This window comes from Pinus tabuliformis, chromosome J (genome assembly GCF_031772625.1).
Source record: "Pinus tabuliformis cultivar Carrire ecotype Pingquan chromosome J, CPIR1, whole genome shotgun sequence".
Taxonomy (NCBI): domain Eukaryota; kingdom Viridiplantae; phylum Streptophyta; class Pinopsida; order Pinales; family Pinaceae; genus Pinus; species Pinus tabuliformis.
In genome coordinates, this window is record NC_142295.1 from 237,509,520 (window position 1) to 237,653,698 (window position 144,179).

The 144,179-nt window shown below is 37.3% G+C and overlaps 1 protein-coding gene across 1 annotated transcript; it reads left to right on the forward strand.

The window, feature by feature from the left end:
* Positions 1 to 25,497: 25,497 nt before the first annotated feature.
* On the forward strand, positions 25,498 to 27,689 carry LOC149226621 (patatin-like protein 6). The gene is made up of 2 exons (XM_089377540.1): positions 25,498 to 26,688; positions 26,816 to 27,689. Exons 1-2 carry the CDS (start codon positions 25,669 to 25,671, stop codon positions 27,104 to 27,106), a joined length of 1,311 nt encoding a protein of 436 aa, XP_089233666.1. The 5' UTR covers positions 25,498 to 25,668; the 3' UTR covers positions 27,107 to 27,689.
* Positions 27,690 to 144,179: the final 116,490 nt, after the last annotated feature.

Below are 144,179 nucleotides of genomic sequence, written 5' to 3' on the forward strand. Positions count from 1 at the left end.
GGCAATTTGGATGAGAAAGATACTTGTTGGATTGTTTGGTCAGATGATGGATCCAACTATGATCTACTGTGATAATTAGACTTGGATCAAGCTCTCTAGAAATCTTGTTTTTCACGTTCAATCCAAGCATATAGATATCTGGTATCACCATTTGTGGGATTGTGTGTAGAGGCGGATAATTTTGTTGCAGTACATTCTGATAGAGGAACAAGATGCTGACATTTTTTACAAAGGCCTTATCATGGGGGAAGTTCGAGTTCCACATGTGTACGATAGGGGTGGCTAATAATCCCTTTCTTGTTGAGAGGGAGTGTTGAAAAATGTAGCAAGAAATTCTCAATTTGATTTTGCCTTGATTAAATTGAGAAAACTCAAATTTTCACATCAGCAGACAACTTGGATGATGTTAACTTGTGTGACATGGCTTGTGTCAACCAGTTTACTCAGTAAATTCGAGTTGGAGGAGTTAAAGTTCACTTAATCATGTGTGATTGTTAATTTGTAGAAATCAAGGTCAGTTATCTATGGTTGTTTTGAGTTAAACTAGTTCCAACTGTTGAAGGAACTAGTGGAGGGTCGAGATGTGCAATGGGACTTCAATCAAACTCAGTGATCATCCAATTAATTGATCAATAAACCCAAAATAACTAGTGCATATAGAGAATTCGAGTTCTCCAGGCTTGGTGGAGATTCCAAGGCAATGTAACATCAGTTGTAGACTAGTCTTAAGTGTACAAGTGTTACATGCAATCAGATGATCAACCTAAGGAACTGCGCCATTCAATTTGAGGAATTTCCTAAATAATAGCAGCCTAATTCCTCAAGGAATAGTGCAAGGAAATAGGAGCTCAAGCAGAGGAAAAAAGTGGCTAAGTTTGGGTCAAAGACCTTCACTGAGCAGAGAGATAGGTTATGTACTTACAGGGTGTGCTCAATTGAGCAAAGCAATTGTAATACATCTCTATTCATTTGATTAATGCAAGCAAGAATTGGGGTTTTTAGCAGATTTATTTCCCTAGATAAAAATACTTGTTTCATGTGTGTTATTTCTTCTTACATGTCTGAGATTTTTGTTCTAAATTGTGAATTAATATCCTTAGAGCAGTAGAGTATATTTTTGTCTGTGATTTTGATTAAAATTTCATGAGCAGTTGCAAATCTATAGCCTAATTTCTACGTTAGGTAGTGACTGCATGAGTGGCATAAGAGTTATAGGTTGAACTATATTAGGGGAATTTTTGTATTAGGGGAATTTTTGTAAGGGGTGGTTTTATAAGGGGTTATAATAGTCAAGTGGTATATCAAGGTCATAGTGACTAGGGGTAATTTTATCATAAATCATAAATGTTATGAGGTATAATGTGTGGTAGATCATAATAATTAGGTGTTTTGTTGTATTAAGATGTTTCCTTGTATAGGGGCTACTATGTGTGAAAGGATGATTGTGTTGTAGGGTCCTAGGGAGTCATGATTATTAATGTGTCTATGACCATACTTGCAATAATATGAAGTATACATAACAAATAATATTTACCATAGCAAAGTGGGTGAACATGTTGTTGGGGGAATGTAATCTTTGTGGGGGTGGTGAGGAAGGATGGAAATGTTTTTATTTCACTATCCAACCAAGCCCCAATTATCGTTAATATTATAATTATTATTAAAAACTTCTAGTACTTATTATTTGTTTCTTCATTTTTTTCTCTTGGAACACCTTGTGCTAGGTGAACCATAAGTTCTTCCCCTTTTTGCAAGAATGGTACCCAAGGTAAACCAAATTCTTTTGGGTGTAACATTATATCAACCATTGTCTCATGAAGAACACAAACATGAAACTAAAAAGAATTGAACTCGAGCAAGATGACAATCTTCCTCCCAACTATTTAAGCTAATCCTATTTAACTTATTTATTATTTTTATACTATCATTTCCTAAATATTTTTTTGTTAATATTATTTCTTTAGATATTTATTTAGTATCAACTTAAAATTCAATAATTCTCTTAAAAAAATTCTATATTTTTATTCAAAAATATAAATTTATTTTTAAAAACAAAAAAAACAATGTAATAAACAACCTTTAAAATATCTCTTATAAACTCTATAATATCCATCATTAAAACTAGTAGTCATAAAAATCCCGAATTTCCCTCCCAATAAGAAGGGGAATCTAAAGTCAACTAACAAAAATCAAAACATTATAAACTTACTAGAAAACCCCCAAAGAAAGGGAAAACTAAACCCAAATATTCCTATGTGCATTATTTAATCGCTTCCCGTGACTTTTGCCATGCCACCCTCTCAATCACGGGCATAAACTACACTTCCATGTTCGAATTTCTTTAGGACATGATTAGACCATATATCCATGATAAGAATGTGCGTAACCATAACAATGTCTTCTCACAACCCATTAAAATTTCATTTTAATCGCATAAAATATTTGCCCTGAAGGAAGTGGTCAACAAAAGTTCTTTGCACAATTATATTAATTTGGATAAGCTCTACAACCCCATTTTCATGTATGATAATTAAAAAGTTCAAAATAGTTAACCATTATTTGTTTTTTTCTCCCTTCAATTAACACACAAGCTACACAAAATTTCCATATTCAATTAACCTATGTGACAAAAAGGGACATAACAATATAGTCTAGGTTACATCATGTCAAAATCATGGCCAATTATTAAATAAGATACAGTCAAATCTAAAAGATATGTCTTACACATATACAATATTCCAAAGGATAATGATAATGATGCTTTATTGAAACACAGTGGTGTAGGCGGGGAAGTTGAAATGAGAATACTTTTGTTTTTAAATTGTAAAACTCTAGAGAAACACACCCTTGTGGGTCAATCACATTAGGTAGGCTGTGTTATTAAACACCTTGGGTGGAAGACAAATATTCCATAAATTAAAAAGTGAAACCTTTAATTAGACATTTGAAAATAAGGTTTTAATATCAAGGGAAAGGGGAAACCATGATAATTTTATTCTTTTAAATATGTTAATTTTCCACTTTGTAACACATTTCCCTTTCAAGATATCATAAATTGGCTTTGGGATATTTTTTATTATTTCATGATTGTAGCACTGATTTTGTTTTTTTTTTTATTATTATTACTAATTTAAAATTATGAATTATATTAATTTTAATTGATTATTTAGAAATAGCTATTAAAATAATGTTGTTTTTAATATATGCTATATTATTTTTGAGATTATTTATATGGAATAAGTTATTAATTTATAATTTATATCAGTTGAAGGTAATTAATTTTTTATAATTTGTAATATCTATAAATATTAGATGATATTTATAAAAGTGAAGAAATGGGTTTGAAATTAGTAAAATGAATCATATAGAATTAATCATCACTCATGATATCTCAAAAGATCACCCATCACAAAGTTTTTATGGTTTTAGCATGCTTAATTATGGAGTTCTCTCATAATCAATTCCACTTAGCTTGCTACACTATTTGCAAAATCTTAACAATCATTGTGCCTTATAAATTATTTAGTTAGAGCTCACTTGGCTCTCTTTTTTTAAATCTATTGAGAGGCTTTTATAGTCTAATACATGAAATTATCTCTAGGGTTATTTATGTAGAGAAAGCCCTTAATCAATGACCCATGCGAATAAGTATTAGTCTCAATTAATCAATTTCACATGATTTTGAATCCTCCTTTTAGCACTTAGTGCATCCAAAAATGCTCAAAAAAATGCATAAATGAGATTGAAACTAGCGAAACAAATTACATAACAAAGATCATCACCTACCATACTTGCATTGATAACCAAGATTTTCTGAAAATCGCCTATCTTAAAACTCCTTTAAATAACTATTAAAAAAATTTAATAATAATAATTATAATTGATATAATAAATTAATATTTTATAATATAATATCGATACTATCAAATTAAAATTTATTTAAATACATTCATTTAAAAATATAAAAATAAAAAGTGGTTGAAACTTATGGATTTGATATTGTTATGGTTCATGTCAATGATTTCATAGAATTATCGGTTCAAAAATGTTCAGAATTTCAAATTATATCTTGACAACATATCTTTATGAAAATAGGTGTAATAATTTTTTCAATATAATAAATATATGTATATATCATATGTTATATGAATATTTTTTTTTTTTATAGGGGTGAAATTGGATGGAATAAATGATAAGGAATGAGATGATATTGTTATTTTGTTTATTATAGATTTGATATTGTTATTTGGTGCATTTGTCAATGATTCTTTGAAATCATTGGTTTAAAAATGTTCAGAATTTCAAATTATAACTTGACCATATTTTTTTTATGAAAATAGTTGTAATAATTTTTTAATATAATAAATATATATCATATGTTATATGAATATTTTCTTTATAGAGGTGAAATTGGATGGGATAAATAATAAGGAAAGAGATGATATTGTTATTTTGTTTAACAAACGATGTGTTATTGTTTTTCGTTATAACGATTAAGGTATTTTTAATGTTTTTATTATTTATAAATTTATGGAAATTTATTTATATTCCTTTTTTCGTTTGTTAAGTAATGTTTAGATCAAGATCATCACACACTAGGTTGATGTTTTGTTGGTATACATTTATTCTCACGATGAAATTGGTTTTCTTAAGAATACATATTCTCTTTCTCCTTATTTTGTTTAAGCAATGGTGTAGTGTCATTCTAGTTGTCTAACACTAATATGACATTATTCTTTGAGTACTTCAAGTTGAAGATCTAGATATTTGACTCTTACTATGAGTAGATGTGATAATAATTGTTTTTCTATTTTTATATTATGATGATAATAATTGTGGTGGACGTGTTTTATGACTATGTCTAATTGTATGACGAATTCGTTATGTGTCTATTTACATTAGTGTAGAAATTACGATGTATATTTATAACTGTTCATGAAGTTTTAATCAAAATCACAAGACACAAACCTACCCTACTGCTCTGCAAAAAGAAATTAATAATCTAGAACAAAAATCTCAGACCTACAATAAGAAATAACACACATGCAACATGCATTTTTCCAGGAAAACTGCTAAAAATACCAATGTCTTCTTTGCATTAAATCAGAAGAATAGCGATGTATTACAATTTCTTTGCTCAACTGAGCACAACCTGCAAGTGCATAACCTATCTCTTTGCTCACTGAAAGGCTCTGACCCAGACTTAGTCAAATTTTGCCTCTTCTTGAGCTTATATTTCCATATATTGTTCCTTGAGAAATTAGGCCCCTATTATTTAGTAAATTCCTCAAATTGATTGCGCAACTCCTTTAGGTTTATCATCTAATCACATGCAACACCTGTACACTCAAGACTAGTCTACAATTGATGTTACATTGCCTTCAAATCTCCACCAAGCCTGGGAAACTCAAATTCTCTGCATGCACTAGCTATTTTGGGTTGATTGATCAGTTAATTGCATGAAGACTGAGTTTGATTGAAGTCCCACTGCTTAACTGACCTTTCACTAGTTCCTCCAAAAGTTGGAACTATTTTAACTGAAAACAATCTAAGATAAATGACCTCTATTGCTACAAATTAGCAATCACACATGTTGAACTGAACTCTATCTCCTCCAACTCGAATTTACTGAGTAAACTGGGTGACACAAGCCATGTCACACAAGTTAACATCATCCACGTTGTCTGCTAATGTGGAAATTTGAATTTTCTCAATTTAATGAAGGCAAAATCAAATTAATAATTTCTTGCTGATTTTTTCAACACTCCCTCTCAGCATAAAAGGGAATATCAACCACCCCTATCCTACACCTATGGAAATCGAACTTCCCTCTTGATAAGGCTTTTATAAAAATGTCAGCATCTTGTTCCTCTGTCAGAATATACTGCAACAACATTATTCGCCTTTACACACAATCAAGTAAATGGTGATACCAGATATCTATATGCTTGGATCGATCGTGAAAACAGGATTCTCAAAGAGATTAGTGCAATGCTTATTATCACAATAGATAGTATTTGGATCCATCATCTAACCAAACAATCCAACAAGTATCTTTCTCATCCAAATTGCCTCACATGTTTCTTGACTTACAGCCATATATTTTGCTGCTGTCGAGCAAAGCGTCACGGATCTTTGCTTCCTGTTGTACCCGGAAATGACTGCAGACCCAACACTAAAAATTCCACCAGGTGTATTCTTTCGGTCTGATGGGCTCCCTGACCAATTTGCATTTGTAAAGCCACACGACTTCACTTCCTCTGCCAGTCTATACCATAGTTCAAACTGGGTAGTGCCTCTAAGGTATCGTAGAACATGGTTAGCTTCCCTCCAAAATATTTTTTTGGCCTAACCATAGCTTGGCTCAATTGGTTGACTACATATCACATATCTAGTCATGAATTCAAAAGGTACATTAGTGAACCCACTAGTTGTTGATAAATAGTAGCATCCACTTCCTCACATGAAGTGGCATCCTCCTTGCTCTAGTTGGTCACTAGAGGTGTCTCCATGGGTTTGCAACTATTCATGTCAAACCTCTTCCTTGAGATACAAACAATTCCCCATTACTTTTCCATACTTCCAACCTGAGGAAGTAGTGCATGAGACCCATGTCTTTCATTTCAAACTCCCTTGCAAGGTCCTCTTTGAAAGATTTGATCAACTTCTCATCACCAGATAAAATCAAATCATCAACATACAAGACAATAATCAATAATTTACCCTCTACCAAAACATGATAGAGGCTTGCATCTGCTTCAGTTTTGGCAAAGCCCAAACTAGTGAGATAGTTATCGATCATGGTGTACCAAGCACAGGGTTCTTGCTTGAGAATGTACAATTTTTGCTAGAGTCTACAAAGATGAGACTCCTGATCAAAAGTTTCAAGGCCTTCTGGTTGCTCGGTGTACACCTCCTCCTCAATTACTCCATTGAGGAATGTTGTTTTTACATCCATTTGGTGGATCTTCCACCCCATTGGCGCAGCCAGAGAAAGAATTGATATAATGGATTAGTACCTTGCTACAAGAGCAAAGGTCTCCTCATTGTCAATCCCTTCAACTTGAGAGTATCCCTTGGCCACAAATCTGGCCTTGTACTTCTTTATGCTTCTTTCTGCTACCTGTTTCACCTTGAATATCCACCTAAATCCCACAACTGATTTATCTATTGGTATTGGGACCACCTACCAAAAATTGTTCTTTACAATGGATTTGTATTCCTCCACCATTGCATTAACCCATATAGGTTTCTCTACTGCTTCCTAAAATAGGATGGCTCAGTCTCTACAAGCTCATTCATCAGAGCCATGTAGCCAGTGTATCAATCTGTTGACCTTCTCTGCTTGCGTTGATTTGAAGGAGCACCCACATTCTCCCTCGCATCCTACACAAGTATCTCAACTTCCTTAAGTCTTTTTCCGCCTTCTCTTGATGGTTCTGCTTGAGTGTATGTCTCCACTCTCTGCTCCTTAATTTGTGGTTGCTCCACAACTTCTTGAGGTTCCTCATTTAGAGCTAAAAGCTCCTGTTTTGGTGTGATCTAAAGCTCACTCTCAAGAAAGCACAACATGGCTTTATCCTCATCAAATTTTACATCCCTTTGTACAATTTTTATTCTAAGGGATGACAAGTACACATAGTAATTGTGGGGAGTTTCTGTGTAACCTACAAATACCCCCAATTCTTCTATCAACTTTAGCTTCTTCCTTGATTCTTTGGAGACAAGGAAGTAAATAGAGGCTCCAAAAATACTGAAGTGTGACACATCCGACTTCCTCCTTTAAAAAGCCTCCTGTGGTGTAATCATGCCAAAATCCAATGAGGACTCCGATTTTGAAAATAGATTGTTGTGTTGCATGCCTCGACCCAAAAGTGTAGAGGTAGGCCTTGGTCATTCAACATCGCCCTCACTGCTCCCACAATGCTACAGTTCTTTCTCTCAACCATCCCATTCAATTGTGGGTTGTGGGGTGTTTTCAACACTCGTTGAATGCCTTCTTTTACACAATTTTTTTTAAATTCATTCGACACGTACTCACCTCCATTATTGTTCCTCAGATCCTTCACCTTCTTGTTGGTTTCTTTCTCAACCAGTGCCTCGAATTCTACAAACTTGGAGAATGTCTCATATTTCTTTCGCATGAAGAAGATCTAACACTTCTGTTAGAATTCATCAATAAAAATGACAAAATATTTTTTCCTTGTAGTGGAGGTTGTCAAGAAAGCTCCACAGACATCAGAGTGAATCCTTTCAAGGACTGCATGTGCTTTGCTATGTCGATCATGGAATGTGGATTTTGTGTACTTCCCCAAAGTACATCCTTTGCATACTTCATGCTACTCAATTTCTCCTTTGGGGAGGCCTATGGTTATCTATTGCATGATCTCTAGGGCACCATGATGCAAATGGCCAATTCTTTTGTGCCAAAGTTCACCAATATTGTGGCTCTGCATCTTCTTCACCTTTGCGCTCAATGCAACACAATCTTCCACATCTAGTTTATATAGATTCTTCACACAAACCCCAATATGCTTCACCTACCCTGTGGCTATGTGTCTTAGAATTCTTTTCCTTTGTATTGAAGATCACATCATAACCATGGTCTTCTAAAACTACAGCAGAGACGAGATTTTTCTTTATGCCCAAAACGATCATGACATCCTTGAGCCTGAGGGGGGAGCCTGACTCCCTCTAAAAGGTGATTGTACCAATCCCGCTTGTGTTATACCTTTTGTTGTCCCCCATATCAATGTGCATTTACAAATATTTTTCTTCCAGGTCATTGAAAAAGTCTCTACACCTTGTCATGTGGAATGATGTACCTGATTCCAAGTATCACATGCTCTCCATCACTATGTTGGTCATGCATGCAATGAGGATAAAGTCAAGCTTGAACTATGAAGCCATGGCTTCACCCTCCTGAGGTCTTCTTTCTTGCCTTTTTGTGTGGAAACTTCGTGGAATAGTGCCCGAATTCATGACAAGGGAAATAAAATCTTTCTTTTCCATTGAATAACGCTTATCCCGAGGTATACCCGCGCGAGATATTAGCATTTAATTTTGGACAAATCTTTCTTCTTGCCCCCTTGGCTGGATTCTAGTTTGGATTGAGATTTCTTCCCTTTTCCCTTCTTTTCCTTTCTAGCCAATGCAATTTTTTGTTTATAGTCTCCCTTGGATGAAGTCTCATCCCTGGTATTCCACCTTATTTCCTCCTGTACCAAATCAAACCATAAGTGTTCCCAATTCGACAGTTTCTCCCTCCCATTCACCGAAACTTGATAGTTATGCTAGCTCTTTGGAAGGGCTAAAAGGGCTAGGCTTACCAAGTCTTCTTCAGGGACAGTAACACCGACCTCACCAAGTTCATCATGACACTGTAAACTTGCTCGGATACTACGAAATTGTGTCATTCTTCTACATCTTGATTCTTCGAAGTTATTCTCAAACAATTCTGTTAGTGCTTTCCACGTTGCGAATGAAGTTTCTTTTCTGTGGATTTTTGAGGCAATATGATCTCAGTCTACCTCTAAGATTGTTCTCCTCGCCTTGGCTACATCTTTTTTCCACTAATAAAGGTTATGGGCATCATATGATTATAGTTTTTTCACATCTGACTTGATGTATTCCATCTATCCATTGTCATCCAATACTGCCTCCATGTGATCCTTCCATGCAACAAAAATAAGGTGTTTTCCAAGTCATACTCTAGCCTTAGTCCATTAAAGGCCATCTTCTCAGCTCTAAAGAAATCTTGTTGCAATTAGCTCCAAAATCGGACCTCCTAAGAACAACTTCGAATTCCTTCTTTAATGTGAATCCTGCTCTAATATCATGTAGAAATTACGATGTAGGTTTGCAACTGCTCATTAAGTTTTAATCAAAATCACAAGACACAAAACTACTATACTTCTCTGCAGAAAGTAATTCACAATCTAGAACAAAAATTTCAGGCATGTAATAAGAAATAACACACATGCAACAAGTATTTTTCCGGGGAAGGAAAACTGCTAAAAACCTCAATGCCTTCTTTGCATTAAATTAGAGGAATAAATATGTTTTGCAATTTCTTTGCTCAACTGAGCACAACCTACAAGTGCATAACCTATCTCTCTGCTCACTAAAAGGATTTGACCCATACTTAGTCAATTTTTTCATCTTCTTTGGTTCCTATTTCTTTGTACAGTTCATTGAGAAATTATGCCCCTATTAGTTAGGAAATTCCTCAAATTAATTGTGCAATTCTTTTAGGTTGATCGTCTGACTACATGCAATACTTGGACACTCAAGACTAGTCTACAACTAATGTTACATTCTCTTGGAATCTCCACCAAGCATGGGGAACTCAAATTCTCTACATGCACTACTATTTTGGGTTGATTGGTTAGTTAACTAGATAATCGTTGAGTTTAACTAATGTCCCTCTACGTAACTGACATTCCACTAGTTCCTCCAAAAGTTGGAACTAGTTTTTAATTGAAAATAAAATTAGATAACTGAGCTTGATTTCTACAAATTAGCAGTCACACATGATGAACTGAACACTATCTCCTCCAACTTGAATTTACTGAGTAAATTGGGTGACACAAGCCATGTCACACAATTTAACATCATCCAAGTTGTCTGTTGATGTGGAAATTTGATCTATCTCAATTTAATCAAGGCAAAATCAAATTGAGAATTTCTTGTTGCATTTTTCAACAATTAGTCCTTGCTCTCGGTTACAAAGATGTTGATGATTATGTCATGATGATGATTTAACACACATTTTTTTATTTTTATTTTGAATTTACAATTCAGATTAGCAATCAAGCTCCCACACTATTTAAAATTTACATCACTGCTGAAAACACATGAATTGACATGCATACATCAATAGTCATAAATTGCATTCAACCATTATGACATTCACACTTACAATATGGCCATTATAATTACAATCAATAATCATATAACATAAACTATGAATACACAATGTATTGTTCACCCAATAGTGGAGATTCGGTTCGCGGACTTGTTGCTGCTTGTGCTCCATTACTGTCATCCACATCCACATGTGAAGGATAATGTGTCTTGACCGAACATTGGTGACCCACTGGTTGACCTCCTAGCCTACTCCTTGGGTACTCTTCTTCCCCGTGGACCCCCGAGTTGAAATGGGTCTGTAAAATAGAGGAAGAAAGCTAGCTAATGGAGAAGAGCACTCTTGGCTCAAGGGTCCCCTCTCAAATGTACTTTCCCTTACCAAACTCACTATAGTTTTGTAGTCACTCACAATAGCATTATCTCATCCATCCAACAATAGGGCCAAAAGGTCCTTTCTCCCATAGCTTACCCCTTCTTTTATAGGAGGCTTCATAGGTGACACTTGACAATTTGTGCATAATTGATTATTTTTATTAATCCAAAAATTTAATTATTCACCCACCCATGTGTCACCCTCTCACTAAGGATCTCCAAAATTATTTACTTAAATTTAACTCAAAATAATAATTTTCCTCACCCCGACATGACTCCCTATTTCTTCTCCTAGTTGTCTCTTTATCCCCGTTTTCTACTCCTTAATTTGTGTTCATTATTGAAGTCAACTGACAAGTCTTAGATTTGGCCCCCCAACTACCTCTTAGTTTAACTCAAATTGACTCTTAGATGGAGATTCTTGTGTTGGATCTTGCCACGTGAATGTTCTCTTTTCTCTAATTTAATTTATTAATGTTTATTTTCATTCACCACCCTCTTTTCTTAATGAGGTTAAATTATTTTAGGATTAACATTTCTAATTAATTCTATGTCGCTCTCTCCCCATTTCCCTGTTAAAACACTTATGCACATCATCTACCTAAGATTTTCTAAATGTGGGAAGGGTAGAGTTCTCAAGTGGTCCAATCTTTTTTATTTCTTCCTATTCTCCCTTTACCCCAAGTTTTATTCTTGATTAGATAACTTGGTTTTAAAACTTCATTTACCACATTATGTGAATTAGTATGATTATCATATCTTAATTATATTTCAATAGTTTCTTCATGATGCCTAGTGTCTCCCGCTATAGTGAGAATAATGGTGTTGGGGATCAAGGAATTCACCTTAATGTGTGCCCCTGTAAAATCCTCGTGAGTGTCCCAATCTAGGGTCTACTCCCATGGCATCGTGATCTTCAAGGTGAAGGTATCACAACATCTTATAGTCCTAAGTCAATATGGGATTTCTAGTGGGTGAAATCAAGAACGTTGTCCCACCCCGCCCATGAAGTTCCATCTACCTATACAGCCCCATCACCCATGTGTGAGTCGTTCGGCCAAGCTATGAACCCGTGCCTACAACCACTATCATATCATTATAATTCACAATAGAATTTTAATTTGAACTTTAAAATTTCTTGAGATAATAGTATGTAATTCAAATCAAACTAGAGGTTGTCGACTCATCACATGTAAGTGCATTCTGGGTGGTCTCCTACCACACTCAATGATCATCAGTAATATTTTATTCATAATATTAGTCACCAATATAATTTTGTATGCTAAATCATCATCATGACATAATCATCAACATCTTTGTAACTGAGAGAAAGAACTAATGTAAATAGAAACATAATGAATCCATCATATTATTAGACATAGTCATAAAACACATCCACCACAATTATTATCATCATAACATTAAACTGGAAAAACAATTACTATCACATCTACTCATAGTAAGAGTCAAATATTTGGATCCTCAACTTGAGCTACTCAAAGAATTATGTATCAAGGGTAATGCCATATCAAGGTCAGACAACTAGAGTGGGCACTACAAGTGGCCCCTCCTCACATTTTTCCCTGTGTTAATTTTTGACTCTTTCCCTTCTCTCTGCTAGTTTTCACGCAAGCTTTACTACTATTATCAGGACAAATATTACGTTGATCACCTCAGTCGTTTCCCTTTAGTTTGGCTCTAGCATTCTCATTATTCTTCTCATGCTCCTAGTCAAGATTTTCTTCCTCGCCCCTAGTTTGCAACAATGGTGTGGCAAAAGGCTTAATGTAGGAATGGTAGGGGTGGTCGTGGTTCCTCTAGAGGCTTGAGGGAACCCCTTTGCATAGAGTCATCATCTCATATATTTCTAGAGTAAAATCCACCCAAAATTAAGGTTGAGCCCCAGGACATAAAGGATGATGTTGTGGGTGAACATGTATGTTTATTTGATTCGAAAGTTCCTATAGTAGTTGTGGTTTGGGTTCCTGACTCTAGGCATACCCACAATTGACAAATCAATAAATGTATATACTATTGACCTGTAATAGAGGATGAAATCTCTCCTAAGAAAGGTTCTCTTAGATAGAAACGACATTAAGGATTAGATATTACTAGTCTTGGATGATATTCTTTTACAACTCAAGGATATAAATAACATGCTAGCTAGAATTGAAGTAGGTGTCACTCCAAGCCCTAGCCGAAGTGATCACAACCTCGTTGAACTAGTCCCCATTGAGGTCGTTATCTCTACCTCTTCTTAATTTTTTATCGTGTTTCAAAACTTTTTGTTAGTTTTCTTTTCTATCATCTACAAGCTTGCTAAAACCACTATGCAATGTATTGGTATCTATTTTGATACTTTATGGGTTGGACAACATACTTTAGTTATTTTTTTTGTTTGAATTTAGTCCTCTTTTAAATTGGAGTTTTTTTTAATTGTACCAATGATATGGTTTTCCTAATAACTTCTTATTAACAACTTTAGATAAATTATTATAAACATATAAAGTTTTCATATATATCCATATATATATATATATATATAAATGCATGAATATAATTATTTATAAAAAACTTATTCATTCTATTTTGAATTCTTACACATGATTCAAAAAATACATTTAATTGCTAAATTATATATTTTTTATAATAATATATTCATTTTACTCTAAACTCTTATACATGATTAAAAGAATATATTTGAGTATATATATTTCAACATTGTTTATATTTTATTAGACATTATTGATTGAAATTTATTAAATGTCGTTTCCAAGATTAAGGCCATAAAAATCACAAAAGGAAAAGAGAATCCTCTCAACCTAACTTATAATACTCAACACAGAAAACCATACATTTTTTAAGAAATCTTTTATTTAGTCTTCAATAAATCATAAACTCTTTCATTTTACTCAAACACAACACAATTTTAGACATTTCCATTCTATACTTAATTTATCTCCAGAAAAGTTTTAGCCCATTGATCTACTTAATTTATTTCACATAGTCTTTTAATAGGCTCATTTTCTTCCCAAAAAAAAAAACCTTGGAAAAATATCTTTTAAGTGAATCTTGTTAATTTATTGACACAAGTATATTGAACTTCCCTAATATCACTAAACTATAACATTAAATTTTCTTTCAAATTGATCCCTTCCTTTTTTTCTATCGGAACAAAACCTTTTTACCATAAACTCTAGTTGTTCTAAAAATCATAAATTTCTTATACAGATTACTCGAACATCAAAATGGAGGAAAAGTTGAAAGAGGATTCCTTGACCTTAAAAGTATCTCATATACATTATGTGTATAGCATAGTAACATTATAATCATAGTAACATTATAACATAGTTAAAGGAAGATATAAAACAAAATTTAGAGTGAAATTTAATTGGAATATTTTGTATTCTCTAATTAAATCTTCATCTTGATTAGAATATATAAATATGTTTAATATATTTATATTATGTTTAATATTTTTTTTCTCGTTAAAATTATTCTATTATATACATAATCAAAGAACAATTACATCTTTACATAACAAAAAGAACCAGCTGTCTGGAAGTAATGGCAGCCTGGAACAGCAGAGACCGCAGTCTCCGAGGACGAACCAGACCAAAAACCAACCCACGTAGGGGCGCCAGTGGAACAACAAACTAATCCCGCGCAGGGGAGCCAAACACTTTCCCAGCCACAGAGAAAAAATTCCAGAACCCAAACATAGACAATTTGCCATCAGCATTGACACAGAGACAGTAACACCACAGCTTTGATACAAAAACATATCCAAAAACAACAAGAGTGGTCGAATGCCCTCACTAACGGGCCGCAGAGACCTGGTAAGAAGTCGCATCTAGTCTTCAGGATCCTCCTCCACTACCCTGCACCACCCGAATTCCGCCACCTCCGTTGTTGTTGGAACGGTCTCCATCTTGACATCTTCATTCTGGCTGATCATTGCCTCCTGAGCTCCCGAGGGACCAGCAAGAGGGATTTCTGAAACATTCATAGGATCTGCAAAGGGAGTCTCCATGGCTCTCGCAGAGCCATCAGCTGGCATCGTCCCCCGATTGTCTCTAGAATCGCTTTCATCAGGGGTCTCCTCAATGAAGAGCACCGAAACATGGGCGTTGATCCGGGGACGGTTCAAAGAACTGTTGAAGTTGAAAATGGTAGAGCCAAAGGCGGGCGAGGAAGAGGAATCAGGAGCGCTGGTATCCAGGAATTGACTGGACCGAAGGGGGTTTGCACCTTGAGTGCGATGGCAATGGCAATGGCAGCAATGGGGAGAGTCTTCGTCGACAGGGGGGTGCGAAGATCCTCCACGGGAGGTGCCTCGACGGCTGAGCATTTGCTGTCGAGGCCGAACCATGATTGCAGGGCCAAATTGAAAAGAGCTCAACGCTAAATTGAGTTCTAGAATAGTCACGGGGAGACCATAAGCAGGCGGGGGATTAGCCCAAACAGAAAGGCAAACACTTGGAGCGACCCGCAGCTTCAGAGGCTGCATGAACAAACGGAACAGACCATGAAATTGCACTGTGAAGCCCAACCCACAACCATATATAACACCCCTGCCTGCGCCTCGAGGCCCTCCTGCCATTACTGTGGCCTTCATGGGAGCCGAGGAGCCAGACCCTGGCTTGCGTGCGGAGGTGAACGGAGCATTTATGCTCCCCTGCTGAATGCCATTAATCCCAATCCCACGCAGCTGATATTGTCCCTGCCCCCATGTGTGAACTGCTCCTCTGCGCATGGCTGGCAGGGGGCCGCGGTTGATCGCCCGTCCCATCAATCACTCGCATCCGGGGTATATTATGTTTAATATATCTATATTATGTTTAATATATTTATATTATAAATTATTATAATGATTTGAAAAAATAAGATATTAATATTATATATTTGATTTAATTTAAAATAATTTAAGTGATGAAAAGAAATAAAGTTATTTTTTTTATAAGATAGTTAAAAGTATTTCATATACATTACTGTGTATAGCATAGTAATTTTATAATCATAGTAACATTATAACATAGTTAAAGGAAGATATAAAAGATAATTTAGAGTGAAATTTAATTGGAATATTTTGTATTCTCTAATTAAATCTTTATCTTGATTACATAATATAAATATGTTTAATATATTTATATTATGTTTAATATATCTATATTATGTTTAATATATTTATATTATAAATTATTATAATGATTTAAAAAAATAAGATATTAATATTATATATTTGATTTAATTTAAAATAATTTAAGTGATGAAAAGAAATCAAGTTATTTTTTTTATATGTAATTTGTTTCGATTTATAATAAATATTTTATTTTTTTTCTAAAATATAATGAATATATTTGTATAATAATGTTAAACTTATTTTTAGAAATAAAAATAAAATTTATTGACAAAAATACACCTAAAATTTTCATATACTTAAATCTTAATACTTAATACTTCAAATATCAAAACATCAGCCTTAAAATAATAATATTTTCTAAAACTCTCATATAAACATTCTCGCTAAAACCCATATCAAAAACAAAAATTTAAAAACCATTAAAAAAAACCCACTCGAATGAACTCTCATAACCCACTGCAACGAGCGGCCACATACACATCCTCTATTATTAAATTACTGTAAATAATCATCCTAATTATGTACCCTGGAAATGCATCTCAAGAAAATTTAATGCCCGTAGTTTTTTTAATTCTTAATTTTCCTTTTGTTAATATACCTTTATCAATTAACTTTTATTAGTTTAATGCACTGAAGGCGTGCATAATTTATTTAGAATTATAATTTTAAAAGGAGTTGTCTATAATGTGATTTTTTTGAGATTTCGGTAACGGAATCCGGCGGAAGAAATTGAGGTTAAATCTTGATTTGTTGCAGTTAAATTGGTTTTTTAACTGCATATTTGGATTCAGCACCCTGAAAAACCCCTGGGATGCTTTGATTGTGCAGAAACTAGCTATCACACTTGCGATTCCAATAAATTGCTGCTGGATTTTGACTGGAAAAACCCACCAAAAAAACTTCCAAAAAATTTCATTATAGACAACTGCATTTTAAAATTCATTTGTAAATGTGAGTGTAGTAGTTCGTCATGTCAATATTTAATGCCCGTAGTTTTTTTAATTCTTAACAGTTCGTCATGTCAATAGTTAATGCCCGTAGTTTTTTTAATTCTTAATTTTCCTTTTGTTAATATACCTTTATCAATTAACTCTTATTAGTTTAATGCACTGAAGGCGTGCATAATTTACTCAGAATGATAATTTTAAAATTCATTTGTAAATGTGACTGTAGTAGTTCGTCATGTCAATATTAATGATTTCTTTATTAAATGTCAGAATATTTAAAAATTAATGTGATTTATTTTAATTAATGCGATTTATTTTTATATAAATTAATTAATTTATAAAATTTAAATAAATAATTTTATAAAATACAAATTTAAAAATTAAATAATAAATTTTAACTTATAAAATTATTTTAAATCCTATCACATTTTCCTTTTGTTCCAATTAAAAGAAATTAATAAAAACAATATAACACTTCTTTATATTTATTTTGTTAAGCGTTTTCCTATATAAAAATAATGAGTATTAAAAAATGGTATTTTTAATTAAAAACTATGAAAACAATATAACAATTTTTTTAATATATTTCTTTTGCTAATTGTTTTCTTATAAAAATATAAGTGTTAGAAAATGGCATTTTTAATAATAAAAAAAATTAATGAAAGTCTTTTATTACATAAACTTATATTTAATGTGATTATAAAAAAATTATTAAATAAATATTAAATTTTAATAAAAACTTTTTTTTATTAGTTATTTATTTGCACTATGTTAATGGTGGCAAATTATTTTTATATGCTATTTATTCACACTGCTAATAGTGACAAATTGTTTTGTTGTATAATAACAATCTCATAAATTAGTGGTAGTTATTCTTTCACTACCATTATCTATCAACATTCATTAACCAATTAAATAACTACAATGATCATATAACAACCACATTTTTTTCCTAACTTATGAATAGTGACCTCCCTCACTATCATCACCTATCAACATTTATCAACCAATTAAATAACTATACTAATTATATAACAACCACAACTTTCCCCTAACTTGTAGGTAGCAACCTCTCTCACTATCATCACCTATCAACATTTATCAATCAATTAAATAACTATATTGATAGTATAACAATACAACTTTCTCCTAACTTATAATTCCAAAATACTGAAACATAAATATAATATCATCACCTATCAACATTTATCAATCAATTAAATAACTACATTGATCATATAACAATACAACTTTCTCCTAACTTGTGATTCCAGAAGACTAAAACATAAATGTAGTATCCCAAACTTCAAGGAGAATAAGTTTACACACGAGAATCGAAATAACATCTTTCAAGGTTCTCAACAACATAGATTTATCCAACTTACTATGCATTAATTTCCACTTCCTAATTCACTCTCCATCCTCCTTTTCTTGTTATGCAAGATTCTATCTCCAACATATGCACTCATTTCAATGTCTAGCTTGACATCTTCTCCGAGACACCTCCAACATATGCACTCATTTCAACATGTTGCTCCCATCAAAAAATCCTCTAGTCACATGTTTTGAAGAATGTCTCCTTAACATAAGCATTCATAGGCTCTTCTACATAAGTAGAGTGGGTTGCTTTACTTCCATGATTATGATTATTAAGTATGATACTTAAAGGCATGATGACTAATTATAATAACCGAACCTTCTCGCTTTCGGGGAAACTTGAGGATAATAGGACCTTCCTACTAAAAAGTTGATAGAATTTATAGAATTTACAAGTTAAATATATGGAGCTATAAGATTCATGCCTTGTGATATCCATAGATAAGGATATTTTAGAGAGGGAAAGCTTCATAGAAATATATTATTATTAATATATATATATAACATTTTTAATTATTAAAATCTATAATTTATCAAAATGACTTCAACAATATTAAAAAATAAAACCACTCATCTTTATTATTATAATTCAAAAATATATCCAACCATCCATCTAATAAATAGTTAACACTCAAATACTTTTTACATACTTTTATGCAAATTTCAAACTAGCTCAATTCTTTTAGATATATAGCTAAGAGGAACAAAGCCTTAAAGAATTATCTACTAGCTAACGTTGTGAACGATGGGAAGTTTTTCGCAACATTTGTTTTTTTAACATTTTGTGATTCATAGTGGCTTTAGGAGACCAAGAAAGGGATTCCATAAAGTAAAAAAAGGGGAGGCCTCCACTTAGACTTTAGACTTTTTATTATTAATAATTATAATCTTTAATAATGTCCAGATTCTGATTTCTACTATTTAATGGAATAAAGTCAGAGTCCAAAACCTTGTCATTACTTGAACGTGCACATCATCACATTTCCCCATCAAATCACTGTCGTCGGCAAAGTTCCGGAGATAGTACAATGCAACGGGAGGACCCACACGTGTAACAAAACCTAATTCTCCCACTAACACTTTTAACTGTTTACTGTTACCAGTTCCCATTTTTACGGTACCCAATCACGCCACTTTCTCGTTCATTTTTCGCCGACCGGGTAGGTCCCATCGCTACCATCTCTGTTGAATCGTACTCATTAATCTTCAACTAATTTCACCCCCGACGGGAATCGGGCCGCAATAAACGCAAGAGTCTACGATGCAAATTTTACCTCAGGGTTAAACCACCGACCACGGTTCACGAAGATTCTATTAGGGTCACCTCAGGCCCCGTCCATTCAGCGCCGAAAGGACAATGAGCATGAAGTAAAAAAAGGTAATTCCTTTATTCCACAGTTCCACTATACTCGTGCAAACGTTCAGAACCCTTTTAGGGAGTCAAAGCGAAGGTACGCGCTGTCGAAATTTCTCAGTTGAAATGTGAACGGCGTCGTTGAATTGCGATTTTTAATCTAAAATGAAGTAGTACTCCTTTTGAATGGATTATATTTATATGTTAGATTATGAATATATAAATTTCTTAAGCTAAGAAAAGTAATATATTCATATAATGTTATAAAAATAGTAACCCTGTTATATGGGAAACTAGGTTTTCCACTAAACGAAATACTCGTTTATTTCTCTTTGGAATTATCTTCTTCTTATTATTTTAAACATAAAAAGAGAATAGATTTAAGCAGTGACGAACAATTGAAAATAAATATTTCTCTTTGGAATTATCTTTTTCTTATTATTTTAAACATAAAAAGAGAATAGATTTAAGCAGTGACGAACAATTGAAAATAAATATTAGAAAACATGCAACCATTTTTGAGTTAAGTAAAAGGAGGTTAGGAGCTTGGCTAAGAGCCCGTCTTTCTCGGATGTAAGGAAACAGGTTAACGGCCTACAGGTTAACGGCCCAAGACCCAGAGGCATCTGGCAGGAGTGAAAGCCTGCCCAAGACCCAAAGGCATCTGGCAGGAGTGAAAGCCTGCTCCCTTACGGACCACTAGCGGGTTATTACAGGTGGCGTGGTTTTCCTTGATAACAGTGATGAGTCAAACCGACGTTCGCGGATAGCAGCCAGAGATGGCTGTCCTCACTGTTGGTTTGACACCTGAGTTTGATAGGTTTTGCCACCTTCCGGAAAAAAAAAGAGGCTAGGAGCTTTTATTTGCAGGTTGGTTTTATGGCTTCTTAGTTTCCACTTAATATCAAAAAGTTGGGTTTTCATTTAAACAAATGGGATTGGAGTAATTTTACAAAGCTAAGAGAGCCCTTTTTATATTGGATGGAGTGTTTTTGGTTTAAAATTTGAGTAATCACATAGTTTTGCACATTGCCATAAATTTCTCATGTAAGAGGGTAATCTAAGAGGGTAATTATGTGGAGGATAAATTTCTCATTTAAGAGGGTAATTATGTGGAGGATGTCTTATTGTTGTAAACTCCTTGAAGTAATAAAGGTTTTAATGATTTTTAAGAATTTGGTGTCATAAATTTATGAAAAATTTAAATCTTGAATTGAAATTTGTTTTTGCTCAATGAATATTTTTTTTGGTAATGTTTTTCATTTTTTCCAATTCAACGTTAATAGAATTTGAAAACTTAGAAAAAAAATAACGTTGTTATTTATGCATGTTTCTCACCTAGGTGACATTCCTAAGATTCACCTAGGTGACATTCCTAAGATCCTCAAGGACAAGGTCCTTTATAATATAAGTTTTAGATCTCCTTTTTCCACATTCCCCAACCATACAAGTGTTCTCTTTTGTCATGGTTACTAAGTTCAAGCTTAAATAAAGGATAGCAAGAAATCACAAGCAAAAATAGGGAAATTCCTCTGCTTCCTAAGGTAGTGAAGAAACTATGCAAGAGTCCATAGTTTTCCCTTATCAATTTCCCATCACTTGTAGTAATGCAACAAACTGCTTCCTAAGTTAGTGGAGAAACTAACCCATCATCCTATTCCAAACTGGTAGTGGAGAAACTAACCCATCATCCTATTCCAAACTAATTTACCCTCGCAATTTAAAATGGACCATCTTCCCTTACCTTTGCAAATTATTTCAGGATTTTGTGAACTTGATCTCTTACTTGACTAGACAACACTTCCTCCAACAAACCAAACAAGATCAAATTCCCCTCAACTTGAATTCATGGACATTGTAGAAAGTTATAAAGACAATTGTAACCTAGTTTTTAAAAAATTTAGACCAGATTTAACCCAAAATCTGTAAGAAAACCAACCTTTTCCAGTAGAAAATGTCAACTCTCCTGTAACTAGGAAAACCTATCATAACTCAATTGTTAAACCAACAGTGGGGACAACCATCATTAGCTACTATCTGCGAATGCATGTTGGCTCATCCTTGTTATTCAAGGAAAACCACACCACCTATAATTACCCATATACATCCGGATCTTGGACGGTTAACATATTTTTTTGGATCTAAATATCTATTATTTAGACTAAGCCGTTATTAAAAATAACAATTTTATTAATAAATTAATAAAAAAATATAAAATATTTAACCTCTTAAGTCAAAATAGTTTTATCAAAATTACAAATGGATAAACTTAACCCATAATAGTTTTATCAAATTTACAAATGGATAAACTTCCTTTACCGAGGTTTAAAAAAGACTAAAAAACTGCTTTACAGAATTAAATCGCTCACAATTTACATTATAATCTTTCGTATATTTTCTTCACCATGGACGACAGATCGAATCCAAAACCAGCCTATACATTCTCAAAACCTGTCACAAATATCTCCGGGGTACAATGCTTTACGTGGCGGTAAAGGCCTGTGGTTTCGAGGTTACCGTGGGACGTAATGCAACCTTTGGTGCAGCGGCGGGCCCTAGCCTCGCCAATTGCAACAGACACTATGCATGGCCCCGCCAATAGGACTCTCGTGATCTTCATGTTTTGCCTACCCCGGCAGATCCATGAGTATCTCTCTGGCCTTCAAATTCGACATTGTGCCAACTTATAATAAGCCATGTAAAATCAAATAAGATTGTAAGTTGTATTCATAATTTAAGCCATTGGCTAGCATTATGTCAAATTTAAATCTCGTTTATGTATATTTCTTTTGGATTAAGCAATCGGTGTTCAAGTGTTACGTGACTTTTTTTCCTAAAATACTTCTGGAGTCTTTAATGTGACTTTGGTTACGGGTAAAGTTTAATAACACATTAATAATTAATGTGGCCCAATTAATAATCAATATTAATGTGAAGGGCCGTCAAATCATGGTGGACAACATCACCATTACTTCACCAACCACAGGAACACCTTAACTATCTACAGTGAGAACCTGTAACTAAACTTGATTAAAAACATTACTAGATTCCAAATAATCTAGAAGTCTCTCTCGTAGGCCTGCCTAATTGATGTGCGTTTCAAAAATATATATCTACAGAGAATCTTATATATATCTGTATATGTACAGAGAATCTTTTATAAATATGCGCGCGCAATAAGAGCGGGCTAAGTTTAATTGCTATTCTTTACCAAACGTAGAATGTTTGTAAAGATATTTTTTTGTTGTTGGTATTTTTGTATATGTTCTATTGTCAGAGATGTGAAGTTCATGTATTTTATTTCAGTGAAAATTTATTGTGATTAATAAGTTATTTTTATATTAAGAATATAATTTAAATGTTAAAAACATTATTATTTTAGTAATACAAAGTATATTATTTAATTAATAATTATTTCATTAAATTATTATATTTTTAGTAATAATTTATTTTATTAAAAATATCTCAATTTATTAAAAATCTAAAATTCACTTCTTAAAATAAGATTATGTTGAGAAAGAAAAGTAAACTATGACGGGGAATAAATTTTATTAAAATATCTTGTAAGAGAATCTAAGACCATACTCATTATTAAAGTTGAAGGTTTCCACATTTTTTGTGAGTGGCTGAGAAAAGCTAATGGTTATTATATTGTATTTTTCTCTTTAATTTTGAAAATAAGGACCTGTGAAGTTGCGGATAACATTGGATTCTTAAATATTTCCAGAATTTAACTACTGAAAATCGAAAAACCATGAAACATACAATCCATTTCTGTCGCATTCCCATATAGACCCTACATAGACGTGTTCGTGTTTCATGCTAAGCAGCCAACTTTTGGAATGGAGTGGTTATACATAAAACAAAAATATATTTTATTTTTAAATTAATTTACCTTAGTGTAGAGTATTTTAATCTTATGTTTTTGGAAATATATTAAGGTGATAATTAATAATAAATTATAATAAAAATAAAAATAAAGAAGTCGAAAATATATATATATATATATATATATATTATTAGATTGTGTGAATTTTGAGATGATTGGTATATTTATGATATGATTTATTAAACATTTAATTAATTAAAATTACTTAGAAATTGCACTCTACTTACCACACTAACACTTAACATTTCAAGAGAGTAACACTGACCTTTACACCACTAATTATCTTAACAAATATCTGACATTATTGCACCTTGTAAAATTATTTATAAAATTTTTAATATAACTAATAAAATCATTTAAATTTTTAACCAAGAAAGTTATATAATTTTTATTGATTATATTAAAATTTTGAATATATTGATAAATTTAGAATTTAGAATTTTTAAATGGTTCTACCATTTATCAAACCCTATTCCATCTTTACTAAATTTATGATTTCATTTAAAATAATTATTATGGTGTAATGTAATTTTTAATATTTTTATCATTTTGAATAGAATGTAATGAGATAACTTTTTATAAAGTTGTGAATTTTCATTACTTCAAAATTTGTAAGATGTATAAATAAATTCAATGATTTAAAAATTATTTAAAAAATTCAAATAATATAAATTACACCATTCAAATTTATTATTATAAAAAATCTTTATCAAATTCTAAAAAATATATTATAAAAATTAAAAACTTCTCATAATTATAATATTGAGTATTAATTTTTCTCATTATTTTTACATAACTAAATTATAATAATCCATTCTACCACTTCCAAAGATTTAAAAAAAAATCAATTTATATATAATATTAATTAATAATTTTATTGTATCTCTTTATAGATACGTGACACTGTATAATTAATCTAATTTTCATCCATATTTATAAATATATGATATTAATTATTAAATCAAAATTTCGTCACATATATTTTTAATTTTTGTTTAAGAAAATAAATCAAATAAAACAAATAATACTTTACCAAATATTTCCCATTTGTTTTGACCAAATTGATATTAACTATTAAAACTAATTTTAACTATATTTAATAATAATAAAATGATTTCCAAGTTAAAATACCGTCTCTTTCCAAAAGAACACAAATGTCTATGGTAAATAGTATTTTATGTCGGTAAAAATCAGCAGGGATTTTCACGCGTTTTTATGTCAGTGACGGCGTTATAGCACCACATGGCCGCCATCACTGGCCCTTTCTTCCGGTGGGTCCGGTTTCCGTTACCGTTAATTTCACGGCCAACCAGTCACTTCTTGTCAAGATTCTTACGCGCTTCATAGAGAACGGAACTCAGGTATGGCGGAAAAACGCATGACGGCCGTTGCCAGTTGTAATCCGAGACGAGCGGAGACTGGGGTAGAAGTGGGGTTAGTAATTTGGTAGGGGTGAGTGGGGTACGGGGGGCGGGGTCGTTGAGTTATTAGGCAGCTCGCGGAAGATATGTTTAATCTGCATTGGAGATTCTGCTGTCTGATGGTGACGGATTCGACCAAAACACATAGCCTTCCTCTATATAAATCCCCACTAACCCCATGCAGATACCCACATCAATTCTACAATTCCAGTTTATCATCTACTAATTGCTGCAAATTGACAAAAGAGACAATCCGGCTACGTCTCTTTCTGCATTTGCATTAGAACTATCGAAATATGGAGCCGGGACTCGAATCTGGAGATGGCCGACTGAGCAGCGACAGCAACAGGCTCAGCTACCAGATCTTCTCTATGCTGGAGAACAATTTTCTGTTCGGCTACGACTGGGAGAAGGCGCTCCTTAACAAAAAATCGACAGGCGGAAAGGTCCGCATTCTGAGCATTGATGGTGGGGGGATGCAAGGCATCGTAGCTGGGCGCACGCTGGCCTATCTAGAAGAAGCCCTGCAGAGAAAAACCGGCGTTCCCGACGCCAGAATCGCGGATTTCTTTGATGTAGCGATTGGCACTGGCGTTGGTGGGCTCATCGCCACCATGCTTTTTGCCGACGACGGCAGTGGCCGGCCGCTCTGCCGGGCTGATGAAGCGTGGAGGCTGTTGGCGGAGGAGGGCCGCAGAATGTTCAAGCCGGCGTCGGGGGGTCTCGTGGCTAAATTCCGGGGCTCGGGCGCTCGGTTCTCTGGCAAGAGCATGGAGCGTGTGCTGAAGCGCCTGTTCGCCACCAAGGACGGCCGGAGCATGACGCTGAAGGAAACGGTAAAGCCCCTCTTGATTCCCTGCTATGACCTGTCCAGCGCGGCCCCTTTTCTTTTCTCCCGCGCGGACGCGCTCGAGACTGATAACTTCGACTTCCGCCTCTGGGAAGTCTGCCGGGCGGCGGCGGCAGCGCCGGGGTTCTTCGAGCCCGTGCTCATGAGCTCCGTCGACGGGCAGACCGCCTGCACGGCGATCGACGCTGGGTTGGTGATGAACAATCCCACCGCCGCGGCCATAACCCATGTTCTGCATAACAAGCAGGAGTTTCCGTCTGTGGGAGGCGTGGAGGATTTGCTGGTGCTTTCAATAGGAACCGGGCAGTTCGATCGGGCATACGATTACGACAAGGTGAAGCGATGGGGGGCTGCCCACTGGGCTAAACCCATCTTCAAAATCGTCGGCGATGCAGTGTCCGACAATGTTGATCACGCCATGAGCATGGCATTCGGGCAAAGCAGGCGCAATTACGTCAGGATTCAGGTAACCTGATACTGCAAGTAGATTGTAACTTAATTATCCTAACAGCAGCAAATTTCAAGATGCGTTTTCTTTTAATTTATACCCATTTCTTGTTTCCTGAACAAGATCGTGCTTTGGGTATTTACAGGGGAGCGGATTCCCGGAGAAATGCATGGGTGATGCCGACGATCCGAGCGAAGAAAATGTGAAGATGCTGATCAATTTTGCAGACGGCATATTGAAGCAAAAGAGCCTGGAGTCTCTCCCCTTCGGAGGAAAACGAAAGCTCTCCCTCAGCAACGCCGAGAGGCTCGACTGGCTCGCCGAACAGGTGGTTGCAGAGCATCTGTCAAGACTCTCGAGGCCCATTCCCACTGTACTGCTGAAGCAGCCGAGCACTCCAAGCTCACTATCGAGTTCCGCACGCATATCGCCCTAACAATTCCCAATCATTCTTCAAAATGACTTGTTTTGACAGGAAGGGAGAAAAAAATCCGGAATGCAGGCACCCTCTGCAATTTTTTAGTGTTTTATATTGATGGGCCAAGTAGGTAATTAACGGTGTTTGTTAGATAGTTTTTGCGGCTACTGGATGTAGCTAATTAACGGCGTTGTTAGATGGTTTTTGCGAGCTGCAATTAGTGACCGGAAGTAGATGATTAACGGCGTTGTTAGATAGGTTTTACGATTAGCCATAGCCGCCGGCTTGCCAGCGATAAAAATCTGAGATCCGAGCCCAGCTGTGCTGTTTGCTGTCTGTACATTATGGTCCTAATATGACTGTACGTGTGGGCGTGACTGTTCACTGTAACTATATAATGGTATTTGGTTGGATTGATCATTAATGTGTGAAGGCCTTCGTACACTGTAGAGGATTGGGAATGTCTCCGTATGACTGACAAACTTACACATGAAGTGAAATATTTTATGCTGAATTAGCATTTCCCTTGTAATTTCCTTACTAGTTCAATCACATCAAATTCATCAGATTCTTGCAATGAAATATGATTTTTTTTTGGTTAGTTTGACCTCTGAACAATGAAGAATAACTGGAGTATTTTTGTGATGGATTTTGATGTTTCTCCATTTCAATATAAACAGTTTACCTTTTAGTTTTTTAAAGATTTTTTTAACCATTTTCTTCATATATTTAAAGCTTCAAAGCTTATACAGTTGCATTGATTTTTTTTTGGTTGGTTTCACACCCAGTATCCATCACTCTAAGGATCAGAGATATGTTTATCTTTTTATCTTCTGAAAATGTTTGACTTTGTTTTACATGTCTCTGTGGACACTGATTGACTTTGTTTTACATGTCACTGTAGACACTGATCTATACGTACTTTTTACTTTTATCAGTCTAACAGTGGTAGAAAAAGGACCTGGGGCATAGACTTATGGACTTTATGACTTACAACTCATCACATATTTCTTTGTGCTTTGAAATGTTAAAGCTGCCAAATGTGAAAATGGTTTCTCCCTTTCTTATGACTCACAGCTCATCACTTAGGCACGTAATTACTTATTGGCAATGTCTTGTTTATCTAGCTTGTTTAGTATGTTTTCTTGGAATAATTTGGGAATTTAACCCAGTGACCTTAGGTGGTACTGAAAGGGTACAAGGTGGTGAATATTGCCCCTACAAATGGAATAGGTGGCACTGAAAGGGTCCAAGGTGGTGAATATTGCCCTTACAAATGGAATACGGGATCCTATAGAATTTTTGGAAGACGGAATCCTTGACAATTTTTAGGAGATACAAGCTATGAATGCGATATCAATTTTTCAGTAATATAAATATACGATGAAATTAAAAATAATTTATCAAACTTATCACATATTTCTTTATGCTTTGAAAGGCAAATGTTAAAATTGTTTTTCTCTTTCTTTCTTTTACAAAGGTTACTTTAATTATATATATATATTATAGTTAAAAAACATATATATTTATTTATTATATATTTTAACATAAAATAAATAATTGGTAAGAAATATTAATATTTAAATTATATTAAAATATTAAAAAATATTATTATTTAATTTTTATTATTATCTTTCTTTTTTGTTTGCGAGACAAGGGATTCACTTCTATGTATACATACTTTACCTTTTTTGATTTACTTCTTAGAAGGAAAAACATGCTTTTAACCATTAAGCCGATTCAAATTGTATTTATAAGAATATATATTGATTAATTATATTTATAAGAATATTTATTTTAAAATTAAATGAGATTTTCAAAATTTTAATTAATTTATTAATAATTATGAGATAAATGATAAGAATTTAACTTTTAAAAATTGTTTTAAAATATTCCACAAAGATTATTCACTATTTAATTTAATTTATGATTATACTATATTTTTAACCATATAAAATACTCTATTAACTGAAACAATTATTAGGATGTTATTTATGGTCTCATTTATAGTTTTGGTTGTGTATGTATAATCAATTTTTTAAAATTAATTTTAATTTAGAATTTTTTTAATATTTAATTATTTATATAGTCTTTTAATAATAATTTTTTATAGTTGTAGAAGCAAAGTTTAATACATCAAAAAAAATATTACTTGCCTCTATTACATTTTAAAATAAATTCTTGTTTTACAGTATCATATAATTTTATAAAAGAAGTATTGTTGAAAATGAAAAAGTAATAGGTGTGAAAATGTTTAGAAAGCAACCTATAGTAAAGAAGATCTCATTCATTGATATTTAAAAATTGAAATTTCAAAATTTATAGAGTTTTTTAGGAATTTGGTAAGCTAGAAAGGCAAAGTTGTTTAAGAATAAGGTACAATATAACCAAATAATTAAAAAAATGCTTGGCCATTTTTTTATAGGGTTTTTGAAGAAAATGCATTTAAAGGTAAAATAAGATGAACCCTATATCTCCATAAAGGTTACAATATCTCTTTTTTCTACTCATACAATATCTCTTTTTCTACTCATATTGGCAATGAAACAAATAGTAAGTCTTATTTTATGGTTGGCTTTGGAAAATAAAAATAAAAAATTACACTAGCAAATTTATGGTGATTTTTTATTTATCATATAATATATGAAAATGGATTTGTTTTTATACGACCACACATTGCAATTTTTATTTCAAAATATCATGAGCTACAAATTAGTTTCCTCTCACATTACATTCTATATATATATAAAAGTTGAATAGACTTCCTTGGAAAGAAAAATCTAAAAAATGATTGAAAATACTTGAAATCATACTTTAAAATATATACATATTTCCTAGTTTTAATTATAATGTACTATTTTAATCAAACAATTCTTAACTTAATTTTTTTAACCATATATCATTAAAACTAGAGATGCTTTTTTTTTTCTTTAATTAAACCTCAATGGTGCCAAAAAACATATTTCCTTTTGAAAATTCACCAAACAAATTTATTTTTGAAAACTATACAATTGTATAGAATTATACTTGCAACTTGCTCATTCTAATCTCATATTTATAGGCTTTTAATTCCATGTTGAATTATAATGTACTATTTTAATCAAACAATGCTTAACCTAATTTTTTTAACCATATATCACTAAAACTAAAGATGTTTTTCTCGCTTTAATTAAACCTCAATGGTGCCAACAACATATTTCTTTTCGAAAACTCACTAAACAAATTTCTTTTTGAAAACTATATAATTATATAGCATTGCAACTCGCTCATTCTAATCTCATATTTATTGGTTTTTAATTCCATGTTGAATGTTAACAACATTTTTATTTTATATAATGACATTACATTACTTTTCCTTTTGGGGAAAAAGTTAAGCTATATATATTCCCCAGATAGGGTGCCCTAATGGGATCCCTCCCCACTCTCTCTGACATGGTGATAATACATATCCACATTTGCTACAACAAGAGCGTCATATGCCTCATGAGGGACCTGCGTGTCACCTTGACGATTCACCCATCATGACACTTCGCCTCCAACATTACATATTGTATCAAACTAGTACAACTTCACAAAAAACCATTTCATGGCGCATGGTGAAGGCTATCTATAATTATGTCGAAATCATGGTCATCACTCATTTCTAGAACACTCTTGACCAATTCTCTAAAGAAGCATCCGCCATGGAATCCCTTCACAGTAAGATAATTAACACACAACACAATTTGAACAGCAACTTTGAGCAGTGTATTGTGCCCTTAATCATGCCTAGTGGGTCTCGAATTATGGTAATGTGATCTTCCTCTGTCTCAACAAAATTGTGCACACCAAGATTCTACTGTGCTCTTATCAGGGCCATGCAAAGTTACTTAAGACAAAAATCCATTCTGGCTAGCCAATTTTGTTTATTGCATGCTACCATATGTGTTGCAAACTTGGTTTCTTGGCTTCTCGACATCAACCTCTCAACCTCTGGGTTAAGCCTACTCTCTCTCCAACTCAATTTCTTTCACATCAAATTGTGCTTGTTTGGACCTTACTATGGTTATTATGGTCTATGGATTGGCACATCTCTTTCAAAACAGTTCAATCTGAATTCACCTTCTAGCCATTCTTTTCCTTCCATAACTCTCCCTCTTTGACTTACTACTCAACGTTTCTATTTCCCTCCCCTCTGCTCATGTACCATCTCCCCTCAACCTCTTCCCAAGCATCAATCCCCAATTGTTTTAGGTTTCTCGCATGCTGTTGGGCATGGGATCCCCCCCAAGGCAAGTATTGGGGCTTCAAGCCCAAGTTTTGACTAAGTCCATTGTAAAGACTCTGCTATTTGTGGGTGCAGAGAGTGAAGTTGTAATAGAGTCATAGGGTTTTCCGCCATTACTATTATAAATATAATTTCTGTTTGAGAGATCTACCCATAGTCCGCGGACCATGGGAATGTATAAATAGAGCGAGGCTCTAAGTGTAACGAGACAACATCTAAGGATAGAAGAAAATCAATCCATGAAACAGTAAGTCGAAGTGTAGAGTTGTGTCTTTGAGTCGTACAGTAGGAGAAGGCTCTGCCGTTGAGTGCGCAGAGGCCTAGTAGTCCGCAACTGAGTGCGCGGACCCCTGCAGCTGAGTGCACAGGGCAGGTTGAGTTTGTAACCGTTGGATGAATTAATAAAGAGAAGGTTTACCATATTTTTGTGTATCTTTTCGGTTTTATGCATTGAAGTATATTGGGTATGAATTGCAAGTTTACTGTGTATTTACTACACGAACTTATATAAATGTGCTGAATAAGTAAATATAATATAAGGTATCTGTTTACGCGAAGATAACTAATTGTTAGAAGAGGATAAGTAAGATCCGCAGCGTGACTTGGGGAGATAACACAGATCGCTGCTCCAGCAACGCGAAAGCCCCACATCCCCTAGATAGGGTTGCGCAAAAGCGAATATAACAAGGCGCGAAGGCTCCGCAGGTCAGGGAAGTGCGCGAAGTTATTCCGAATTGGACTAAATCAACCCCTCAAACATCTCAAGGGTGTAGAAACCTCGTTCTAACATCCCTCCATACTGCTTCGGGTGAGACCTCAGTCCGCGCTCCGTGGATTGTTACCGAAAGGGCCAGTAGTACAGGGATTTGTTTGGCTAATTAACTCCGAATCTAGGTAAGGCCCCAACAAGCGAACAAATGGTTCCGTTGTCAGACCAAAATCTGAATAGAGATGTTTGATGTCATATCATTGGAATCCAACTAAGAAAGAAATTGAAGGTTGGTTGGACAAGAGAATTCACGAGTTCGTAGTGCAGGAGAACAGGAATCTACGACTATCAAAAGAAGAGTGGTTAGACTGCTACCTGTACACAGAGATCCACGAAATTTTCTTCGCATCTTTCCCTACTGAGTTGTACAAGTGGATCGCGAAGTTAGCAGATAGCTAAGGAAGGTGCAAGATCGACAGTCCTATTATGTGGACACTAGAGTTGGTTTGCAAATTGGAAGCATCAGAGGATAAGATCGCGCGCGTTGTTGATCACTGGCTCGATCGAATTATAGGAGGATTCATTACTGAGTTTGTTGTAGATACTTCAGTCAGCTATAGTGAGGCAGAGCGACACTTCCTCAAAGGACCGTGAGGTAAGTACGTTAAGTCTCTGAACACTTGGATTAAAATGCTACTGTGTGAAAAGAGGATTATGCGAATACATTGATGTTCGGGGCTACGTGAAATGGGAGAATTTACAGAAACGAAGGTAGTGTAGAACTAGAAACTAGCCCCTTGATTTCACCTCCACGAGGGGATGAGGAAGAGCTTGCGAAGGTCTCACCAAGAAGTGTGATCAATTTGATAAGGCAGAGGATTCCACTCATACCACCCCCACCCACACCACCGTTAGTTTCACTTCCTTCACCCCCATCTTCATCCGGACCACCTCTGCCACCACCGCGAGTCAACATGGCAAGTGCAATAAAGTTGTTGGTGTTCAAGGGAGTAGGAAATGAAGATCCAGACCAGTTTTGGTTCATGATAAACGTTGTATGTGAAGCGCAGGGAGTTACGTATGACAATATAAAGAAAGCGACATTGGTCAGCGCTCTGCAGGATCGTGCGCTGACCTGGTATATTAAGCATTCTAATGACAATCTGAGTGCGGGGATCGCAGACATCCAAACTGCGTTGAACAGAGAATTTAGCAGGTTGAAGTCAGAGGCATAATCGATCATTGGGTTCAAGGAGATCACGATGCTACTAGGCAAGACCCCCTGGGAATTAGATCAGACACTAAAGTGCACGATTTGCGAAGTTAATATGACTTTGATAGATGGACAACACTGCGAATATTTTGTAGCATCACTAACGCCACATTTGAGGAACGCGATGTCACAACAAAGGTTAACAACTCAGGCAGGGGTCTTGGAGATTGCGATGAGGCTGCATGAGACCTTGATACATGATCCTAACTTGGGAGTTCAATAGATCCACACGCAGTTGAAAAACTTGTGCCTTGAGATGTAGAGTCTGAAACAAGACAGGGCAGCTCGCCCAGAAGTGTGTGACGAGGTATGTTGTGTTAAATGTAAGGGTCGAGGTCATGACAAGGACCACTACCTAGTGTTCACGAATTACCTCGTGGGAGGGGGACTGATGTCGTTGAGACCGGAGGCCCAAGCAGGACCTAGCACAGTGCCTGCTTTGTGGTGTGCGATTTGTCAAATAGGAGGAAAGCATGCTACAAACAACTTCCATTTGTTACAGAAGTACACGCATAATTCGCAACAACTGTTCTGTAATTTTTGTAGGTCAATGGGACATGATGAGCGCACCTGTAGAAGCTATGAGCTGATGATGGATAGGACTCCCACCTACAGAGTTCAGGCTAAAACGCGGCCCCTTGACCAGAGCGCATGAGTGGCGCGAACCGGATTTCAAGGGTGTGGACAAGGCCGAGGTGGAGGAAGACTTGGAAGAGGTCACGGACAGCTGGTATGTTACAATTGTGGGGGGCTAGGACATTATGCCTCTGATTGTATGAATCCAACGCGCCCATCATGCTTGTATTGTACCTTGTTTGATCATGAGACAGAGGATTGTCTCATGTTGATAGCGAGGCTGTGCAACAAGGGAGCGCTCCAACCTCCCCCGACTCAGAACTTGCAAATGATGAGGTATGAGTCACGCGAGGAAGACCCTAACGTGAACATTGTGCTTCGAAGTGGAATTACGACTGGGGATGATAAAGGTAAGCAGCCTGAAGATAGTACTTGGGTTCGAAAGGCTCTGATGAAAGAACCAGAGTTTGATTTGGAGCACACTAAGGAAACCTTCATGGAAGCTAGGAAGAGCTTCGTTGATGCCTCCACTTCAGGAAGAAAAGACAGACCGGAGCCAGAAATGGACCCATCAATGCTCACGACGTTCCTAGAAACATGCATGAAGCTACTGCGCGACAGTAAGGCTGTAAAGGGATTGCAGGAACTCATTAATAGATGCGCTAGGACCGTGCCAGGAGAACCTCGCGTAGTCTGGAAGATTGGAAAGCATGTGACGAGGACGGGAAGAGAAATGAGATTGACCATGCAGATTGGAGAATATGAGATGGACCAAGTGATTTTGGATTTAGGATCGGACGCGAACGTTCTGCCGAAGCAAACATGGGAGCGCATGGGAGGGCCTACACTACAATGGTCTCATATCTAGCTGTGAATGGCGAACTAGCGAAAGATACATATGGGGAGATTGCAGGGAATCACCGTGGATATTGAAGGAGCAAGCACACTAGAAGAATTTGAAGTAATAGAGATTTTTGATGACAACAATCCCTACCCCGCGCTATTAGGAATAGATTGGGCCATTGACATGAACGGGGTGATAAATCTGAAGAAGCACAAGATGATTTTTGAAAAAAAGTCTATGTGCGTAGTCGTACCTTTGGACCATGTAGAAGGATCACGCTACACGGAGCTAGTGCGCGACTATGAAAGAGACAACGACTTAGATTGCATCTACAAAATAACCGCGTGAGAGCAAGACTGGGTAAATCCCACGGTGGATGGAAGAATCTCATGGGAGCGCAAAATCTCCTATATGTCGGATTCAGATGAAGAGATAGAGCAATGGCAGAACTGGTTACATGAGGTAACCACGCTAAACTGCAACATGATCACAAGGTCGCTACACTATGTATCAATGGAAGTAAGGGATCTGCCTACTCATGATGGGTTAAGTGAGGTAGATGCTTTCCTAAACAAATTTGAAAAAGAGGTGTTAGAACAACAATGTTTCGAGGCTTTGAAATGGGTACTACGAGCTATGCCCATGAGGTGGTGGGGTACGCACCAAGGAAGCTTTGAGGACTAGTGCGAATGCAAGGGAATGATGCACTTGCAGTTTGGGAAGCCTCAGATGCGACTAGAAGACAAGAATGATGGACGGGATGATCCGCGTACGCATCTGTCCAGGTGGATACAGGGATATGGTAAACAACCTGCACGAATGCACATGGACTTCGCGTTTGGGAACACGGTCAATAAGCAGGTGATGGCGAGGAAATTGTGTGAACGGTCCCTCTAGTTGGGACGATGAAGTGTGGAAAGAATGAGTGTGCAGAAGGTTACCCACACAGAGGCCTTTAACGAAGTGTGCGAAGCACTGAACAAGTTATATGATGCGCAGCGGAGTGATTGGGACCTGTGCATACCAGTAGTTTTGTGGGCTTATAGGACAACGTGCAAGAGACTAACAGGACAGGCGCCTCTGAGACTGGCCTATGGAGAGAACGCTATAGTCCCAATAGAGTATAATATGCCTAGTTCACTCATAGAAGTGTCGGTGGCTATGACGGCTCACGGAGTTTTGGAAGGAATAGCGCAACTAAACGAAGAAGAACGCATGGGACCTGAAGAAGAAATACGACAGGGTGATCTTAAGGTCCAAGAACTCATGAAAGAAAGGGCGTGATTAAGGGAGAAAAGCGCTTTGATAGAAGTAGAAGTCAAGAAGCTTGAGGAAGAAATAAAGAAGGATTTTCTCGATAAGAAAACCAGGGTGAGAAAACAGGCTGCGCGTGATTACATTGACGAATTTGAGAACTACCGCTAAGAGTTGATTAGTTTGATGCCTTGGATTGGACCGTATATTACTAGAAGGATCACCAATAAACTTAGACTGCATCTACAAAATAACCGCACGAGAGAAAGACTGGGTAAATCCCGCGGCGGATGGACGAATCTCATGGGAGCGCGAAATCTCCTGTATGTCGGATTCAGATGAAGAGATAGAGCAATGGTAGAACCGGTTACATGAGGTAGCCACGCTAAATTGCAACATGATGACAAGGTCACTATGCTGCGTATCAACGGAAGTAAGGGATCTGCCTACTCATGATGGGTTAAGAGAGGTAGATGCTTTCCTGAACAGATTTGAAAAGAGGTGCCGGAACATCAACGTTTCGAGGCTTTGAAATGGGTACTACGAGCTACGCCCACGAGGTGGTGGGGTATGCACCAAGGAAGCTTTGAGGAATAGTGCGAATGCAGGAGAATGATGCACATGTGGTTTGGGAAGCCTTAGATGCGACTAGAAGAGAAGAACGATGGACGGGATGATCCGTGCACGCATCTGTCCAGGGGGGTATAGGCATATGGTAAAAAACTTGCACGAATGCACATGGACTTGCGTTTGGGAACACGGTTATTAAGTAGGTGATGGCGAGGAAATTGCGTGAATGGTCCCTCTAGTTGGGATGATGAAGTGTGGAAAGAATGAGTGTGCAGAAGGTTACCCATGCAAAAGCCTTTAACGAAGTGTGCGAAGCACTGAACAAGGTATATGATGCGCAGCGGAGTGATTGGGACCTGCGAGTACCAACAATTTTGTGGGCTTATAGGACAACGTGCAAGAGACTAACAAGACAGACACCTCCGAGGCTAGCCTATGGAGAGAACACTATAGTCCCAATAGAGTATAATATGCCTAGTTCGCGCATAGCAGCGCCGGTGGATATAGCGGCTCACAGAGTTTTGGAAGGAATAGCGCAACTGAACGAAGAAGAACGCTTAGGACCTGAAGAAGAAATATGACAGGGTGATCTTAGGCTCCAAGAACTCATGAAAGAAAGGATGTGATTAAGGGAGAAAAGCGCTCTGATAGAAGCGGAAGTCAAGAAGCTTAAGGAAGAAATAAAGAAGGATTTTCTCGATAAGAAAATCAGGGTGATAAAACAAGGTGTGCGTGATTACGTTGATGAATTTGAGGACTACTACCGAGATTTGATTAGTTTGATGCCTTGGATTGGACCGTATATTACTAGAAGGATCACCCATGGTGGTGCGATGTAGAGGGTAAAGTGTGCGACACAGGCAGTGAAACTAAAAGACGGATTTGCTCTAGGAAAAGTGATGGATGACCGGTTGGAACCTTATACAGGTGGCACGGCCCCCTGACTAGGTGTGGCAAGTACAATCTTAGTGCTCCAGGTAGTTGAAAGAAGGCGCGGGACTATAAACTACTCTGCCTGGGAGCTGCACAATGTTGGGGCTGCGCTACCGCGCGGGTTGTCTAGAAAGTGACCGTTGTAGTCACTATTCACGATGTGATGCTTGACTTGAGATCAAGTGGAGTGGGCAGTAGGCATTTAAGACGAGCTTTATGGGCAAGATTTGGGAAAATTTACCGCCAATGGAGCATTAATGGACTGGATTTGGGGGGAATGGTCAAATTCAAATTCAAAAGGTGCTATAAAATATAAAGGACTGCCTAGCAAACAACACTTGGTCCTTTGCGAATTGAGTTGTCGTGCAACCCGAGTATTCTGAACCGAGACCTGGTTGTCCTGTGGAGAGCATTGGTTGAGCACCTAATTGAATGGTTAAGAGATTTCTAGACAAACAAGATGGCAATGTCTGAAGAAGCTAGGGAAATCGCAGAGATGACTGCCGAAGAAGTCGCGTAGCCCATGACCATAGAAGAGGCCCCTGAGAGCGCCGGGATTGTTGTGAAAATCCCTAAATCACCGTGCATGTTGAGACCAAAGAAAGATAAATAACTAATGATTTTGGTGCCTGTGTCCCCTCAAAACCCATTGCGAACCAAATTAACAATGGAGGAAAAAGGGAAAGCAATTAACCTGGAAATCGATGAGGAGGAAGAAGACCTTGAGGATCTCATAATTGAAGAAGACGAGGACAAGGTCATGGAGGAAGAAACCGAGGTTGTGCACCCTCCAACAAAGCTTCTTGCATATATCCCCCCGCGGAAGGGGAAGGCAAAGGTGCCCAAGGACCTCGATGAGAGAAAGATCTCTCTGTAGACTCTGCTCCTCTTGGACGGTATCATTTTTGAAGGAACGCACCTGGGATGGGTGCCGAATTTGAAGTTCAAAGATTGGGATCTCGCCGACCACAAGAAATTTCCTCACTTGGAGACCGTGCAGCTCATGAAGCTGAAGCAGAACACTGCGGCGAGAGTTATAGAATTGGAGCCGCACAAGTGGTTACGTGAAGTCGAAAAGGCAGGGTTGTTGAACTTGTTGTGGGTGCCGCATTTCCATCACGCCCTAGTGACTATCTTCATCATCAGGCATCTACTCTATCTGGTGCATGGTGGGTGTTTGTGGCTGGAGGAGCCCATCCCCATCACAGACCACCTAATCCACCGAGTTACCCGACTCCCATGTAAAAGAGAAGACCCCGCAGACATTTCGGAGGGAAAGAGCAATGATTTGGCCATCATGGAGGCCATGAAAAAGAAATACAAGTTGGAGAAGAAAAAGAGGGGCTACGTGATCTCTAGTATCAATAACAAAGCAGTCAGAGTGGCGACTCAGATACTGGTGGGTACGGGCATGCGGAAGTGTCGCACAGACGAGGTACTTGCGCAGGTGGTGGCACTCGCTGAACAGTGCGCAGAAGGGGTCCGGTTAAATTGGTCTGAGTTCTTGTGTAAGGAGTTCCTATAGAATCACTGCAAGGCACAGGAACAAGGAAAAAATTTCCACTATGCATGGCTTCTGCTGTCCATAGTGTTGGTGGTTGGGGAATTGCTGGAGGATAGCCAGTTCCGCACAATTGCAAGGGATCTCCTGGAGGCCACGAAGTACGCTTCATTGTGGGATCCACGACAGTAAAATATTTTGGGTGTTCATGGAGATGAACATCAGAATGGGGATTAACCGCAAGCTGCGGTTATCACCCACTTCTACAACAACCTGCAAAGTTTCGCAGAATTTAAGGTGGAATTTCATCACATCTACCTCAGGGCGTGCAAGGACCATGCAAAGAAGTGGAATGCACTGCCTTATATAGCCACAGATGATGTGATTTTCAACTTACTTGAGACATGGCCACCGGAGTGACGCACTCTAGACATCTCTACGTTGGAAAAGTCTGTTGCGCGGAAAAAGAAGGAGGCGGCAAAACTGCGCGTGGCGCAATTGGTAGAAAAGAGATGGAAAGAAGCAGTAGTAGCAAAAGTGCAGGAGGCATAGTACGCTGCGCAAACAGCAGCAGAACAAAAAAAGGCCACAGCAACGGCACAAAAGGCAGTAGAGAAGGAGTGCGAGGGCTAGCAGTCGCCTTCGCCTGAGCAGGAGCAAGAGATGGAAACAAAGGTAGAAAAGGGCGGCGGGGACCCCCAGGCAGCGTCAACACAATTGAAGCGACAGCGCCCGAGCGAGCGAATGGGGTCGTGAAAGAAGGTAAAAGTGTATAAGTTGTCTATCAACCCAATCACCCTTACTGAGGGGGATCTGCATGATATAGGTGAGATGGTGTGCGACGTCACCATAGAGGCCCTCTAGAACTTTGCGGAGGAGAATCAGATTGTGTTGGGGGCCCTTCGAGCGCAGATTTAGGAGTTGCAGAAGCACACTCCTCAGGCTGGTACTCTCTCGACCAACCTAACAATAGGGACAACCACAGTCGAGGCAATGTTGCGCGCTTATACGACCAACACAATAGTGCTGCCAGAAGGGGCACTGGTTATAGCAAATGAGGTCGACAAGCCTACGGTCAGTGCATTGAAAGGTATAGGGATCAACATGGCTGTGCTCCCGTGGGAGACACTCTATGTTCTACAGGATGGGATTACTGCAGAACTGCGGGTTAGGGAGAGCCACGCGTTGCAGGTGTTGAGTGAGCAAAAGATCAACATGGAGTAGTTGAGCTTGCAAAACGACGAGGCCATGTCTCAGAATAGGAAAATGGTGCAGGTACTGGAGGAAGCCTACCAGAATGTCCCTGAGCTAGCCATCCCAGCAGAAGCACTAGCAGAGGCATGCATCCAGAGATTAGTAGCAGGGGTGCGCGAGGCGCGAGAAGAAATGGCCAAGGTTCAACTGGAGATGAACCTTCAGATAGCAGAGCTGCGGTTGAAGGTGCAACCTTCAACTCCTCTAGAGGTAAGGGAACAGCGCGCCAACGCAATTACATCGGGCTAGAGGAGATCAGAAGTGCAGTAAGGGACTACACCAGAATGTTGGAAGAATCATTCGAGGTCCTCATAAATTTGTAGGAGGACCCTAACATACAATGCTTAGAAACATAGGCGTGTGAGCTATAGCAGCAGTACGACAATGTCAAAGGGACCGCACAAATGGTGGCCCTCACTTAGAGGCTCACGCGAATGCAACAGGGCAAAGCGCTTAAAGAGCAAGTAGATGCAGCGCAACACAAAGAAGCAGTTTTGAAGGCACGTGTTCAGCCTTGGATCGATGAGGCCTTCATAATCACAACAACAATTGAAGGTAAGCTCGCACAGATGCAGGAGATGTAGGAACAGATCCAAGGAAGCGGTTCCGACACTGCAGTCTCGGAACAAAGTGTACAAGAGATACAACAGGCAGCCGCTCAGTGCACTGACGACCTTGCAGCAGTCCGACCAGAGTTGGGAGGTCTCTGCGCGAAGATCTCCGCATTGACAAAGTGACTTGAGGGCTAGTCACGATGTTTGTGTTGGGGGCCTGTTAGGCATGGGATACCCCCCAAGACAAGTTTTGGGGCTTAAAGCCCAATTTTTTACTAAGTCCATTGTAAAGACTCCGCGATTTGTGGGTGCGGAGCGCGAAGTTGTAATAGAGTCATAGGGTTGTCTGCCCTTACTTTTGTAAATGTAATGTTGGTTTGAGAGATCTACCCATGGTCCGCAGACCATGGGATTGTATAAATAGAGCGAGTCTCTAAGTGTAAAGAGACAACATCTAAGGATAGAAGAAAATCAATCCATGAAGCAGTGAGTTGAAGTGTAGAGTTGTGTCTTTGGGTCGTAGAGTAGGAGAAGGCTCTGCAGCTGAGTGCGTAGAGGCCTAGTAGTCCGCAGCTGAGTGCGCGGACCCCTGTAGCTAAGTGCACAGGGCAAGTTGAGTCTGTAACCGTTGGAATAATTAATAAAGAGAAGTTTTACCATATTTCTGTGTATCTTTTCCAGTTTTATGCATTGAAGTATATTGGGTATGAATTGCAATTTTACTATTTATTTACTGTGCGAACTTATATAAATGTGCTGAATAAGTAAATATAATATAAGGTATCTGTTTACGCAAAGATAACTAATTGTTATAAGAGGATAAGTAAGATTCGTAGTGTGACTTGGGGAGATAGCGCAGATCGCTGCTCCAGCAACGCGAAAGCCCCACAGCCCCTGGCTAGGGTTGTGTAAAAGCGAATATAATAGGGCACGAAGGCCCCACAGGTCAGGTAAGTGCACCAAGTAACCTGCATGAAGGTATTCCTAGCTGGATTAAATAAACCCCTCAGATATCTCAAGGGTGCGGAAACCTAGTTCCAGCATCCCCCCACACTGCTTCGGGTGAGACCTCAGTCCGCGCTCCGCGGACTATTGTCGGGGCTAGTAGTACAAGGATTTGTTTGGCTAATTAAATCCGAACCTGGGTCAAGCCCCAACAAGCCAGCACTTGCTTCCAATTACCTTTGTGCTAGAGTCATCTCCCCCTCTAAAAATCTATTTTGTGTCCCTTAGCATTTGTTAATTCGAAGAGACAATCCTCATTCTTTAACCTCTCTCAAACCTTTTACTTCCCACAACCATCTACTCTTTTGCACTATGATTAATAGAAGACAAGTAAATTTCCACTCGGGGAGGGGCAAAGGTCGCCCCATATCACTACTCTAATGTATAGTCACATGACTTCAACCTCTCAACTAAGAGCCCAGATGCAAGTAAGGGATTCCCTGGCTCACTATGAATAGTATATCCTTGATCTAGTCTCTCAGGAGATTGAACAAATTGAAGTTATTATTCGTTAAGATTGACGTTACACTCTACACCATCATTTCCATGCTAAGACCTAGGTCTGGTTCCCCAACTTAGGCACCTCCACATGCTCCAAATACGTAGGAAACATGTAGACTATTAATGTCTATTGGTAAATCAAAATAATTCTATGGTGCATCCTCACATACTACAATAGTTCCCAGTAGGAGAATGCCCATAAACTGGCAGAACTGGAGAAAATGATGGATGGAATGGATCAAAAGTTAAACATCCTCCTCAACAGGTGTAGTAACAACCCCCTCCTTGGGATTGTGATTATTCCTCAACAAGCCCCTAAGAAGAATAGTTTTGAATAATAACTTCCATGCCAACTCATTTTCGTATTTGCAGTCTTTGAAATGGATTCTCTAAGTCTATGTTTAGCCATTTTATGTGTTGTCAATTTATTTTTTGTAATTTTTGTTTAACAAATTCAATTATCAGGAGATGTCTACACAACCTCGACTTTACTGCTCAACCTATGGTTTCGTTTCTCATTGGGCAAGCTAGAGGTATAATTTTTTTTATCATTTAACTTTTTAAAATTGAAATTGTAATATCACCCAATGAGGGTGATAATCGAGATTATGGATGGGCTTGGCATTTGTTCCCGCCACCTTGAGGATACATTCACATTCAATCATAGGGGTAGTTTGGCTTCCCCCATGCATGCATAAGAATTTGAGGGAAAATCTTAATTATTTCCATTGATAGTGGTATGCAAAGAAAGAAGGCAGTCAAGTGGGTTTGACGGGAGAGTAGAACTGACGTGAAACAACTCAACCTCCTAGAGAAAGTGGTTCAGTCTGTAGATTGTGAGAGGAAAGTGTCAGTTCACATTGTAAAACACTGGGGGTTTGTGTTGCATGCCAAGAGTTCTCTCTTCACCCTTAGAGTGGAGCTAGGGAAAACCATATTTAGGGTTGCCCAACATAAAGGTAGTTTGGAGGAAAATATAGTGGTGGCTCTGTGAAGCACAAGCATCAGGAGGATATTATCATGAATTGGACTCTATGATTTTGTGGATTACGGGCTCTTGGTTGTCCCTTTACTATTTGGACTAAAGAGGCCTCCTCCAGCTCAACATATTTGGTATTTTATGACTATCACTCTCCAACTAACTCTACAATCTTCCAATTCCTCTCTGAAGCTTAATGTTTACACTCAATTTGGGACGTGGCATTGGTACAGTGGTTTTCCTATTTGGTGAATCTATGGTGTTTTTTTATTGGTATAATTTTTCAATGGTTTCTTTTCTAGTAGGGTGTCTACAAGATTGCCTTCAATCCACACTATTAGCTGTGGGACTCTTCCTCTATGTCACATTGGCTTTTCCTAGATTTCTAAATTATCTAATATATTTATGTGTTGTCATTCTTCCTGAAGGTGGATTACCTTGTGTGCTAGCTAGTCTTAGACATGTTGGCATTTCCTTTGCCTTGTCTTGTTATTAACCCAAGCATTGGTTTCCATCCAAAACCCTACCTCTAATATCCTCCTCCAGCTTGACATCCTTGGTATTTTGTGACCATTGATCTCCAGTTAACTCTGTGATCTTCCAATTCCCCTCTAAAGCTTAATGTTACAGTCAATTTGGGATGTGTTACTGGTATAATGGTTTTCCTGTTTGGTGAATCTATGGTGTTGTTTTATTGGTAGAATTTTTCAATGGTTTCTTGTCTAGCAGGGTGGCTACAAGATTGCCTTCACTCCACATTATTAGTCATGGAACTCTTCCTCTGTGTTGTGTTGGCTTTTCTTGGCTTTCTAAATTATCTAGTTTTTTTCTATGTCGTTATTCTGCCTAGAGGTGCATTGCCTTGTGTACTAGCTGGTATTAGACATGTTGGCATTCCCTTTTCCCTATCTTGTTATTAACCCATGGATTGGTTTACCTCCATAACCTTGCTATTAATATACTCCAGAGCTGTATAGGAGCCTGATATTTTTGTTTGTTAGTCCCCATGCAGTGACAAAGAATGAAAATTTAGCATGGGGGAAGAGGTGGTCATGGTCCTCGAGGCAGAAATAGAGCCCAAAAATAGGCCCAAGAGGCTATTGTAACTGTTCATTCTACCATTCCCCCTTAGGCCAGAAATGAAATCCGACAATTAGAAAATCCTATTTCCAGAAACATACAAGTTGTGTCTGATTCAAAGATTATGAATGATGATGGTCAATGGATTCCTAACCCTGATCATACTAGGGGAAGGAAGAAGAAATAATTTGGTGTTGTCTCCTTGTATTGGTAAATGAAGACCATGTTAACTAGGGTTCTTATCGAGAAGTAGGCTGATAGGTATAACATCTTTGCTAGCCCTTAAGATGTCAAGTGGTTTTAGAGAAATCAATGAGTTTTCCTTGAGTGAATTGATGCTAGGTTGGACCATATTAAGCACCACATATCGTCTGTCCCTATCCTCAGTGCCCATGATCATGTGAAAAAGACCCTACATCTGTTACTTCATCATACTCCTAAGTGCAATATGTTTTCTTATAGCTTTTATTTTTTGGATTAGATAGTAGAATCTTTAATTATGTTAAGACTGTTAATGTTGTTTGAAGTTTGGACAAGTTATTCCATAAGTAAGTGGTCAAAAGTAGTTGATTTCCCACTGGGCAAGTTGAGACTGCCTAACATGGTTAAATTAGATGGTTGACTAATGTATTTAGTTTTTATGTTTTTGTGAGACAATACAATATTTTTTTTTTGTCGGTCATTTTTCTTATATCAGTTTCTAAAAAAAGGAGTACAACTAGACAAAGATTTCTTAACTCTCTTGACATCACTCCAACCAGATTTTTTCGCTAAGAGAGCTATGCAGAGCCTTGAGAACAAAATTATATTTTTACAAAAGAAGAAAAAACTTGCAGGCTCGAAGGGAAAAAAGACTACCAAAACCAAAAAACTACCCACTTCCATCACAGTTACATAGGTAGATTGTTTCGTTTTACCTGACGGATTGTGGGCTTCGTGGACATGGAAATCTATGTGTGCAATTCAAGCCTCTATCTCGTCCAAACAGTCGTTAGCTTGATCTTGATTGCACCAATCAAAGGCCAAACGTTCCCGAATTTCTTTTTTAGAAATTACAAATCATTGATATAAGCAATTACCTCGTTTCGGTCTTCATAACATTGCTCTCGAAGGATGTCCAAGTTGTTTTGGATGCCACACAACTGCTCTGCAATGGTTTGCATTGTTGGGGGTTGGTTGACTCGAATCGACAACCGAGGCGGATCCTCCGCCACCTCCTCTTCCATTAAGACACCCTCCTCGTCATGGTCTTCTCCTTACGCTGCCCAACCTTCCACCTGGCCTCGGGGTTTGACTCCATGTCTTGACCCACCCCTTTTCCTTTGCATTGTCGCTTTACCACACCTTACAATGCAACTGAGCCCTTTATCCCTGTGCACCCCTACCCCGACTCCACCAAGATTGGTTGAGCCCACTTGCCTCGTTGGTGATGTCGTTGTCCATGGCTAAATATAATTCCCCTAGTCCCTAGCTCGCCTGCGCCCATTTGACACGACATGCCACAATTGCGTGCCTCATGCACTATTATATCACCACCCCACATCCGTAGCAAAGGCACTCGATGTCAAATTCCTACCATTAACCACAACCATAAGACCATGAGGCAATGTTGGCCTCCTTCCTGTGACACAAACCAGGCAAGAGGGAGCTGCACTAATCAACAATATTGTCTACTGCCTCGAGTCCCTTCCCTAACGCTTCGAAGAGAGTTGAAGAAAATGATAATGAAACAATTGCTAAACCAACCCAATTGTAAGCACCCAGGTCCCAAACCTCTCTGCCAGTAAACCAGAAATCAAACCACTCCACCGGGCTCCCATCACCTTCGAAGAAGACTCCCTCAAATCTGCAAGTCTGTGCTTTCATGCATAGGAGGAGTACCTGTGCACACACGACTACACCGCCCCCTCTACAACTTACTCCCATAGCCAACAAGCTGAAAATGAAACTCATGCTCCAATAATTGCTTAAATGTATGATGGTTTTGTTCTCGATGGTTCCTTGTTGTCGCCATTTAATCACCTCCTCCCTAGTACCCTCAACATGTTTCCTCTCCATCATTCGATTCTATTGATACATGTGTCAAATTGACCTGCGGATCCACTCCCGTGTGTTCATTGATCGCCCACCCCATCGGAGAGTAAGACAATACAATATTAATTGATAATAAATAAATAAATAAACAAAATAATAATATAAAATATCTAATAATAATAATTTTAATTTTTAATTGAAATTTAATTTAATAAAATACATTTCATAAAATTTAAAAAAAATCACAAAATAAAATCAATTAAAATATAAAATTCCAAAAACACACGCATCATGTTGAATTATTTCATCATATATTAATTCACATTAATATAATTTACCATTAATAAATATTCATATATATTGTTATACATGAAAATTACGCATATTTATCAACCTCATTATTACAACAAGCGTCTTTCAATATAATTATACTTTTATGGATCAATTTAATTTTTAATAAATATTAATATTTAAATTATATTTAAAAATATCAATTTATTAAAAATTATTTATAAATATATTTTTAATATTTTTATTTACAAGATTCATAAATTTTATTTAAAATAATATATTATTTTAATTTATTTATAAAGAAAATTTGTTTAAATAATAAAGTTTGTTTATAAGGTAATAAAATAATATTGGAAAATTTATTAAGTAATGTTAAAATTTGAAATACATTATGTAGATTTATTAATATATATATATATATATATATATATAATCTATTATTAAAAGAGCTCTTATGGATTAATGTTTAAACAACTAAATTTGAAGATAGAGGGCTTTTCTTCTCATCACTATTAAGAGAATTTGGTTAATCACAAATACAAAGAGGTGATAGGTGATATCATTATAATGTTACTTGCAAAGTCTAAATACCCTTCCTGCTTTTCCACATCACACATCTTTCAAAAATTTGTAAATGAGGAAATGCCTTGTCTTTCTGATAGTGTTTCATATGGAAATTCCTTTGAAGGCGATACATGCATATGTATAGAGGCAATGAAACAAACAACTATTATATATTAGTAACATTCAATTTCATTGGTCACTTATAAATTTATGATGATTTAGTATTGATCATATTTTTCATTATAATAGTATTGATTGCAACTTTTATTTTAAGATATTATAAGCAATAAATTTGTAACATTTATTTCAAGATACTTAATAAAATGGTTTTACTTTCAGCTTTGAAAATTTTAAAAAGTTTTTATAAAATTTATTAAAGTTTTGAAAATAATAAGTATTAAACTGAATATTTTGAAAATTAAAACATTTTTTGAAATTTGAATAAAGTGATTAATTTTATTGAGTTATAAATTGAATTTGTTAAAAATAAAATTTATTTTAAAAATAAAAAATAAAAAAAATCTATATCTTACCCACTGTCGTTTATTACACAGCAAATCTCAATATTTATGAAAAAGAGTATACATATCAAATGTTAATATTTATGAAAATTTCAAATCTTAATATTTATGAAAATTTTGTTATGTACGACAAAAAAATCTATATGCCACCAAGTGTACACACATCAAATCTCAATATTTATGAAAAAAATACACATTAAATTTCAATATTTATGACAATTTCATTAATTAATGTGTAACTTTTGAAAATAATTTACAAAGTTTACTAATATTTTGAAAAATTTTAACAATCACATTTTTATTTTATGATTTTTTCGGTGGTTTATATATATGATATTTTCAATATGAAAACATTTTATATATAGATTCACTTTTATATCTAATATTGACATATATAATCTACTTAATATAAAAAATTATCTAAAATTATTATGTCACTACTTAAATAAAATATTCTTAAATTATAATAGGAAATCTTTAACAAAATTTCTTTTAAGCCTTATTACCTTAATACAAGGTTCATAAATTGACTTCTAATTGGAATTGATATTACAGTGTCGATTTTTCATTTATTGTCTATCTAATCTATTAATAACATAAAGTTTCCCAATACTTATAAAAAAATTTATATTGTTTTTTCGTAAAAATATAAAATGTCTAAAACTTAACTATTCATTTACTAACAACATATTTCAAAATAATATAATTTATTGATAAGAAAAAACAATGTTCTCTCCATTATAAATTTGTATAGCTCTTTGGTATGTCCCTAAGTCAACATGTCTTTTAATAATTAATTATGTGTTCCTTTAATGTTATATAATATTTATCCCGGATCCGGGTGTCTGACAGCACTAAAGGCGCATGGCCAGTGGTATGGATGGGCGCGTGGTTACTCTGTACAGCCACATATCCTCTCGAGGCTCTGGTCATCACTCCCCATCTGCTCCAACTTAATGCGTCTTTAATGACGCCAGGACAGCCATTTACTCTGGCTAATTTCTTGATCATGGCGCTACTAACCCGCCATAATCGCGTTTATCCTCTCCGCTCTGGCTCCTCCTCCATTGCAATTGCAGCGGCTTGTCTTCGACCTCTCTCAGGAGCAAACCAGGCTTTGGCTGGCTGGAGGAGCTTCTGGCTCTGCCTTCAAACCATCCTCTGTTCCCCCTGCTCTTACGCTCACCACCCGCTTGCTGGCCTGAGCTCTGTAACCAAGTTAGTTTTCTCCTTTCACTGCTTCCTTCGTCCTCCAAGAAGCCAGGTTCATCCCGCCCCTCCAGCCATGCCGAAATTGCGAAAGCGGATGAGCTGCAGAAGAGGCAGCTCTCACGGGAAAACTGGGCGCCAGGCCACCTCCTCCATGACAGACTCTTCAACTTCCGGTCCGGACCTGCGCTCGGATAGATATCCTGCCACTCGGAGCGGACGGGGTAGGGGCAGAGGTTTACAGATACCAGTACCAAGCTCCTTCCATTCAATGACCAATGTCGCTCGGTTACGTTTCCCCTGCAGTCATGGCTCTTCCACCTTCATGGCCACGGTCACCATTGAGCTTAGCGAGCTCAATTCGAGTCATGGAGCTGGCTCCCTCAAGGCGGCTTCGGACAGGCCAGTGGCAGACAATCCAAGTCCCATCCAGGCAAACCTCGATCAGAGCAAAGCTTCAGGCTCTGGCAAAGGCAAGGCTTCACAGAGCATGGAGAATCCAGCGATCTCCTCTGATGACGACGATGATTACAAATATGGATGCCGCATCATCGAGGAGCCGCCTGATCCCTCTCCTGATGCTTAAGCAGGTTGGTTCTTTTTTGTTCTGTTGGATTTCTGCCAGCTTGAGAAGGTTCACTTATCACTGTCCTAATTATGATTACAAACGCATTAGCTCATACTGCCAGTTTTTTATATGCAAAGGGTACTCTGTCAACCTTCAGATTCCATTTTTGGTCGCAGTCACAGTTACCTCTATTTTCAGCTATGGGTTGTCGTGTTGCTGGTCACAGCTACCAAGTCTAGTCTTATTGTCTGGGTTGTCGTATAGATCCAGTTTAATTCCCAATTCCAAGTTTTGGTTGTCGTACAGCTCAGGTTCAACTCTCAATTCCAAGTACAACTATGGGGCTTTCTGTATTTTTGCTTTACTCAGGAACAGGTTCTCTTCAGTATTGGAGGGCAATACTCTACTGGATTTTGGCACACAGATTCACTTTGCTTGTAATCATGCCGGAATTTTGGGCTAGCTCTACGAGGTCATGGCCTCGGTGTAAAATATTTTTGTATTAATATAGAAGTAGCCTTATTCAAATATATATATATATATATATATATATATATATATATATATTTTATAATATTTTTCTTTCAAACATTTTTACCTATCTTTAATAACTTGCTTGATTTTATGGGCAAATTGTGTAGGAGTTCTATAAGGATTTGAAATATCAAGTTGTCAAATAATGCAAGATAAATACTTATAAGCATTTGTATATGCATTAGTTATTTAAGAATATAGAGAGCAAACAAAATCCAAAATATCAAGTTGTCAAATAATGCAAGATAAATACTTACAAGCATTTGTATATGCATTAGTTATTTAAGAATATAGAGAGCAAATAAAATCCAATTGATGTTATTTATTGTGGAATTTTTTGTTATAAATAACTTTAATGCAAAATAAGAATTTCATTGTTTTAACTAAACCCTTTTGAATCTTAATTTTGTGAATTCAAATATAAAAATCTCCCTACTTGAAAAATTTAACAATTATATTTATCTTAATATTTTGAAAATTTGTTTGAAGATCTAAACTATTATAATGTCCCCTACAAAATAAAACCTTGCAAATCATAAATTTTAATAATTAAAAAATTAAAATTTTTTATATACAAGTATAAAAGAATTTTTATATTAAATACAATAATTTCTACTATGAATTATTTTAAGATAAGTACTACACAACAATATTACATACACATTTAAATGTTAAACTAACATTGGAATAAAAAAATCTGAAAATTTATTAAACGCAATCAAACTCACACTTCAAAATTTCTCAACAACCAAGTTTTAATTATATTTTATTATTTTTAATAAAAAGTGCTGTTGAGTGCTGTTGTGCTTCTTCAATGAGGACTATTTATAATTCTATGTAACTACATATCGTCAAAATAAAATGAAACATGTATTTATTTATTTATTTATTTATTTATTTAAGCCACTCATGTCAGAAACAAAACATTGCACTTACATAAAACTATTTATGTAGTCTCATATTCGAAGGCATTTAATGCCCTCTTAAATGCTCACAAGCATTTATCTTTCTATTTTTTTTTTTTTCATTTAAGTAAAAAATTCAGTATTTTGCATATATTTTTTAACTTTATATTATTTTTTAGTGTTTTAATTTATAGAGTTTTGAATGGATAGTAAATGAATATATTAATAAGGAATGGTTTACAATAATTTTTTTATTCAAAAATAAATCAATAAAATATATTTTTAATTAATATATATATATTATTTTTTAAAATCAATTTAGATTTATATTAATTTTGGATCTATCAAGTATCGAAAGGAATCAATTTTTTTGAGGTGCAAACCTCTTTTTGAGTGAAAAAATTGAGGAAAGGTTTGCACCCTGAGAGATCTGATTGCTATTGATGCTTGATAGATCTAGAGCCAAGATGGACATGGACTAGTTTCAATCATGCATAGCCACACAAACTTTGTCTAACATATAATTAATCTAATCATTTCAAATATGTTAAAATTGTCGAAGATTTTCCTGATGAGTTCCTTGTTGAAAATAGAAACAAGAAAAGCTAAAAATAGCATTGCTATAGATAGCATTTTGAGATACATTCCAATTTTAATTAGTCCCTAAATTAAAATGAGAATTTGATCTCAGTAGTTGTTTGTAAAATAATTAATTAATTCATCTTGAGTTAATTAGTTGAAGAAAATCAAACATGAAGTTTATGTGAAGACATGCAACAATTATCCCTTTGATTGAGGAAGTTATCCCTTAATTAAGGAGATCAGGATGAGTTGTACTTTGAGTTGTAATTAGTTAGCTCAGTTAACTGAGTTAAGTCCAGTTAGATTAGTTCCAACAGTTTGTGGAACTGATTGTGAGTTCAGTTAGTCAATTCATGCATGCATGCAACTAGTGTACTTCAGATAACTGAATATTCTCTCATAAATAACTCATGCATGTCAGTTCAGACAGAGACCTAGTTGAGATCAAAGGATGGGACCGTGTACTATCAGTTATGAGGATATCTCTTGCATGCAGAAGGAATTCTTTCCTTGAGGATTGCGCAGTTATTTCAGAGGTTAGTGAGGAGTGTGTGAGGTAATTACACACAGGTGGCAGCTTGAGGACCCAGGAGAAACTGCGCAAGGAAATAGGAGGCTTGGAGGACTGAAGGAAGGCATATGTGTTGTCTACCTATCCAAATGATGACGCTGGGGTCTCTATCTTTTCTTATCCGAATACAAAGCGTTTTCAATTCCTCATAATCGTTCAAATGGGCCGATATAAAGCTTTGTGTAATCCTGAGATATTTCCACTTGTATGATAATACATAGTTTGGGTTTTTAGTTGAGGCTTTCCCTGGAGTATTCTTCTGTGTTCATGTGTGATTGGTTTCTTCTTCATCTATTATATGTGTTCTATTTGATCTTGCTCAAAATTGATTAAGCTTCCGCAAGTTTGTTTGTAGAAGTAGATCAAGTATTTTGCTTTAGTTACATTGCATTATCAGGGAATCTACAGTGAGAATTTCTACATGGTATCAGAGCAAAGGTGATCGAAGTGGAGAACAGTATACAAAGAAAGGAGAAGTTCGAAGTTTCGAAGTTCTTGATTGTAGGTATAGAATCAATTTCTTATCACATCTCAAAATTCACCAATGGCGTTTAATGGCTTGAGACTCGAGTATGCCCTGGATGGCAGCTTGAATTACATAGCCTGGAAGGATTGCATGGAAGTGGTATTAGAGGACAACGGGTTGAAGGACTTCATTGATCAAGAAGTCCCCAAGTTAGCAGCAACTAATGCCCAAGAATTGGCGAAATGGAAGAAATGTGTGGCAAGAGTGAGGAGGATTCTTCTGGAGGGAGTTCGAGACCATATTGTCTCGAGCCTCCACGAGAAGGAGATACCATTTTGAATGTGGAAGACATTGAAGGATCTATATCAGAACAACAACAATCAGAGGAAGCTAGCGCTGAAAGACAAGATTTGGAAAATCAAGTGTGAAAAGGGTGACACGATCTCTACATATCTGAACAAGCTCACCACCTGCAGAGATGAGCTTGGAAGTGTAGGAATCACGACAGTCGATGATGACATGGTGAGTCTTGCTCTCCTCAGTCTTCCTAAGAGTTGGCATAGCTACCAAGACTCGGTGAATGGAAGAGAGAAACTGCTAGATTGGGAACGATTGTGGTCGGATCTGATGCAGGGGGAGATCAGGAGAAGCACCAGATATGGTTCTTCATCAAAGCATGATGATGAAGAAAATATAGCCTTAGCAAGTAAGGCGAGGAAAGGGAAAGGGAAGGCTTCCCATTCTAAATCGATTTCTTCCCATGGTGGGAAGAAGATTGACAAATCTAAAGTGCGATGCTTTAATTTTCATGAGGTGGGCAATTATGCAACAAATTTTCCACAGAAGAAATCCAAGAAGGGATCCTTGAAAGGATCAAATGGTGAGGCACTGGCCTCACAGTTCGAATTGGATTTTACCCTCATCGCATGCATGGTTTCATCGATGATGGGTTGTGTTTGGTACCTGGACAGTCGAGCCTCATTCCACATGATCGGCGACAAGAGTTTATTCAGTACCTTGGAGGAGAAGGACCTCCAGATGTGCATAGAGATGGGCAATGATGGAAAGTACCGTGTTTTAGGTGAAGGCACGATTGTGTTTCAGAGGGAGCATGGAGCTCCTCTCACCCTGACTGATGTAAATTATATGCCTGGATTGAAGAAGAACCTGGTATCCGTCGCAATGTTCGAAGACAAAGGCTATGATGTAGTATTCAGTAAAGGAAAGGCATTCTTGAGACACATCGCCACGGGTCAGACCAAGAGGATTGGGATTCGAGTGAAGAATCTCTACAAGCTAGAGGTAGATGATTGTGCTGCATTGGGTTCCAAAATAGAGTCGGTGCAAAGCCAAGATATTGGCAAGTTATGGCATAGAAGGCTGGGCCACTTGCATCATGGGGCCTTGAAGATCATGCGGCAGATCTCTACCGGACTTCCCAAAGGTAAACTTGAGCAAGTAGATACATGCAAATGTTGTACCTTGGGTAAGTATGCAAAATATTCCTTTCAAGATTGAGACACTCGAGCTGAAGCAATCTTGGAGTGAGTTCATACAGATGTGTGTGGACCATTCTCAACAGCCTTCACCGCTAAACAAAGGTACTATGTTATTTTCATTGATGATTTTTCTTGTAGATGCTGGATCTATTTCATGCAGAAGAAGTATCAAACCTTCTCAAGGTTTTGTGAGTTCAAAGCCTTAGTTGAAAAAGAATCAGGAAAGAAGAACAGGGCCTTGTGAAGTGACAATGGTGGAGAGTATGTCTCTCAAGAGTTTAAGGAATTCTGTGCAGCAGAAGGAATTAAATGAGAGTTGACGGCACCCCATAACCCACAACAGAATGGGGTGGCTGAAAGGAAGAACAGAACGATTGTGGGAGTAGCTTGGGCGATGTTGCATGACCAAGGCCTACCACTTCATTTGTGGGTTGAGGCATAAAACACATCGGTTTACTTGTAGAATAGAAGCCCGCATCGCATACTTGGGATGAAGACACTAGAGGAAGCTTTCTCCAGGAAGAGACCAGATGTGAGTCACTTCAGGATCTTTGGCTCATCGGTTTATTGCCATGTGACCAAGGATGCCCGGAAGAAGCTAGAGCCAACAACAGAGTTGGGGATACTTGTGGGGTACACTGATACTCCCCACAACTATCGGGTGTATTTTCCTACCAGTTAGAGGACAGTGGTTCACAGAGATCTTAAGTTTGATGAGTTGAAGGCCATGCGAGTTTCCCTTGAGAGGGAGCTCAAGTTGCATGCAGAGGAGGAAATTTTGCTTCCTAAGGAGGAGGAGCCTTAGACTGATGCGGAGTAGTTGCATGCAGAGGTTCCAGGAGTGGAGACATCCACTCATGCAAAGTCTTCCAGTGAGGGGCAGAAACGCACAAGGGAAACTAACATATTGTTGATGGATGTGAGAGAAAATGTGGGAGAGCCATCTTCTCAGCGCAGACAGAGGAGGTCACCTAAGTGGTACATTGGGTACATGGCCCTTGTTAGGGAGTGTGTAGAGACCGAACCATATTCCTTTGAGGAAGTAGTGCAGCAGCCAGTTTGGGTTGATGCTATGGTGGAGGAGTATGACTCCATAGTTCAGAACAGTGTTTGGGATGTGGTTCCAAGACCGGAGAACAAGTTAGTTGTGAGTTCTTGTTGGCTTTACAAGGTAAAGCAAGTTGCTGATGGTAGTGTGGAGAAACATAAGGCAAGATTTGTTGCCCGTGGTTTCTCATAGGTCGAGGGGATTGACTATGATGAGACTTTTTCTCCAGTAGCAAGATACTCATCTATCAGATCAATGTTGGCACTATCAACATAGATGGGTTGGAAGATCCATCAGATGGATGTGAAGACTGCATTCCTCAATGGAAAGATTGAGGAAGAGGTGTACATAGAGCAGCCAGAAGCAAGTGAGTCGCATGTGTGCCGACTCAAGAGAGCTTTGTACAGGTTGAAGCAAGCACCTCATGCTTGGTACACCAGGATCGACAGCTACTTCACCGGGTTGGGCTTCATAAAGAGTGAAGAAAATGCGAACATGTACCACATCATGGTAGAAGTTAAGACATTGATCATTGTTCTTTATGTTGATGATCTAATATTAACAGGTGATGATCAGTTGATCAAGTCTTGCAAGGAGGACCTTGCAAGAGAGTTTGAGATGAAAGGCATGGGTCTCATGCGCTTCTTTCTAGGTATGGAAGTGTGGCAGAAGGATGGGGAAGTGTTTGTGTCTCAAGGCAAGTATGCCAATGAGATACTCAGGAGATTCCACATGGAGAAGTGCAAGCCCATGTAGACTCCTCTAGCAGGTAACTGGAGGAAGGAGGATGCTACTTTAGGTGAGGTAGTAGCTGCTACTGTGTATCGGCAACTTGTAGGTTCATTGATGTATTTAGTGAACACACAACTAGATTTGTGCTTTGTAGTGAACCAACTGAGTTAAGCTATGGTTCAACCTAGCAAGATGTTTTGGAAGACAGCTAAGCATGTGCTGAGATACCTCAAAGGCACATCTCAATATGGATTACGGTACAGACGGATAGTGGGAGTGAAGCTTCAGGGCTTCATAGATGCAGATTGGGTAGGGACTCCATCAGATCAGAAGAGCACTTCAGGAAGAATTTTCAACCTTGGTTTAGCTGCAGTTTCTTGGTACAACAGGAAACAAAGGTCAGTTGCACTTAGCTCAGCAGAGGTTGAATACATGGCTGCAAGCCACGAAACATGTGAGGCCATTTGGATGTGGAAAATTATAGCTGGGTTGTTTGATCAGAGGATGGATCCAACTGTGATCTATTGCGATAATCAGAGTTATATCAAACTCTCTAAGAATCCAATATTTCATGACAGGTCCAAGCACATCAATATTCGATATCATCATCTTCGAGATTGTGTGGTGAAGAGGATCATGTTGTTGCAGTATGTTTCGACCGAGGAGCAGGATGCAGACATTTTGACTAAGGCATTGTCAAAATGCAAATTCGAGTTCCACAGAGATAGGATCAGGGTGATAGATAATCCCTTTCTTGTTGAGAGGGAGTGTTGAAAATAGCAACAAGAAATGCTAAAAATAGCATTGCTATAGATAGCATTTCGAGATACATTCCAATTTTAATTAGTCCCTAAATTAAAATTGAGAATTAAAATTCAAATTTGATCTCAACAGCTGTTTGTAAAATAATTAATTAATTCATATTGAGTTAATTAGTTGGAGAAAATCAAACATGAAGTTTATGTGAAGACATGCAACAATTATCCCTTTGATTGAGGAAGTTATCCCTTAATTAAGGAGATCATGATGAGTTGTACTTTGAGTTGTAATTAGTTAGCTCATTTAACTGAGTTAAGTCTAGTTAGATTAGTTCCAACAATTTGTGGAACTGATTGTGAGTTCAGTTAGTCAATGCATGCATGCATGCAACTAGTGTACTTCAGATAAATGAATATTCTCTCATAAATAACTCATGCATGTCAGTTCATACAGAGACCCAGTTGAGATCAAAGGATGGGACAGTATACTATCAGTTGCAGGAATATTCCCATGAGGATGTCTCTTGCATGTAGAAGGAATTCTTTCCTTGAGGATTGCGCAGTTATTTCAGAGGTTAGTGAGGAGTGTGTGAGGTAATTACACATAGGTGGCAGCTTGAGGACCCGGGAGAAATTACGCAAGGAAATAGGAGGCTTGGAGGACTGAAGGAAGGCATATGTGTTGTCTATTCAGTCTATGAGTAGTAGTGAGGGATTGTACTAAGAGCTGGGTAGCTTGTGAGCTAAAGCTTTGTGTAATCCTGAGATATTTCCACTTGTATGATAATACAGAGATTGGGGTTTTTAGCTGAGGCTTTCCCTAGAGTATTCTTCTGTGTTCATGCGTGATTAATTTCTTCTTCATCTGTTATATGTGTTCTATTTGATCTTGCTCAAAATCGATTAAGCTTCCGCAAGTTTGTTTGTAGAAGTAGATCAAGTATTTTGCTTTAGTTACATTGCATTATCAGGTGATCTACAATGAGAATTTCTACATTCCTTCTCTTCTACATCTCATGCACATTATGCCTATATCTATATTAAATGCCTAAATTCCAACATATGACTACGCGCACTAACATATTTGAACTTGAGCTAATCGATAAATACTTTCATGAAATTTTCGATATGCATTATTCATATCAATGAGAGTTACATGTTGAGCTTCAACATAGATATCTTTTAAACATTTTTTTATAGGTTTTTTTTTGTATCTTTTATTATGCCTGAATTGGTTGAATATTGTATTCTTTGTCAGTACTATTTGTTATTCATCTTTTTGTTTCTTCTATTCTTCATGCTCTTCAATTGCCATTCCCTCTGCCCTTTTTTGTCTATTTCCTCTTCAATATGAATTTTCTTGTATTCTTTACTCTTTACACTATTCTATTGTCATTTTTGTGTATTTCTTTGTCAATATTCTCTTTGATATAATTTTTGTTGTTCACTTTTTTCCTTCATATTTTCTTGTCATTGTTGAGTAGTTATTTGTTGTGACTGTCGTTGTTGATCTACTCTTTGCTTCTCCCTTTGTTTTTGACCCTCCTTAGTGACTTTCAATTCATATGCCTTTCTCTGTTGACTTGATCTTTGTTGTCCATTTCTATTTAAGATGGATCTCAGCTCTCTGTTGTTCATTTCTATTTAATATGGATCTAGGCTTATGATTACTATAGCACATAAATAAATTCTCGACTTCAATAATTACTTTATGCATACACTAAAATCAATGTGCACTATTAATTTAATTACTTTAAAAATAACATACATCATTGATCTATTTACATTAGATCACATTAACTTCTACACTGGAATCAATGCATCCTTAGTTTTCATTTCTTGTGCCTTTCTCTGTCAACTTTCTCTTTGTTGTTCATTTATATTTAGTATGGATCTAGACTAATGATTAAGATGGATCTAGGCCCTTTTTTTTTTTTTTTAATATGGATCTAGGTTGATGAGTACTGTAACACAAAAATAAATGCACTTCATTAATAATTACTTTGCACATACATTTTGTTTGTAAGTTTGACAGGACTGTATCTTAATCATGTTCAATATATCACCTCAATCGGGGTGGGGAATTGAACCAGTGACTTCACATCAAGGAGTGCCTTAACAGAGCACCCGATCACAGTTTATCCAAGACCCTGTGGACCACTTTGTACATACATTGAAATCAATGCAAGTTATTAATATAATTATTTTTAAAGCAATGTACATCTCATCTAGTTACATTAGATCGAAAATTAACATCTACATTGAAATCAATGCATCTAGTGAAAACAATCAAATAGGGTTAGAAATCAACATTTATGTTGAAATAAATGCATTAAGTGCAATCAATCAAATAAGATTAGAAATCAACATCTACATTGAAATCAATGCATCAAGTGCAATAAATCAAGTATGATTAGAAATGGTGTAGTTTAACTTATAGCCAAAATGTTCTTTTAACCAGAATATATAGATATAATATCAAGCAAGATTGTGTTTTTTTGTTGTTTAAAATACATTTTTGAATGCATAAATGGATTCAACACCTTGAAAAACTTGTGGGACACTCGAATTCTACATATTAAACAACTTAAACTCAAGTTTTAGAAAATATCTATCAGATTTTGATTAAATTAACCATAAAAATGCTCTAAAAAATGCCATTTCATCTATACGTTAGACTATGCCATTAAAAGTCAACATTTACACTAAAATCAATGCATCTATTTTAGTAGCAAAAGAAAAATATTAATGTCAAAATAATCTAAAATCATGTTAGGACTTTACATATGCTTTTACCCCTTAATTTAGTGAAATTTCAACAATTTTTAGTATATTGTTTTTATCTGATTTTGAGACTTTGATGGATTTCTAAATCCAACTTCTTGTACCTTTTATAAAAGCTTTGCTTCCTCTTTCTCTATGATTAATAATGTTCAATATTTTATAATAACATATAATATTAAACATAATAATATATAGTATTATGTTAAATATCATATAATATTTTATTTTTAGACATTATAATATTATGTTTAACATTATCATATTATAATTTTATGTATAATATAATATAAAGGAATCATCTGGCTAGAATGTAATCATGTTATCTTTGAAGGCGAGGGACATTCTTTTCTTCATGTTGTTCTTCAAACTTTGACTATTTAGGAAATAATGTCTCCCTCTCACAAGAAAAACACCATTGATTCTCAATACTGAAGTTGTGATTAGAAATACAAACAATTGGGCTTTTTTAATGGAGCCGCTCAACATACCATGCCAAAAGGAGGAATCGATGGCCAAATCTTCATAAATAATTCACATTTCTTCTCTTTTTGTGGAATCATATGAAAAACCACCAACAAATATGCAAAAATATTCACTTTGAACATCCTTCTGAGAGTTGCAAAATATTTTTAACCTCTCCACCATTGATATCTATGGAGACTCCAAAAATATTATAGATTGGATAAATGACACATCTAGATTGAGTAACTACACATTACTATTTGTATATCAAAGAATTAGTACAAATCTTATGCATGTCACTCATATCACATATGATCACATTCACAGGGACATGAATCAATGCATTGATGACTTCTTGAAGAGTGGACTAGAAATGGATGGAGGGCAGTGCAAAGATCATCAAACACAAAGATGGCCACTTCACAAAACATTTTCTCAACCTATGACAATAAGTAAAATAAGATATCTCAAGTATTTTAGTTTATCTTTTTCTATGAGAACTCTAGTGAGAAGTATTTTGTTTTTTTCATTCTAGAGGCAAGATGTATGTCAAGAACTTAGAAATCAGTAGATATATTTCAAATATCTCCACCAATATCATATCCCCATTGTATAAAAAAAAAAAAAAAAAAACCTACAAAATTTATCACAAGGCGAGGAAAAGATCCAGTTTTGTATTAAAATGAACAATTTATGCTATTTAGACATCATTTTGGGTTGCAATAGCATCTAAAATACTACATGTATATAAAGATATAAATTAGTTTATATAAATAATATTATTGGTTTTTTTCATCAAAAGGGAAAAAATAATATAATAATACAATATTTATATTTTCTATTATAATATTATATTATATTATATTAATCCTAATATTTCCTTTTTTTTTTACAGATTAACATTAATTCTGTGTTTGTTCATAGCAAAAAATAAAAAAACACGAGGAGATTACATTTTGTCTAAAGTCTTACTATTAACATATGTTCTCCAAACTATATTGCAACTATAAATTCAAAAAAATTGCCCCCAACAAGAGAACAACTTTACCATAGGAAACAATTTATGAAGTGGGATGATCTATTGACATCTTGTCCAAAGGGCCACCAAAGCTACTGCTGCTAGGACTGTGTTGATCATCTTCATTCCTCTGGGCTTGAATATCTGCAATCTGTTGGTGCATTGTCTTAGTCTCGTCTTCAAGCTGGTTTAAACGTGATTTGAGAAGTTGCACTCCTAGAAGAAGGAGGATTGAATTCAATTGTTAGTGAAGTTGCCTATGAAGGTCACTTTTTCTGCATGCTGGTCAACAGGAGGGTGGGGACAAGAATTGCAAGCATTTGTTTCTCTTGAGGCTATAGGGGTGCAGCTAAAATATTCCGTGGTACTCTGAGAGAAGAATGTGGAGCATCTATTCAAGAAGCCCATACTGCGAAAGGGGGGAGAGGGATTGCAAAAACAAGTGGAGAGGAGGGAGGACATGGCAACCTGAGAGAACAGGGGAGAGTAGGTTCTCTGAGGAAAACTAGAGGAGGAATTAGGGTATCCAAGGATTAGAGAGCTCTGCAAGGAAGGCACAAGAAAATTAAAAAAACCAAAAATTTGACTAGAGCAGGAAGGCATGATGTGCCAATTGAGGATAACAGATTAAGTAGGAGAGAGAGGACAACTTGGAGCATTGAAATTTGAGAAGTACTTGTTGCTTTGCTCTCGACTGAGATTCCAATGCCAAGGCCACTCCACTTTGTGAAGAAAAGATTGAAAATTGAGAGGGCACTAGGGGAGACCATGCCGCAATTGGGAGAGCCATTGAAATTGAGAGCAGAGTCGCCTTAGACTTCTTAGTAGCTGTAAAGCATCCGAATTGGAAACATTCCCTTTGAAATGTCGAGTGATCAAGGAAAACTAGGACTGAAATTGATTGAATTCGCTGAGTTAAGAGGAGGAAGTTCTTCCCAACACAAATGAGGAAACAAAAGAAGCTAATCAAATTTACTTCACCTCTTGGAGTAGCAAAGGTGAATTGAATCCACCACCACTTGGAAAACTACCTCCCTACTCAACCGAAAACATACGCTAATCTTTTGAAACTTCTTCAAGTGAAATCGGTTCATAGCTAGAAACTTGTAGGCTGGAATTTCCCAAGCACTAGAGTTTGAATCGACCTTAAATTGCAATAAATTTCTCAACCTTTCCACCCTATTGGAGGCTAGAATGAGGACAAGATAACTAGCAGAGATCAGGCCTTCCATAGATAGATCCACATGCATGGAGACAGAGGGCACATCTTCAACATGTGTATAGCAAGCCAACTCAACCTTAATGACTATACCATAAATTTCTCAACCTTGCCACCCTCTTGGAGGCTAGAACGAGGACAAGATAACTAGCAGAGATCAGGCTGTCCATAGATAGATCCATATGCATGGAGACGGAGGGCACATCTTCAACATGTGTATAGAAAGCCAACTCAACCTTAATGACTATACCATGATGCCACTTGAAATAAAGTTTCCTGCCATTTGTGATGGGACAAAAATCTTGGCTGGGGGATCAACTTAATATTGTTTTCTTGTTGCACTAATTTAACCAACTTTCTATTGCGAGGAAGGGAATATTCATATGGACAAAGCTTCATGGGATAACTTTCAAACCTAACACATCGTTAATAACTAATTGCCCTTCTTCGAGGAGACAAGCGTAATTAGCTTGTGCATCCTTTTTCTTTATTCTGACTTCACAAAATGTGGAAATAAGCCTTATGAGAGAATGAGTCGAGAATACTTGTGATCCTGCTTAGAAGGAGGTTCCACTTTTCATGACCCAGATCAGATGAGAAAGCAGCTTATTGATTATTTGTATGGACAAAAAAAACTTATAGATGTCGGTTCATATTGAAACGACATCTGCATAAGCCAAGCCCTTACAGGGGTAAACCCAAGAGTTCAAGCTTATAGGGCTGAGCTCATATGAACTGGAGGAAGGTCTCTATCTTTAGTGCCATTGTTATGAAACTAGCTCACAAAAGGATAGAAAAGATAGATCAACGCCTTAGAAATAAGCCTCTTCGAGATGGCAACCTCCTTTACATTACACAAATGAAAAATTCTTGGATGATACAAATGACAAGACCTCCTTTCTATATATAGGAGTCTAAGGGGTCATAATATAATCAGAGCCGACATAACAATAATAGTGTAAGGGCACAATAATAACAATAGTGGGCTTCTATGGGGCACAATAATAACAATATGGGGACTACATGGGCACAACAATATAATAAGGGGATTGCACTAATAACAATAAGGGGTTACACTAGTAGTATAGGCACCTAACATGCCCCTCTCCTTCAAAGAGTGTTGTCCTCAACGCTTGAGTAGTTCTTGACGCTTCTATACAAAATTCTTGTCCTCCCATGTGGAATCTTTAGCAGGTAAGTTCTTCCACTTGATGAGATACTCTGAAATTGATCGATTTCGTAGCTGTCTAATTCTTGTTTCTGTGAATGCTCTAAGCTCCAATATGATTTTTCCTTCCTTGTAAAGTTCTAGCAATATTGTTTGAACTAGGATCTTCTGCAACTTTTTAATGAGTGGCCACACTTCTTTGTCCTTCTTCCATTCATCCCTTGCTTCGTGTATCCAATCTAGTTAGATAATAGAAATAGCACAAAAAGATGCTTCCACATCCTCATCCTTTCTTGAGAGTGCATCTGCAACAACATTTTTCTTCGCTTTTTTGTAGATGATTTCAAAGTAATAACCCAACATATTTGTGACCCATTTATTCTATTCTTCTAAAGATAATATTTGTTCTAAAAAGTATTTAAGACTATCATGATCCTTTTTTGCCTTGAAGTGTCTTCCCATTAGGTAAGGTCGCCAGTTCTTAAGTGCATGTAGTTGCCAACATTTCCTTTTCATAAATAGCTTGCTTGAGATGTAGCTGTAAAAATACCCAATTGCCTACATCAAAACTTTTTCACTGCGATGTTGATCTGCCTGTTGTTTCATTCGATTCTGCACCAAAGTGGAGTTATCCTTTAAAAGTTGGAGAACTTGTTGTTGATGCTCAATGTGATCTTTCACTGCTTGAATCTTTTTCTTCTTGATATGTTATTCTATCTTGAGAGTTTGAGGAGTGGTAATTTCTTCCAATGTATTACAAGATATGGTCGAATTCATTTCTTGATTCTTGATGTGATCTTTCACTTCTTGAACATTTTTCTTATTGATATGTCCTTCTATCTTGATAGTTTGAGGAGTGGTAATTCTGACCAATGCATTACAAGATATGGTCGGATTCATTTCTTCTTTCTCGATGTGATCTTTCACTTCTTGAACCTTTTCTTCTTCCTCTTCACAATCAATGTAAAATAATTTCTTCTCAGCACACTTATGACCTTTAATGTATTCGTTATCAAAATTGTAACAAAGCCCTTTTGCTATTTTTTCTTCCAATTGTTGTGGTGTCAACCTTGTAGGTTTTGGAAGGCTAGGAGAAACAACACTTCCATCTTTATAGTTGTGAGGGGTAGGCTTCCTTGTTGCCATAATTTTGCTTTCCACTTTTCTTTCCAACCTGAATGCATTCTCCAATGAATCAGGTTCCCAAAGACGAACCTCATGTTGAATGTTATCCTTTAAAGTCCCTATGGAGACATCAATCCTCTGCTTCTCTGGAATATCATTTTCCCTTATATTTAATTTTTGAAAGTCCTCAATGTGCTCTTCCATTGAACACTTTTGTTTGATATCTATCAATTGGCTAAAGAAGGTGTTTCTCTTTGTATCCTCATAATGTGCTATCATTTCCTCAGTGAAAATTGACCACATAACAAGTGTTTTACGAGAACAAAGCCCTTTATACCATAAAAATTGATCTGGTTCTAAATATGAAGAGGCAATACGTACCTTTTGTAACAGTTTCACTTCATGTAGATCAAAATATTGCTCCATCTGTAGTATTCAATGTACCAGATCCTTTCCATCAAACTTCCTCATTTCACCTTTTCTTGATTTTAGGAGCTCGATCTTAAAACAACTATAACTCTATGCTTTTAGATCTCCAAGTTCTGAAATCTCATCCTGTGGTAGCCCTTTGAGTCCTCTTTCTAACCTCGCAAGTCTGATCAAGATTGGATTCTCGAAGGTAGAGTTATCCCAAATCTCCCACGGTGACTTGATTATAGACTAGTTCAGTAGAGATAACTTGTACGACGTGCCACGTGTCACTGTTTTGACCTTCAGATCTGAAAAATATACAAAGAAAACTACAATCGGTCCGCTTTCTGTAACTTCTTACGAAATTTCAATCTGATGCTCAGAGAGACATTTATGACGATTTTCCCTAGGTCACCTGTTTGGGATGTAATTTGGGAGCTTGCAGAAACCCTAAAATCCAAAGCTCTGATACCAAATGTTATGAAACCAACTCACAAAAAGATAGAAAAAATAGATCAACACCTTAGATATAAGCCTCTTCGAGGGGACAACCTCCTTTACATTACACAAATGAACAATTCTTGGATGATACAAATGACAAGACTTGCTTTCTATATATAGGAGTCTAAGGGGTCATAATATAATCCGAGCCGACAAAACAATAATAACGTAAGGGCACAATAATAACAATAGTGGGCTTCTATGGGGCACAATAATAACAATATGGGGACTACATGGGCACAACAATATAATAAGGGGGTTGCACTAATAACAATAAGGGGTTACACTAGTAGTATAGGGACCTAACAGCTATGCCTTCTTAAGCCTTAGTTAATGGGTTTAGATGATTGTTTTTAGGAGAAGAACCCTTAAGAACATGTTACGATGTTGAATAATGACGAGGGAGTTTGTAATGATCACATTTTTAGATACAACTCTCACTTGAGCTAATTGGAGGTTAAGAAAGAGCCTATACATTTCTACTATGTTATTTGTCCTCTTGCGTAACCCCATGCATACTGTACTTCTTGTTTTCTATTGGAACCCAAAAGACTCCCTCCTCTCCCGCCACCCCTTAAGTCTAGTAATATTAATATGACAATACGTCAATATTAAACATTTAATATTGATATTTGATTTAATATTAATATTAATATTACTCTAATATTATATTTAAGCTTTTTATATTATTTAGATACCTAAATTTGTAGCCATCTTTTAAGTTGCAACAAAGGAAAATTATATAGAAATGTCCAAACATGTCCTCTATGGTAGCCTTCACCTATTTTTCTATCATTTTGAAATTTATTGCCAATAAACTCTACATGAATGTCACCAAGGAAGTATCATCTTCCACTCCAAGACATACAACAATTTCATCTCACTTAATAAGATATAAGATATCTAACTTAATATCATGCAAGATATATAATTTATATTGAATTTATTATGATAATATCATAAAATATCACAATATGATAATAGTTATAAAATAATCATTATATAATATAATGATTAATATATATTGATAAGTGTGAACCATCATTTTTTGCAGTTTAATTATATAAATTAATAAATAATAAATAATTATTATTTTATTTTGTATGTATTTTATGTATGAATTTTAATTATTAAAATAGATGTTATGTGAAGCCATTAAATTTTTATTTCTACTTGTTTTTGTGTTAAGAAATGCATAAATAATGGTAGGTAGTATACTTAATTATATACAAATCTTATTTATTTTGGTGAAAATACTTGTTTCAATTTAGGTAAATATTTTTTTTTACATCAGCATGTATTATTTGTTTATATTTATCCATGTTATATAAAGAATTGTCATATGAAATTCTAAATCTACAACCGATCTATATAATCTTTAAAAGTAATTTTTATTTAGTTTACATTTAAATATTTACACTCATTTACCAGTACTACAACATTTCCCCTATATTGGGTTGTAAAGCATCTCCACCTGATAATATTTTAATTTTTGTTTGGTACTTAGATTTGGGTACAATCTAATTATTTTAAGTTTTGGTCATTTTTGTTGGAATACTGATACATTCTTCACAATAAAATATTTACACTCATTTATGAACACGACCACATCTCCATCATATTGGATTCTAAAGCATCTCCACACAATAATATTTTAATTTTTGATACTTAGATTTAGATACAATCTAATTATTTTTAGTTTTGATAATTTTTGTTGGAATATGCTGATACATTCTTCACAATATCATAATTTTTCATCATTTAAATTGTACTTTTGTTTGGATACCATTTAATTGTTTTACATTTTGTTTGTTTGTTACTGAAATATGATGATACATTCTTCACATTATTATAATTTTTCATTATTTAATTCGTACTTTTGATTACATAAATAAATTCAATGCACTTCAAATTTCCTCAAATATGTAGATGAATCATACCACTTATAAAATCAAATTTACAATTCTAACAAAATTTCACTAAATTTCATATAAAATATTACTCATATGAAATAATTAATCTATAATTTTGATAAAACAAAATTTATATAATTTATAAAAATTACCAAAATAAAACAAAATCAAATAAAATATAAAAATTTCCAATTAATTAATATTGGCATGTGATTTAACACTAATAAATACTTATTCTTGTGCATAATTCTCCAATGGTACTCATATTCTAACATATAATTTAACACTAATAAATACTTACATTCACCTATAACATTATTGTGACAAACATTTGAGTTAGACAAACATATACTCTTGCAATTACATTTCCTGACACGTATGTCAGATATTTTCATTAAAAAAATAAATTCGTGTCCTTCCAAAATTCGATAGTGTGAAGAAAAATAATTCATTAGACACGGTCATAGGAGCTCGGGCAAAAGCAATTTGTAAGTCACTAATGGAGTTCCAGTGCTTTGAAATCTCGTTAAAATTTAAATTCAAATTCAGCCCCAACATAATAAACTTATTTTGATTTTAAATTTAACTTTTCTCTATTTAAAAAAAAAAAACCTTTTCTTAGTGTTGAATGTTTTTCGATATTTTTATATGTTTATGCATTAAATCATTCCTATTGAAAATTAATATAAAAAAATCAATTTTAATAATTAAATATATATTTTTAATTATTGGTTAGGTTTGATTTAATAAATTTTATTTGGATTAAAGGAGATTTGTGAGGAAATAAAATTAATTAAAAAATAAATTTAATGGTTAATTTGGTATATATAATTAAATATAATAAATAATTATATTAAAAAAATGAAAGGTTTGTTTTTGTTATCACATTAAAGTATTTAGGTAGGCATATTGGGTGTTTTTTAGATATATAATATTGGCTTGTTTTTAACTGGTGGCAAGATCATTAAGTTTTATTTCATCTAGATTACACTTCATAATTTCAACATTTATATTATTCAGTTTAGTTAAATTATACACCGTAAACTTTCTTAATCAAAACAAACTTGTAATCCTTCATCATAACATGTTCATAAATTTAAACCATTTTCTATATCATGAAAACACCAAGAAATAAGGCATACCAAATATAACATATGCAAATCCTTTTACCAGTGGAGCGGCCCACAGCCTAACACTTCATATAATTTTACATATGCCACAGTACAAAAATATACACTACTGTGTTTTTCATTAAGTGCCAAATGGGACAAATTTCTCATGGTACAAATATTTTTCAAATTTTACTTTAAAAAAAATTGCGCCTCAAAAAAATTGATTCCTTTCAAGCTTTGCTAAATATATGGTTAAAATATATTTATATTAATTATAATTACTATAATTTTTTTTTTTTAAATTAAATTGTAAATAATTTTTTTTTTTTTTTAAATGGGAGGGGCTAGTTCCCTACATAAACATCATAGGCCTTTTTTTTTTTTTATACATATATTACATATACATCTCAGAACTAGGCTAACAACCATCGCATCGTTAATTAATCACCATCACCGGAGAATACTCCATGGATTTTAATACGCTGCAGCGTGCGCAGCTCCGCGGATTCGAACGCGGCCAGGAGGTGTGCAAACCAACCACCCCCGTTACAACATGCACTCACGTGCAAATAATATAATTTTAATTTTATAAACTAAATCTTTAAAAATAAAAAAATTTATCAAATTATTATATAATTTTTAATATTTTATATATAAATATAATTTAAATTTCGTAATATATCAATTTGATGAATAAAAATATATACTCACATCTCATTTTTTAATTTTATTATATGATTATTATTTAAGCTATCAAAATCATTAAAGAACCATGCAAAAGCTATCATTTTATGCGAGAGGTGAATGTTCCTTTAATTTCTTCATAAAGGTGGTTTTACGTAACATATATATTTCGTGTTTGCCTTTGTCGTGCCTTTCTTATGGCATAATAATCCACCACCATCATTTCTTAACTTTATAGAAAGAGTATGGAGGATTTGCTGGTGCTCTCTAAGGTCGATAAGTAATATCAACCTCATCGCGTTATGGGAAATGATTGGTTTGTTGATAAAGTTATTTCCTTGATGTGGACTGGCTTGCACCTTGCTTTTTAGTGTTCTTTAAGTTATGAACCACTAAATTGTGAAAATGAATTTTGTTATCCATCCTTTAACCTTTGTTTGTCATCAAGTACCAAATCTATCTTCAAAGTACCATATCTGCTTTGCTTTACCTAACAAAAGGGAAAACAGCTAATCTACCACTTTTGATCTTTTCAATGAACTGTACTTACTCCAATTGTACCTCCATGGTGAACATCTTCATACTCTGCTTTCTATGCGAGTCTCCTCTTTATTCTCAATCTAGTTTTTTATACTAGGGTCCCCTAGTTTTTTTATACTATGGTCCCCTTTCGATGGGTTAAGGTCCAGAGAAGGTCACCATATTATATAGTTCAATCACAATCCACATTTAATATGGTTGGTTTAAATACCATCAAAGTGTTTTCCTCAGTGTAATTAAAATCAAATATTATCTAGTTAAAAAGTTTCGTTCTTTTTGTTTTTCATTATAGCTAAAATCATATTATTTAGTGTTTTTGGTTTAAAATGATTTAAAATTATATATAGTTATAATTTTAATTTATGATTATGGATAATTTATTGAGTTATATTTTAATATGTATAATAAAGTTTATTTAATGAGATTTATATATATATATTTTTAAAGTTATATTTAGTAATTATTTTTACTTTAAAAATGGTGTATTGGTAATATTTTTTTTCTAAAATTAAAGTTACAAAATTTTGTAACTATTTTTTGAAAAAATTACAATTTGTTTACAATCACTCTTAACAATTAGTGCATTGGACTAAAAACATTAAACTTCAAAATACATTTACATTTAACAAAATAAAATATTGGCAAAAAATAAAATCTCTCTCTCTCTATATATATATAACTAAAAATTTATAAACATCATTTTTTCAAGTTAATTTTCTATTGACTATCAAATATTACATCAATCCCAAATTTTTCCCTGTGAGTAGCCTACTACTTGGGAAACTAGACCACTTGCAAAATAACAGAGCATCATTCCAAAAAGAATCCACATATCCAATAATTATTTGAGAGAATTCTAGATTGACATAGAAGAGTATAGACTGGTGCCTAGAATTAATAACCAAATAACTATGAACTAAGAAGAGCAATCCATTCGTAAAAGGTTTGGTAGAACAAAAAAAACCAAGCAAGCAGGGTGATAGATTTCATGAGAAAAAATAAGAAGACATGGGTACACCCACCTCGATGGGAGTGGTATTCCCACAGCTGCAACTACTTGGACCCAGGCCAAGAGCAATATTGGCTTCAATTTGCTTGAGATATGGCCCCATTTCCTTTTGATGGAGCATCACCTCATCTAGCATTAACAAGATCTCTTCTTTAGCATCATTCCAAACCATGATAACATGAACCAACATCATCTTCATTCTCTACTATAAGTCTCTAGTAAGTAGGTATTGATTTTGCCTGCCATGGGTACACCCCATGTTAGGCACCCAATCCCTTACATCCATGATCACCTCAAAGTCCGTCAGGCACTTCCTATCCACAACAACATCCTCTTCAAATTCTCAAGCTCATCCTAGACCTCCATTGTAACTTGTTTCGTATAAAATCTAGCAAAGGTCTCCACCCTCAAGCGAGCTCTGGAGCCACCTTGACTCCCCTAAATTCCACCACCATGCCAGCTACGAGCCCGCTTCTTAGACTATTACTGTCCACTAGGGGGAATGGACTAGATACCAACTTGCCAAGAAGAGCCTTAGAATTAGTTGAAGGAATGATTTAGGTCAATAGCACATAGAAACTATGAAAATTGACAGTGTGCATAGTAGGTTGAGAAAAGCAAGAACTAAAGCAAACATAGTGGAGGAAAAATCATCCTCGACTACAACCTAACCAACATGCTTAAATATGTGAAAAGGATGAAAATTATGGGATTGAATGTTGTTGCTCTCCAGGACATCTTAGGAAATTATGGGAAAGGGGTCAGATTCACCGTCATCAAGGTAAGACCTCATGTGACCAACAAATTACAAATATGGTCCATGTAGGAGCTATAACTACCACACAGATTTCTCCTCTTCATCTTGATAAAATTATCATGTATCCTCATTATGACTAGTAGGGTGACATGTTGAACTTATTTATTGAGTGAAGTGAAGACTCTCTCAATGTGTTGCTTCTCACCCTATCCACTAGAAATTTTCTTATAAACATCATTAAACACACACACACACAATGTAGATAAGAAATAATTTGAAAATTAAAAATATTAAAATTAAATAAATAAACTAAAATAGGTGGAAGAGGGTGATTCTTGGAATCACTCCTTTATTTTATTTGAGAATTTCAAGTTAAATTTGTGGGAGGGGTTGTGGTGGCAAGGGAAAGGGAGTGGAGATGATTTTGGGAATTGCCTTTTTCCTCATATCACAACCTCCTATCCCGCCCACACCCACAAGGGCACTACTCCATGGTAGTAACATGTTTCCCTCTTGTTAATGTTCACACAGCCACTGCTCCATTGTAATGTGGTTTTTAAAACCTACCATTACCATGGAGTGGTAGCCCTTCTAGCCCTAATAAGAAGCATGGGGGCTTCACTCAATGAACCTTTGACATAGCACGTGCATTCATGGCATATTAAGCAATACCCTTAATTTGACTACATATTGGAAAATACCTCTAAAAATTACTTTATTTAACCCCCTACTAATACGAACCCAATACACCTTCCTGATTTAAAAAACCCCTACCTTCACTAGATATTGTAGGTATCCCTTTTTTCATTAACATTTTTTATACCCCTTTATATATTTTCATTAACTTTGAGCTCTATTTTTTATACATAATGTATAAAAACCCTTTACCCCCTATTATATGCTCAATATATTATTTCACTTTTTTCTTAATATATATCCCCCAATATGAACGCACATGGTATGGTATTGCTCCCCCAGTGAAAACTGGTGATAAGAAGGGAGACAAATTTTAAAAACCCACCACTACCATAGAGTGACAATCTTATTGGCACCAATGAGAGTGGAGGAAAATTTCATTTTTTAAAATGTTTTCCATATTTTTATTTTAATTTTTGTTTTTGTTTTTTAATTTCCAATTATTTTATTTTTTAACTTATTTAAAATTTTATTTGTTTTTTAATAAATCCTTTGTAAATTTATAAAATTTTATTTTATTTTATTTTATATATATATATATATATATATATATATATATATTTTTAGGTTTTTTTTTGTATTTATTTATTTTATTTATTTATTGCAATTTTGGTTTTCTTAGAACATGGTTTTAAAATTGTCATAATTTTAAATCTATAACAAAAAGTAACCATGTTATTTGTAACACTATCCTTCGATTAGAAGGATGATTTTGAAATTTTAGTTCACAACAATATTAGTGTAGTTTTTAACCTTGTACTATTAATCGTTCCATATAAATTCTTAATAAAATAGAAAATATGTAATGGTGAAAACACATACTAACACAAATTTTACCCTTGAAATCCAAATTGGGAAAAATACAAATAATTTTCAGTATATTCCTCTTTATAATATTAAAATTCTATCTATCTATCTATCTACATATACATACATATATATATATATCTATATATGTATATATATTAGATATATATATATATATATATATATATATATATATATATATATATATATATATATATATATATATATATATATATATATATATACATACATATATACATATATATATATAGCATCCATAAACTATTAATCCATTTACCATGGACAAGAATACAAATGTGGTTCTTTAACCAAAACTACAAAATCATGGACTAAACGGTCATGTGCCACATAACTACTCTCTCTCTCTCTCTCTCTATATATATATATATATGGCATCCATAAACTATTAATCTATTTACCATGGACTAGAATACAAATGTGGTTCTTTAACCAAAACTACAAAATCATGGACTAAACAGTCATGTGCCACATAACCGCTAAAAGCGAAAACTCTCAATTGAGCCATAGGATGTAGTGGTGCAACCCAAATATATGAAATCACAAAAGGATTGGGGGTTTAATTTATCTCTTGAAAAGTTCTTTCATAACTTGAGGATAAGTGTAGGTGTGAACTTACAGAGGGAATCGTTTCCCGTGTTGAACTATTGATCTATTCTTCATTTTAACTAGAGTTATTAGCTTGGACGTAGAAATTGAGTTCTATTAGGTGCTTGTTGTGGTTTTGAAACCACCAGTGCTTGCCTATTGCTATTAAACAACCTATCATCGGGTGTTTTTTTGGCTGTGAAACCACTAGTGCTTGCCTCTTATTGTTAAACCGCCCATATAGTGAACCACCAGGTTCTTGTTGTTGGATATGAAACCACTGGTTCCTGCCTATTATTGTTAAACCACCCGATATTGGGTGTTTGCTATGGCCATGAAACCACCAGTGCTTGTCAATTTATTGTTAAACCACCTGAAAAGTCACATCAATCTCTTGATGTTGAGGAATCCACTTCTTTAAAATTTTGGTGAAGCCCTGTGTCTTGAAGCTCCTAAGAGCTTGACCAATCCAATTGGTGTGCTACTACTGTGCATCAGTTCATTAGAAATTAGATATGGCTTCGTGGTGGTAAGCTACTAGACAAAGCTTAGTGTAGATGGCCTACGGTTGGGTGGAGAGTGGGAGTCCCTTCTCTAGTTGCCAGCTGAATTCAACTCATTCAAATAAGTATCATGATCTATGCCAATTTGGTTTATGAAAATTGAATTATGTTCAATTGTGATGACATGTTTATGTGTGTGTGTGTGTGTGTGTAACTATGTGTGAATTATGATTGAGTTCTTAGTTATCTATATATTCATGATGGATAGATCTCTGAGATGTTCATAGCTATTAAATGTCTAGTTTTGTTAATTCAACTATTTAAATTCAAGACATATATATTTTTTCATAAGTTGAGTGATAAACCAAGGTCTAGACTATGTTGTAGATGTTGTGTGCTTGGTTTACAAAATCTCTATCCTACTTATGAATTGTATAATATTTAATTGTCTGAAGTTATTGTTATGTTATGAAATGGAAAGATACTTTACACATTTACATATGTATGGCTTAAATGCTTGAACTATGAAGTTTTCCACTACAGTTATGAATTTGCAACTATCTTGACAACTTTTAAATGGTGTAAGTCTGTAGTTGTACTTGCTAATGTTATAATGATAAAAATGAATTATATGTTCAAGGCACGGAGGGATTCACTGGGGGTAGCAATACCATACCATGTGCGTTCATATTGGGGGATGTATATTGAGGAAAAAATGAAATAATATATTGAGTATATTATAGGGGGTAAAGGGTTTTATATGTTGTGTATAAAAAATGAGCTCAAAGTTAATAAAAAATATAAAGGCATATAAAAAATGTTAATGAAAAATGGATACCTACAATATCTGGTGAAGGTAGTAGTTTATTAAATAGGGAAGGTGTATTGGGTTTGTTTTAGTGGGGGGTTAAATAAAGTGATTTTTAGAGGTATTTTCCAATATGTAGTCAAATTAAGGGTATTGTTTACTATGCCATGAATGCACACCCTATGTCAAAGGTTCATTGAGGGAAGCCCCCATGGTTCAGGGTCACTCACTCTCCCTTTTTCTAAACAACTATAATTTATAATCATCGCTCAACCTACTTAAGACATTTGTGGTTGCCTAAAATTCAGGCCATAATCTCCCTTTTTGCAGCCCTATTATTTGTTAGTATTCAGTGGTATCCTTTTTACACCAATAATAGAATGCATCTCCCTCGATAAAACTCAAGCAACCTATTGAAGCATTCACTTTGATTGGGGCAACCTTTCATGAGTAGCATGGATATATTATATGAAAATTGGTTTGGGTTCATGCCACTCTTCTTGTCTCAATGACTATTAACTAGGTGAATGTTGATGCTCGACTACTTTTACACTACCAAATTAACGAATTATAATAAAGGCCATGATTATGGAATTAACATTTTTTGTATAATAGACTGAGTTCATTTTGTTGTCCTTGAACCATACATACCAAGTGCTAGCTCTGTGGGTGCACCTTAAGGCCTTCGAGATGCTATGTTTAGCCTTCGGGCCTTTGACATGTTCAAATAAAATATAGGTTGAGAATGGGTTGATGGACTCAAGGATGAAAAACCCCAAGGTTAAAAACCATTTGGTGTTGATTCGAATCTTGGGGGAGGCCCATAATATCTGAAAAAATTAAATGCTAGAAAAATATGAGAACACACGGTAAACAAAACCACAAAGATTTTTTATTATTAAAACATGGAATAATTGTAAAAGCTACCTTGTGGTGGACAATCTGTCCTTATACAAAATGTCACTTGTTACTTATAGTCTTTTTTTGGTTACAATACCACAAGTAAATTCCATTGGTGGGTAAATACCATGGGTGGGTAAATACCATGGGTGAATGAATACCATGGGTGGATGTCACTTACATTACCATTGATAATACCATGGGTGGATGTCACTTACATTACAATGGGTAAATACCATGGTTGGATGTCACTTACAGTACCATGGGTGGTTAAATACCATGGGAGGATGAATATAATGGGTATGCCACTTACAATACCATGGATAAATACCATGGGTGAATGAATACTATGGGTGGATGAATACCATGGGTAAATTACATGGGTGGATGAATACTATGGGTTGATGACATTTTTCATTTGGATCATTCCTCCCTCCTTAAGAAGAAATGGTCCCATTGCGTGAAGTTCTCTCTTGAGAAGCATTTGTTGAATATGAAGAGCCATTGAAGAGAAGGTTTTTGTGTGGTTAACCCGTAACCATAATTAATGAAGATATGAGGATAGAGATACCATGTGATGCTTGCGACAAACTGTGATACTAACAATGTGTGGCCTAGCAAATGTATTTCAATGAAGCGTGGGTTTGTGGATGACCCATAACCATGAAAAATGAAGATCCAAGGATAGAGATACCCTGTAATGCTTGTGACCAATGTGATACTGACAGTGTATGACCTAGAAAATGGACATTAATGACACGGGTTTTGTACGGTTGACCCATAAACTTGAGTTTGTGGGTGACCCATAACCTTGATGCTTGTCAGATTGCTTGGTAAAATCATGGTGGCTTGTCTGGTAGATTCTCCTATCCAATGAGATGTTGTAAAGGATTCTTTCACATTATAGACCTCTTGCTACAACTTTGCTGATAACTTCTGCTACAGGTGATAAAATCAAATTCCGTTAAAGACCCATTTGAGGTATTGATGATATTTTTCTATTGATATAAGAAATTTAAACTTTGATGAAATTTGGAGTGAGAAAATGATTCCAGAAACTCATGGTACATGCAGTTGCGCAATGTTCTAGACACATGTAACTTCAATTGCTCATATCTCCCAAACCTTCTAAAATGCTCTGTGGAGGTCATAACACTTGCATGAAGTTTGATGAATATTACTACAAAAATTTGAAACTGAAATATACTTCAAACCCTCATTCCCATGAAGTCGTAACTTGGCTATGATACCATTGATCTGAATCTTGGGGGAGGCCCCCAAGATCTAAAAAATTGAAATGCCAGAAAAATATGAGAACACACAATAAATAAAACCACAAAGATTTTTTTTTATTAAAATATGGAATAATTGTAAAATCTACATTGTGGTGGACAATTTGTCCTTTTACAAAATGCGACTTATTACTTATAGTCTTTTTTTGGTTACAATACCACAGGTAAATTCCATGGGTGGGTAAATACCATGGGTAAAATCCATGTGTGGATGTCACTTACAATACCATGGTTAAAATCCATGGGTGGATAAAAACCATGGGAGGATGAATACCATGGGTATATGCCACTTACAATACCATGGGTGGATGAATACCATGGGTGGATGCCATTTTCCATTCAAAACAGGTGTTTAGCCTTTAGGCCCCTGGGGAATCCATGTGGTTAATGTGCTTTAGAAACCAACACGTTCCCTGACTTGGTATGACAAGGACCAGGTGTGCCCCACTAAATTTTGGGCCTTCAAGCTTAATGGGAGACTCTTACACATTAAAATGAAGTCGTGATCAATGGTCCTAGTCCAACATGGCATGGTTGGGGTAGGTCCTGCTAGACCTTTGGCCATCAAGCCATTGAGCCCAAAGAGTGATGAGTAACATGGCTGTAGTGGAATTGGTCTGACATGACATAGTCGAGGGTGGACCCCATTAGCTCTTGGCCTTCACACATCAGGCCCAACACTAATGAGCATAGAAATGAGGCATGTCATCCTGACCCAATGGGAATGTGCTAGGGAAGGGCTAGCGAATCTTGTGACCACCGTGAGTGGAAGCCACAAGGATGCAACAGGTGAAGCCTAATCTACTATGGCATGGACCTAGGGCTCCACCTCACTAGAGGGATTTCCCTTCGACTAAATATGCATTGAGTACATTCATTGTGTGGGTAAACCATTCTGCCAATCTCCAAAGTTGGTGGTCCCATAGGTTGATGTGGAGCTACCACTATGACCTCACATGAAGCCATATAGCACCTTGGTAATGAATTGTCTTTAATTAATAGGCAAAAATTTCAATTTAGGAATTGGATTGAGGTGAAATTTATATCGTCAAAAATCTTTCACTGAGATGAATGTGATGGTGATATCCATTTTTAATTCTGAAAACTTTTAAAAGGGGTCATTTTTCATAATCCATTTTCATGACAGACTATGGAAGTCAGGTTAAGAATTTGGTATCACCTTTCATACCCCAAGATAGTACAAGGGAGTGGGAGGGAGTGTTACAAAGTGGTCTTAGAGCCCAATTTCAACACTTGGAATGAATGGACCTCAAAAAATAAAATTTTGAGCCCTAATATGGAGTGATAATAAATGAGGTCCAATACTAGACCCGAAGAAATTCATGAACATAATTTAAAATGATGTCTTACCCATTACATGTGCATACTTTGTTTGGATTTATAGTTGATATGAGTACTACTCTTGCTAGCATGCTAACATGCCTTTTGTTTTAATTCCAGCTAACTTGAAATATGATTTGGTAAACAAATTGAAGATTAAGGTAATGAATTGATGTGCTTATACCAAATTTAATTGACAATTATATGTGTGTAATAAAACATAAAACAATGCAATTTTTAGCCATAAAGAAAAGAATGAGCAACAAGATGGTGCAATACAATACAAATAAAGCCCAATACAGTTAGGAAGAAGAATAAGTTGGGACAACAGTGGAGGAGAATTGCCTTGACTTGATGGAAACCCTCAGGAGTCTAAAGGTTGAGTTAAGAAGTTGCAAAGAAGACAATGAAAGAATTTTTTGAGCACATGAGAAGTAAGCAGAGGTGAATACAATGATTTTGCAGAGTCTATTAGACTATGACAAACCCAACCATTTTTATCTCATGTATGTAATGTAAATATTTTGCAAAGAAAAATACAAAAAATGGGTTGAGGATTGGGACATGTTGAGCCGCAAACCTGCACCTTCCTATACACCCTCTCAGCCTTATTTTTCCACTTACTTCATCCACCAAGCTGTTAAATCATTGCATTATAGTCTAGAAAGAGCTTCTGACATGGTTTTCTAACTATGCTTATGACTGTTGTTTGGTTTAGATTTTTGTTCAGGCAGCTGCGGAAACTTGTCAGTTTCCGCAGCCAGCACAGGTTTCCGTAGCTATTTTGTTAAAGGCTATGCTACAGGTGTCCTATGAAGAAACGAGCCACATGGGCAAGCTACAGGTGATGTGTACATGGAACGTGTCCCTTCAGATCAGCCAAATCATCCATAAACGGTCACGGTCAACAAGGGTCAAAGGAAAATCCAACCAAGGAATTTAGCAGTGGCACGTCTCTGTTTTGAGCACGTGAAGGTTTACGTGGCACAGTCCTCAGCTCACGGAGATATCGACACACCTGGAGATCAACCCCGTAACCTGAATCCAGTAGCTACCACTCCGAGGATTTAATGGACATGATGACCATTACGTTAGATCTCGGGCTGAGGAGATCTACGTGTCTCTGGCAACGCAGTTAACAGCATAGGATTTATGAGTTAGTTACAACACTTTTCATTATAAATAACGCGTTGATAAATGCTGTGTGGTTAAGCTTTTGAGATATAATTTTGACTGTTGTTATCACCCCACTGTACTCTGTTTTATGTGTTTTGCTGTTGCTTTAATACATGAGAAGACTACTTTCCTGAGCTCGTTTTTGTGACTGTTCGTTGACTAGCTGAGGTGGCAGAGGGCCCCTGTGCACTAAAGCTTTGTATAGTTCTCATTTGATTTTATTATGTTTTTGCTTTCATAATTATTAGCTTGTATATAACATGCTATTTTGATGTTTTTAGTTCACTACTGTTCACATTTTCATTTATGTTTTCTTATAGCTGTCAGCTGATCAGTGCTTTTCCACAGGTTTTCTTAGGTAGCCCGGGCAAATTTTCATCTTTTTGATAACTACTGACATATGAGATCATCTTGTCCTTCCTGCTAATTTTCATTTTCTGAATTTTAATTCCAGCACTGTCATTTTTCAAATTGTGTTTTTATTATTTATTTTTCTGCTACTTAGACATCATACTACTCATTTGTTTATGGTTTATTTCTATAGTCAAGTGACTCTATTAGTAAGGAATCAGAATATTACTTATTGTAGTGTGATTTAGTTTGCTTTCTTGCAATTTAGATATCATATTGCTTAACTTGTTCATGATTGCTTCCCATAAGGAAGATTGAGTTGAAGGGTACAGGATCAGAAGAGTTGAAGTAGTGTGATTAGTTTCCTTTATGAAATTTAATTTCCTGCAATTTAGATATCATATTGCTTAACTTGTTCATGATTGCTTCCCATAAGGCAGATTGAGTTGAAGGGTAAAGGATCAGAAGAGTTGAAGTAGTGTGAATTAGTTGCTTTGCTTTCAGTCTTTGAGTTGCTTTAAGTTCAGTTTTTACTTTCTTTTTCATACAGCAGTAAGGATACTGGGCCATTGTCATTAGTTCACTGTTTGATACATTTACTTCCTCTTAAGAATTGATTTCATTACAGTTATTTTAGAGCTTTCTTTTTGAACACTTTTAAGTTTGGAAAATCACTGTAGAAATCACCATTACCATCCATACTTAACTTTCATTTTCGCCATCACACACTAGGGAATCCATAAAAGATAAATCCAAAAACAAACTAAAAAACTCAAAAACGACAAAATACTAAGAAAATGGTTATCTTGTACATATAGTACACTTCACTTCGTCAGTTTACGAATCCCGGATTGACATTTTAATCAACAATTTAGAACACACTAAATTGACCAAACATTTTGGCGTCGTTGCCGGGGAAGTGAAACTAGGTAGCCAATTTCTTAAAAAAAATAAATTTCAAGGAAGGAAAATTGATAACCTCTCAAAATATGCTCTCCTCTTGCACTTAGTGCGATCTGGAGGATCAGAAAAGAGAAAGTTATTGGTTTAATAGTTTCTTGAGTATAATCTCTTCTTGCACCTAGAGTGACCTGGAAGATCAGAAAGAGAATTATTAGCCTGACTTGAAGAAAAATAAAAATGATATGCATAGAGCAAGAGATTCTAGGGGAAGGTTTTTAGCTAGAGCCAAGAGTTCGATTTTCACAACTCCTTCTACCTCAAGGAATAGACAAGAGACACCTCCATCATCTCCAACCTACACTCCTAGCCCTAGGATTCCTGGAATTCAAGAGACAGTAGTTGAGTTAGGAGACTCTTCCTCACCATCCATCGAATCTGAATTAGGAAAAGATCCTTTCTTTTCTTCTATAGGGAGACACATTGTAATTGAAGAAGTAGAATCATCTGAGGAAGAAGAGGGAGAAATTCCTCCTCGTTCACCATTAGTAGAAGAACCAGAGGACTCTGAAATCTCTGAGAAAACTACCATGACAGAAGAGGGAGTTAACGGATTTGGTAGAGGTAGAGGTAGAGGAGGGGGAGGAGGAAATAATGGAGGAGGTAGAGGTAACAATGGGGGAAATAGGGATGGAGATAACTCATTTGGATTTCCTATAGTCGATGAGGATTCTCGAGCAACAATGAAAAATATTTCACCATCTGTCCTCCCAAACTTTCATGGGTTAAGAAATGAAGATCCTGAAACATTTCTATTTGAGTTTGAGGCCCTGTGTCAAACCTATGATTATCTGGAAGACTCTCAAAAACTCAAACTGTTTCCTTCAACATTGAAAGGAGTTGCTTTGAAATGGTTCATGGGATTAATCACTCAATCCATTAGGACTTGGAATGATATGAAACAAACATTTCTGGATAGATACATGGATTATTGTATGCCTACCAACCACAAGGATGAAGTATTTAAAATGGTACAAAGAGAAGATGAAAACTTGGAGGATTTACTTGAAAGATTCCAATACAATCTGAAAAGAGCAAAAATGAGTAACTTAGATGAGGAAACCTTGAAATCCCTTCTATTAAAAGACATTAGAGATGAATGGATAGATATTTTGAACATGATGGGAAAAGGAGACATATCTCAGCTTCCACTTCATGATATAGCAGAACTGTGTGTCCATCTCTCAAGAGGAAAATCTAAAACTGGAAAAGGGCCTAGAGATCCTTCTCTCATCAGAGCAAACAAATCTGCAACTGGATCAGTAAGTAGGGCTGAGATTGGCAATATGCTTGATGAATTCAAAACTGATATCTTAGGGAGTCTTAGTGAGCAACTAGACACTCTTAAGATCCACAATAAGCAGAAAGCAGAAGCTGAAGCTTTAGCCATCTTTTGCCCAAAATGTAGAAAAAAACATGCTCTCATGGAATGTCCCTTTGATGCAAAAGTTGTAGAAACATGTGCGATTTGTTCAGAGAATCATGAGACCAAGGATTGTCCTTCAATTCCTGGGCTCAAAGCTGTCTTCCAAGAAGATCCAAATACAATTGATTCTCTCTGTTTTGTTGCAAGGAGACCTTGGCAGGGGCAACAAAACCAAGGTTTTAATAACTCTATGAACTTTCAAACCCCACCAAATTGGAATCCTTGGCAACAACCTTGGTCCCAACCTCAAAATTCTTTTCAATCATGGGTACAAGGCATGCAAAATCCTTATGGGAAATTTGCTCAATTTTATCAATATCCTCCATCTTTTCAAAACCAACAAGCTCCACAACTTCCAAATCAAAACCCACAACTATCATTGCCATTTCAACAACAACAACCCTCTCAACAGAACCCAAATTCTCAACTCTTGCTTCCATTCCAACAGAAGTCAAATCAACTTCCTTCTTAGCCATTGCCAAACCCCAATAATAAAAACCCTCAAAATGCTTACATGGTAGAAGGTCAACAATTTCCTGCCTATATTATTGTTCCTCTCAATGATGTACAACTCAGATCTGGTAGAGTTCTAGATAAACCTTCTATAGATGCCCAAAATCAAAGCATTTCTGAGGAAGAATCTCTTGAAGCCAATAAGGGTTATGAAGCATCTCTTCAAAACCCAAACACTCAGAAAGAAAAAGAAAAAGAGCTAACCCCCACAACTCCTATAGTTGAGCAACCTGCATCTTCATCCACACCTCCTTTTCCTGAAAGATTACAAATTGACAAAGGGGTGGAAAAACAAATCTTGTTGCTTGACTATGATTTTCTAGATGAATTGAAGAATGTCTGTATCAAGATTCCCTTGTTACAAGCCATTAGAGAGATTCTTATTCTAGCAAAAACAATAAAGGAGTTGAGTCTTAAAAGACCAGGAAGGAAACCTAGAGACACAAGAAGAATCCACCTGGTAGGGAAAATTGCAGACATCATGATGGGAAAAATTACTATGCAGAAATATGTAGATCCCGGTAGTCCAATTGTCAAAACACATATCAATGGGGTTGAAATTCCAAATACTTTGATTGATTTAGGGGCTGCTATCAACTTTATGAGTAGAGAGACTATGGAACAACTGAAACTTCCTAATCTTCTCTTTACACCTACTTTACTGCAACTTGCAGATCGATCAATTATTAAACCAGATGGTGTATTAGAAGACATTTCAGTCTCCTTAGACTCTTGGGAATATCCAGTAGATTTTATGATTTAACCCCCAAGAGTAATTTAGGAGGACACCCTCTCATCTTAGGAAGACCTTGGCTAGCCACAGCCGATGCTTTCATCAATTGTAGGTCTGGGGATATGTATATTTCTCATGGTAATTCGACAAAGAAATTCAATCCGTATCCTCCAGCAAAAGCAATTACAAAAATAGGAGATAATGAGTGGATTGATGATGAAGATACTATACAACCTGTCTTTACCATTTCTGAAGTTAGTGAAGATAATCAAATTCTGAGCACATTAGAAAACTTTGAAACATCTTCAGAATATGACCACACACAATTTCAGTTAGATTCCGACATTGAGTATTTATCATCTAGACAAATGTCTCTTTTCTCTATGGAAGAGTTTGGTAGTTCCGCCATTGAGATCTTTCCAGGAAAAACATTGAATATCAACAAAAATTTGGAAAGATCACAACAGGAAGAACTAACCAAAATCTTGCAAAAACATTCTACTGCATTTGCATGGGAATATACTGATATGAAAGGTATTGACCCTAAGACTTGCATTCATCAAATTTACATTGAGGAAAATAGTAGACCAATCACAACCTCAGAGAAGGATGAATCCAAACCTTAGGGAGATAGTGAAAGAAGAGCTCCAAAAGTTACTTAATGTAAACTTCATTTATCCAATTTCAGATAGCCGATGGGTTTCTCCTTTGGTTATAGTACCTAAAAAGAATGGTAAATGGAGGGTATGCATTGATTACAGGGAATTGAACAAAGCAACTTTGAAGGATCACTTTCCTTTACCCTTTATTGATCAGGTATTAGATACTTTAGCAGGAAAATAGTATTTTTCATTTTTTGATGGTTTTAGTGGCTACAATCAGATTCAGGTAGCACCTGAAGATCAGGACAAGACCACATTTACCTGTCCATGGGGAACTTTTTCTTACCAAGTACTTCCTTTTGGATTATGTAATGCACTCGCAACATTTCAAAGGGCAGTACTAGGAATCTTTTCCGATCTAATTCATGATTGTGTAGAGGTTTATATGGATGATTTTACAGTTTATGGTAATTCGTTTGAAGAAGCATTAGAGAATTTGGAAAAAGTCCTTATAAGATGTAAAGAAACAAACCTATCATTAAGTCATGAAAAATGCTTTATGATGTTTACTGAAGGGATTGTTTTAGGACATCATATTTCAGGGGATGGGATTAAAGTTGATAGATCAAAAGTTGAAGTCATCTCCAAGTTGCTTATTCCAAATTGTCAAAAAGATGTTAGAAGTTTTCTTGGATTTATTGGATACTATAGAATATTTATTGAAAACTTCACCAAAATAGCATCTGCACTCTTCAAATTACTTACAAAAGACTGTGAATTCAAATGGGATCCTGATTGTCAATCTGAATTTGAAACTTTGAAAACAAGAATATCTGAAGCACCCATTTTGAGAGGGCCGAATTGGAAACTTCCTTTTCATATTTCCACAGATGCTTCAGATACAGTTCTAGGAGCTGTGTTGGGACAAAAGGATTTAGTTCCTTATGCCATTTACTACACCAGTAAAAATTTGACTCCCACTGAGTTAAACTATACTGTGACTGAGAAGGAGTTCTTAGCTGTTGTTCATGCAATCAATAAGTTTAGACACTATATAACTGGCTATGAAACTTTTGTCCATACTAATCATTCTGCAATTGGATATCTCATGAATAAACCTGTTACTAACGGTAGAGTTACAAGATGGCTCTTACTTTTACAAGAATTCAATATTACTGTGTTGGATAGACCAGGGAAACAAAATATAGTAGCTGATTTCTTGTCTAGAATCCAAAATACTAATGATGATTCTCCTGTAGAGGATAAGTTTCCAGATGAATATTTGTTTGCAGTAACTACTAAGACTCCTTGGTATGCAGATATTGCTAACTATTTGGTTACAGGGAAGCTACCTCCACATTTATTTCCTGGTGAAAAAAGAAAAATTATTCAGGAGAGTTCAAGTTATTCATGGATTTCTAATGAATTGTTTAAAACAGGGCTAGATTGTGTGATCAGAAGATGTGTTTGGGAAGATGAAATGCTTGACATCCTCAAGGCATGTCATGATGAACCATGCGGTGGACACTTTGCTGACAAAAAGATGGCCTATAAAATCCTTTCTTTAGGATATTATTGGCCTTCCCTTTTCAAAGATGCAAAACAATATGTCAGAAGGTGTGACAGCTGCTAAAGAGTTGGGAGACCGACTCTTTCAAATGAAATGCCATTACAACCACAGGTACTCATCGAACCCTTTGAAAAATGGGCTTTAGATTTCATTGGACCTATTAATCCACCATCTAAACAGAAAAAGTATATATTGGTATGCACTGATTATGTCACTAAATGGGTAGAAGCTAAAGCATTGCCTTTTTCCACTGAAAATTCAGTTGTTCAATTTCTTTTTGAGGATATTTTTACTCATTTTGGTGTCCCAAGAGAAATTGTGACAGATCAGGGAAGTCAATTTACATCTAACTTGATGGAGAAGATGATGGAAGAATACAAAATCAAGCACATAAAATCTACTCCTTACCATCCGCAAGCAAATGGCAAAGTGGTTACAAACAAAGTTCTTGAGAACATCATCACCAAAACTGTTCATCTACACAGAAAAGATTGGGTAGAAAGGCTTCCTGAAGCCTTATGGGCCTACAGAACTACATGGAGGAACACAACAGGACATTCTCCCTATGAACTTGTTTATGGGAAAGAGGTCCTGCTCCCCAATGCGTTTCAAGTCAAGACTTTCAAGATGGCAGTCCAGTTGGGGATGAATCTATCAGAAGCCCAAAAGCACAGAATGGAGCAGCTGAATGAGCTAGATGAGATCAGACAAGAAGAAATTTTAAGGACTGATCTAGTTCAACATCAAAGAGCTAAGTGGCATGACAGATACATCAAAGAGAGAAAGTTTCAAGAGGGAGATTGGGCGTTACTGTTTGATTCCAAGTTTAAAGACTTCAAAGGAAAATTTCAGACTCATTGGCTTGGGCCATATGAGATTGACAAAGTCTTTAACAATGGAGCAGTAAGAGTCAAGACCATTGATGAATTTCAGATTTCTTTTCTTGTGAATGGCCACCGATTGAAAATTTATCATAAGCCACTCTCAAAAGAAGAATTTGTCAAGATGTTCCAAGAGAATTCTGCAATAAGGCTGGTGGAGAAGAATCCTTCTTCCCCACCAGCCTAGCCTTTTATTCTTTCAGTTAAAAAAAAATAAAAAAAAATAAATAAATTGTATAAGCCTGAAAACCAATCATAGATTGGCAGTCTTATACAGAAAATATGGAGTGAAATCAAGGACACTTGACACTCTATATTTTCAAAAAAAAAAAAATCTACTCTCCTTCTCTTTCCATCTTCACTCCATCTCATTTGCCATTTCACTTCACCTCCATCTCATTCTCATTTCTATTTCACTTCACTCCACTTCATTTTCATTTCATTCCACTCATTCCATTTCATTTCATCAATAAAAGTCCCTTTCAGGACTATTTTCATTCAGTTAGTTATTCTCTAACTATCTTTGTTCAGCTAAGTGGGTGCTGTCTCAGTTTTCACAGCTAGAAGCCGTTTCCGCAGCCAGAAGTAGTTTTCGCAGCCAAAAACGATTTCCGCAGCCACCATCACTCTGTTTTTCAAATTTACAGTCAACTGTTAGTGCAATAATCATGAAATGCAGGTGTAATTGAGCTGAAGACATGGGGCATCTCCAAGACATCAAGGAAGAGCAATTGGTTAGAAGCCTTGAGCAAGAAATGACAAAGTTTCCAAAGGTATGATAAATTTTTTTTATCAAATAACAATTCAAGTCATAATTACACATAGTTATCAAACCATAAAAAGTTCTACTACGTGCAATGATTTGATACGATGGCTCCATTAAACCACTCCTATTCCACGATATCACTCCACACACCTTGCATTCATTTCTCCAACGGTCTCATGATTATTTCGAGTTTAAACTCAAGATTGACTGCACTTTCATTTATTACCCGTACTCTTGAGACGTGACCTATTTTGTTACGGTTCTTCTTAGCCGCATTTTCCGCAGCTGTCCATTGAGACGTGTAACATTTCATACACAGTCATCCGATTCAAAAGAATCCCGACGTTACTCCATTCGTTTACCACTCCATTAATACCATACTCCTCGCATGCATCCGCATTTTATTTTATGAACTTGTTTACTGCTGCTCACCCTCTGTTCCTCCTGTAATTCAGGTATTTCCATTCCCTGTTCTCCATTTTCGATTGCAGCCACTACAGTCTATCCTAAACCTTGTAACCAAGCCATTTTTTTCTCTGAACCCTCACACGCAGAAGAGCTCTCAGTTGAAATTTAAAACAGAGGATGGGAAAATTACTGAGAGCAGAGCCAGAAGGACTGAAATACTTGGAAGGTTATCCTCAAACTAAAGAATTGCTGAAGAAAGCCAGATGGTTATGATTTATCCAAAAGTTTAAAGGCCATAACAAGGAGGTGACCAAAGCTTTTGCACGGTCTTTTGATGGTCAAACAGTGGAGATTGGAGACTTGAAGCTCACGGTGACAGAAACCACAGTAGCCGCTGCCACAGGCCTACCTCAGGAAGGTGAGAGGTGGTTCAAAAATAAAAGTGTGGACGATCAGATATGGAGAATTATGTTACAAAACCAAGGTATGGATACCACCGTGTTTACAAGAGGCATCCCTGTTCATGCACTAAAAGAGGAATGGTCTAGTCTGCTGTTAGTTATCCAAAAATTTATCACGTGTGAAGGACGTTTTGGTTCTATGTATATGTATCATGCTAGACTGATGATGAATTTCTAGAGGGTCACACTCTAAATTTGCCTCATTTTCTGCTGTTGAGTTTGAAAAAGATGAGTATTACAGTTCAAAAGCACATAGGCAACATTGAACCTCATCTATATCATCATGGACTTATAAAAATTCTTATTGAGGACCAGCTGAAGAAAACTAAAGATACTTGGGAGAAATTCTTGATAAGAAACTACTTCCAAGAGCCATCTGAGGCCTCTGGAAGTAGTCCACCAAAGATTCCAAGAAAAAGTAGGAGGAAAGAAAAGGATACTACAATCCAAGACTCCCCTACTACAGAAACTCAAGAAGGAAAAGAGAACATAATTAAAGACAAGAAACAGAAAAAAGGGGAAGGAAAAAGGACCATTCAGGAAGTTTACCCCTCTCCTGAGCAATCCATAGAGGAGGATCGTAAAACACTGTCAGAGAGATTAGTACATCTTCAAGAACAAGCTGTTATAGCAAAGAAAAAGCAAAAAGGAAAACAGAGTACACAAGAAAAGAGTACTAGTCCATACTTAAGGAGGAGCACTAGGCTAAGAGGAAAGGGGAGTAAAACCCAAGAAAAACAACCTCACTTTATCGATTTAGGTGAAGAGACACTTGAGAAATCTCCAGCTCAACCAAGCATTGAATCAAGTCCTCCACATGATGAAAGCCCTTTTCGGCCAGAAATAGAGAGCAGCCCTCCTCCTCCACCAGATTTTGAGCTTAGTCCGAGAAAGACACCTGAGGTAGATCCCAATCAGCAAGAGGTATATAACTACCTGGAATCCTTAGAACAATCAGCTGCAGGTCCGAGTACCACTTTGCCACTAGATGCACAAGTTCAGTCCTTGAAACAGGAGGTATTTGAATTAGAAGTCCTAAATAGCCATATCAAGCAGGAAAATGAAGCACTCAAAGAGCAGAGTAAAGTAGATAAAATTATCCATGATAACACTATGCTTCATTTAGGGCTGTGGCAAAAGAAAAACAAGAAACTGAAAAAAAAAAGTGCAAAAAGTTAAGCAGAGCATTTATTAATCTCAAGTTCAAATGTCTAGTCAGGAAACCCAGGATGATGTTAGCACCAAAGAAGAAGAAAAGAGGGCTACATGTCCTAGCAGAAGCCTCAGAACATATGTATTAGAGGGAAATGACTAAATTTTGGTTGCATGAGGACATGCAACACCTTCACAGTGGGGGTATGTTGAGCCTCAAACCTGCACCTTCCTATACACCCTCTCAACCTTCTTTTTCCACTTACTTCATCCACCAAGCTGTTAAATCATTGCATTATAGTCTAAAAAGAGCTTCTGACATGGTTTTCTAACTATGCTTATGACTGTTGTTTGGTTTAGATTTTTGTTCAGGCAGCTGCGGAAACTTGTCAGTTTCCGCAGCCATTTTGTTAAAGGCTATGCTACAGGTGTCCTATGAAGAAACGAGCCACATGGGAAAGCTACAGGTGACATGTACATGGAATGTGTCCCTTCAGATCAGCCAAATCATCCATAAACGGTCACGGTCAACAAGGGTCAAAGGAAAAGCCAACCAAGGAATTTAGCGGTGGCACGTCTCTGTTTTGAGCACGTGAAGGTTTACGTGGCACAGTCCTCAGCTCACGGAGATATCGGCACACCTGGAGATCAACCCCGTAACCTGAATCCAACAGCTACCACTCCGAGGATTTAATGGACATGATGACCATTATGTTAGATCTCGGGCTGAGGAGATCTACGTGTCTCTGGCAACGCAGTTAACAACATAGGATTTAGGAGTTAGTTACAACACTTTTCATTATAAATAACGCGTTGATAAACGCTGTGTGGTTAAGCTTTTGAGATATAATTTTGACTGTTGTTATCACCCCACTGTACTATGTTTTATGTGTTTTGTTGTTGCTTTAATACATGAGAAAACTACTTTCCTGAGCTCGTTTTTGTGACTGTTCGTTGACTGGCTGAGGTGGCAGAGGGCCCCTGCGCACTAAAGCTTTGTATAGTTCTCATTTGATTTTATTATGTTTCTGCTTTCATAATTATTAGCTTGTATATAACATGTTGTTTTGATGTTTTTAATTCATTGCTGTTTACATTTTCATTTATGTTTTCTTATAGCTGTCAACTGATCAGTGCTTTTCCACAGGTTTTCTTAGGCAGCCCAGGAAAATTTTCATCTTTTTGATAACTACTGACATATGAGATCATCTTGTCCTTCCTGCTACTTTTCATTTTCTGAAGTTTAATTCGAGCACTGTCATTTTTCAAATTGTGTTTTGCTTATTTATTTTTCTGCTACTTAGACATCATACTACTCATTTGTTTATGGTTTCTTTCTATAGTCAAGTGACTCTATTAGTAAGGAATCAGAAAATTACTTATTGTAGTGTGATTTAGTTTGCTTTCTTGCAATTTAGATATCATATTGCTTAACTTGTTCATGATTGCTTCCCATAAGGCAGATTGAGTTGAAGGGTACAGGATCAGAAGAGTTGAAGTAGTGTGATTAGTTTCCTTTATGCAATTTAATTTCCTGCAATTTAGATATCATATTGCTTAACTTGTTCATGATTGCTTCCCATAAGGCAGATTGAGTTGAAGGGTAAAGGATCAGAAGAGTTGAAGTAGTGTGAATTAGTTGCTTTGCTTTCAGTCTTTGAGTTGCTTTAAGTTCAGTTTTTACTTTCTTTTTCATACAACAGTAAGGATACTGGGCCATTGTAATTAGTTCACTGTTTGATACATTTACTTCCTCTTAAGAATTGATTTCATTACAGTTATTTTAGAGCTTTCTTTTTGAACACTTTTAAGTTTGGAAAATCACTGTAGAAATCACCATTACCATCCATACTTAACTTTCATTTTCGCCATCACACACTAGGGAATCCATAAAAGATAAATCCAAAAACAAACTAAAAAACTCAAAAACGACAAAATACTAAGAAAATGGTTATCTTGTACATATAGTACACTTCACTTCGTCAGTTTACGAATCCCGGATTGACATTTTAATCAGCAATTTAGAACACACTAAATTGACCAAACAGGACATAGATTCTAGAGTTGGGGGAGTTACTTACTAGGAAAATTTCAAATTGTTCCTTACAACAGAAAAATATGAGCTGGTACATAACAACCGATAGTTGGGAAAAAGGGAAAATGTGAATTTTCTTATCAACTGTGATGTTTACAACAGTGGACAAGAAAACTGGGACACGAAATTTTAAAAAGAAAAAAGGTGAGTTTTCAATTGGTATGGTGTGTTGGCCACTCACTGTAACCAATAAAACAACATTTAACAACCTTAGGATCTGTAGGAAGGTGGAATTATCCTCATTGGATAACAAGATTCTTCTGGTAGGAGTCACTGTTTGAAAGGAGACAACCTCAAAAGAAAGCAAAATACTAACAAACAATTAGGGGATAACACAACAATCAATTAAAAAGACAACTCACGTTTGTTAGCAGGACGTAGTAGGAGAAAGAGGATGGTTCAATTTTTCTAAGGGATGGCGTAGAGGATAAGGAGAGGCTCAAATTGCTAAGAAAGACTAGGTTTCAAATACTGAAGAGAAGCAAAAGACTGGAGATGGATAGAGAAACTTAAACAACTAAAGAGGAGATTGGAATTCGAACTGTGTAGAACAACATTTGAACTGGAGAAGAGAAGAAAGTCAGAGAGAGGAGTAAATAAGTGGAAAAGTCAGGAAAAACATGGAGCAACAAAGAAACAATTTTTGGTTGGTAAGAAGTCAAGAAGAAAACACTTCTAGGTGAGGAAGTAATTTCCTCTCAAATACCCATTGATTAAAGGGTGGAGATGGTGTTTCTTAGAAATCCTTGAGGGGCTAGGGTGGAGGAATTACACCTGGGAAAACTTCTGGAAACTTTATGAAGGCTTCCTTGTTGGGAAGATCCATAGTGTCCTTATGCACTGGTTGGCTACAACTCAGTTGGTGGGAAGAGGTGGAAAAATCTATGAAGTCCCTAGATCAAGAGGTAGTTTCTTTGAGCAGAGGATTGCGCAGTGTCTGGAATCTATAATGGGGGTGATAGCTACAAGTGAGAACTCATTGTAACTATTTATGGTTGGGTGGAGAGTCGTTGTCCTAGAATCATTTTCTGAAAAGCTTTAAAGATAAGTGTTCCTCATGTATTTTCAATTAAAATGAATGTGTTACATTTTTGGTCTAAAATGGTGGTATTACTGTGTGATGAATGCTTGCGATATGTTGTCTACATGAGTGACTAATGTTCTACTGCTACCATTGTAAAGGTGATGGAACAAAGTATGTGATTTTATTGGTTATGGTTCAGAACTGGTCAATATGGAAGTATTTTATCATTGTAGTGATTTTAATTTACTTTGATGGAAAAATATTTCTAGCATTGTGCATGTCTTTTAGTAGCAATACTGAAGATTTACTCTTCTTATGGCCTTGATTGGGTGTCTATTTCACATAGGCATTATTTTGTTATTTTCCAGTGGAAATTCCCAAATTTTATTATTATGTAGTCGACTCTCCCAAGGCTCAGGAAAAAGAAAAGAAAAACAAACACTCACTCTCGATAATGTCAATGAGAATGATTAATAAATTTAGAAAATTGTTTTAATCCTTCGACTCTTTGGGCTTGGAATGATATCATACTTATATTATGTGTTGGTTCACATCCCAATAAATATTTTTTGAAGTGAAATAATGTTTACTGCAATCGACTAAGTCGATGTAGATACACATGTAGACAAATTGTTATTATAAAACTTCAGATATGAATTATAGACATTCAAAAGGAAAATGGATGACATCATCCTGTTGCGGCATAATACACTTTTGGGTATTAAATCCGAGCGAGTCTATGGTTTTGCGGGCGCATACTAGTGGAATAGGAGCTACCTTGAATGCGGGTTCCATCGTCATTGTTCTCATTTGGGTTAGTGATGCATTATGGTATTGACCATGAACCATAGGTTCAGATATGTAAATATACTTATACACGAGTAATAGATCTATTACATGTTGCAACTATAGTGTCAATCTTATATGATTGCCGAAAAGGAATGATAATTTTGGGTAGATTTGAGTTTAGATCTAAGGGACTTAACCCTAGGAAACCATGTAGGATGACCTTATTCTTATGAGTAAGGTTGGGGTCGGGCCTAAGACAACATAATTGATAGCTATTATAGTAAGCAAGGGCCAACCTCTGACTCATATTTCCATCGAACCATAATCACAATATATATATATATATATATATATATATATATATATATATATATATATATATATATATATATAGATGATGCTATACATGGGAGCTAGAGACTTAGATCCCAAGGACTAACCTGTAAGCCATGTGTCATATCGATAAACCCCAACGCTTCAGCGGAGGTGAGGCCCAATGGCTCATATGACTATGTTAGAAAGTGTAACAAGAAGGGCTAAATTTTACATGTGCCTTAGTCAAATTTAGTAATTCAATTTTCCAAATCAACAGGATGACTTGGATTACAGTTAGCTAGAGTGACATGGCCTTGTCTACTAGTTAACTTAGTAAATTCGAGTTTGTAGGCTTGGAGTAGAATTGTGCATGTGATGATTGCTAAAATTTAGTAATCTAGTTCAATTATTTTCAGTTGAACTTAGTTAACTGAGCTCAAGTCATTAGTTGAGTAGTAGAATTGTTGTTAACTCAATGATCTCTCAGTTAAACTAGTCAATTAGCTAAAAATAGGCTAGACATGCATGGAATTTGAATTTCCTAGCTGGAGTGGAGGAAAAGGCACATTGTAATTATAAATTGTATACTAGCTGAGCATATAGGCTTGACATTGATGCAGGTGATCAATTCCTTGGGATTTGCGCAAGGAAATAGGGAATTCCCCTATTATAAGGAGCCTAATTTATCTCGAATTGTGCAAGAAGATAGGAGGAAGATAGGCTCTTGAATTGGCTAAGTGTTGGCCAAAGCAGGAAAATCAACAAGAGAACAAGTTTACAATGCACGGTGTGCTTCAGATTCGAAGTGAGACATTGTAATAGTTTCTCATTCTCATTTGATTAATGAAAAGTAGCAGAGGGGTTTTTCCTAGTTGGGTTCTCTGTAAAATCATTATGTTCTTGTGGTTTTGAAGGTTGTATGTGTTTCTAAATTGTGATTTCCATTTGAAAAAATAGTAGAAAAAATTAATAATCCCTTTATTTCAGTTCGATTTTATTAGTAATAGAAAATTTCTATTAATTTTCTATAGACTATTCGCCATGACCTTAATACAACACTATACATTATAATGGTTGATGGTTGCGCCAAAGGAGCAAAGGTGCTAATGGCTCAAAAACGAGTGGGCTGAACTTTGAACAAGAGACCTACAAGCCCTTCGATCAACTCTTTGTTTCGACTATTAGATAAATGGATGGAACCACAACCAAAACTCCAATAGCACGAGACCCCCCTCCCCCCACGTGATGTCACAAAGGAGGGGGGCGACATGCATTTTCCCTCCGACATAGATATAAGTTAATTCATGTCGATCATCAAATCGGTGATATGCAGAATGATGGGCTATGTTATGTGTGATCGCCATGGGATACAGAACCATGCTTCACTATAATTCACCACAACCCTTAATATTACCCACACAAATAGTATGATAACCTATTTCTATCAGTTGTGTGGAGGAGCTTAGCTCGAAGGTTATATGACTTATATACCCATATGTGACAACCAAGGGCAGGTTTAACCTAATCAATGACGCGGATGAGATAAAAAAAATAGACAAATGAGATGGTGGCAAGACTTCCTCCTCTGTGATTGTTGACCTAGTTTGTCATTGATGTCAATATGGAAATATTCTAGATACTAGAGGATGACATTAAGCCAAGGGGAAGCCGAGCGATCTATGAAGAGACAGGAGCAAGGCCATCAGGATAGCCAAGGCATAAGCAAGAGGAGTTACCAAAGGAGGCATATCAAAGCATATTACAGGATATCAGAGCAAGAGAAGCATTCATATATGCAAGGAGGTCTTTGAAAAACACTGCCAAGCTAGAGGAGCCACACTGGACTAAGAGGAGCTACAGGAGGAGCCATATATATATATATATATATATGCAAAGAAGCATTCATATATGCAAGGAGTTCTTTGAAAGACACTGCCAAGCCAGAGGAGCCACATTGGATTAAGAGGAGCTACAGGAGGAGCCATATATATATATATATATATATATATATATATATACAGAAATAGACATATCAGAGCAAGGAGGCATATCAGAGCAAGAGGAGCCATATATGTATATGTCATATATATATGCGCCAAAGAAGAGGAGCACACAGAGCCATTGGAGGAGCCAAGAGGAGCAAACAGAGCCATCAGAGGAGCCAAGAGGCAGCAAACAGAGCTATCGGAGCTACAGAGGAAACAAACTACACTATCGGGAGCCATCGGAGGAGCAATGGATGCATTTAACAACTATCGGGAGCTATCGGAGCAAGAATGTCAAAAAATGCACTATCGGGAGCTATCGATGGCCAAAAACCCATATATGTGTGCTTTAACATTATCGGTAGCCAAAAACCATATAAATATGCATTTAACGCAAATGGAGGCGGAAGACTTGGTTATATATGCAAATACACCATCGGCAGCAAAAACCATGCTTATATGCATTTAACACTATCGGAGGTGCAAACGGAGGCCAAAGCATATATATATATATATATATATATATATATATATATATATTCCAAATACACTATCGGAGGCGGAGGAGTATATTATATCGGCGGGTTCTATCTAAGTGTCACCCCCGAAATCTTCGATTGTGATAATGTATGCAGACTCAATGGTCCTATTATATTGTACCCTATTGTTATATCGCATCCACGGTAATCGCGATGTATAAAGGGCTATCAACCCCAAACTCTCGACTGTGAAATTTATATGGATATCATATAACTATGATATGTGTGGATCCACTGTGGCATTATGTTATGGTTGAATGCTATGTCACATCCGCCCATCGCAACAATACACAAAGGAATTTCACTCTCCTGAGCACCGATTGCGATGAAAGTCACAGACCCGATGGTCTGATTGCAACATGGTTCAATGCAATATCACATCTGTAAGTGGATCAGCCATCAACCATCGGCAGTGTCATGGGCCCAACATATAAATGACCTCTGGAAGTCGCGAATCACTGATTGTGATTTAAGTAGTGGACCCGATACAGGAATAGATGCGGGTAAAATAAATTTGAATTCCACCTTTAGTGTTTTTCACCTATTTTTCATATATTTCCTGTGTAACTCAAAAATGTATTATGCTAGGCTTTTGAGGCAAAAATACATTAAGGAATGGTCCCAATAGTTCAGGCGGCTGAACTACGCCGGTTGCGATTGCGATAGGACGTGGCATGTCCGTTACACCATAAAGCTCTGTGTATGTCTAATATCATTGTCAAAAGGAGTGCTATTACAGTTTTAATCGGGAAGATGTGTTCTCTGTGGATTATTTTTGGCACTCTCTTATGAATTAACGTGTCCTGTGAGCACGATGAGATAGAGGAAGCTACAACGATAGATAAGCTAGCGGCGAGGAAGCTGAAGCAGGTGAGGAAGAAGCCAAAGAGCCAATGAGAAGGAGGAAACTGATAATCATAGGATCAGGTATGAATAAAAACAGGAAAAACAGAGAACAATAAAATGGTTGAATGTTGTTGAATGTTGTTGTTGTTGTTGAATGCTTGTGGAAATAAGCTGGAGGAGACAGAGGCCATGTGAGGGTCCAACAGAAAAGAAAGATGGTCCAACAGAATAGAAAGAGGGCCGAAAGGACCAACAGGATAGTAGACAGTTGAAGGGGAGAAGTAGCCAGCAGAGAAACAGTTATGCTGAAGCACTCACTGTGACATTAGACAGATGCTTGAACAGAAAGTGGTTCTTTATGCAAAGCTTAGTGCAGCTAATAGTAGACTGAATAAAGCTATGTGAAGACATTATCAGAGAGCATGAAGGCTATTGGACACTCTGTGTGAGCAGTATGAAGAGTTGTAAAGACTCCTTCATAAGAAGACTGGTTGTCATTGATGCTGTAGCTTGGAGACTACAGTGAAGCTATAAACAGACAGAACTCAATAGACAAGAGTTATGAGAGAAGAACATTACTATCAAACATGCCTTGACAAGATTGGGTTGGAACCCTTGGGGTTGGTGTCTCAGAAGTGATAAGGATTGGAGTCCTTGGGGCTAATGCCTTAGAAGTAAGAAGGATAAGAGTCCTTTGGGATTGGTGCCTTAGAAGTAGGAAGGATAGGTGTCCTTGGAATTGGTGTCTCAGGAAATGGAAGGATTGAAGTCCTTGGGAGTTGGTGCTCATAAGTCCAATATTGGTGTCTTGGAAAAATAGAGTTGGTGCTCTGGAGGTTGGAGCCTCACCAAAGTCCAAGTTGGAGCTTGGAAACTAATTGCAACCACTTATATATTGTATCTATTTTACTGCAAATATTATATTAATAAAAGCATTTATTATTATTATTCATCTTGTGTTCTGAATATAAATTGTTTAACTGGTAAAACAATAGTCAGAAAAAGAAACACTGATTCAACCCCCCTCTTAGTATTTCCAACAGTGATGTCAACAAAGGGGAGGGGAACCCAGCTCGAATGCAAACCGTCTATTATTTGATGGGAATCCAATGGACCAGGGCATGGCAGGAACCTTATCTCATGACATCAGAGGAGGGAAGATGAACCCCCGCCTACAGTTGGATGCGAGGAGTAATTACGAGTTGTCAGATAATTGTGCAAGTCCATTGAACTTGGTGTGTTGTGTAATGTCATACATCATATAATTTATAGATCTACCCTGCACATTGTTACGAGCACAACGAGATGATGTATTCATAACGTGCATAAGATAATATAGGCATACCCATATAATCGAATAACACACATTTAAATCACATACATTGGTATCAATGTACGTTGTTTAATGTATGACATAATATATATACACACACACACACACACACACACATCATATAATAGAGAATGCCCACGTAAGGAATTGGTCTAAGGTGGCGAGTTGGGGTCATTGACGGATGGTGTATGACAATCGTGAGCTCATAATGTATATATGCTACCGATTAATATAATTAGGCCATGGTGAATTTAAACAAGGGAGCGTGGAAATATATATATCTATATATATATTATTATGCACTTGACCTGTGATAATAATAGAATGCCAGAAATACGAAACAATATTTTTAGAAACTTTGAAATATCACATGAATTGAGATAAGCTGCAAAGATATTTTAAATTCAGAAGCATACTACAATGTTCACTTACCTCTTCGAGGGGGAAACCTCCAACAAAGTAGAGCTCAATTACAATAAGACTTGATGATTCTTTCCTTACTATCTAAGACTATTTAGAGCTTAATGGTATCCAAAACCCTAACTACTAGTGGTCCCTTGCACAACACGAGTCAACCACTTTATTTATTAAATATGGATCGTTTATAACTAATTGTGGTCCCTTTTCTGTAATTCAGGTCAACCACTTAAAATTATTATTAATGTGGATAACCACATACGAGCTTTATTGACTCAAATAACTAATTATGACTTTGACTAAGCACCTTAGGCTTATTACATAAATAAAGGGATTAGGGTTGGACCCTAACATGCCCTCCCCCATCAAAAAAAACCTTGTCCTCAAGGCTGAAGTTGCGGAAATTACTAAAGAATAGTGGTTGGTTCCCATGTCACATCTTTTGGAAAGGTGTATTTCCACTTGGAGAGGACTTTCTTGGTCATGTGCCCGTGAAGATGTCCTTCACGAGTATTGAGGACTTGTTTTGGTCGGAGCCAAAGTGAGCCTTCCTCATCCAATTATGGCAGAATTATTTGAACCCTCTAATTTTTTCCCACAACTTTCTTGAGGCATGATACATGGAAGATCAGGTGGATTTTTGAAGTAGTTGGTAAGGCCAGTTTGTAACCGACTGCTCCTATACGTTGAAGTACCTGATAAGGCCCATAGATTTTTGGTGCTAGTTTCTGACAACCCTTTTATTTGAGAGAGGTCCTCTTATATGGTTGGAGCCACAGGAACACCTAGTCACATACTTGAAATGACCGCTCAGAGTGATGTTGGTTGGCCTATTGCTTCATTTTGTTTTGAGCTTGATGTAGATTATATTTGAGATGAATGATCATGGCGACATAGTTCAGTAGGAGCTTATCAACTGCCCGTACTTTGGAACATCCGAGGATATAATAAGTTGGTGAAGGTGGGAGTTTGACATACACTGCCTCATATGGTGTCATGTTGGTGGCTTCATGATAGTTAGTATTATACCACCATTCAACTAAAGGAAACCACTATACCTGTTATAGACATTTTTGGGCACTGCAACCCCAATCATAAATGTCCATAAACCAAGGGCTCTTAAGTCCCTAAAAGTGTTGTTCCAAACTCTAAAAAGAACAAGGTCAACTGATTACATCTTCTCCCAGAAGTTCTCCATGAAAAACTACTCAGAACTGGTCAAAACTGGACCATCTCACCTGATCCATGGTCAAAGTGCGCTGCATCCCACCTAAATACACACGGGAGGTGCAATGCATACTGAAAAGCCCTTCTATGGGGTGCGATGGGCGAGAGTGGACAAATGGCAGGGTCAATCTGCAAGGTGGAGGATCATGGAATCTTCCAGAAACTTCTCCTGTGACACTTGCCTCTCTGCATTCGCCCAGGGATGAGTAAGAGATCATCAATCTCCAAGTGGAATCAAGAACTATCAGAGGGAGGACACTAATCAAATCTCAAAAGCTGACTCACCCCCCTTGCAAACATCTATATATGGATCCCTCATCCCAGAGATCCAGAGGCTGGAATTTTGTATCTTGTAAGGAAGTGCTGCTGGTTTCTTGGTGCAACATCATAGTGTTGGGTGATCTAAGCTTTTCATGAGGTGAAGAAGGGCTTTCTTGCTAAGAGGATATGCTGGGTCAGAACAATTGGTTGTAATCCTCTTTGCTATTCTTGATTATTAATAAATCTATTCAAGTTTTCCTCCACATTCTTGTATGATTGATGATATATGCATTTGTGTGGTCAATATATATCTGGTCCTATATTTTTTATGATAGTAGATCTATGTTCTTGGATAGTGTTATGCTGCTTTGATTCTACAGGTGCTCTTTGAAGCTGGGTAGACGAGGAAGCGAGTGACGAAGATCTATCAGAAGGGAGAGGAATCAAGCAAGAAACCAAGCGCAAGACAGAGGTTGGTCTCCTTTATTCCCCTCTTATCTACTTCTCATAAAGGAAAACGAAAGTGGTTTTAGTTTGTTTGTTTCTAAGGTAGCTACCAGCCTTAGTGGGACTAGCAGCTCTGCATAGACACTAGATTTCCCGATAAAAAAATGGCAACTCTGGTGGGGAGTGAATAGATTGTTTGTTTGTCTATATTTGTTTGCTTTATAAACTTACAGATGGAGCCTGAAGTCAAGCCAGCTAGCCTTCGAACCGCATTTGCTATGCAAGTACAAAGTAGGTCAATGCTGCTTCAGTCTATCTCCGGGTTTTTTTTATGAATTGAACAATCGATTTACAAGCTCTATAATTGCCCTTGTGGTGGCTCTAGTAAACTCCTTAGATCTACCCCTATGATTTATTTACTGATTACCACTTGCTCGGCCTAAATCCCTGAACTGAGCTGCAAACTGTGACCTGGAACCCAGTTGAAGTCTCGTCCCTGGACCATCGCACTGTCTCTTCTTTGGAATTTGGATGCATCGCACTTCCCGAGTGTAGTAGGTGTGCTGCATCCCACTTTCCCTGTGTTACAGGTGCGTTGATCAGATTAGACCTCTCCTGCTCCTAGATTTTGGTTTCTGTGTTCACTCTTTTTAGCTCTATTCAGGAGTTTTGCTGTCTGTAGTCAGTATACCTCTGTTGAAACCCCCTTCCTTGCCATTATTCCGCCTCCATTTTGCAAAGAACTGTAAATGTTTTTATGTATTCTGAGCCAATTTCAGTTCTCTTTTACAAAGAAGTAGCGTAATTGAGTTGTCATTTCTTGATTTGAAGGTGTCGCAAGTGTCGTTTTCAGTCATAGAAGAGAATCCAATTGTTCTTGATAGTCGATTACACTGTTACTCTTGTATTTGATTTGAATTAGTAGTTTTTCAAGTGTCGGAAGCAAGTTTTCAATTCCAAATCGCAAAGTGTCGTCATTGTCTTCATTTTGTCTTGAAAATAAACTTGTTAGTAATGTCGCTTTGAAAAATAATTCAGATTTGCGCTTAGCTTTCTTTTCATCATTCGCACATTAAGAAGGCTGAAAACAAATACATGCATGTGCATTTGCATTTAGACTGTTTGTTGGTTTGATTTAGGACAGTGCATATAGTGTGTGCCCTCTGCTCTATGTTGAAAGAATATCATCTCTCTTTCCTTAATAGCTAGGATTTTCATTGCAAAAAGAAGATTAAACGATTGTTTATCATCTTAGATTGCATTTTAGGAATTGTACATCTACATCACGCGGTGAACCTGAAAGACAAATTTCTTAAGCAAGATCAACTGTAAAATAAATTTAATGAACCTAAAAATGCTTTTGAACCTAATGCACAACATCAAGAAGTCTAGGCTAGAGACGTATTCCGGCGTCGTAAAGCCTGGTAACTGTTGTTTTCATTGCTGGTTGGGTGATTCCTCCACTTTGAGACGACAAGTGCCAGTACGGACTTGTGCTCCCATGTACCGTCGAGTATATATTGGGAGACCACAATAGGCTTTATCCTTTATCCATAGGAAGCCGTGTCTGCCGCCCTATTGATCACAATGCACTGAACACAACATTCGGGAAGATTGACTGCCGTACCATAAAAAGTATTATGCAGTTTTGCGATTGGTTTGGCAATCCCTTTGTCTAGATTTCCAAAGTAGTCTCTTTCGTTCCTTTTCAGACTCCTTAAAGGAAAAGGTCCATCTGAGCACTTGTCACTTCAAGCTCATTAAAAATCGAAGGCGACTAGAGTCATCTTTTGTTTTTTATCGACTCTTAAAAATTGAAAAAATAAGTTGTGTCAAAGCGTCTAAAATTTATTTTAATCGGAATAAATATCACCTTTCCTACATTGGTCTTAGGTTGAGAAAAATGGAGTCCACCAACCAAGGAGTTCCCCTTGGGGGAAATCCTAGTCCTTTCTCCTCTTGGGGAGATGATGGTGCACCCCATATGGCCACATTGTCGCTTCCAAGATTGATAATCGGCTTGCCCGTATGGCTCTTCTCAACCTCTGTTGTTCAGAACACCTGATTCCTGAACAATCAAGTCAGCAACTAAGCGATACCAGAGTTACCCCCCAACCTTCTACTTCGTCCAATTCTTCCTCTCCTCCTTCCTCTTCGCTTGATGAAGTTGGTAAAGAAAAAATCAAGTAACCGAGAAGAAGAAGAAAGAGAAGAAGAAGAAGGAGCCAAAGGCGAAAAGGGGTAACCAAGCATCGTCTAGCGAAAATCCACACACTGCACAATCCAGGCCTAAATCGCCATGTGTCATTTGCAAAGGAGACCACTACCATCGAGATTGTCCTTGCATCCCTCAGATCTTAAGGGATTGGTCTCCTCGTTTGCACAATCTGGTGTCATCAACCTCTGATGATCATGTTGAAAATACACCGTCGACTAGTGAAAGTGAAGCTCCTGGAAAAAAAGGAAAATGTAAATTTCCTTGTAAACTGTGTGAAAGCGATCACGCCGTCCACCGTTGTCCCTTCTTAGATGAGGCTAAAATAGTTTTGGACGACCGTCCGGTTTCACCGTTACGACTTCCTCCTGGATATAAGAAACTCTTGCCGAGTCCGTCACTAGTTGAAAATCCGGCTGACACGCCATTATGGTCGGCCGAAGCGTCTATCATTGAAGATAAACCATCTGAATCCACACCAGATGAAAGTCAAAAGGTCGAGGTGGCAGTTGACCTGGTCTTGCCTTCAGAGGATCCATCTTTAGATGATACAGTCACCGGGGAGAACAAGAACGACACCGTCCAAATTCTCTTCATAAGCACAGACTCCGATGAACATGGGGGTAGTCTACCCGTTCCTTTACCGCAGGAAGGAAGTTCGTCAGAGTCATATCCGGCCGTCTATTCGGTCCCACCTCCAAGCAACCTAGTTGTTTCCTTCGATTGGAATCTACTAGGTAGACCCCGCTTACAGGCTAGTGTACCATTTCGAATCATTTCTCAGATATACAAAATGGTCATGGCCGGTACCATCATAGATGAAGGGGCTTCTGTGAGTATCCTTTCCTCAACTGCTTGGAAAGTGCTTGGTTCACCACCGCTTTTGCCTAAAATGAGAAATCTAACAGGCTTTGACAAAGGAACCAGTCGACCGTTAGGGATCCTTCCCAATGTGCCGATAAAATTGAGAAGGAAAACCGTTCACATGAATGTAATGGTAGTCCAAGGACCCCTGGATTATAATCTACTCCTTGGACGTGACTATATTTATTGCATGAGAGCCATTGTCTCCTCACTCTTTAGAGTAATGTGTTTTCTGCATGAAGGAAGAGTGGTCAAGCTCGTAGACCAGCTTTCATTCCCCAGTTCACACATAGCAAATAGTCATATACCATCCCTGAATGGTCTTTTCACACAAGGAATGTCTCATCAATCCCCAGTTCGTCCTCCTGATGAGCGCGAGTGATTCGAAGGATATGACTGAAACCCAGGGGGCATACACCCTGGCCTGTTTCAACAGGAAAACCTTGGGTATAGGGTAGGTTTCCGCGAAGGATATATGACTGGTTGACACACCCGTCCATTTAGGAAAATGGGGTTAGACCGGAATAAGATACCTCTGTTAAGGTAGGCCTTTCCCGATAAAACAAATGTTTTGTCTGCAAATTGAGAGGTAACCTGGAAACTCTACTTCACTATACCTGGGGGCATGCAAACCTTTTGGCATGCAAGCGAAGAGCGACCATTTATTTTTTTAAATTTGTAGGTCCTCTAACCCTTTAAACTCGTAGGATTGGTCGTTTCCTAACTTGCATAAAGAAAGGATGCGGGGCAAAGCTTTGAAAAAAATGCCATTTTAAAATGAGACATCCTTATTATACGACTGGATCGAGCAGTTTTAACGCGGAATTCAAGCTCGTTAAAAAATAAACATAAGCAATGAGAAAATGTTCCCCCAGAGTTTAAGCTCATTAAAAAAAAATGAACCATTTTCCCGTAAATAACCTTCGTGAATGTATTATCATCACCCTTTGAAGCCTTGGTCATGTTCTCATCATCACCTCCACTCTGTATTGGCCGATCATTCACCTCCATTTGATTTTTTACCCTTTTTGAGGAACAACTGCGAAGAGTGATCCTGTTAGCCATCGTTGTGACACTGGCGTGATTGGAAAATTCCAAACCTTACCTGGAATCAGCCGCTACCCGAATTTATCACTTGTTCCTCAAAAAACGAGTCTCCTTTAAGCTCTTTTCAACTGACTCGTAAAATATGAAAAGATTGCGGAGCAATTGGCCTCTTAAGCTTGTTAAATGGACCGGAATTGCTATCCCTCCTTTAGATTTTAATCTTTTTGGGCTTGAGGGATCATTACACAAAAAGATCGAGTGCTTGTTTTGTTCGGTTCATTAAAGTACCGAAAATTCATCCCTTTTGTATTGTTTTATACTTTTTCGGACTCAAGGGATTATATGACGAAAAAGGATTATTGGAGTTTTCTTTACGTCCCTTTTTCAGACTCTCTAAAATTGAAAAGGACCGAGTTATCCTTGTCGTTAAACTCGTTAAAACTGAATAGCGACAAACTTGTCCATACAGACAAGAACGAGTTTCACTATCGCTAGGCTCGTTAAAACATAGTAATGGGTTTGCCCGAAGGGCAAATTATAGAACAAGCATATGTTATCCTCCTCAAGCTTGAAAAAAATAAAGAGGTACTGGTTAGCAATGACTGGGGAAAAATTGGGAAGAAAACTTGAAGAAACTTTATTTGTAGCAAGTCGCTCTTGAACATGACACTTTCACTCCGCATCTGAGTTGGGTTGGGTTGTTCCGTTCACTGGTCATATCACCATGGGTCCATCACACCATCCATATTTGGGGTTAACGCTACCAATCCATCATGTCAGTGTCGCCGATATGTTCAAGAGAAGTCGCTCAGAGAATTCACCTGTGTCTCATCCACTACAATACATTTACGCTCCATTCTTTCATGACCGCCACCCTGAACCTTATATCACCAGATCGTTTTCACCTCCATTAAAATCATTTGCTCCGTTCCATGTCATTGATGTGGGATTCACTAAGGCCCTCCTATGACGGATCGCTTCTTGTTGACATCAGCTCATTATCCAAGAAGTCGATCTAGGAACAACCCTTTCAGTACTTTGAAACTTGCATGCCTCAATGGCAAGTTTCTCACTTCTGGCGACAGGTTTACATCAATGGCCTTTGACCGAAAGACTTCGCGTGGTGTTCGACGCCAATTCCCTTATTCACACCACGTGAATTGTACTGTAGTACCTTGAGGGTCATCATCATTATCGGTGATTCCTCTCGCACCTGTTAACAGCTTACATCATCGGCTGGTAATCAAGCGATGTCTTTCCATGTTCGACTCCGGAACATCTCTCACATGGATCGACTTGTACTTTGAGTGAAGATTGAACGAGATTGAAGACCCCGAATCTAGTTTCATCCATCCGGGCTGCGATATATATTCAGGAAAATAAAGACATCAAATGTACATCATTACTACACAGATAATCATCCAATCCAAGGGATGATGGCTCTACCAGGATCATCAGTCTACACTCAGACGATTGTTTGTCTTATGTACATAAAAATGAATTTATAAAGTTGAGCATGGGAATGCCCGCCTCAGCTAGATCATGAAAATATTATGAAGATAATGTATTGTATTGTATCTTATTACAGGTCGCCTTCTAGCTTGAAAAAAATTCAGATCCTCATGATAAAGCATTCCACCCGACATCAACAGATTAACGACCTCATGCTTTAGGGGGCAACTGTTATAGAAATTTTTGGGCACTGCAACCCCAATCATAAATGTCCATAAACCAAGGGCTCTTAAGTCCCTAAAAGTGTTGTTCCACCTCTAAAAGAACACGGTCAACTGATTACATCTTCTCCCAGAAGTTCTCCATGAAAAACTACTCAGAACTGGTCAAAACTGGACCATCTCACCTGCTCCATGGTCAAAGTGCGCTGCATCCCACCTAAATACACACGGGAGGTGCGATGCATATTGAAAAGCCCTTCTATGGGGTGCGATGGGTGAGAGTGGACAAATGGCAGGGTTAATCTGCAAGGTGGAGGATCATGGAATCTTCCAGAAACTTCTCCTGTGACACTTGCCTCTCTGCATTCGCCCAGGGATGAGTAAGAGATAATCAATCTCCAAGTGGACTCAAGAACTATCAAAGAGAGGACACTAATCAAATCTCAAAAGCTGACTCACCCCCCTTGCAAAAATCTATATATGGATCCCTCATCCTAGAGATCCAGAGGCTGGAATTTTGTATCTTGTAAAGAAGTGCTGCTGGTTTCTTGGTGCAACATCATAGTGTTGGGTGATCTAAGCTTTTCATGAGGTGAAGAAGGGCTTTCTTGCTGAGAGGATGATGCTGGGTCAGAACAATTGGTTGTAATCCTCTTTGCTATTCTTGATTATTAATAAAGCTATTCAAGTTTTCCTCCACATTCTTGTATGACTGTTGATATATGCATTTGTGTGGTCAATATATATCTGGTCCTATATTGTTTATGATAGTAGATCTATGTTCTTGGATAGTGTTATGCTGCTTTGATTCTACAGGTGCTCTTTGAAGCTGGGTAGACGAGGAAGCGAGTGACGAAGATCTATCAAAAGGGAGAGGAATCATGCAAGGAACCAAGCGCAAGACAGAGGTTGGTCTCCTTTATTCCCCTCTTATCTACTTCTCATAAAGGAAAACGAAAGTGGTTTTAGTTTATTTGTTTCTAAGATAGCTACCAGCCTTAGTGGGACTAACAGCTCTGCATAGACACTAGATTTCCTGATAACAATACCCATTAATGTTGCTTGTATGAAGTGAAGCACCGCAGATAAGTCTCCAAACATTTGTTGACTGCTTATGTTTGACCATCTATTTTGGGATGATAAGTTGTACTCAGTTGGAGTTACTTGCCCTATAGCTTGAAAAGTTCATGCCAAAATTTGCTGGTGAAAGTGGGGTCTTGATTAGACACATTGAAGGTCGAAGTGCCATGCAGTTTTAAGATTTGGTTGATGAAAACTTGAGCCACCAATCTTGGGGTACATGGGTGTGGTAGAGCACAAAAATGAGCATATTTGAAAATTCTGTCAACAACCACCATGATGACTGATTTTTTTTCTTGATTTTTGGAGACTTGTAATGAAATCCATTGAAACATCTGTCCAGATGGAAGCAAGGAGTGGCAATAGTTGTAAGGTTATCCTAGCTTGATCATTTCCCCTTTGTTACGCTAACATACATCACATTCAACTACAAAAGTAAGAATGTCATTTTTCATGCTGGTCCAAAATAAAGAGAGGCCTACTCATGCATGTCTTTTGAAAGCTTGAATGTCCTACAATCATAGAGATGTGAAACTCCTCCAAGATGTGGGTTTTAAGGGTGGAGTTCGGGGATAGTACTACCTAATCCTTGTAGCGAAGAACCCCCTCCTTTCAAGAGTAGTCCTTTGAGGAATTAGGATTTGATCTTACGTTATTAATGAGTCGGGATAGAGAGGGGTGGGAGAACCATTCATGGTGGGCCTCTTCAATCCAATATTGATGGGTAGAGAGACGGATAAAAGGGTGCCCTCATCCTCAAATTGGCGTGATAAGGCATTGACGAGTACATTGTCACACTCCTCCTTGTAAATGATATCATAACCATATCCCAACATTTTTGCGACCCATTTATTTTTCCGTGGCGACGAAAGATGCTTCTTGAGGAAACATTTTAAACTATGATGGTCAGTACAAATTTGGAAATGTCACCACAATAAGTATGGTCATCAAGTGTATATTGCATGTAAGATGACCCTCATTTATTTCTCATATGTAGAGTGACCTAGACACTTGTGACTCAGTTGTTTACTTGTGAAATACAATGGTCTACCTTCCTGCATTAATACTGTGCCAACGTCCATATCAGAAGCATCACATTAAATCACAAAAGGTTTTGTAAAGTCTGGTAGGTCCAATACTAGAGTGGAGCACATGGCCTGTTTGAGAGCCAAAAAGGCCCGTTGAGTTGCGTCAATCCAAAGAAACGAATTTTTCGTGAGAAGATTAATGACGGGTCAGGAAATGTGTCCGTAATTGCAAAAAAAATTGTGATAATGGCTTGTGAGACGCAAGAATCCCCTCAAACTCTTTAAAGTTTTTGGTTGGGGCCAGTCTTGCTTTTCCTGAATATTTTTCGGATCAACCCTCACTCCTTCATGACCCACAATATGTCCCAAATACTCTACTTCTTCCATGCCAAAGGAACACTTGGATATTTTGACAAATATTTTATGATCTTGGAGCAGTTGTAATACCCGGACAACATGTCGAAGGTGAGTGTCCTATGTTATGCTTTAGATGAGAATGTCATAAAAAAAATACCAGGACACATTTTCTGAGATACGGTTTTAGAAGGTGGTTCATGAGGCCCTGAAAAGTGGATGGGGAATTACAGAGACCAAATTACATGACCCAGAATTCACAATGGCCTTCATGAGTTCGGAAGGATGTCTTGGGAATGTCAAATTCTTTCATCTATATTTGGTGATAGCTTGAGAGGAGCTCCAACTTGGTAAAAAAATTGGCACCATAGAGTTCATCAACTATTGAGATAGGAAATTTGTCCTTGATACTGAGCTTGTTGAGGGCCCTAAATTTTGGGCACATGTGCCATTCACCATCTTTCTTTAGAACCATGACCACAGAAGATGAATAAGCGTTGGTACCTAGATGAATAACGCCTGTTTTGAGGAGTTCCTCGACGATTTTTTCAATTTCATTCTTTTGGGAAAAAGGATAGTTATAGGGGTGGATATTTGGTGGTTGGATACATGGTAGCAAAGGGATGCTATGATCATGTTCACCTCTAGAGGGTGGGAGCTCCTTATGTTTGTCGAAGACCCGCTGGTGGAAATCTAGTACTTGTTTCATCTCGTGGTGAATGGGAGGAGGAGTAGATTCAATGGCATGAATGGCATTAAATTGTTGACTATCCCATGATGGCCATGTTTTAAAAGCTTCTCCTTCGATGTGGATGATGATAGTAAGAGCACCTTCTTGGAGTCCCCTTATTGTATTAGTGTGGCCATTTTACTTAAAGCTCATATATAACTCTTGGAAGTCCATTGTGATAGGGCCCACTGTGCAGGTCCATTCAACACCAAGGATAATGTCACAACCTCCCATTTCAATGGAAAACATATGGGTTTTGAGGTGACAATCCCCCATTTGAAGCTTAATATTTTCATAGTGGCATTCACATTTCATGGTTCCCCCATTAGTGATAAAGACGTGGAAATTAGATACCACCCTGAAAAAAGATTGAACTGCTTTTGCTACTTTCTTATGCACAAAATTATGTGTGCTTCCACTATCAATCAACATCACTACTGGACATGTTTAATAAAACCTTAGATTTTGCGAGTCTGGGGAGAAGAAATGTCAGTCAGGGCATGTAGTGAGATAACTGACTCATTTGGCATAGATGGAGTATCAATGTCTGGGGTTGTTATGGGTTCACCCTCTTCCTCCTCAATCACTTCACTTGATGGAGCTTCAGTAACAGGGTTTTTTCTAGAAGCATCAATTTCAAATAATTTTTGTTTCTTGCATTTATGTCCTGGGGAGTAGTTGTCATCACAATAGTAGTAGATTCCTTGTTTCCTTCTTTCAGCCATTTCTTCCAGCAACACTTTTTGAACCTTAAGTGTTTGGGTGGGGCTTGTAGCCGGGTGAGACATGCTTGTGTGATGAAATTTAGACGATTGGATTGGGCATTTAAAGCGACTTCTACCTCTAATTCCCTGTTGCATGCTTCCAACCAAGTAGATGGGTGATGCATCTTGACATGGACTTGGATAGCTTCCTTTAAGCCACTAATGAAACATTCCAAGTAAAAGGCATCTCCTAGTCCTTCAGTCTGGATGGCCAATTTTTCAAAGGTTGCAATGTAGTCCTTTACTGTACCCATCTGCCTGAGCTTAGTGGTATGATCCAGAAAGTGATATTCCCGATCAAAACAATCATAAATGGCATTTGAAATATGTTCCAAGTTGCCCTCCCTAGATAGTATTTATGATGCCACCACCACTACTACCATTGCTCTTAGCCCAAGTAAAGTGCTCCCACATGTAGTTTAGTTTCCACTTCACAGATATTGTTAAGGCAGAAATATTGTTCTATTTGTGCCACCCATATTTCCGAGTTAGAGCCATTAAATTTGTGCATGTCTAGCTTAGGTGTCCGGTGGCTCGAGTAATGGTGACCTCCATGGAAATGAATGTAATGGCTAGATTCTCCTTATACGTGTGCATTAACACTATGTTCTTCCCTTATGGGTTTGTGAGGAATCTACAAGGAATCCAATGCATTTGTGAGTTTGTCAACGAATGCTTGGATGCCTTCAAATATTTTCTCAAGAGCTTCGCTTCTCTCCACTCCCTTCTCTGCAACCATAACTTGAGACCAATTATCATACATACACTAGCTCCAGTCAAATTTTGAGTTTACTTAAGAGTAGTATGGTTGGAAAGAGGGAAAGCTTAGGATTCTAGTGATGTGGGTCACTTGAAGCCACTCCAGGAAAAAATTGGGACCACATGAAAATCAGGGGCTTACAGGTGAATGGTACCACTGCGATCAACTCGTCGTCCTAAATATTATGGGCTAGGTCTCTTGCAAGTGTCCCGTGATGGCCCCAATTTTTTTTTTTACTCTGAAAGAATTTTTACTCCCAGCTGATCAATACTATGGTGGCTGAAATCTAGAATGCTTGATACTGCCAAATATCCTGTGAAAATTGGGCCTGGACTGTAGTAATCGAAACCCAAAATATTTGCACTGCAAAATGTGATGCGACAATATGATCTAGACTATGGCGACTAGAACCCTCACTACAAAAAGGGTTAGATATGTGCTATGAAAACCCCAACTGTTGAATCTGATTTGTACTGCGGTGAAAAAATCCTAACCGCTGGATCTGATCTGTACAACAACGGTCAAACCCCAACTGCTAGATCTGATTTGGATGACAAGGTAGGGGGAAATTTGGTAGGAAATTTTTTCACAAAGGAGTGTCAGGTGCTACAGATCGCAATATATGAAGGGGTCCAACAACAGTACTCAACCTAATATTTCAAAGTACTAACTAAGGAGGATTGACTATACCCTTAGTCATACTACCCGACTACCCTATTGTATGTGAGAGTAATCTCCCTGAGTGTTGTTCCAGCATACTGTACCAGCAAGACGATTGGCGAATTATCTAAGGTGATGTTTCGAGTTACCATAGGGGGCTTCTGATATACCCAAGGGTACATCAAAGTGCAGCTCGTACATAATTCTGTCTAATGTGCTACTACTCGAAGGGGTACCCACAAGGGTTACAAGGGATTGCAAAAAGTGTGACCACCTCTTGTAGTTCATGTATGCATATCTCCCAAAATATGTAGGTTTATGCACTCAAAAATAGATCCTATGGTTTAAAAACACCAGAATACGTCTCTAGCCTAAAAAAAAATCTGCGAAAATTGGAGGTACAACTAGCCTTGGAAAGTGCTTTGATAGTACTTGTTATGCACTTGACTTGTGAGAATAACAAAATGCCAAAAATAAAAAACAATATTTCCATAAACACAGAAATATCACATGAATTGAGACAAGCTATAAAGATATTTTATTATTTAGAAGCAAATTACAATGTTCACTTGCTTCTTCGAGGGGGCAACCTCCAACAGAGTAGAGCTAGATTACAATAAGATTCGATGATTCTTCCCTTACTATATAAGACTATTTATAGCTTAATGAAATCGAAAACCCTAACTACTAGTGGTCCCTTGCATAACACGATTTAACCACTATATTTATTAACTATGGCATGTTTATAAACTAATTGTGGTCTCTTTTCTATAATGTGGGTCAACCAATTATAATTATTATTAATGTGGATAACCACTTATGGAATTTATTGATTGCACTAACTAACTATGACTTTGGCTAGGCCCCGTAGGATTATTTCATAAATAAAGGGATTAGGGTTGGACCCTAAAACACATACACACACACATATAGAAAATGATTAGCATGGGTGAATTGTAGCTTGTAAGTTACATTAAATACACAGTTACATGAATATATGTATAATCAAATAATTAATAACAAAACTATAATGCACATGTATGAATAGAGGGATTGGATGTAATTAACAATTCATAGTGGCATGTGTTCCTGAGTGTACAAGAGACTTTGCTAAGAAGTAGTAGAGTACCATGCCATATGGTGCCACTTGTAGACAACATGATTTCCATGTGGCGGAAAAAAGGGAAAACAATAAATTTTAAATGAATAAATTTGGTAAAAGAGTTATCATAAGAAGACAAGGTTCACTTTGAGAAGAAACTATATCATTGGAACTTGTTGAAATAAATATAATGAAGAATAGAGATTTTTAAGAAACGAAGGGAGGATCATGAACTTTTTTTTAACCCATTTTTCTAATTGTACCTGAGAAATTGGTTAACATAGTGGACACTTCACTAAGCTAAGTGGGGTATTTATAGATGGTATCAAAGCATCAAGGTTTAACACTTGGACTGGATGGTTTCTATGATGGGAAAGTAACAATATATTCCCACAAATGAATCTCATGATCATTTTTCAAAAAATTAACAAGATAAACGTTTAGATGTCAAAAGCTAGTTTGTGATTATTTGACTACATATATGATTGGTATAATTACTATATGATTTGATTATGTAGCATGGACTAACAATTGATATGTTTCCATTGATTTGATAAGCTAACAATTGTGTTGATAGATGTATATTTTGTTGGCTATGTAGGCTTGTATATTGATGCTAATAATTTACTGATTTACTAACATTAGTATGCTGATGTGGATTGTTTGTTTCAACTAGCTTGTCATAACAACTCTTCAAAAGCAGGATCATGGGCACGATTTCTTATTATTTATTTATATTATTACATGTTTAACAATTGTGTAAGAATGAAAATGCATCACAAGAAGAAAAAGACAATGAAATACATAGGAATGAGGACTGAAATGGTGCAATATAGCTATGATTAGTCACAACATGGAAATGAAGAGGCTAAGACAAATGAGGAAGAAATATCAGTTGGCCAAGGGGGAGGGGAAAACTCTCCTCATTGGATGGATACTGTAACCAAGTAACCAACCAATTGGTGTAAACACGCAACAAGAGAGTCCACTATGAAGGGATTCAATCTCCTTGGTGACCTTAAGGAAATGGAATAGACACATCACATCAACCATACCTTCCACCTTCAACATAAACAACAACACCCCAGGAAACCTCTCAGACATTCAAACATCCTACCCCTGGGTCCTACTAATATTTTAGACCTATTGACCTCCAAACACTCTCATGCTATAGGCATGTTAGCATCCAGGGACCTTTGGACGCTCTCATAGGTCTGCATGGAAATGTCTAGGGACTTTTCCCAGTAGACTTGTGCTAATGTCTGCGGAATTCAAGGCACTTTTCTAGCCTATAATTCTGACCACTGCCCAGAACTTGTTATAACTTTCAGAATCCATCAAAGACATGATGACAAGACTACTAAACCAAAAATCAACCTTAGGACTAGGCCTGACCATCCCCAACCAGGACTGACATTTTTTCAAACACTTGGCATCAATGAAACCTACAGGTCTAAGATACAAGACAGAGCATGAATGACTGAAAAATATTATGAAACATGAGAAGAAGGATCACCACCTTCTCCATTGAACTGTTATAACATCAATTAGGTCTTGCATCCATCAATTTAATAATTACAAGTAAATACATGAGATAACCATGACATGAACCAATCAATTAACCATGCTTATAACCAACATAAAACCATGTAAATAACAGAGATATAACAACCATTAAATCCATATATAAACAAGTGAAAAATTAAGAGAACGCAACTTTCATTAATCATAGGAAAATATAATCCGGTTCGTGACTTCCATGTAGCACCCGACCATAGAAATGGCTGAACTAGATCTTTCTTTCATCTAGTCACCCCCGTGCCATATTCTAAGAATGAATGTGGGATGTCATGGACAAACCAATCCGAAAAAAACCAAGGGAATCCAGAGGTTAAACCACCACCACCCTCACTAAACTATGATCTCACCAAAACCGGTGCTCCGATACAACTGAACCAAACTTGGAATGCCATCCGGAATCCATCACTATCCTTGAGGATTTTTTCATCTTCTTGTCTCTCAAGCTTTACCGCAATCCAGTCTTGGATCACTAGGCCCTAAACCGAGACCGGTCTCTCAGGCTTTACCATAATCCAAACCTGGATCATTAGGCCCTACACCAAGACTTCTCCCTTAGGCTTTACTGTGTATCCCACCAAAACTAGTCAAGGGATTCCCAGGCCTTTGGGAATGAACCTTGAGACCACCTCCGCCCCAGATTCCAAAATCCATCCGACAAACCAAAGAAAAACTGAGATAAACATCCCAACATACCATGGCATCGAGAAAAAGGAAAGGCTAGGATGAAAACCACTGTCATAACTTGACAAAACCATGCCACTAACACCAAGAGAACCATACACCAACATACAAGGCCATGCATGTCAAAACTAGTGAGGAAATCACACATGAAATATGATACCTGCAATTATTGCCGCTAAAGGTTCCTAATCCTACTCTTCCTTCCTTGAACCTTTCCTAACTTCCTTTCCCTTTTCTTGCTTTTCCTTCCTTGATCCAAAGCTAGAGTGCTCCAAGAAAACTCTAAGTGACCAAGAGTGAGAGAGAGAGAGAAAATAATGAGAGAGCTCAAAAACTTGAACTAACAAAAAGTTACCAACTGATCCTTAGAAACCTTTTTATTAATGGGGCCTCTATTTTCTTCATTTTCCATTATTTTCCTCCTCACATGCAACCTGTGACCTTTCACCTTAATTTTCTCCTAATTTCCTTTATTTTCATAATTAAATGTGCCAAAAATGCCTTTTTCCCATAGCCTTTGCCAATTTCCTTAGCCATAAACACATCCAGTGACGCCCACTAGGATATCTTTGCCCAACATTCAACTTGGAATACATGTCCCTTAACCGTGGTCTTATTTTGCCTTTATTAAATTTTATTACATGAACTTTTCACCAAGGTTGTTACAAAACCCTCCCCCTTGGGGAACACCGTCCTCGGTGTTAAACCACACCAAGACCTCAACAAAACCACTGAAAAGCAAACATATTGCCCATGGAGCTTTAAAACATAGCTCGTTGCAGTATTTACAATGAAAGACTTGCTCAAAAGAAAAATATCATGACAACATTATAAGATAACAACCATACCACATATTGGAGCTTTATAACTTAGCTCATGGTGGTATTTACATCCATATGAATATATACATATACCAAAACAACAGAGAAACATATGCCAAACATATACCAAACATCAAACCAAAAATTATTTGCCTCAACCAACAAATAATGAAGGATATAGGGCTCACATCTGATCCACCATCTTCAATGTGGCTTCTTCAGGCCCAAAGTGATTCCACTGCAATATGCACTAAGGCTTCGACTGGAACTCTTCTTCTTTATCCACCTGCAATATAGACCAATCAATAACATGATCAACATCCTTTATATACCTCTTAAGTAATGAAACATGGAAAACATCATGGACTGCTGGAGGCAGTGCAAGTTGATAGGCCATTGGTCCAATCCTCTCAAGGATCTAAAAAGGCTCGCAATACCATGGTGCCAACTTGGCACATGAACCAATCCTTAGAGAGCTCTTCTTGGGCTTGATGTGCAAGTGCACATGCTCCCCAAACTGAAACTCATTGAATACCCTGTGTTGGTCCGCATAACTCTTTTTTCTATCCTGCGCTTCCTTTAGATTCTTCTTTATAACCTTCATTTATTGTTCCATGTCTACCAACATATCCGGTCCAATAAGTACCCTGTTCACTAGATCACTCTAGCTGATGGGAGTATTACAACTCCACCCATACAATGCCTCCAAAGGACTCATCCTCAATGACTCTTGATAACCATTGTTGTATGCGAAATCATATTAGGGTAATTTTGAGGTCTAAAATGGGCCTCCTAAGGAAATTATAAAAGAATAGTGGAAATAATAAAATAATATTAGATTACATCATCAAATTTTAGAAGGAAAAAATAAAAAACTACTTTTTCAACTTGTATTTTCAACTTATCTCCCTATGATTTTACTCAAATTGTGGGCAGGAACACTCGTTGGATGCATAATTTGATTCCTCATCCAAGGAGTACCCATGTTGCATACTTTTGATGGACAATTCTACACGAAAAATGAGAAATACATGAAAAACGTGATTGCAATAATGTTTTTCCATGTATTTCTCATTTTTCGTGTAGCAAGGTCCATCGAAAGTATGCAACATGGGTACTCCTCGGATGAAGAATTAAATTTTTCATCCAACGAGTAATCCTGCTCGAAATTTGAGTAAAACCTTAGGGAGATAATTTGAAAATACAGGTTGAAAAAGTAGTTTTATTATCTTATTATTTTTTAATCTTTTTACCTTTTTACCCCAAAAATGGAAAATCATTCCCCATGGTTGACATCATCATCTTGAATCCTATTGGTTCTTATAAATTTTATTTTGGTTGTACATTTTTCTTAGGAGGGCCATTTTAGACCTAAAAAGTTCTCTAATGACCAATGGAAGATACTCCTCACATCTCCTCTACTGGTGCATCACATACATCCTTAGCATATCCTCCAAGACCTTGTTGACCCTGTATTTTTGTCCATATGTCTGTAGATGATAAGTTGTACTGAAGGCTAACTCTGTACCCAAACCTGCAAATAGCACCTTCCAGAACTTGGAAGTGAGCTTTGCATCCATGTTTGACACAATCTTCTTCGGAACACCATGTAATATCAATATGTCTCTGATGAAAACCTGTGCTACCTCACTTGATGAATATGTAGTCTTTACTGGAATGAAGTGAGCTACCTTACTCAACCTATCGACCACGACCATAATAGAGTCATGTTGTCTCACTGTCCTCGGAATACATGTAATGAAATCCATGGAAATGAGCTCCCATTTTCATTCCATAATCGCTATAGGCTGTAGTAAACCACTTGGATGCTTACATTCTGCCTTTTCCTGCTAAAAATCTAAACATCTAGCCATGAACTCTACCACTTCCTTCTTCAAATTCGGCCAATAGTAGAACTTCTTCACTGACATCAATATCTTTTGATATCCTGGGTGACTCGAGTATGGATTGATGTAAAAATCCCTCAGGATAATCTTCTTGAGCTCATCACAATTTGGTACATAGATCCTGTCTTTGAATCTTACCAAACCATCTGCCATGACACGATAGTCTACATCTTGATCACCTGTACCTATACATGCACCTACACTTTTACTTGTACCTGTACATGTGCCTATACTTGTAACTGCACCTGTACCTATACTCTGTTGTAACCTGTACATGATCTCCATGTACTTGTCATCCCGCTATCCTTCCTGCAAGATCCTATCATGTAACTCTGTCCCATAAGAGCTCATAGTTACTATATGATTTACCTATACCTTCTTGCTAAGAGCATATGAAACCCAGTTCTCCTTCCCTTTGATGTATCTAATCTCAAAGTCGAACTCACTAAGGGTGGCTAACCGTCTAACTTTCCTAACATTTAGATTTGGCTGGTAAAACAAATACCTCAACCCAATGTGGTTTCTCATCAGTACAAACCTCCTACCAAGAAGATAGTGTCTCCACATCTTTAATGCATGTATAATCACTGCTAGCTCAATATCATGCATCGAGTAGTTCTGCTTGTGCTCATTTAGTTTTCGTGACTCATAGCACACTAACTGTCCTTCTTGCATGAGAACTCCACCAAGTCCTCTCTTGCAAGAATATGTATACACTAAAAATTCCTTATCTAGATTTGCAATCTTTAACACCAGTGCATGTGTCAACAGCTACTTGAGTTGCTCAAAACTAGCTGCACATTATTTTGTCCATTCGAACTTCTTAGCTTTCCACTGTAATGATGTGATAGGATATGCAATGCATGAGAAGTTCCTGGAGAACCTCCTATAGTAATCTGCCAATCCCATAAGTGATCTCACCTCATCCACATTCTTAGGAGCTACCCACTTCATGATGGCCCTTATCTTTTCTATATCTACTACTATGCCTTTCTTGGAAATGACATGTCCCAAGTAATGCACCTTTGTCTGAAAGAAGCTACACTTGGTAAACTTAGAATACAACTGATCCTCTCTTATCAATCTCAACACTACTGCTAAATGCTTGACACGTTCTTCCTAATTTTTAGAATATATCAGTATGTCATCAATGAATACAATAACAAACTTTTCCAGATAAGGACGCAACACACTATTCATCAAACACATAAATATAGCTGGAGCATCAGTCAAACTGGATGGAACTACAACAAATCATAATGCCCATACCTGGTCCTGAACGAAGTCTTGAAGATATCCTCTTCCTTGATGTGTACCTGATGGTATCCCGATTTCAAGTTGATCTTAGAGAACACTGCTGCTCCCTTCAAGTGATCAAACAAATCATCAATCCTCAGAAATGGGTACCTGTTCTTAATCGTTACCTTGTTCAACTGCTTGTAGTCAATGCACAATCTGAGAGTACCATATTTATTCTTTATGAACAAAACTGGTGCACCCCAAGATGATAGACTTGGCCTAATGTATCCCTTGTTAAACATCTCATGTAACTGCAACTTCAACTCTACCAACTCAGGTGTGCTCATCCAGTAAGGTGCCTTTGATGCCGGAGCTACCCCTAACACCAACTCAATAGAAAAGTCTACCTCCTTGTGAGGTGGAAACTTTGCAATGTCATTAAGAAATACATCCTAAAATTGTTGTAGAAATGGTTATCTTCTCAAAACATCTGCAAACCCAACTTCCTTACCTTTGTCACTAGAATGTGCACTGTAAAAATCACACAAACTTTTCTGCAACTATGCTTAGCCTGCATAGCGTAACCATCCTCATTGATGTAGGCTTCTTCTTCCCCTTCAAAGTTCTCTTTTCATCACTATCATCCACACACTCAATGGCCTTGTCCAAGATATCCACTTTGGTCCAATGAAGGTACAACCAATCCATACTCAAAATCATACTATAAAATCCAATGGTAAGACATTCAAATGTGTTTTTGTAGGCATACCATTTAATTCAAATGCACAAGCTCTTGCCCAATGGTGAGATCCCTTCTTTGTACCTGTAGCCACCTGCACCAACCAATATTCTGCTTGCAGTTCTTTTCTCAAACCACACTTATCCACCAGGTTAGGATTAATATAACTCTAGTTAGATCCAGGATCAATCAAAATAGAAATAACTTGATCATGAATCTTACCGTCCATCTCAATGATACATTCCTAATGATCCTCCTGCCTTTTGTCCATAACTTCATATATACGAGGAATGTTATGACCAACATCACCAACTATATGCTCCTCCTAAGCACAGTAGATCTAGGGTCTACCACCACTTTGATACTACAGAAAATCCCTCTTACGATGATCCTTACCACATATCCAACACTGCAATGGTTCCATACCATCGTCTCCAGCCTGCTTCTCCATGTCCTTTCTCAGTTGTATTGAACCTATTGTAAGGAACTATTTTTTTTTTCTCACTTGCATCTTGAGGTCTTCCTTGCTTTAGTGGTCATTTTCCTTTAGCTTTTTGATTTCATTTCAAGTCACGCTTAGGCCAAACTTTGCGCTTTGACTGTGTTTTCGTTCTGTATTTTTGAGGTTGAGGGCGTAAACACATTGGACAATATCAAAACCACATTGAAAGCTGGGATCTAGCCCTGCCAGCTTCAGAGAGGGATCTCTCTATTTAATTTATCTTTGTTTTAGTGTAAGTTTTAGGCTAGTTATGATTGTACTTGTTTCTTTTGTTTGAAAGGTTTGGTTGATTTGAGTGTTATAATTCCATTGGGCTATGGAGTCTATAAACTAAACAGGAGTTTTGCATCAATTTTTTAGAAGAGTTCTCACAGGGCAAGATAGGTTGCACTAACTAGATCTTTTCATAAATTAAAAGAATATTGGAATAGCAGAAGAGTAAGGTTTAGTAGAAATCAAGGAGTAGTTAAGAATTCCTTGATCTAACTTTAGTGGAAAACATTAAAATTAAAAACAAAGAAAATAAGGTGCTCTAGATAACGAATCCTATTTATCATAGTTTCTCTTGATTAATTCAGATATTTAGAATAACAAAGAAAGAAATAACAACGTTTAAAAAAATAGATAGAAGAGACACATCACCATTTAGCACACCACATGAATCCTGTGAAAGGTCCCTATATTATTGATGCTCCAGTGCTTTGAATATTACAATATGCAGAAGGATATTACATTTGGAAATCAACCCTTGATACTTCAAACAGTAAAGTATTTATAATGAAAAATTAAAAAATGCTTTACAAAATCGTTGTATTAGTAGCCTAATTAGAAACAATATCATCTATTCTTGGCAGAAGAATAGGCCATGTAGGATGTTTAAAAGAATGGTGGCCCAGTTTTGATGGTTTCAGTTGCTGAGTCAACCCAAAACAGTGTTGCGATGCTGAACTAACCGTCGTGCTGGCTACTATGCTGGCAAGTTGTTTCACTGCTCCTGAGTTATGCTTCAATCCAGTAAATCAAATAATTCTTCCCATCTCTTTTCATCTGACATTGTCAATTTTGTTATCCTGTGGTAAATTTCATCCACCTCCATGTATTTGGAAAAGTTGGGTTCACAGTAAAAATGTGTTTTACCTCATTCTGTGCATGGAAATCATTTGACATGGTTTCCAGAAACGTCTTTGCTATCATACTTCCCTTAATTCCAATGAACTTAATGTTGCTTTTGGCCACTTCCTTTATCTTCAGGATATAGTATTCTTGATTGATTAGTTTGTCATTTATGACATATATACTGGGCAGTGCATTTTTCATTAAGGCTTCATTTCTGTTTGTGCACCTGTTTACTTGCAATTCTAAGGTTTCACACCTTTCTTCCAACTGATCAATGAGATTCCTCTTTGTCAATAATTTCTTGACTTCTAGAATGGTGGCAGTTCTATCACTGATTCCTACCTCCTCCATCTCATAACTAGACTTTGAGTTTAAGAACTTGATTATATTAACAGCTTCTATTGGCATCTCTCCCAACTTTTCTCTTCCTTGAACAATAGTTTATGTAGCCTACTCTATTAGCTCTTTGTACTCAAATATGATTTGGATAGAAGTCCAAATCTCATTCATAGAGTCTAATATATTCATCCAAATAGTTTCCTCGGCTTGGGATATTGTTAGGTTATGTGGCCTGCAAGCAAGGATTAATGGTAGATCCTGTGAAGATAAAAATGATTGTTAATTTAGAAGCTCCGAAGAATGTAAAGAAGCTACTCACAACGTTGGGGAACACTGGTAACTATAGAAAGTTCATCAAAGCTTATGCACAGATAATTGCGCCGATGGAGAAATTACTGAAGAAGGATGCAACCTTCTGCTAGGATGAAGAGTGTCAGCACAGTCTTGATGTGTTGAAGGAAAAGGCGGTGACTGTGCCTATTTTGGTGTTTCTCGACTGGAATAAATAATTTCATGTGCATGTGGATTCCTCTTGTATTGCGTTGGGCGTGGTATTGACCCAACCAGGCAAAGGTGAGATAGATCACCCTATAGCCTTTGTGAGCAGGAAATTGTCAAAGGTTGAGAAGAACTATTTAATTACAGAGCGAGAAGGATTGGCGATGGTCTGCATGCTGTAGAAGTTTCGACATTACCTGTTAGGCACACATTTCAAAATGTATACAGATCACTCTGCTCTCAAGTACCTGGTCAACAAGCTTGTATTGGGGGGGAAGATCTGTAGATGGTTATTATTGTTTCAAGAATATGATTTTGAAGTAATTGTAGAGCCTGAACAGTTAAATGTGGGACTAGATCATTTATCCCGGATTGGGACAAAAGAAGAACCAACTACTTTGGAAGAAGGATTTCCGATTGCACAACTCTTTGTTGTATGCATTGCAGATGATCATTTTGCCGATATAATCCAGTTTTCAACTACTGGAATAACCCTGGAAGGATACTCTACACAACAGAAAAAATATTTGGTGGTCTGCGGAGCTAACTTTTCTGTGATTGCGGGACACTTATATAGGCTGTGTACTGATGAAATACTGTGTCGATACGTTCTGGAGTTTGAACGATCTAGAATTCTCACTGTATCACATGGAGGACTGGTGGGAGGACACTATGCAAGCAGAGAAACCGCGCAAAATATTCTACATGCAGGATTATGGTGGCCAATGGTACATAGGGATTATAAGGCATATTGCAAGGAATGTGATGCATGTTAGAGGATAGGAAAGCCACCATGAAGGGATGAATTTCCATTGAATCCTCAGATTTTATCACAGGTGTTTGACAAATGGGCGATTGACATTGTGGGTCCAATACAACCACCAAGGAAAAAGACGGGCACAAAGTATGTTATTACTGCGACTAAATAATTGACAAGTTGGGTAGAAGCACAACCAGTGAAGGACTGTAGCACCACTACAACCACGAAGTTCCTATTTGAGTATGTCTTGACAAGGTTTGGTAGTCCTAAGATACTGATGAGTGATTGGGGTACACACTTTTTGAATGAAAATATTGCCGTAATGCTCGAAGAATTTTAGGTTTATCATCATAAGAGTACACCCTATCATCCCCAGGAAAATGGTTCGGTTGAAGTATTCAATAAAATCTTGGAGAACACATTGACGAAGGTCTGCAACATGCAAAGGAAATATTGGGATGTGCACATACCAGTGGTCCTATGGGCATATAGAACGACGTGCAAGAAATTAATAGGACAAACTCTGTTCAGGCTGGGATATGGGATAGAGGCTATGATGCCCATGGAGTATATTGTGTTGAGTTTGTGAATTGAAACATTGATTGATATGGAAGACCACGAGACTGTGGAGGAGTGCCTCACACAATTGATGGAATTAGAAGAAGACCAATTTCTAGCAGGATTTCACTAGCAGGTGCAGAAGGAGCACGAGAAGGTTTGACATGATCGACATATTAAGATGAACACCTTCAAGGTGAATGATTTATTGCTACTATATGATAGAAAGTTCACGAACTTTCCTTGGAAGTTTCAAATGCACTGGTTGGGGCCCTTTGTAGTCAAGAAAATTATAGATGGTGGCACAGTTCAGCTCGCGAAGCTGAATTGGGAAATATTTTCGGGAAGAGTCAATGGAAGTCATCTGAAGTTATATCAAGGGGATCCTACCCCTGTGCAATGAATACATAATAGCAGGACAGTCTTAGTACTCCAAGTAGCTATGAGGGAGTATGGGACTGTAAACTACACTGCTCGAAGACTGAGAAAACAAAGTAAGGGGGTTGCGCGAGGGAAGCCAGAAGTGCGCCTGTAGGACTTGTGCCATGGAGGATGGTGCCATGCAAATAAGTCCAAAAATAGCTATTGGATGCATTGTGGTTGATTGGATGGAGAAAATATGTTAGGAGGAGTGGGTAGGCTGCATTTATGGTGCAAATATTTGGCAATCTGCAACCAAAGCTGCATTTATGAGCAGAATGGAGGGAACGGTCAAATTTGAATTTGAAATTCCCTATAAATATTGCATGCTGGCCTACATTCGAACACTTCACTTTCAGAAATTTTTTTTCCCTCCCTGTATGTCTAAGAACAATTTGGAGGAACTTTTGTCACAACTGGAGTTTGCAAAATTGCCTCAGTGAAACCATAAGCTCTTCCTTGAGAAAATAACATATCCCGTAGAAGCCATTGTCTTTGACACCGCAACCCTTGAAATTGAGTCAACAATGGAAGCTACACTGTCTGTGCCTATGGTGCCAAGGTCGCCTAGGCCTAAACCATCCACTAGTAAGGAGAAACAGAAAAAGCCACATGCTATTCCAGTGAGGAAGTCACTGAGAATGAACCCCATGGAGGTTCGACAGAAAGGGAAGATGGATAAGGCAAAATAGTCATATGAACCCCTAGATCTTGATGAAGAGGAGTTTTGAAAACGGGTTAAAGAGTTGGATGCTAAGGAGGGAGAGGCTATCACTAGGCTCCCGAAGCATATCCCACCATGAAAGGGCAAAGCAAAGGTCCCGAAAGATCCAGATTTTGGAAAGTTTATGGTCTCTACAATGCTATTACCGGAGAAAGTGAAATTTGAAGGCACACATTTAGGGTTCATTCCCGCCCTCAAAATGGAGGATTGGTATCTAGCTGATCATGAGAAAGTCCCGCACTTGGTGACAAAGAAAAATATTTGGCGAAGATATACTATGAGGAGACCGGAGTCACATGACTGGAGACTATGAAGTGGGTCACGAGGGTTGAAAAAGCTAGGTTGTTGAATATGTTGTGGGTACCACACTTTAGCCGAACCACTATCAACATGGTGTGTGTATGCCAATTGCTTACGCTAGTGCATGATGGGTGTCTTTGGCTGGGAGAACCCATCCCCATCATAGATATGCTGATCCACCGTATCACAAGGTTTCCCTACCAAGGGGTGGATCCTGCCAAGGATTTTGGAGGCAAGAGTCAAGAGAAACAAATTACGGACAAAATGAAGCGTGACTATGGCTTAGTGAAGAAGTCACATGGATACTCTATCCGTTCCATCACCGACAGGGCAGTGCAGCTTGCCGCCTAGATTTTGGCTTGTAAGATTATGAGAAAGTGTCGTGCAGATGAGGTGCTGATGCCCGTCATTCCCTTGGCTGCACAATGTATGAAGGGGGTGAAGTACAACTGGGCGCAGTACCTCTGCAAAGAGTTCCTATTGAATTGTCATGAAGCATAGGATGATGGCAAGGCATTCCATTATGCTTGGCTACTGTTATTGATTGCCCTCATTGCATGGAGGCTGCTAGAGGGCATCTAGTTCCCTCCACAAGATGATGATTTAATGGAGGTCATGAAGTTCGCCTCGTTATGGGCAATGAAGGACCTAGAGAGGGTCATGGAGACAAAAGTATTATGGGTGTTGGTTGAGATAGACCTTCGCAATGTGATCAACCAGAGGCCAAGGATGTCACCAACATTACTTAGGTAATTGGAGGCCTACGCAGAGTTTAAAGTGGATTTTCACAATGTATCCATCCGCACGAGTTGAGATCCTAAGAAAGTATGGTACAAGTTGCCATACCTAGTCACTGATGCAGATGTATAGGAAGTCATGGGAAAATTGCCAAGTGAGTGGCGCAACCATCCGATCTCAGCGCAGGAACCAACACGTCCAGGGAAATTTCCTCCATGTAGGCCACAATAGCACAAAAGAAAAAGGAATCTGCAACACATATTTCATTAAAATTGCGAATATTTTATTACAAGGACATCACTAGAATTGATTTTTTTGCTTATTTTGAAATTCTAGATCCATTGTTTAATTCTAAATTTAATGAAATATGTGTTTTTCACAGGATGCTGCATGAGAGAAAGAAACGTAGAAAAGAAAGAGGCTAAGGAGGCCACATCCCAAGAAAATGGAGCACAGAAAAGGAAGGAAGTTTCTGCTAAGGCAACCACTGATAAGGAGCATGCCACAAAGGAGGCGACATTGGAAGGTGAGGAGTCTGCTTCTCAACATACTGCAGACAACGAAGGGTTCAAGGAGGAAGGAGGCGGTGGCGAGGAGTAGAGCACTCCCTTTAAATTGCAGAAATAGACCAAGGAGTTGACTTTGGGGCCTAGGAAGAAGTAAGAGTCAGACAAGCATGCACATGTGGATCCAATGGTCTTGATTGAGGGGGACTTGGATGAGATCAAAGACAAGGTCCCCGAAGAAATGACAGAGTTATGGACATAGTTCGAGTAGTAGTACATGCAAATGTTGGGGAGCATACAGAAGGATCTGCTTGAGTTGCAGATTCAAACAGGTCGAATTCAAGTCAGCATGGGATAAGTGAGCGGGATTCAAGCGAGCCTGAAGCAAGCAAGCACGTTGGTGCTCGACACACACAGAACTTTGGACCTCAGATTTGTTACTTTACCATATGGTCCTTTGCGTGTAGAAGTAGATGAAGCAAACACCCAACTCGGATAGATAAAAGATGTGGGTGTCAACTTAGTCATGTTGCCTATTCAATCTCACCACGCGCTTCATCAGGTGGTCTCAAACAAGCTCAGGATTAGGGAGAAGTGTGCACTATTAGTTATCAATGAAGTCAAGATGAATAATGAGTAGATTTTTGTAGAAAAGGCTCAGGCACTGAAGGAAAAGGAAGAATTGGCTATGTGGAGCCAGAGCGTAGAGGCAGAAATCACACAGGCATGTCAGATGCTGCCAGAACTTCACATTCCAGAAGATGCAACAACAACAACAAAGATTTAGAAGTTGGCTGCCCTATCATGGAATCGAAGGATAAGGTTGACATAGTAACATTGGAGTTCCAAATGAAGATATTAGAGCTTGAGTTGAAATTTCATCTAAAAAATCTGCCAAAAGTCAGGGAACAACGTGGAGTAGCTATCAAAGAAAGTATGGCCACTTTGAATGCAGCCGTCACAGGCTGCACACTGACCTTCGAGCAGGTAATGGAACTATGGACAAATATGGACGAATATGCAGGAGGATCCAAACCTATAGAAACTAGGCACATAATATGGGAGCTGTAGTAACAGTTTGATGAACTCAGGGCGACTGTGCGCACTTTGGCGCCAGTCCAGCGCTTCACTCACCTAACAGAAGGGAAACAACTTCAAACGCAAAATGAGGAGCTACAAAGGAAATATGTTATCTTAAAGGCTAGAATACAACCATGGACATAGGAAGCATGTCAGCTTACTCTGTCAGTCCAGGAAAAATTGAGGACACTCCAACAGACTCAAAGGATGATGTGCCTTGCGATGGAAGGAACGACTACAAAAAAACTGGTAGAGGATGTGCAACAGGCCATGGTACAGGGTTCTATTGACATAGTTGTGTTGAAAATGGATTTCAACAACCTCTGCAACAAGATAGAGGTGCTAGCTGAGTGACTTGAGGGCGAGTCACCTAATTTGTGTTGGGGGCCTATTGGGATGGGGTCCCTCGAGTCAAGTTTGTTAAAAGTTTGAGTCAATTTTGTGTTATATTTTTGTAATGAATGTAAAGTCTCCGCGAAATGTGGAATCAGAGCGCGAAGTTAGTAGATGTCAAAAGGGGCTTTAGTCCCTTAGTTGGTGTTGGAAATAATATTGAGAGGGGGGAGGGGGTGAATCAATATTATCAAATTCTTTTCAATATATCTTCCTTATTTATATTTTGAATAATTCTTCAAATATTGATCATTACTTTGTATGTCAGTGTCATAAAATAATGAGCATGAACAAGAAAAACAGATAGTCACACCAAAGAACACCAGATATAAGGTGGAAACCCAATGTGGGTGAAAACCACCTGCTGCAATATGTCTCTATCTTCTTTCAATTAGAAACTCCTTTTACAATGATTTTGTACTGGTGCAGTCCTTTACCAGTACGCAGGCTACAACCTGCAGAGAGCTACAACTCTCTCTCGTTTTCCAGTCTCTCCTGGAAGGGAGCTACAACCCCCTACTTCTTTTCTTTCAAGGACCACTTTTCATAAATTTTCAAACTGGATCCAAGAAAATCAAATAATCATCAAGTACATGCAAATCACCCAAACTCCTTACGCAATCACCCAACTTCTCAGAATGCTGTAAACAGAAAGATAGTACCAGAAATATAAACCTAGAACTCTGCAGCAATAAATAAAAGATAACCAATAAATGTTTTAAGATAGATCCGCAGTTTTTCCTTATCTGGACTGCGTGACTCCGCACCCCGCCTTCTGTTTCCCTGCGTATCCACGCAGAGTGGCTTCTGCTTCACTTTGTATCACCGCAAATCACCTACTGCCTTTCTGCGTACATTTACTGTGCCAATGCACCTGTTCCTTCTATCGCGTTGCGTAATTCTATGTACCTCCGCAGGCTTTCCTTCTATCGCGCCGCGTACCTCTGATCTTGTTCCACACTTCTTCTTCTGTCTCTCTGCGTGCGTCCGCGCTGTGCCCTTCTGTTACGTCGCATACCTCTACTATATCTACGCACTGCGTCTTTGATCGCACTGCGATCCCCCACACTGTGCCTTTCTGTTAACCGCGTACCACCGCACTGGACCTTTCACCGAGCTACGGTCCTCCGCACCTGAACCGTGAAATACCTGCGGACCTTTGATTTGAACAAAATTAACAATCCTCCGAAGAGCCATTGACAGTCAGAAGCCCAGATCTGATCATGCGCCCGAGAGATCACACTTCATAGATTCACTTTTAACTTTACTTTTATATAGATCAAGCCTTTTAAACCGATAACCCAATATTTCAGATATTAAGATATTCAATTTCTAAAGATGTCTTGGCCAAGTGATCTCCTTCCCTATTTATAGTCAAGCCCTTATTCACACCATGGGGTAAAACCATCAAATAACTAATACAAGGGATCCAAACCGGGGCTAAAATAGATCCTATACCACGGGCCAAAACCATAGGATCATGAATGACGGGCGAAATACCATGGGCCAAGCATAAGAAACCCCATGTGGGCGCACTTCTCTGCCTTGAAGTGAGTGAACTGGGGGACCGCACCTTTTGAACGGATAACCTGCGGGTATGACCACACTTCCTCAACGTAGGACCTGCGGGTCTGCACCTTTTGAACCATTCACCTGCAAACCTCTTAATTTCCATCATTTTGAGAGCCTGAACAGAGCATTGCCACTTGAGTGAGTTGCCATCAAGTACAACACCTGTAACACCTGTAACATAGAGCCATACCAGAATCATAATGCCAACAATCTCCCCCTTTGGACTTGATGGCAACCTCAAAAATCCGCAACGTCATTCTCCCCTTTTGACATCAAGGGCAAAGGGTTATCCTCCCCCTAAGAACATGCTCCCCCTGACTATAAACCAAATCTGCAAAGAAGAATCATAATCCACCAAACACCATAAATGACCATGAAAGAAATAGAGACATATTGCAGCAATATTCAGACCATCATCCATGATCTCCTTCTGTACTTCCTCCATAATGCCAACAATGCATTATATGCTCCCCCTAAACCTGTGCCATTCGATCTTCGATCAATTCGCAACCCATCACATGTACGTATATACCCCAGATGAACCTTGCGTACAACCAACAATCAGAAAAGATTCAACAACAAGATGATGCATCAACAACCCCCAACTTTTTCCTGAGGTATTCAAAGGTATCCCTAGGCAATGGTTTGGTGAGTATATCAGCAACTTGTTCCTTAGAAGGAACATACTCCAACTTGACCTTTTGTTCAAGTACTTGTTCCTGGAGAAAATGATACTTGATCGGTATGTGCTTGGTCTTTGAATGCATGACTGGGTTCTTTGAAATGATGATTGCACTTGCATTATCACATAAGATGGAGATGGGTGGTATACAAGTGATTTGAAAATCCTGCAAGGTCTGCATCATCCAAAGGAGTTGAGTGCAGCAAGATGCAGCAACAACATATTCTGCTTCAGCTGTAGACAAGGCAATCGAACTCTGTTTCTTGCTGAACCAAGATACTAATCTGGAACCCATAAAGAATGCACCACCACTTGTGCTCTTCCTGTCATCCACGCTTCCGACCCAATCTGCATTTGTATAAGCATGAAGTGTGAGATCTATATCTCTAGGATACCATAAGCCATAATTTTGAGTCCCTTGAAGATATTTGAAAATTCTCTTCATTTCCTGAAGATGAGTTTCCTTTGGATTTTCCTGAAATCTTCCAACTATTCCCACTGCATGCATGATGTCTGGTCGGGTACCTGTCAAATAAAGTAGACTTCCAATCATAGACCTATAGGTTGGTTGATTCACTGTTGCTGATTCATCATTTGCACTGAGGCTACATCCTGTGACCATGGGAGTACATACTGGTTTTGCATCTTCCATGCCATATTTCTTCAAAATCTGCTTGAGATACTTGGTTTGAGACAAGAAGATCCCTCCTTCCTTTTGTTGGATTTGCAAACCAAGAAAATATGTCAATTCTCCAAGTAAGGACATTTCAAATTCTTTCTGCATCACTGAGGCAAAGCTTTGACTCATAGATTCTTGATTGCTGCCAAAGATAATGTCATCTACATACACAATAAGTATTAGCAATTTGTCATTTTCAATTTTTATATAAAGATTGCTATTTGCTGATCCTTTTAAAAACCTTGTTGATGAAGATATTTGTCCAACCGATAGTACCAAGCCCTTGGAGCTTGTTTAAGACCATAGAGAGCCTTCTTCAGTCTGCATAGAAGATTTGGATCATTTCCAAGAATGAAACCATCTGGCTGCTCAATGTATACTTCTTCTTCTAAGTCTCCATTCAGAAAGGTTGATTTCACGTCCATTTGAAATACTTTGAACTTTTGAAAGCTTGAGAGAGCAAGGAACATTTGGATGGCCTCAAGTCTTGCAACATGAGCAAAAGTTTCTTCAAAATCTATTCCTTCTTGCTGCGCATACCCTTTACAAACAAGTCTGGCCTTGTTTCTAATTACTTCCCCATTTTCATTCAACTTATTTTTGAAGACCCATTTTGTCCCTATAACATTCTTATCCTTTGGTCTAGGAACCAACTCCCACGTGTTGTTCTTTTCGATCTGCTCAAGTTCTTCATCCATTGCTTTGACCCAACATTCATCTTTGCATGCTTCTTTCACATTTTGTGGTTCAGTGGAAGAGAGTAATGCGAAATAGCTTGAAGCTTCTGTAATTGTTCTTCTTGTTTGTACACCGGCTTCTTTCTGCCCCAAAATCTGAGATTCTGGATGATTCTTCTGAACATACCTAGATGGAGTCTTTTCTTCTGTCCTTATCTGTTCCTCTGGTGCTTCTTGATATTCTTCTTCTTCATCATTCTGTCTTTGAGGGTAGTCTTCATCTTCTTCGATATTTTCATGATTTACTTGCCTAGGAATGTATCCCTTTTCATCAACGACTACATCAATGCTGTCAACAATTCTTCCAAGTCTTTTATTGTAGCACTTATATGCTTTGCTGTGTGGAGAATAACCAAGAAGAATGCCTTCATCTGCTCTAGGTTCAAGTTTGCCAAGTTGCTCATCAGTATTCTTAATATAACATTTGCTCCCAAAGATTTTGAAGTGCTTTACCGAAGGAGTCTCACCATACCAGAGCTCATGAGGAGTTTGAGTGCTGTTCACTCGGACATTTGTTTTGTTGAGAATAACAACCGCAGCATATGCAGCTTCACCCCAGAAAGTTGCGGGAGTTCCAGACTCATCAAGCATAGCATGAGCCATTTGTTGGACTGTTCTGTCCATCCTTTCCACCACTCCATTTTGCTGAGGAGTTCTAGCTGTAGAGAATTCTCTTCTTATCCCATGTTCTTCACAGAAATCGAAAAATTCATTTGATGTAAACTCCCCACCTCTGTCGGACCTGAGGCACTTAATTTTGTAACCTGATTCATTTTCAACCAAGGCTTTGAAGGATTTGAATTTTTCGAATGCTTCGTCTTTGTGCTTCATAAGTCCTAACCAAACAAACCTGGAGAAATCATCAATAAATAATATCAAGTATTCTTCTCTTCGAGGTGTCCTTTTCCTAAATGGACCACATACATCTGTATGGACTAGCTCAAGAGGCATGCTAGCTGATCCTTCCTTCTCCGGAAAGTTAGTTCTGGTTTGCTTTCCAAACTGACAAGATTTACATATGGTGTTGTCTGGAATTTTGATATCTGGAAGACCACGAATAGCCTGATATTTTTATGCTTTCCTTATTTGTGAAAAGCTTAGATTCCCCAACCTCTGGTGCCATAACCAATGTTCATCATCCTTGCTCAAATAGCATTGTTGTTGTCCTTCTTCAAATATGTATAGATTATTTGGAGTTCTTCTACCCTTGATCACTGTTTCACCTGTATTAAGATCACGAACACGACATCCATTTGATCTAAATATTACCTCGGTTCCTTGATCACACATCTGGCTGACACTCAGAAGATTATGCTTCAATCCATCAATATACAAAACATTTCCAACTTTGACCTTTTCCTTTAACTGAGCTGTCCCTTTTCCTTTTATAGCTGCAGGAGTATCATTTCCAAAAGAAACTTTCTTTCCCTTTTCTAAAGCAGAATATGATTCAAGTTTTTCTTTATAACCTGTCATATGCTTCGAACATCCACTGTCGATGTACCATAGATTTTCCTGTCCCTCTGCATAAAATGCTATCCCACATCTTTCTGTTTGTGGTTCCTTTATTCTCCATGTTCTGGTGCTTGAGGCTTGTTCCTTTGTCTGCTGAAACCTGCTCCTGCATTCAGAATCTTCATGACCAAAGTTATTGCAAATAGAACATTCAACTTCATTTTCAAGAGTTGAAAAGTTGTTATAGGTCCTTTTTGTAATCCCGGTCATACTTCTTTGTTTTTGAGCTTCTCTAGTCATGATTGTTTTATATGCAACACATTGAGCTGCTTTGTGACCAAAGTTATGGCAAAAGAAACATTGCCCATTGAAGAAACTTCTGCGATTATCAAATCTACCGGCCAAATGATTGTAATTTCTATTGTCATCCATTCTTGAAGCAAATTGAGAAGATTTTACCTATGACTGGTTGTAGCTTTTGTTCACCCTTAAGACAGATTGCCCCTGGTTTACCTGATAGTCTTTGTTCATTCTTGATGTAATTCGTCCTTGCTTTACCTGGTGATCTCCATTGTGATTTTGCTCATTTCTTCTTGCTGCATCAAGATAACTCTTTGAGGTGGATGCTTGAGATGTTTCTCCATTATACCCCAGACCTGTCTTGTTTAGTGGAGAACGCTATACATTGATGATCTCATCCAGATTTTCAGATCCTTTGACAAACTTAAGATTAATAGCCTTTGTTTTCTCAATTTCTTTTCTAAGGCCAACAATTTCACCTTCTAACTTTTCAAGATGTTTTTCTTTTTCATCAATTTGAAATTGTAGAGTATCAATGATCATATTCTTTTCTTCTATACATGTCTTGAGTCTAGAAATCTCTTCATAAAAACTATCCACATCTATAGCATCCATGTAATCATCATATTCAAATGCCATTAAAAGTTTATAGTCATTACCTCGTTCATCTTCATCACTATTTGATAGACCATCACTGTCTTCATGAGTGTAGTAGCTTTTCTTATTTGCATTCTGTTTCTTGTTCCATCTAGCAGGTTCCTTTCCTTTGTCAATCTTATCCTTATGAGGATATTTCGCAGCATAATGACCTACTCTTCCACAAGCAAAACATTTAAAAGGTAACTTACCTCTGAACCTTCCAGTACCCCGTTGAAGATTTCTGACAAAATTTGATTCTTCTTCTTCTTCTGGCACGTGACTTGATTCATAGTAGTCTCCTTTGCCTGAAGCCTTAAAAGCAGCTTCTCTCCTGTCTGATGGACCTCCTTTTCTCATTTCATAAGCAGTTATAATTCCGTGTAGTTGAGACATAGTAAGAGTTCGTAGATTTTCCTTTTCTTCTATGGCAAACACTTTAGATTCAAACTTGGGGGACAATGATCTTAGAACTTTTTCAACCACAATAGCCTCTTTTATTTCTTCACCCAAGTTTTTTATGCAATTAACAATCTCGTCTACCCGAAGGAAATAGTTAGCCACACTTTCATCATTATACATTATGAGATTCTCATACTGAATCCTGAGGGTTTGAGGTTTAGCATGCTTTACCTGTTCATCTCCTTCATAGCTCAAGACAATCTTGTCCCATATTTCTTTTGCGGATTTATATTGCATAACCTTCACGAATTCTGTTTGAGATAAGCATCCCAGCAGAGTATTGACTGCTTTAGCATTTGTTTCATATTTCTTCTTCTCGGCCGGATCTGTAGGAGTAGCTGAAGGAAAAGTGTAGCCTGTATCTATGATATCCCAAACTTCTGTACCAAGAGATTGAAGATAGGCAGTAACTCTTACCTTCCAATAATTGAAGTTTGTCCCATCAAAAATTGGTGCCCTGATTGATGCTTCCCTCTCGTAGTTGCTCATGATGAATGATCTTCCTTCAAGCGGTCAAGCTTCTCTGAAGGACCTGCTCTGATACCAATTATTGGAAATAATACTGAGAGGAGGGGGGGGGGGTGAATCAGTATTATCAAATTCTTTTCAATATATCTTCCTTATTTATATTTTGAATAATTCTTCAAATATTGATAATTACTTTGTATGTTAGTATCATAAAATAATGAGCATGGACAAGAAAAACAGATAGTCACACCAAAGAACACCAGATATAAGGTGGAAACCCAATGTGGGTGAAAACCACCTGCTGCAATATGTCTCTATCTTCTTTCAATTAGAAACTCCTTTTACAATGATTTTGTACTGGTGCAGTCCTTTACCAGTACGCAGGCTACAACCTGCAGAGAGCTACAACTCTCTCTCATTTTCCAATCTCTCCCGGAAGGGAGCTACAACCCCCTACTTCTTTTCTTTCAAGGACCACTTTTCATAAATTTTCAAACTGGATCCAAGAAAATCAAATAATCATCAAGTACATGCAAATCACCCAAACTCCTTATGCAATCACCCAACTTCTCAGAATGCTGTAAACAGAAAGATAGTACCAGAAATATAAACCCAGAACTCTGCAGCAATAAATAAAAGATAACCAATAAATGTTTTAAGACAGATCCGCAGTTTTTCCTTATCTGGACTGCGTGACTCCGCACCCCGCCTTCTGTTTCCCTGCGTATCCACGCAGAGCGACTTCTGCTTCACTGCGTATCACCGCAAATCACCCACTGCCTTTCTGCGTACATTTACTGTGCCAACGCACATGTTCCTTCTATCGCGCCGCGTACCTCTAATCTTGTTCCGCACTTCTTCTTCTGTCTCTCTGCATGCGTCCGCGCTGTGCCCTTCTGTTACGCCACGTACCTCTACTGTATCTATGCACTACGTCTTTGATCGCACTACGATCCCCCGCACTGTGCCTTTCTGTTAACCACGTACCACCGCACTGGACCTTTCACCGAGCTACGGTCCTCCGCACCTGAACCGTGAAATACCTGCGGACCTTTGATTTGAACAGAATTAACAATCCTCCAAAGAGCCACTGACATTCAGATGCCCAAATCTGATCATGCGCCCGAGAGATCACACTTCATAGATTCACTTTTAACTTTACTTTTATATAGATCAAGCCTTTTAAACCAATAACCCAATATTTCAGATCTTAAGATATTCAATTTCGAAAGATGCCTTGGCCAAGTGATCTCATTCCCTATTTATAGTCAAGCCCTTATTCACACCATGGGGCAAAACCATCAAATAACTAATACAAGGGATCCAAACCGGGGCTAAAATAGATCCTATACCACGGGCCAAAACCATAGGATCATGAACGACGGGCGAAATACCACGGGCCAAACATAAGAAACCCCACGTGGGCGCGCTTCTCTACCTTGAAGTGAGTGAACTGGGGGACCGCACCTTCTGAACGGATAACCTGCAAGTATGACCACACTTCCTCAACGCAGGACCTGCGGGTCCGCACCTTTTGAACCATTCACCTGCGAACCTCTTAATTTCCATCATTTTGAGAGCCTGAACAGAGCATTGCCACTTGAGTGAGTTGCCATCAAGTACAACACCTGTAACACCTGTAACATAGAGCCATACCAGAATCATAATGCCAACAGTTGGGTAGCTGATAGAGTTGTTTTGAGACCTGGCCATGGTCCGCGACCATGGTACTATAAAGCAATTTCTATATAAAGTTGAGTCATAGTGAGTATTAGGAGTAACTTTTAGTGAAGAATCATTGTAAGGGAAAGGTGCTAAGGTAGGAAAGGTCTGTTTGCTATACTTAGGCAAAAGGGGAAGGGTCCTGCAACTGAGTGCATGGAGACCTTGGTAAGTCTGCAGGTTGAGTGTGTGGGCCCCTGCAGCTAAGTGCACAGGGATAAGAAGTTTTTATATGAGCGTTTCTCTCCAATAAAGATTGTTTTGAGCCGAAATTGAAGCATTTGTGTCCTTTTTTCTACTTCTACAAAGTTTATGTATCTTCTCTCTGTAATCGGTTTAATATGAATTAATGCTTATTTACTACACAAAATTGGTAAATATGTAATATTTATGCATGATAAGTGTAACTAAGTACCTTCATGAGAATCCAGAATATGTTTAGATATATTTGTAGTAGTTATCTTTCAGAAGGATTAGATTTGTGCGAAGGCAGATCTAAGCCACAAGGGTATCAGGAAACCATCACACAGGACTCTAGATGCATAAACCTAGTTCTAGCATCCCCCAATACTGCTTCAGGTGAGATTGGAACGTGCACTACGTGGGTTGTTTCCGAAAGGGCCAACCATTTATGGTTTTGGTGGTTGGCACAGTTAAAGCTGAACTTAGGTCAGGCCCCATCAAGCCAACATAAAGTGATAAGCCTATGCTTAATAGATGTCCACCCCATTTTTTTACAAGTATGAGTGGAACTAGGAGAACTTGATATTCTTCGTGAAATTTTAATGAGTCAGACGAAGGAAAATTGATACGTCTTTCTCAGTTTTAGGGAGTGAGAAAAAGTGATAAAAATAATTGCTCAGATCTTCTTCATAGGAGTTTTATGAGCCCAAAGAAGGTAACTTGGGGGTTTTTTTAGCTTAAGAGCAAGAAAAAGTCCCAAAAATGAATGTGCTCATATCTTCTTTATAAGATTTTAATGAGCCTGAAGAAGTAACTTGGGGTTTTTTCAATTTTACGAGGGAGAAAAAGTCCCAAAAAAGAAGGCTCGGAGCTTCTTCGTGTAATTTTAATGATCCTGAAAAAGTATACTCGATGTTTTTCAGATTAACAAGAAAGAAAAATATGATAAAAATAATGCTCAGGTTTTCTACTTTCCTTCAAACTTAAGAATGTTTGCAAAATTTTTGTGAGAGGTTAGAGGCCAAAGCAAGTTATGGTTGATGGGATCATTTTTCAACTTGTATAAATATGATATGTCCAATGTAGCCAAGAAAGGCAATGGAGTAGATGCAGCTGAATTAGACCGAGGAAGAGCAGAATGACTAGAGGGACCAAGATGTCCTCCCATTAATAGGTTTCTGGTAGGGTACATAGATTGTGATGGATAGTAGTTCCCATGACTTATTGGTGGGGTCGTGTGGAGTGACGGGCCATAAGTCATTCCCCTGGCCTAAGGAATCCTACCAGCTAATGGGTTTCCCCCATGATAGAGGACTCCCCAACAAATGTAGATGGTTGATTTGGGAGGCCCCAAGGAGATGTCGAGGGAATGGAACATCATTGGCCACATAAGACACGTCAGGTACTAGACCACCACCAATGGGGTAGCCACCAATAGGAAAATAATGCATCAAAGATGGACCATGTTGTACCATAGATTTCATGGGTGTAGGAATGCCCCCAGTGGGTGGATAAGTACCAGAAACATTGCCCCCACTCTACAGTGGTGGGGGAGCTAAACCAAGCAATGGATTCCAACCAAACATATTGTTGAAGGTTATCCGGCATGAAACACCAAGAGTTGACACGAATGAAGTAGGGGTAGTAGAGGAAAATAAATGTTGAGCACCACCTAACTAGGTGTAGTTGATGTTCCTAGATGAACCATAGGTTGTACAATAGGATAACCCACAACAGGTGTGGAACTTGAGACAGGCGGGTTGAATGGTAGTGGAGAAAAGGTGTCCACAAAATACCATGACTCACCAGTAGTCATTGGGATGTTCAAAGGGGAAACCAAAAAAGACACTAAAGGTAAGGGTGCTACCTAAATCAAGAGGATCTGCAAGTGGAGGATTACAAGGAGGTACTAGACCTTCAGTAGAAGGGTCCTCAGACATAATAGACTCTGGGTCAGTATGGATGTGATTCAGGGTTTGAAACTAGAGACTGACTCCCTTGAGCAGTGAGGGAATCTGATTCACTGATAAATTCCTCCATAGAAAGTGGAGGAAGGCCTTGCAGGTATCAAGATAGACAATGAGAACCTGGGGTAGCCACGGTGAATATATTTTACAAATTTTAAGTTAAATTATGTATATATAAGTCTTGGCAACAAAACTTCACACACGTAAAAATAAAAAAATTCTAAAGGCAATCAACAAGCAGCCATGGAACATAACTCTCTCTGATAGCCACAAGTAGCTAGTGATGAAACCCAGTATCAAAGGGGTTAAAATAGAGAGCCGAAAAAATGTACAATTATGATTACTTCTGAGCTTCGCTCGGACATTAGATTAAGGGGCCAAGTACTTTCAAGAAGATGAGCACCCTCTCAAAAACTGAAGATGGAGTAGGTTCATATTTCTAGGTTCCAGGGCAACCCTCCCCAGTTACCTTGTGTTCCTCCCTAAAAATTTTGGCCACTAAGATTACCTCAAATCACAGACACCACCCAGGGGGCCATGGTCATATATAGTACACTGTGTGGGCAGGATACCTGAGTCCCCGACTCAGGTTCGATATCCCCGAGGGGATCCCCAATACACAGAATACCCACTAGAAACGAAACGAACATGGGTTACCGTCTCTCATATTCCAATGCTGTATTACATTCAATTCCTTTATGAGGGGAGCGATCCCAGATGATCCTATGAGTGCAATAGGATTTTACTCTCATTAATGACACTAGTCTCATTTTTGCAGTCTTGTGCAGTATACTCACACAGCTTATCCCAAGATTCTAGCCTAAACTAATATGCGTGTATTCTCAAAAGAGTTGTTGATTACTTTTATTACTAGATTGATTTTAATGGTACTTTATTAATGTATTCATAAGGGGTGTTGAGGTATGGAGTTCAGTGTGACTCTGACACAAACCATGCAAGAGAAATGATTTCAGATTTTCATTTGATGAAAAAGAGCTCTTATAAGGAGAGGTTATCTATATGTAATTTCAGTATAACACATCCAAATGTAGTAAACACACGCAAAAAATGTAGAAATACAATTCTCTCTAACAACTAACCCAATATATACATAATCAAAATAGCTAAAACAAAAAGATAAAAAAAATAAATTCTTTTTCTTTTTTTTTCCTGAAAAAGAAATGCACTTAAGCTATTTTCCTAAAAATAAAAATTGTCGTGAAAACAACCAACCAAACATAATGCATAGTTGCAGATCCCAAGGATAGACTACAGGAAACCTATCAACCCAAGAATCCAAAGGACTAGGTGGATGTCAAGATATTGGTTGAACAATGCTTCTCAGAAGGAAAAGTAGAGTGTTAGTAGCAGGACTACCACTCTATCCAAGAGACTAGGGAGAGCTATAACATCATGGATTGAAAAGCTAGGGTGCGTTATAGAGATAGAGGTTGCAAAAAGGGTCAGTCAGGCTCTGATCAAAAGTTGTGAACAACAGAGGAGGTTAGGAAGCATATTGAGTGGTCAGAATGGGAACCAAGAAGGACAAGAAGGCCTGGAGAGAAAAAGAGATTTGGGATCTGAAATATCATAAGCAAGAATTAAGTAGTAGTCCCTAGTGGAGTCACCAATTCTACTGTAGGGTTTATTGCATGGGCGGTTTTGGATGAAATACCCGCTCAGGTCTTCCTAGGACCCAAGGTAAATTGTTTAAGATTAACTGCAACTTTCACAAAGAAACATACATATATTCATATTAACCCATGATTGACAAAGAAAAAGGAGAAGAGTTAACTCAGTGCTTCATGTAGCCCTACTGGAGACCTTAGTGTGGCAAAGTGGATGACCTCTCCGTTGGCTGCTAGATCAAAACCTACACATAAACGAGACAAGGGTAATATTCATAACATACAAACCTTGAAAATCAAAGCATTAATATATAGAAGAAAGTAAACTATCATGCATCTAAGCTACTTATCAATCGTGCCATTGAGCCAACATGTAAAGAAATACAATCTTGACACCATAAAGTAGAAAAAACATAAACAAATCTATATTTTCAAATAGAAGAAGGATGATTACAATCATCTTGGCTAGATCAAGCCTCCTCTAGTCCTTCAGCTCCACTCTCTATCTCTCTCAACTTCTTGGCAGCATAACAATAATTAATCTCTTCAAACTTTCAACAACCATTCAACCTCTGTTACAATGACTGAGCCTCCAATTTATAGATGGAGAGAGGTGCATCCTTGCCAATTCCTCCATGAGTTCCAATGAGGCAAAATCTAGGAACCCTCCTTGCTTTATCATTGTTTCCCTTTTCATAATTCTCTAGATAGGATTAACAATATCCCAAGTTAGGACTGAGGTGCATGTTTCCTGATTTTTGAGCTGATAGTTGAGTGAAAAGTGGGATTTCAGTCAGTCAACTTGTGTTTCGACCTCCAGACCTTATGAGAATCCAGTAATGCTTTCCTTTAGGCAAAATAGAGCGTTAACTTAGGGACTAATGCTTTTTGCTGAGAGTTGGACTGATGGGCCTCCAAATTAGACATAATTTAAGGCCCATATGATCATCCTTCAGCACATTAAACCTCTCTTATTGCATTATATGACATATTTTTAACTTCAATATGTTCATTAGGAAGGTTTATGGATAATTGCATATTTGTGCCCAATATTATTTATTTTTGTAGAACATTGTGAGAATTTTTGGCAGATTATGAAGATTTGGAGGAGGAGATAATTTAGGGACTTGATCCCTACTACAGGAAGATCAATATTGGATAATAAATCAACAGTATATTATGGATTTGAGAGATCATCATTCTTCAACCCTGATGATGGATCCCATTTGGGATTCGAAACGTTGGTTCAAAAATGTTTACACTGTGGATTCTCCGATCAATTCAAAAGATAAAAACCACAGATCTCTCAAATCCAGTATATTATGGAGTTATTGCACAAATTTTGGAGCTCCAATGATTGAGAAAATCTAGGAATGTGTTCCCTATCATTTAATGCATATTCCCAGTGTTGGGAACTAGATCCACTATTTGAGGGATTTTGGAGGGAAAAGCTTCCTCCTCTCATGGAGAATGCTTCCTAATCATTTTGTATAAGTACCAATTCAAATTTTCCTCTAGGGGTTGGTTTTCTTATTCTTCTTGTGGAGAAAACTTGAATTTTTTCAACTCCACTTTCATTTCTAGCAGGGATGTAATTGGATTGATTCAAATAATGAAGCTTGGTGCCATTTTTAGCTTCTAAAGCTTGGTATCCTTCATAGGACTCTGATCTTCATTGGGCTTGGACATCATAGGAGCCTCATATCCCTTTATTATAATTTACTTTTCTTCTTTTCACTTCTTATTTACATGCATCTCTTGTTCTTGTTTTTCCTATTTCTGCATTTAGTATTGATGATTTCTTGTTGTAGGATTGAGTTAACTGGTTGAAGTGAGCTCTTTTGCAGGATCACAAGAATTATTTAATCCTTGAAACAACTTTTGAAGGTCATATTAATCATTGAGCCACGTGGATTAGTTTTCTTATTCACAAATCTAAAATTTATGGGAGTCCATTGTAGCAAATTGTAGTGATTTTCTACTATTTCGTAGAACATGCTAATTAGATTCACTTGATTTGATTTCACTTGCATTATATCATAAAAAAATGCAAGTTAATAAATTTTTCTACCCCATTTGTTTTTTCACTTGATTATGTTACTCATTTGATAGGTTAAATAGTTCACTAGTTCTTGAATTTCTAGATTTTAGACTAGTAATTTTCCTCGATTTTTTATCACGTGTTAACAAGGGTATTTTTGAGTGATTCCACTTGTAATGGAGACCTATGGCATCCTATTCAATAAAAAAAATTGTCCCATCCCATTTTGGCTTGATTTACTTGGTCATTCGGTGAATTATATCCCCCTATAGCAAACCTATAACTTCCTGCAGCAAACATTGTAACTTCCTGTAGCACTCCTCTAACACATGTAAACTTGACCATATTTTCTCAAAAATATTGGTTTCTGTCTCTTAGGGTTGGATCACAACCCCTAGGCTCTAAATCCATGATTGAGGAATAATAAAACACCAATTAGGACATGCCTTTTTAAAAATTAGATTAGGCCTATTTATTTGAATTCATGCTCTTAGGATTTCAATTACAAATTGTTTTCTTGCCTAGGATTAATTTCTTTTCAAAGTAAAATTTTCATTTATGCAATTAGTTTAGGATTTTATTTCATTACATTCACTCCATTACATCATAACAACGAAAGGACCCATTGTATGTTGCACATATAGTGTTGATACCTCTTAAGTTTGTACGAACCTTGAGTTGATAATTAAAGTTGGTAGCCTTGGGAGTGGCAACATTCTTGTTGCAATACTGAGGCTCCCTAGTTGATTCATTTCTTTTTCTTTATGAAAAAATACACAAAAATTGCATTAGGAATATTTCATTTCAAAAAAAAAAAAGTGCATTGCATTAGTGTTTTCATTCAATCATAAAATAAAATCTCCAACACCAACGCCCACACCCCCCCCCCCCCCCCAAACATTTGAAATCATGGTGCAATAAGAGCCACATCACTATTCATTTTTGCAAGTAGTAGAAGAAGAGATGAGTGTTAGAAAATTATATATTACGGAGCAATGGAACACATAAAAATATTGCAGAAATATAAACACAGAAAAACACATAAAACAAGAGAGACACAAATATATGTGGTTCACCCAATTTGGGCTACATCCATAGAGAAATAGCTAGTCCTTCTTTTATTATATTATCCAACAAACTGAAGAGATACAACCTACAGCAGATTTGCTATAACACCCTATTCACTCTCAATCTCCTCTCTCTTCCTCACTCAGAATATAGATCTGCATAGACGTAATACAATTCCCTCATATATAGTGAGGGGTTTCCTTCTAAGGCAAAAAACCCTAAACTAAACGTAACTTCCACCGTCACATCATCTGCCTAATGAACAGCCCAGATTGACTAGAAATTACTAGAATTTTACAAGGCAAATTTACATCTATTTTTAGCTTTTGGGGCGTTGCCCCCAAGCCCCCGTCGGGGGACCGTTGGCCCCCAGACTACCCAGCCAGGGGGGATCGGCCCCCCCTGACCCTCGCGGGGGGGACAAGTCCCCCCCGCACCCCCCCACGTGGAGGGGTGTATAGTCTTCCTGGGGTATACATCCGATTGAAACCTTTGAATACAGAAGATAATTAGGCTCCACACCCAACAATCTCCCACTTGGATAGTGATTATAGAAACTCCACCGCAGCTTCATTTGCTAGACAATGACCCCATTTTGGACCTAGCCATTTCTCATCTTCTTCATCATACTTGAAGACTAATTGAAACTGAGCAGATTTTCAGTTTCTCCTTGGTTACAACTTTTTTTAACATATCTGTAGGATTCTGGCTAGTGTGTATCTTTTCCAGCTTCAACTGTCCATCTTCCAATGCTGACCATATGAAATGGTACTTGA

Excerpts from the sequence above, each read along its gene's own strand:
- LOC149226621 (XM_089377540.1), top strand. The coding sequence starts at position 25,669 with ATGGAGCCGGGACTCGAATCTGGAGATGGCCGACTGAGCAGCGACAGC. Across the intron at positions 26,689-26,815 it reads GCAATTACGTCAGGATTCAG|GGGAGCGGATTCCCGGAGAA; the intron begins GTAACCTGATAC and ends GGGTATTTACAG.